The sequence below is a fragment of the Adiantum capillus-veneris genome, chromosome 4 (genome assembly GCF_014529385.1).
Source record: "Adiantum capillus-veneris isolate H3 chromosome 4, ASM1452938v2, whole genome shotgun sequence".
NCBI classification, from domain to species: domain Eukaryota; kingdom Viridiplantae; phylum Streptophyta; class Polypodiopsida; order Polypodiales; family Pteridaceae; genus Adiantum; species Adiantum capillus-veneris.
The window spans coordinates 2321546-2447311 of NC_140934.1; the positions used below are offsets into that span (position 1 = coordinate 2321546).

At 43.3% G+C, this 125766-nt stretch overlaps 2 protein-coding genes across 4 annotated transcripts; both read right to left on the reverse strand.

Moving 5' to 3' along the window:
• Positions 1-48939: 48939 nt before the first annotated feature.
• LOC147458619 (uncharacterized) lies at positions 48940-51321 on the reverse strand. Its single transcript, XM_086509664.1, has 4 exons — positions 51146-51321; positions 51025-51065; positions 50899-50951; positions 48940-49874 (listed from the first exon to the last, which is right to left on the reverse strand). The coding sequence occupies exons 1-4, from the start codon at positions 51212-51214 to the stop codon at positions 49786-49788; spliced, it is 252 nt and encodes an 83-aa protein (XP_086365790.1). The 5' UTR covers positions 51215-51321; the 3' UTR covers positions 48940-49785.
• A 3311-nt stretch (positions 51322-54632) lies between these two features.
• LOC147458620 (cysteine protease ATG4B-like) lies at positions 54633-105667 on the reverse strand. 3 transcript variants are annotated; one of them, XM_086510085.1, is made up of 9 exons: positions 105103-105667; positions 104924-105009; positions 104794-104838; positions 104175-104563; positions 103946-104084; positions 55453-55508; positions 55313-55383; positions 55081-55233; positions 54633-54972 (listed from the first exon to the last, which is right to left on the reverse strand). In XM_086510085.1, exons 1-8 carry the CDS (start codon positions 105446-105448, stop codon positions 55082-55084), a joined length of 1284 nt encoding a protein of 427 aa, XP_086366211.1. In that variant the 5' UTR covers positions 105449-105667; the 3' UTR covers positions 54633-54972; position 55081. The 3 variants fall into 3 exon arrangements, with proteins under 3 accessions (XP_086366211.1, XP_086366210.1, XP_086366212.1); XM_086510084.1 differs by having other exon boundaries at positions 54633-55233; positions 105103-105666; XM_086510086.1 differs by lacking the exon at positions 104794-104838 and having other exon boundaries at positions 54633-55233; positions 105103-105666.
• Positions 105668-125766: the final 20099 nt, after the last annotated feature.

Below are 125766 nucleotides of genomic sequence, written 5' to 3' on the forward strand. Positions count from 1 at the left end.
GTAGAATTCGAATCTGCAGGCACAGCACATTAATCGGAGCAACATCAAGAGGCAAAATCAGTACCTGTCCTAAAATTGAAGAACTATATTACTATTTTTCTGCACCTCAATGCATTTACTGGTGAAAAGACATAGAAATATAATCCTTGCTATAGAGACGCAGAAGTGAGATTAAAGACCGAGCTTCAAATTGAGCTCAAAGCAGTGTTCCACTTCCACGAATTACTCAAAGAGAATATCAGATGTAGACAAATAGTCTCTTGCAAGTTGCTTTGTACATTCATACAGAAGGAAATGGAAGACGCTTTAGAAATGAGACAACTTATGGAGCATCATTGTCTCGCTTCATACGCATTGCATGTCTATATATTCCATCAGTTCACTTCTGATCTTCTCTCCTTCCAATGTATCCAAAAGGTCAGCTCTCTCCGCTTGAACAAAGTGATTGTCCACCAAAGGGTCGTTCATGTCGAAAGCTCCTTGATCCATGTTTGTTGGCTCATCATTTATGGTCATGAGCAGGTTATGTAGTATGCAACAGGCATGTATCACTGATGGCAGTGTCGCCAAGTTAGGTGACCGTATGGTCCCCCCCAAAAGCTTCCATGTCTCCTTCAATCGGTCAAAAGCTCTCTCTGCGACCATTCTAGTTGAAGACTGCATGAAGTTGAATTTTTTATGCTGTGTGGATGTCAACATCGCCCTCGGGAAGGGAATCATCATCCACTTCAGAAGCACATAACCACCATCTGCCACAATGTACTTTGGTATAGACAAGTCAAGGAATCGAAATGCTGCCCCTGATAACCGCTCTCCTGATTGAGCCATCGTGTAGAAGCCATTGTTCCGCAAGATTCTCTTATCATTGCATGAACCCGGCCAACCGATATTGACATCCGTAAAACGCATCTTGTGGTCCACAATGCCTTGCATTATCATACTGTAGTTTCCCTTTCTGTCAAACTAGGCTTCATTCCTCTCGTTGAAGGGTAAGGTCATATTGAAGTGTGTTGCATCCATTGCCCTACAGCAATTTGGAAGGCCTCGAAATGACTGAAACCCATCCTTGACTTCCTGTAGCTCACCCTGGGTCTCTGGCCAACGAAGCAGACGGCATGCGTTCCTGCAAAGCGAACCAACAAACTGATGCAAGAACTTCGATACTGTTGATCTTCCACAACCGAAGGTGTTTGCAATGTGGTATTGGGTTTTGCCGGATGCAAGAACCATAATTGCAATGCCTACCTTCTTCTCCAATGAGAAGATTCTTCCTGGAAGTTGACCTAGGTGTTGTGGGATGTCCCTCTGCTGAAGGTCTTCACGAACAATGTCGACCACCTCTTGGAATAATTGATACGGCAATCGGAAGAGCTCTCTCCAACGCTCGTCGTCCTCTCGAGCGTAGAACACAAAATGATTCCACCATAGGATAGACGATCGTGGCTTGATGTATCACTGAACATTATTCATTGCGAACTGGGTTTGGAAACGTGGCACCTTACGTGCTGAAGCAGCACCCCATTGGAGAAGAAGGAAAGGCGGGAAGCTTTCTTGCTGGTCATGTTCATCTCCGTCGATGCCACCTTCTTCCAACAAAGCAGAGAATGTCTCCCACATCCGCATGACTGTCGCGACTATAGATGTCATCGATGCAATTAACAGTCGAGCGTGTCGTGGATCCATGATCTGACGAAAAAGTAAATAAAATTATGTCTCCCACATGATGACTTTGTTTCTTATGTGCATTATGTTGCAATTGGCGACCTCTACAACATCGTTCCATGAACTTCCATGAAAAAGTCTTGATTTCTCTCTCTCTCTCTCTCTCTCTCTCTCTCTCTCTCTCTCTCTCTCTCTCTCTCTCTCTCTCTCTCTCTCTCTCTCTCTCTCTCTCTCTCTCTCTCTCTCTCTCTCTCTCTCTCTCTCTCTCTCTCTCTCTCACACACACACACACACACACACACACACACACACACAAAAAAAAACAGAATTGGCAAAGAACTCACTGTGTTCTAGTGGAGTGGGTTTGATTCCGATGTTGATTGGGAGAGCAATTGATAGTGGCTTCACTGTGTGAAAGGTAGTATGTGTGCAAACGGGTTTAAGGTGGAAGGCATCGACACTGCAGGGTGAGAGCTGTTCAACGGAACTTGCAATTGGCGCTGGCAGATGAGAGCACAAGGTGCAATGGGTGGAGGGAAGAGAGTAGCGGGAGACTTTTTGAATTTTAGAGCTACTGGCTGGAGCCTGTAACTCGCTAGCTATCTTTTGGCAGCGTGACTACTGTTTTAAAGTATTAAAGGTTAATACTACTAATTTAATAAGTACCCAACGGGACCCGGCTCTAAGTATCTACTACACGTCAAAAGCCTCTATAATGTCCTGGAGATAATAAACGAGCTGGGTTTTGCGCATGCCAGAGTTTGAGTAACCCCAGGCCGTGGCTTGGTGCTGCGTGCATCAACCAACTCTCCCTTGGATGTGGCCGAGTCATAGCAGAAGTATTTGCAAGGGCATATTGGCCAAGACTATGGACATCGCCATGATGGGCATGTGTGAATCTATAATGAATACATGGGAAACAAAGAAGTCCTGCTGATAACCATATCATATGCACCATGAGGTATTAATTAATATTGATTTTGTCTTCACCATATTACTCATGCTCATGCTCCTGAAGATTGAGTTTACCTGATTGTCAACGTCTCTACAGGTTTAAACTTTACACCCTTAGTAATAATACTCATTACATGCTCAAAGAGATAATTCCAGAGCTTGAGGGTCAACTCATGTTTGAGCTTCACTACTTTTTTGTGGTAAAAGTTGATGTTCCAGTTGCCCTTCAAGATTTTATGATTTTTGTAGCACTGGTAGAGCCTGCTCGAGAGCAATACATGCGCCCTTTAATCGCTCCTGTCACCTGCTCATGATGTTTGTATTTCTTGCTCCCAAAATTTCCAAATCATTCCTGCCTCCTTGGTCGTGACAAACCAATCTGATCATGAGTGAGTGAGTAATCATGGTATTCATCGTGATTCGTCAAGCATTTAAGTTTTTGTCACCTGCTCGTAGAGTTTCTTTTTCTTTTTGTTTTTCGGGGGGGGGGGGGGGGTCTCCACACTATCTCACACGGGCATGCTCAAATGGGATCGACGGCTGAGGTGATTTGGGTTGTCAGATGCGCATTTGGTAAATTCGGGGAGAAAAGTAAATTTGGGCAGGCTTGTAAATTCGGATCGATCCGCACCCCATGTATTGAACCCCCGGCCTCCCCACCACGAGCCATGTGCACTAACCACTATGCCCTCATGCGTACGTTGATATATAGGGGATTCGAGTATGTCATATTGTAAATGTGGCCCGATTAGTAAATTCGATACAAATTTGTAAATTCGGACAAATTGCTAAATTCAGGGCAACGGCCTCAAATCCGACGGTCCATGATTGACGCGCCCCGCCTTTTCCTCCTCCACCATTGATACCATTTGACCATGCCCGTGTGATATAGTGGGGGGGGGGGGGGTTCAGATTGCCCGGAACCCCATGCGTTCCATCGAGGTAGAGAGCCCCCATTCGTTCAAAAAAAAGAGCAAAGTGTCCAGACCCGCCACGGGCATGGGTGGCCTCCTCCCCCCCCCCCTCAAGGAACAAAACCAAGTACAAGTTCTTTGCAGCACAAAATACGGGCAGTTGTTCGATCTCTGATCTTCGGGTGCGCAAGCCAATCATCTAACCACGAGCTTCCATCTTGTTCGTTGCTTTTATCACTACAGGTTCCTAACTTTTGTTACACCGCTAATAGTGTGAATGAGCCAAAATCGGCATAGTTACAAAAGGAAGGCATAGGTAGGATAAAGGAGACAGTCTAGGGACATTTTGTGGAAAATTTGTATTTTTGAGGGAGATTTTGCAAATCTAATCATTTTCAATATTTACACATTGCACTAGCCTCCTCGTGAAAAGTCGAACCAAAATTGATAATTTTTTATATTTATTTATTTTAATGCAGCTCCATTTGAAAAAATTCACCTTTTGAATTCCTTATTTAGGCTTTTTAGAGCCCAATAATGATACACCTTTCAGCAAATCACAACGTGACACATAAGCGAGATGTAAAGTGTGGGTTTTGTCCTAGACTCTAAGTGAATGAGGGAAAAGGTAGCATTTAAGTCCCACATATAAAGGAGTCAAGCTGTAGAGCTACTTAAAGCTCACTTTCATGAATAAACAACACAGTTCAAGTTTGCATTACATGCTTGTCTATGGTGACTCGTGAGCATGTGCTAAGCTAAGTCAATACTCAAGATTGTGTTTATGAATCCAAGCTAATCTATCTTGGAACCTAATTCACTTGAGTGATAATCTTGTTACACACACTCACATACTTGCACTATGTTTCTCTATCACCCACCTTAGCTAGCACCATCCCATTCCCATCAAGTCGTATCAGAGCCATGGTGTGCTAGCTAGGCTCATTGCTATGCATTTGTATTAGTTTTTTATTAGTTTCACTGGTGCTTTCTCTTCTTCTCTCCCCATTGTATACCTTATGACTAATTAGCAGCAATTAGTTAGTGTGAGCATGTTGTATGTCCTTGGGCTTAATTCCCTTGGGCCACTACTCTCCTAGCTAATTACGAGGCTAATTAGCATTAGGCTTCACCATTAGGATGTGTTTCGCATTGATCTTCTCATTTTTTACTTCCTTCTTTGTGTATAAATGAATGCACCATCCCACTTCATCACTTATGTGTGAGAATAGCCCGTCTCAAGAGCTTCCCGTCAAGACTGTCCGTGCTCAAATCATCCTTCATTTTCATAATCTAAAGTTAAATTAATCTTTACTTTTGCACACTTTTATCCTCTTCATTTTTTTCAGAACAGTGCTTCAGAAGCTTGTGTGTGTGTGTGTGTGTGTGTGTGTGTGTGTGTGTGTGTGTGTGTGTGTGTGTGTGTGTGTGTGTGTGTGTGTGTGTGTGTGTGTGTGCCTAAAGGCATTTAATACCATCTGCTAAATTATTATCAAATCAATCCTAAAAGGGACGAGGTATGGCCCTACTTTGGTGGGTAACCCCCCCCCCCCCCCCCCCCCACCCCCCCCCCAAAATGGGAGCACAAGGCCAATCCAAACTCAGGTGCCCTCCCATGGCGAATTCCAAGCCAAGCGATCAAGCAGACTAAGTTTTTTTCTCGGGTCCGAACGTCCCGCGCCGACAACCATTTGTGCGCTTGGCTCCAACCGGTGCCGCCTTGAGCATGTTGCGTATATCCGACCGATGACTTCTCAGTGCCTCTGATCGTTCGACACTGTCCCATTGCCCGCAACCCTACCAGATTGCCCGCCCTGACCCCGTCTACCCGGCCTGATTGCCCAACTGCCCGCTCTGTCGGACTCTTATTGGGACCCCCCTTCCCGCGGCCAGTGGCCCTGCCCTCGATCGCCATTTAAAGGGCAACTTCCTGTTGGGGTGGTAAAGCCCAATGTGCTGCGCCTGAGTGTTGGGCGGCCGGAGACTACCTGGAACTAACACTGGCCATTCATTCTACGTAAAAGAATAAGGACTCATAACCTTAACACTATTGTGTTTGGAGTCCACCCAAAACCCGTGTCTCATCTCTTCTCCATTGTTGCACACACACACACACACACACGCTCTCGAACGCGCTCTTCAACTGGTATCAGAGCTCAGGGATTGGGAGCACGATTGGGGCTCAACGGGGAGGCAAGCGGAGAAGCAGCAAAAACTGCAGCACGTTTTTGCATATCTGTTTTGGCCCACCGAAACGTTTTTATTCAAGCCGATTCTCGTTGTGCTTGACTGGTTTTTTGTCCTCTTCAACTTTGCAGAAGAAAGTTTTCTCAAAATCTTCACCAATTTTGAGATTCGTCACTCAGACTGCCTGTAGGTCGTAAAGTAGAAGCTGCAAATTTTTACAGATCTGTTTTGGCCTATAAAAACATTTTATTTCAAGTCTATTCCCGAAATCCCCAACCGTTTTTGCGTGGTCTACAAATTTGCAGAAGGAAGTTTCTTTAAATTTTGCACAGTTTGAGAGATATTCAGTTCAGACAACATGGTGGTCTACTCTCGTTGGTTCTTCTGCGTACAGGTTTTCGTTGTAGACTCTTTCTTCAATGTCTGTCACATGCATATTTGATGTAAGGTCTTGAGGGTGTGTTATATCAGACAAACCGCCGCAACGGTTACATAAAAGGGTTTCTATGGTTGATGTAAGATCTTATGCGGTTTATGTATTGTGATGGAAATATGCAAAGCCTATTGTTGAGGGTCGTAGTGAGGTTTTATTGAGCTGGGGGATTCTCAAATGTGGAGATCCTTTCGGTGATACAGGTTTTGGAGCGAGCCCCCGACATCCCCATAAATTCGGCATCGACATAGGATGTATGTTTATGCGGTTAGTGCAGTATTGGTGTGCATCTGCTGACCTGCCATTATTGGCATTGCTGTCATCTTTATGCGTATGCCTTTGACACTGTTCAGTTGGTCAGAGACACTCTTCTAGAGTTGGAGACATTAACAGTGGCAGTTCTTTGAGATTTTATCTTACCGGTTTAGCCTCTTTGATCAGCATTTTAGTCATTGTACACATTTGTTTTGAGTTCAGAAGTCAGTTTTGCAGGGGAGACTCTGCCGAAATTTTCTAGGTTTTCTATCATCTTCTTTAGTGGAGTGGATCTATCACTTTTGTTCCTTGTCGAGTGATGGCTTCATCGTCAGAGAACTCTTTGTTCAACATTGAGAAGTTAGATGGCACTAACTTCCCATTTTGGAAGGAACAAATTTACAATGTCTTAGTACAGAAGAAACAGATCCGGCCGATAAAGATGAAGGAGATAAAACCTGAGGATATGGATGAGTATGATTGGGAGGAGTTGGATGAGCTTGCCAAGTCCACCATCATGCTGACTTTGTCAAAGAATGTGTACTTCAATGTGAACATGGAAAAGACTAGTTATGAGTTGTGGAAGAAGTTATGTGACCTATATGAGAAGCAAAGTGCAGCATCACAGGTTTATTGGCTGAAAAAGTTAGTCAATTTGAAGACGGATGAGGGCACACCCATGTGCAACCATCGCAATGAGTTCAACACAATTTTTAGTCATCTTTCTGCGCAAGGAGTCAATTTTGACAATTCAGTCAAAGCAATGTTCTTGCTAGTTACGTTGCCAGAAAGTTGGGATACTTTTTGCACAGCCATAAGTAACTCAACACCTCCTAATGGTTTAACATGTGCTGATGTTGAGGGCAGTTTGCTCACTGAAGAGGTTAGCAGGAAGAATCTTTATACTTCTCGTGGTACTAGCAATGCTCTCGTTGTTCGTGGTCGATCACAAGAAAAGGGCAAGCAAAATCAGAGAGGAAAATCTCATAGCAAATCACGTGGCCGAAAAGACATTGAGTGCTATCATTGTCACAAAAAGGGTCATATGAAGAAAGACTGTCGAAAGTGGAAACAACAGAAAGGTAAAGACAAGAAGTCGGAAGAAGGCAAAACTAAGGAAAGCAGTATAAAGATTGAAGAGATCAATAATGTCACATTTGCCATGGATTCATCATTTTTGGTTGCCACTGATGATTATGCTTTATAAAATTGGGTTATTGACTCAGGTGCATCGTTTCATGTGACTCCTCACAGAGAGTTGTTCAGTACATACGATGCAGCCCGTAAAGGTCGTGTTCGTCTTGGCAATGATTTTGCTTGCGACATAGTTGGTCTTGACGATGTGCAACTGAAATTTCAGAATGGTCCTTTATTCATGCTCAAGAATGTGAGACATGTGCCGAAGCTTACCAAAATCTTGATTAGTACAGGACAATTGGATGACGCAAGATATTACTGTACATTTGGTGATAGCTCGTGGAAGATCACCAAAGGTTCTTTAGTGGTAGCACATGGTTCAAAGTCTAGGACTTTGTACATGCTACATGTATCCAATGTTAAGTGTTTCTTTGTGGCATCATTGGTTAGGACATATGTCTCAAAAGGGAATGAAAATCTTATCTCATTTTGGTTATGTGCCTGGCTTCAATTTCTCAGACTTTTCACTTTGTGAGCATTGTCTTTATGGTAAACAAACACAGTCACCACACAAAAGGGGAAGCACTCGAAAAAGTGATCCATTAGAGTTAGTGCATAGTGATGTCTGTGGACCTATGCCTAACGTATCCATGGGAGGTTCATTGTACTTTGTTACATTCATTGATGAATTCTCAAGGAAAGTGTGGAAGAAGGATGAGAATTTTGTGGCATTAGTGGAGAATCAGTCTGGCAAGAAAGTAAAGTGCTTGAGGTCAGACAATGGTGGTGAGTATGTCACTAAAGCCTTTCAAAATTTTTGTGATTCCAAAGGCATCAAAAAAGAGTTGATTGCTCTATATAACCCTCCACAAAATGGTGTTGCTGAGAGGATAAACCGTACCATACAAGAGAAGTTACGTAGCATGTTGTCTAATGTAGAGTTACCTAATGGATTTTGGGCGGAAGCATTAGCAACTGTTGTCCATCTTATCAATAGATCTCCTAACAAGGCTTTAGATGAGAAGGTACTCGAAGAGCTTTGGTTTGGGAAGCCACCTTCTTACAAGCATCTTAGAGTCTCTGGCTGTGAAGTGTATTGCCATGTTCCAAAGTATTTTCAAAGCAAGTTAGCTCCTAAGTCAAAGAAATGCATATTTCTTGGCTATGGCAATCCTGGAGAGATGGGATTTTGCTTATGGGATCCTAAAGCTAAAAAGATAGTTCGCAGCAATGACGTATACTTCAATAAAGAAAAGATGCATAAGAAGCCTGTGCATACAGTGGAGGTTAGGAGAGTTATCTTCCAAGAAGATGGAATTGTCCACAATAGGGCTGAAGTGCCTAATGTCAGACAACAAGTGCAAAATCCTCATGTAGTACAAGATGTTGCTGAGGGACAATCGGCTCAAGCAGTTATTAGAAGGTCTACAAGAGTTTCAAGGCCTCCTGATACATTTACTCCCTCATTGGACTACATTATGTTGACAGATTGCGAAGAGCCTTCCTGCTATAAGGAAGCCAATGTCAATGGATGACAAGGCGAAGTGGGAGAAAGCTATGCAATCAGAAATGGACTCGTTGCATAAGAATCAAACTTGGAAGTTGGTTCGGTTGCCTAAAGGTAAAAAGGCATTACCATGCAAATGGGTGTACAAGAAAAAAATTACACCTCATGATAATAAACCCAAGTACAAGGCACGGCTTGTTGCTAAAGGATTTAAGCAACAGCAGGGTTTTGACTTTGATTTCTCCAGTCGTCAAGATGACTACTCTGTGGTGTGTACTTGCGTTGGTTGCTAAAGACAACATGGAACTTGACCATATGGATGTCAAGACGGCGTTCTTGCATGGTGATCTTCAAGAAGAAGTTTATATGCAGCAGCCAGAAAGTTTTGTTGAGAAGGGCAATGAAGACTTGGTGTGTCAGTTAGAAAAGACACTTTACAGTCTAAAACAGTCATCAAGGGAGTGGCATCGTAAATTCTACTCGTTCATGCTCTCTCAAGGCTACAAACGTAGCAATATGGACCATTGCCTCTACACTAAGCAAGCTAAAGATGGTAGTTTGCTCATTTTGGTCCTTTATGTGGATGATATGTTAATTGTCGGGAAATGCAAGGATGAAATTTCAGCTTTGAAGTCAGAGTTACATGCAAACTTTGAAATGAAAGACATGGGTGAAGCAAGCCATATCCTTGGCATGCGCATTAAGCGAGACAGATGCAAGAAATTGGTCTATTTGTCTCAATCTGAGTACATTGCTAAAGTGCTCAAGCATTTCAATATGGAGAAGGGGAAGGCATTGAGTACTCCATTGCCTCCATATGTGAAACTTTCTAAAAATGATTGCCCTAAACCTGAAGAGGAAAAGGCTGAAATGGCACAAGTGCCTTATTCATCTGCAGTTGGGAGTTTGATGTATGCTATGATTGCCACATGTCGTGATATTGCTTTTGCAGTGGGAGTTGTTAGCAGATATATGTCAAATCCAGGCAAGAAACATTGGGAGGCAGTGAAAGGGGTTATGTGATATTTGAATGGTACAAAAGACATGTGCATTTGCTTTGGAAGAAAGGAAGCATGTGTAATTGGTTACACGGATGCAGATTATGCAGGAGACTTGGACAAGAGAAGGTCCACTTCAGGCTATGTTTTTGAATTCATTGGAGGTGCAGTTTCATGGTGATCTCATTTGCAAAATTGTGTTACCTTGTCTGCTACAGAGGCTGAATATGTTGCAGCTTCAGAAGCTTGCAAGGAAGCTATATGGCTTGGTCAACTGGTGGGAGACTTGGGAATCAATGTTGGAATACCTGTGTTACATTGTGATAGTCAAAGTGCTATACAATTGGCAAAGAATTCAGTGTTCCGTGCAAAGACAAAGCATGTGGATGTGAAGTATCACTTCATTCGTGAGGTGCTTGAGGACAAGTGATTGACAGCTTGCCAAAATTCACACCACTAAGAATCCTGCTGATCTTCTAACAAAGGGCTTACCTTCAGAGCGGTTTGCACATTTTTGGGCACTCATGGGCATTGGGTAGATAATCATGGTCATTGTCTACATGTATTGTATGTATATATACATTATCACCCCAGCTTAAAGGCACATTGTCCTTTAAGTGGGAGGTAGTTGGGGTGGTAAAGCCCAATGTACCGTGCCTGAGTGTTGGGCGGCCGGAGACTACCAAGAACTAACACTGACCATTCATTCTACATAAAAGAATAAGGACTCATAACCCTAACACTATTTTGTTTGGAGTCCACCCAAAACCTGTGTCTCCTCTCTTGTCCATTGCTGCACACACACACACACACACACACACACACACACACACACACACACACACACACACACACACACATACACACACACTCTCGCACGCACTCTTCACTTCCCACGCCTTTGGACACCAAAGACTCCCAAAGGCAAGGAGCAACCTCGAGCAAACAAAGAGATCCTCAAACATACATAGAGGACAGTTCTCACGAGGAAGAGAGCATAAGCATCAAAGACTTCATTTAGAAAGGCAATCACTGAAATTCGAACCCTTCAAATCTTCTTTTGAGCTTGCAAAAGAGCTCCACAAGGGTGCATACAAGGCTTTGCATCTTGACATCGACACCAAAGGGAATCCAATAAATCAACCAAAGGAACTATTGTGAAGAGGGGCTTCACTCCAGTGAACAAGAGCTTCACAAAGTTCAAAGAAAATCTCTCTCTCTCTCTGTCTCTCTCTCTCTCTCTCTCTCTCTCTCTCTCTCACACACACACACACACACACACACACACACACACACACACACACACACACAACTTGCAATGAAATGAATCCATCCAAGCACAATAACTTTAAATAGATTTCAATCTTTATAGGATACTTGTGCTCGTGTAAATAGGTAGACACTTGCTAGGAGAATCTCCTAAGCTAAGACCCCTATATTAGCACAAATGAGGGAGAAGGGAATCGAAAATTTCAACGGGGAGGGATTTCACACTTGGCAAACAAAGTTAAGGGGATACCTCATGAAAAAAATTCTTATGGTCTGTTATCAACACTGCCTTACAGCAACAAGCCGAAACTGATGGAGTGCACACTAAGGCATCTATGTTACCATATACATGTGTTAGTGATGTGTGTGAACACACTAGGACCGCTGGGGCATTTTTTTCCCTCTTTAGGAGGTTTTTTCCCCCGTGCATTGTATATACGCCCATCACTCTAGGGCTATCCATCTTTCCATTACACACTAAGTAACATACACTCTCTATTGTGTGCCTTGAGCTTCCTTCGTCTTCTCCAAGCTGTGTGCATTTCTCTGCAACCCTAATTCCAACAATTGGAATCAGAGTAGGTTGCGTCCTCCCGTGCTTAGTCACCAATAGCTCTGACACACGCCTGCTCACTTTCTCCAATTTCTGTGAGCTTTGGCGAGCGTTCGCAGGTCGATAAAAATTTCGGGAAGGCTCGCAGAGCTCAGTCTGCTCAGATTTCTGATTCGGGCTCGTTTTGGCCTCCGTTTCCACTACAAGCAGGTCTGCACAAGCAATTTTGTCATTTTGTGTAGAATTTCTATCAGTGTCGTTTTCTGCACAACAGGTGTCTTACAGTCTTCTACGGTTTGTGCTATATAGCACGTGTTGTTCCCACTTCGTTTCTCCTCTTTTCAAGCAGTTTTCACATCAGGATCAGCATTTACCATGGCTGACAACAACACAGATGTGTTCAAGATGTTTGATGCTAAGGACAGGTTGGATGGGGACAATTACCCTATGTGGGCTTATACGATGCAACATGTTCTTGTGTCAAAGGGTGTTTGGAACATTGTGCAGGGCATTGATGTACGTCCTGGTTCTGAGGGTGTAGGCGATGTTGAGGATGTTGCAGGTCTTGCTGCAAGGATTGCTGCTATTAGAGTTGTTTTGCCTATGGCAGAACAAGCTCATTGAGATGTAAAGGATGCACAGGCTCATGCATTGATTGCGTTGTCTGTGAAGCGCACCATTGTTCCTCGCATTCGTTCAGCAAAATCTGCAAAACAGGCTTGGGATATTCTAGCAGGTCTTTATGCAAGCCACAATGAGGCTAAAATTGCTTTGTTGCGTAAAGAGCTGGAATCAAAGATTATGCATGAGAAAGATGATATGGACACTTTCCTTGCTGGTGTCAAGGATATCAATGAGCAACTTATTTCTACAGGTGAAGTCATTTCAGACAGTTCCCTTGTGCAAACTGTTCTTGATGCCTTATCAGATTCTTACCAGACTTTTGCTAGTACTTGGAGACTTATGACCCAAGGAAATCCTAAAGTTGTCAAGTTTGATGCATTATGCACATTGTTGTTGCATGAGTCACTTTCCAGAAAAAACAGGACTAGGTAGCATGTAGTTGAACAGGCTTTTATTGCTTCTCAAAGAAAGGGCGGTAACAACAATGCAACCACTTCTTATGGTTCTGCTGCGAGTGGAAAAACTTATGTTCGTAATGCTTCTGTTGGGAGCAATTTTTCTGGAAATTCTGGTGATAAGGGCAAAAAGAAGACGCGTTGCCATTATTGTAGAGCTAATGATCATTTGATCAAGCAGTGTCCTAAGTTGAAGGCCAAAGAGTCTAAGAAGAAAGAGGGTGGTTCCACTGCAAATGCTGGTTCCACTACAAATGCAGCCATTGTTGAGTCTTCTGTAAAAGGAGACTGTGATACTGATGCTGATGGATTTTGCCAGTTTGTTGCGTTTGCAGAAATCTAATATGGTTGCTTCTTTGCCGCCTCTTGAAGCACCTATCAAACATGTTTGTGAAGGTTGTATTTTGGGTAAAATGCAGCGTTCTAAGTTTCCAAGGGATGGTTCAGTTAGGGCCACATGCAGGTTGCAGCTTGTGCATAGTGATGTTTGTGGGCTCATGCAAACTCCATCCTTGGGCAATTACCTTTACTTCGTGACTTTCATTGATGATTACTCCAGGCATGCATGGGTATTTCCGCTTAAAGCGAAGTCCGAAGTTTTTATGTGCTTCAAACAATTTATGGCTATGGCTGAAAATGTATCGAAATGTATTATGGGCACCCTCCGTTCCGACGATCGAGGGGGGGAGTATATGTCTCATGAATTTAATGCATTTCTGGCTAGTCGTGGGATAAAACACCAATGTACAATGCCATATATGCCTCAACAAAACATCATATACATCTGCATCAGTAATAGGCTGATATATAACATTTTCGAGCAGATGCCGTATACAGCTGAAAATGAGCAGGCTAGAGGTATGCCAAAATGGTTGGTGCACACATTGCGTGACAGTAAATTGGATGCACCTTTGTCTAGTCGTACTCGTTCAGGATCTTGTCATGCATCTTATGCATCAGATTGTTATGCTTTGGATGTGCCTAGCTTACGTGATGTTGAGGAAACTCTGTCTTTTGATGAAGCACAAAATTCAAAAAATTGGATGGCTACCATGCAATCAGAATATGATGCAATTATAGAAAATGACACATGGACTTTATGTGATTTGCCTCCTGGCAAAAAGGCCATTGGTACAAAGTGGGTTTACAAGTTGAAACGCAAGCCGGTTGGTGAGATCAATCACCATAAGGCTCGGCTTGTTGCAAAGGGTTATGCACAACGAAAAGGCATAGATTATGAAGAGACTTTTGGTCCCACTTTTTGTATGACTATTGTGCATTGGCAGCTCATTTTGGTTGGGATGTACATCAATCAGACATTGTTACTGCTTTCTTGAATGGTGACATATTTGAGGAAGTTTATGTAATGCAGCCTCGCGGTTTTGTCAAGAAAGGACAAGAGGACAAAGTGTGCAAATATAACAAGGCTTGTATGGGTTGAAGCAATCTCCTCATGCTTGGTATGAGAAAGCTTACACTCATTTGGTCAAACAAGGCATTCGTAATAGTCCAACAGAAAGCACATTGTATGTAGAGCGTGAGGGTGATGTACTTCTCATTATGGTTCTTTATGTAGATGATTTGCTGATCACTCGACCAAATGAGAGACATATTTCTGAATTTAAGGCTGATTTGAATGCTACTTTCAAGATGAAAGATTTGGGCCTATTGCATCATTACTTGGGTATACAGTTTAAGCAGTGTGATAATGGTATTGCCTTGTGTCAGAAAAGTTACATAAAGACATTACTATGTAAGTTTGGACTTGAGGATTGCAAACCTATTGCCACTCCCATGGAAACAAATTTGAAATTGAGTCTACATGATGCTGGTGATCCTGCAGATGTCACTCTTTACCAAAATGTTGTTGGCTAACTCATTTATGTATGCAACACGAGCCCGGATATTCAATTTTCAATTTCATAGGTCAGCAGATTTATACATAGCCCAGGGTCTAAGCATTGGCAAGCTGTCAAGAGGACTTTCCGCTACCTTAGTGGAACTTTACATCTTGGCTTGTTTTATCCCAAGGGGGGATCATTGCCACCAGACTTACATGCTTTTTTAGACTCAGATTGGGCTGGTTGTTTTGACACGCGAGTGTCCACAAGTGGTTTTTGTTTCATGCTTGGCAGTTCATGTATATCATGGTTGAGCAAGAAGAAACCTACTGTGGGCACTTCGAGTTGTGAGGCGGAGTACAGGGTAGTCTTCACAGCTACGGTTGAGTGTGTATGGCTCAAACGCCTTATGGTGGTTGATTTGGGTGTTGGATAGGACACTGCAAACACTATCTACACTGAACAGTCAGAGCGCATTGGCAGTTGTGAGGAACCTAGTTTTTCATGCTCGCACAAAGCACATTGAGGTGCATTACCACTATGTCAGGGAGAGGCTCTCAGCAAGAGAGATGAGCTTGGCTTATGTGCCAACACACGACAACCTTGCAGATCTTTTCACAAAGGCATTGTCTCCTGAGAAGCTCGAAGCTTTCCACAAAGCTTTGGGCTTACTCCCCTTTGTGGATTGATCATGTCCTCAGGGCATGGAATTTCCCTTTACTCATGTGCCAACTCTCGTTCACCGCATCACTCCAGGGGGGATTTGTTACCATATACATGTGGTAGTGATGTGTGTGAACACACTAGGAGCGCCGGGGCATTTTTTCCCTCTTTAGGAGGTTTTTTCCCCCGTGCATTGTATATACGTCCATCACTCTAGGGCTATCCATCTTTCCATTGCACACTAAGTAACATACACTCTCTATTGTGTGCCTTGAGCTTCCTTCGTCTTCTCCAAGCTGTACGCATTTCTCTGCAACCCTAATTCCAACAATCTACACTAGCAAGTGTACAAAATTTGGCCAAGGACCAACAAGCATTAGGAATTATCATCACTTCCTAACTATGTGCATTTCATAGACGAATACAAGCATGCACATGAAGCTTGGCGGGTCCTACAAGGCAATTTTGGAGCGAGGGCTAAAAGAAGTAAGGTTAGTCTCAAAATACAACTTTACAAGCTCACTATGGTTGAAGGGGAGGACATTGCTAGCCTAGTAAATAGGCTTAAGACCATTGTCACGCAACTCACTTACATCTAGTGCAAAGTACCAGAAGATGACAAGTGGCCGTGCTTTTAAGTGCACTTCCACCCTCTTATGACCACTTAGTCACCATTCTTGAAGAAAAAGAACGGACTCCACCTTTCCAAGATGTCATCAACTTAATTCAAGTAGAAGAAAGAAAGCAAAAAGGCTCATTAACATCATTAGGAGGGGCTCTTGTCACGTCATCCTCAAGGGGAAGATATTTGCCATCGACATCATCAACTAGAAGAAAGTGTTATGATTGTGGAAGAATGGGACATCTAGCAAAAGATTGCTACACAAACAAACCTTGCAGCTAATGTGGTAAGAAGGGACATCCTCCTTCTCGATGCTACTCAAATGGAGGCAGTAGCTGTGGAGAAACCAGCATTAGTAGCAACAACAACAAAAGCTACAAAGGGAAGAAACTCGGTAGAGGATCATCTCATATGGTAGAGGACGAAGAAGAAGACAACGACGAGAATAATGACAACATACTTTGAAGATTGTAGCCTCTCTACTTGTAGGGGAGGACCTTTATTTTCTTGTGTGGCCTTTGCCATTCTGTGTGGATACCATTTTGTCATCCTGTGTGGAATTTTCCATCATGTGTGGATATTGCATCTTCAGTATTTTGTCCTAGTCCAAATCCCAAGGGGAGGATTGTAAAGTGTGGATTTTTTCATAGACTCTAAGTGAATGAGGGAAAAGGTAGCATAGTCCCACATGTAAAGGAGTCAGGCTCTAGAGCTACGTAAAGCTCACTTTCATGAATAAACAACACAGTTCAAGTTTGCACTATATGCTTGTCTATGGTGAGCTTGTGCTAAGCTAAGTCAATACTCAAGATTGTGTTTATGAGTCTAAGATAATCTATCTTGGAACCTAATTCACTTGAGTGATAATCTTGCTTACACACACTCACATGCTTGCACTATGTTTCTCTATCACCCACCTTAGCTAGCACGATCCCATTCCCATCACGAGATTCTAAGAATATTCAAATTTCTTGTCTCTAAATTGGGCGTGGATATGTGTCTAACTTGGGGGTCAAAAATTTTCGTCTCTAAAATTGGCTCCTTTACCCTATTCATTTAATGCTTTTTTTAATGTGTAACAAAAAATGAGGCTTAGTTATCATTTCAAATAATTGTTAATCGAGCCTCGCATGACCACCACCTTACTCTTCCATAGATTGTCAAGTTTTAAGTTTTCAGTTGTGGAAATCATAACGAACCCACTTTCCCTTGCTCAAAAAATATTTGTCATTCAAATAGACAACCTTCATTATTTATGAATCACTAGTTGTACGTAGGCGTTGCCTTTGATGGCGGCACCTCTCTCTCTCTCTCTCTCTCTCTCTCTCTCTCTCTCTCTCTCTCTCTCTCTACGCAATAGTCTAAAGTGCGATGTGAGGGTACATGTTTGCCAGAATTCCTCCCCCCTTCATAAATAGTATAGATGTGAGTTTGATCTATCATCTCTTTCCTCTGTAAATTGAGTGCATGTGGGATGCATGACCAACGCATTAAACGCTTTTAAATTTTCAACCTTTGCACACAAGGTTCCCATGTCACCATCCTCGCTATTAGCCACAAACTACCAACTTGAAGAAGGGGGGGGGGGGGGGGGGGGGGGGGGGGGGCAAGGCCCCCCAACTCCCCCAAAAAAAGACTCCCACTTGGGCATCTAGAGTCATTTGATGCGTCGTACAAAGTCTTCGAATTGTGGTCAAGCATCACGAAGACTACTAGGTTTTTGTGCAAAGTGTCAACGAAGCGTGAAACATAAAGCCTATGATTCATCAATAGACATACATACATACACACCCACATGCAAGTTTGTGTGTGTGTGTGTGTGTGTAGACATACCGCTGACAGGTGGTTGTCATATGCAAGATTGGACTCTATGGGACACTCCTGTGAATGCCATTTCTGCCCGACATATGTATGCTTCCCTAGTGAAAGACTCTTGGCTGGCTGATCACTGTAATGAGCTATGTGCCTTGCACAAATCTAAAAGATGGTGGAGACAGGCTCTCACTATGATTTGGAAATGTCTCTTAAGGAGCATCTGGTTCTTTGGCATTGTTTGTTGGGAGTTCTTCTAGTAGGAACTCTCCTTGCGGCCCATCGCATTAGCTCCTCTCGTTGTGTCAGCTGCACTGCTCTGCTGATAAGAATGTCAGACATCTGCTTTGGGATTGTCGCTGCACCAGGACATTCCTTAGATGCGTTTTTTCTTGTATGCATCTTCGGTTTCCCTCGGTGGTTTTCCACAAACGTTTCTGGATTTTTGGGATTCTTCCGACTTCCCTCCAACATTTTGCCATCTTCTTCGCTTGGGTCAAATTTTGGTCGATGTGGTCCCTGTGGCACCAACGTAATCTTCGTATGTTTCACCGGCATGAGGCGGATTCTTTTCCCTCGTTCAAGATTTCGTTGAGGCAATCATTACATTTTTCCTTTGACACTGGGGACATATCCTTGGAAATCTTGCAACTCTTCTATGTTTGCTTCTAGCGATTTAACACGGTTGTGTTCTTCTCAACTATGTTCTTCTCTTTGTATTTGACCTTTTTGGTGGGTTTTCCTCGTTTTGAGGTTTCCCACTTGTAAATTAATCAAATCAGATTGTTTTTATTTTTTATTTTAAGTGTGTGTGTAGACATAGTATATATACCCATAAGGATAGAGATCAATATATGTTCAAGAAGTCTCGTGGCTATTTTGAAGAGACATTTCATAAGATGAATCTAACTAAAATAACAATTGCCAAAGGATAGAGATCAACTTACGTTCAAGAAGTCTCTTGGATATTTTGAAGAGACATTTTATAAAATGAATCTAACTAAAATAACAATTGCCACTTGAATTTTAAAAATCCCCTGCTCTCCTCGCATACATGTTTTTGTCATCTAAGACTCATTTCAGCCCAAAATCTTTTGCAAACAATGCATTGTAATTCCTCCATGAATGAAACATGCATCCTTGTTGAGCAGTATGTTAGCAGATAACTCTAAGGACTCGGAGTCAAAGTGGTGACAAATGACAGGTGCTCATAGTTGATTGAGCTAAGATTTGACTATACAGAATGGAGATAATAGTCGATTAATATAAGGAGAGACTGGCCACATGACTGGACTCTAAAGATACGTTCAAACTTCAAACTCTCATTGTCAGGATTCGAAAGTCTACAATGTTTTGGAATTTTCAATCTAAAGAGCTCAAAAGTCGAAGCCTCAGGTAAGACAGCCTCCCGAGAGAGAGAGAGAGAGAGAGAGAGAGAGAGAGAGAGAGAGAGAGAGAGAGAGAGAGAGAGAGAGAGAGAGAGACTTGGGGGTGGGGTGGGGGGGGGTCCATTACTAAGAACCCTCTATACACCATGCATTCGTAGGGTATTTAAAAAACCCCTATGTTAAAATGTTGACATGAATATATTGACCCTTTTTTTTTAATGAATTAACGAGCTTTTTTCCAAAATAGATATAAAAAAACCCTCTTGTTAATGTATCTCTGATAAATTGCATAAATTTTTGAAAATAGTAAACCCCTTCTATCGAACTCACGTGGTATATTAACATGATTATACAATGGACCCCCTCAAGGAGAGAAGCATCTACTCATGAGTTGAGCGATTGACAAGCTTGCAAGTTGTGTGAATTCACGCACGAGAGAGAGAGAGAGAGAGAGAGAGAGAGAGAGAGAGAGAGAGAGAGAGAGAGAGAGAGAGAGATACACATACATAAGAGTTGTGTGCATATGAACAAGAGAGAGCTACATGCATGTATGCATGCATATCAGATTAGGTCAAGAAACTAATTTTAGTCTCTACATGATTTGAGAATGCACAACATGAGCCTTTTGGCAATTGACGTATTTCAAACACCTTCAATCTCAACAAAGGTTAGCGAATGATTCACAACTTGCAATCATGTTTTCTCTTATCACAAATATGCATGTAATCATTTTTCCTTGATTGATGTAATTATTTGAAGAAAAAAATTTTGTTCGATACTTATGGCAAAGGTGAGACTGCACAAAAAGATAAGGATTCAAGCAAGCTCACTACTAGCAAAGTTTTGGAGGAGATTATTGGTTCTTCAAGTGCTTGTGAAGAGCCACGCGTCGAGATACTTAAAGATGGAAAACTCTCACACCATATTATATTATAGGATGGCATTAAACTTATGGGAATGCCAATTGATGTTATAATTCCTAATGATGTTGAAATGCATGCAGGGATTTCATTAACATAATCACGATCGGGTGATTACGTAAATAACTCTAGTTTTTACACAAAAAAATCACGTGATCACGTTAATTGTTAATGTGACTTTGATTTTGACCTGCAAAAACCTATAGAGCCGGTTAGCCCTTCGGGATTTTATAATTTCCCTGCAGGACCCGCCGGGCTCTTTCATTTTTCCTGCGGGCCCGCCGGGCTATTGCATATACCCGATGGGCCCGTCGAGAAATTGGAAAAGCCCGGTGGGCGTAATTATATATAGTAAATAGTGTGCTAACCCCGGTCTTTTAGCTAGGCAAATCCTTGGGGAGTGTATCCGAGTGCCGGGTATTGTCATCTCCTTGTGAATTGACCTAAGGTTACAGAGTCACAGGTCCTTTTTTGGGCCGAACGTGATTCATAATTCGGTAACCACTTAAAAAAAAATTTAATTCGTTTACCGACATAAAGGTACAAAACAAAAACAATTGAAAACTTGGGAAATCATGCTCATTGTGAAGAAGCCATTGATCCAAATGAGGGCTGTAATTGGTTTTAGAAGATGAGCATATGTAAATGACGAGTCGATAGTCAAGGGTCGGATGTCCTCTACCAGTGTACCGGGCATATAAAGATCCTTGAAGTCTTATATTTAAATTGATTTGCAATATAAGAGCTATAATCCTTGATTGTGTTAAAATAGCTTTTATATATTGAATTAGTTGCATGGGTGGGCTACAATCCTTCACTGGGTACAAGTAGTCCCCAATTGGGTGATTATATTGAAGATTTATTTGCGTTAGTTCATGCATTGGTTTATACAGAGAGTGCATTATTTATTACAATAGATTATTAGTGCATGAAATGACCAATTATATATTTTATTGCTTTCGTTTATTTTTTGTAGCAAATGAAATTAGATGTCTTATTGTTTGCAAATCAAAGTGGACATATAAATAATCATTATAATAATAATTGCATAGAGAGATTCATAGCATTGTTATGGTTATTACGCCATGTATAGATAACATTGCAATGTGTATGGTTGCTCACAATATAGGTGATCGATATGTGGATTGACTAGCATGCATTGAAAATCTCATATTGTGCATCATGGTTACTTTCATATTGAATGGTTTTTAAATTCTAATATATATTGAAAATAAAAATAGTGTTTTCAGTTTGTAACATTTTGTTCTTTTCTCTTCAGTTTTAATTTAAAAGCAATGGAGCAAAATGTGGGCACAAGTGGTATGAAGAAGCCAAAGAATAACATATGCTCACAACATATGCGGCCGATATATGGAGTGGCAATGTAAATTTTGTCACACAACAAAATCTGGCGGTGCACCACGTATTAGGGATCATTTTCTGGGTAGCGCTAAATACAATTGTAGAAAATGTGAACATTCTCAGGCACCTGCAGTTGCAAAGCGTTTGAGAGAAGAGCTCGCCAAAAAGGGTGGCAAGAGACGACAGATATATAGCTCTGTGCCTTCGAATCAAGAGTTCCCAGAGCCAAATATTAACTCCGTAGATCCTGTAGTGATGCCAACTAACCTTGGAGAACAACCTGTGCAAGGAGAGGAAATTCCAAGCAGTGTTCCTTTTAAACGTCACAATGAAGGTGGACTTTGTCAAATGCGTCAAAAATCATTACATCAAAGCTTTCGAGTGAAGTCTCTAGAAGAAGCACAAACAACACTCGCCAAAGAAATATTCTTTACTGGAAGTGCTTTGGTCATGATAGACAACAATCATTGGAAGGCTGCTTGGAAGAAAATCGGTGAGTTTGGTCCAGGATTTTCAGCTCCTTATCACACGATAAGAAATGTTTTCTTGGACAAATGTTACATCGAAGTCAAAGAGCGTGTTGGCAAAATAATACTTGGGAATATTTCGCTTTCAGGATGTACGATTGTGAGTGATGACTGGTCAAATGTTCAGAGAAGACCGTTGATCAATGTAATGCTGGTTTGTCCAAGGGGAGAAACGTTTATAAAGGCGATTGATAGTTCTGGTGCAATTAAAAGTGGCAAATACATTTCTGAGGTCTTGATTGATGCAATTAAAGAAATTGGTGCTGAACATGTCATTCAAATTGTGATGGACAACGCAAAGAATTGTAAAAACGCCAGTAAATTAATAAAGAAGTGCTTTCCACACATTTTTTCCAATGGTTGTAATACGCACAACTTGGTACACTAGCGAAGAAACCACACGGTTCACCAAAATAATTGATACAGCACGTCAGGTTGTGAAATTTATCTTGAAACGACAGAGAGTGTTCGATTTGTATAGGATGTGCATGTCAGTGATGCTGAAACTTCCTACTGAAACTCAGTTCTCCACACACTTTTATACCTTGGAATCACTTCTCCGTAATAAATGTGCTGTGATTGACAAATTCAATTGCGCGGCCTTTGATGAATGGCAGCTTGAGCAGAAAGAAACAATGAAAGATAAAATTACATGTCTACGTGGCAATGTAAACAAGGTTTTTTGGTGGAGGAGTGTAATGGATGCATACCATGTAATGATGCCCGTTATGTTCGCGATCCGCAATCTTGATCAAAGGGCGCCAAACTTGGGCAAAGTGTGGATGGCATGGTGGTCAGTTCAACAGTCTTGAAAATCCTGAAGAGCTGAAAGAGTCTGTAGTAGAGAAGGAGTGGCGATTACCATTCTCTGGCAAAGAGCGGAAAATTTTTGCTAAGTATTTTTATGCAAGGTGGAAGAGCACTCATAGTCCACTCCATAGCGTGGCTTAGATGCTCGATCCAGAGTATTGGAATTTAGATCTGATGTCCAATACAGAGGTGGTAGGCGATTTCTATTACGTGGTCCACACGTTCTACTCCAACGTTTAGGACCGAATTGATTGCATCAAAGATATGAGTGCATTTAGATTAAAAGAAGGTCCTTTTGCGAATGATTTTGTACAGGTAATGGCAAAAGAGCAACCTGCATGGAAGTGGTGGATGATGAATGGTGGAGAGCATTACTCTACCTTACGTCCTCTTGCAATGAAAATACTCGCACAATGTGTAGCAAATTCAAGTTCAAAGAGAAACTGGAGTATGTACAAGTATGTTCACAGCACTATTCGCAACAGACTATTAGCAGACAAAGCAAAGAAATTAGTGTATATGTATTGCAACGAAAAGATACTGAATCACATCGAAAGTGCTGGCTACGAGGAGGAAATGTCAACCTGGTTGTATGATTGTCAAAACGAAAATGAAGAAGATTTCAATGTTGGTGTATCTCAATGCACTGTAGATGAAATAGAAGAGAATTGATAATAGATGTGGAGGTTGAATTACAAGGAGAACCACAACACTCAGACTTAGAACCAGATAACAACTCAACTGATTCAATATAGCTTGAGAGTAGAATGAGTAAATGTCAAAAACCATTGTAAAAGAACTTGTATTCAAATGTGTTTTGAGTAATTACAATGCTTCATATTCTCGATAGTACATAGTTTGTCGCGATATTACATAGTTTGTCGATCTCAATTGTGTTGCCCTGAAGCAGCATCTTGCTCATCAAACAGATTTCTAATTGTGCTAGGGATATGTGGGCGTGCTTGCTTGGATTTATATTCGTTTGCCATGCCAAACATAATATATATTCCTTGTAGAATATCTTGTGAACATATTGCGCATCGACTATTGTTTTGCATCAAATAAATAAGACAAACTAAATGATAATAGTGACCACATGTCAATGTATAGTACCCACTCCATCCATCAAAATTCTTGTAGCAAACTGGACATTGGGAAGATGAGGATGCATCTGAAGTAGACGAGGGGACCAACTCCGGATGCAAGACAAGGTGGCTGATGTGTGTCCCTTGTACAGGTGTTGGATTCACTCGCTGTGTTAGGGTTTGAACGTCCTGACTTAAGTGGTGAATGCTTTTCTTCATCCGAACTTGTGAGGGTTGCGGTGTCTGGGTGGCTATAGAAAGACGTGTTATTTTTGCATCTTTCTCTGCCAATTGTGTTGTGTAAATATCCTTCTCTCTCTTTAACTATAGGTCGGCACCTTCCACTATCAATGCCAGCTCATCTTGGGTGAAAGTGACACAACTCTCCCTTAAATCATGAGTGGAAACAATTGTCTCCGTTGACGAGAAGTCTACTGGTCGCTGTTGCACAAAGTGAACATATAACATTTTGGCAATATATAGCGCACAATTTGCATTGTGCAGGGGATGGCCATAAACCTCCAAATAAATCCTCTCAACGTTATCTTTGATACCATCATGGTTGCACTTCGAAACCTTCCACCTTTCTTTCTTGATCTCCGCGTCCTCACATGGCCATATTGTCTTGATCATGTCCTTTGTCACTTCTTTATTGATCTCTTTCCACTGCATATGGTTTGGATTTTCCCACTTTGAGAGTCGACGAGCAGTACGCGTCGCTTGTTGTGCTGACATGTCGTGTGCCAGAGACTTCATGCGCTGAAATGCATTAACAGCCGCTTGTTGTTGATCATCAGGCAATGATTGGGTGCCAATATCTTGTTCTTGATCAGCCATTTTCTCTTAGATCTGCAGTCAACAGAGTGGAAAATATTCAATATCATTGGCAAATATATATTCTCACTCATTGGGACACTGCGCGGAATCCACTAAATCAAACCACTTCAAATGCGACTAATTGAACCACAAGGCAAATTTGAAATATTGACAGTTAAATGATAAATTTGAAATGATTAAAGATAATTGACTAAAGATAATTGACTCAATTAGGTGAACCACTTCAAACCAGATAATACACTTCAATTTAAAAAAAAACACTTGATAAGACATGTATATCATAGAAATGTTTAAATCGGATAAAATGATGGTGCAAGTTCAACAAGTGGACGTTGCATAGGGTTAGGGTTTGTCTTTAAATGTTCTTTGAAAAATATCAACACGTCAGAAGCATTCCTTCTTTGGTCCCGCTCTATTAACTTCATCCAACAATCTACTTTAATTCGAATAGCCCTCATAACATCTTCGTCCGGGTGGTGAAAAACTTCTTCTGGAAAATAAAATTTTCTGGCTGCACTCCAAAAATCTGTCAGCATGTCAAACAGGTAGCCCAATGCATAAATGTCGCTGGCTTTTGTGTATGCATCTGCGTGTTGGGGTATAAAGCCCAATGTGGTCGCCCAGGTAAGTGGGCGGGCCGCCAGGTATGTACACATATTCTTCTGTAAAAACCTAGTAAGAACTCACTATGCTCTACACATTACAGTAGAGCGAGTTCACCATATCGTCGTGCTCTTCTTCTCGCACTCTCTCTCACGTTGCACTTCCGCTCGTACTCCTTCAACTCGTATCAGAGCTCAGATCGAGGCTCGGGGCAGCACTGCAGGAGGCTAGAGTCACCATCTCAGATTGGAGTGAAATTTGACAGGCGAACACACGGCCCCAAATCCTGTGGGCCACCGTTCTGAGGTCATCTCAGCCACCGTTCGGCTTTGACAAAGGTCTGCGCTTGCCATTTTCGACTACGTGGTCTCGGCGGGTGCAGATCCGACTCTGCAAATTTGGGGTTTTCGGCCTACGACTACAGGTGCTGAGGATATCGACACTCCCAGAGTGTTGATTTGTGGTTGTCTACACATCGAAGGACGGCCCACAATTCTTGGAGGCGTGTCACATACGACACGTGCGCATCTACACACAGACTGTAGGCGACATCCACTAGTTCATCAGGTAGCTTGTGTTTGTTGCTTGATATTCGAGATTTCATCCTGACATTGCAGGTACTTCCACATGGGATGTATTGTCAGAGATGATGTATGTTTGTTGAGGGTTTGCTGGCTGTGAGTCACGAAGCAAACAACCGCCGCAGCGGTTACAGCATACAGTGGGAAATTTGTGGATGTATGACTTTGTGGGAAGTCTATGTACTGTCAGATTTACTGTAGCCTTTGTTGAGGGTCGAGTGAGGTTTTATTGAGCTGGGGGATTCTGGAATGTTGAGATCCTTTCGGTGATAGAGGTCTTGGAGCGATCCCTCGAGCAGCCTTAGATAGGCAGCTAGGATGTATTGACTGTGAGTTAGACAGTTGGGATTGCATCTTTGCTTTACTGCCGTTGAGGCATTGTCGCAGTCTATGCTTACAGGACAGTGACAGGACAATCAGAGACAGTACATGTGTAGGACAGGTTTACCCACAGCTTACAGTGTCAGAGAGACAGTGGTTTTTTGAGCTGTTTTTTGGTCTGTTTTTAGTACACCAGAGCCATTTTACAAAGGAGACTCTGCCAAAATTTCTGCAGAATCTGAAGCTTTCTTGGTTCATTTGACAGGTTGATATTGGTTCAGAGGTCAGTTTACAGGGGAAACTCTGCCGAATTTTTCCCAGAAAAGTAAACTACTGTGAAGCATAGCTATGGCTAGATCACAAGACACTGCTCTTTACAATATCAAGAAGCTAGATGGAACCAATTTCCTATTGTGGAAGAAGCAGATTTGGCACATGTTGGTACAAAAGAAGCAGATAAAACCTATAAAGCTCAAGGGGATAAAACCAGAAGATATGGACGAAGATGAATGGAGCGAAATGGATGAATTGGCACTTTCTACGATTATGCTGACTTTGGCAGAAAGCGTTTACTTCAATGTAGCAGACGAGATGTCGGCTTATCAAGCATGGTTAAAGCTGAGTGATCTTTATGAGAAGCTGAGTGATCTTTATGAGAAGCAGAGTGCAGCTTCACAGGTATACTGGCTTAAGAAGCTTGTTGACTTGAAGATAAAAGAAGGGACACCTATGTCCAATCATCTGAATGAATTCAACACAATCTACAGTCAGTTGTCAGCTCAAGGTGTCAAGTTTGATGAACATGTTAGAGCTATGTTCCTGTTGATCACATTGCCGAAAAGTTGGGACACTTTTCGCACAGCTTTGAGTAATTCTGCACCTCCAGATGGTTTGAACATAGCAGGTGTAGAAGGAAGTCTGCTTACTGGAGAAACCAATAGAAAGACAATGGACAAAGGCAAAGGAACAGCCTTAGTTGTCAGGGGAAGGACCAAAGAAAAGTACAAAGGTGGAAAGAGGAATCAGTCTCGTAGCAAGTCCCGCAGTGCTAAAGGCAAGAGTGACATAGAATGCTACCATTGTGGCAAGAAGGGTCACATGAAAAGAGACTGCAGAGAATGGAAAGTAGAAAAAGGCAAAGAGAAAGCTGAAGACCATGGTGAGAAGAACAAGTCCTCAGTGAAGATTCAAGAAATAAATGTGAGAAACACTGTTGCAGAGGATGACAGTCCAGTGTCAGGAGATATCTACTTCTTGAAGAATACAATGGACTCAGCTCTTCTTACAGCATCTGATGGAAATGCACTGAGTGACTGGATTATAGACTCAGGGGCATCACTTCATGTGTCTCCAAACAAGGAGTGGTTTACCTCTTATGTGCCCACTAAAGATCATGTTCGGCTAGGCAATGGGCAGACATGTGAGATCTTAGGTGTTGGAGATGTTCAATTGAAGTTTCAGAATGGCTCTTCTTTCACGCTGAAGAATGTGAGACAGGTTCCCGCAATTACAAAGAGCTTGATCAACACAGGTTTACTTGATGATGCTGGCTACGTCACCACTTTTGGACAAAACATGTGGAAGATATTCAAGGGTTCTATGACAGTAGCACATGGAGTAAAGTCTGGAGGACTTTACATGATTTATGTATCAAATGTCTCTAAAAATGTAATCAATGTAACCGAGCAGCCGAACGTTTCTTTGTGGCATAGCCGGTTAGGACATATGTCCAAGAAGGGAATGGAAATCTTGTCTCGTTCTGGTTATTTTCCTGGCTTTTCATTTAATGATTTTGAATTCTGTGAACATTGTCTGTATGGTAAGCAAACACAGCAGCCACATAAGCATAGAAGCAGTAGAAGAGATACACAGTTGGCACTTGTTCATGGTGATTTGTGTGGACCTATGCCTAACCTATCTCTAGGGGGAGCTTATTACTTTATGACATTTATAGATGATTACTCGAAAACCGACCTCTTCATGATACAAGATAGAGTGGATTACTACAAAAGTAATGGACCTTGTAGCGTGGTTTTTTAAAAACTAGTTGAGATAGATGGTGGATTTTTGCTTCTCTCTATGTTTCAATGAAGCTTTTTTGGATAGGTGGTGGAACTTTCTCCTCTCTATGATTCAATAGAAACAAGATACAATAACTCATAGACCATTCTCCTCTCTATGATCTGGAGACAAGATTCAATAAGTGGGGAACCTTATATATTAGTCGCTTAGCCATTCTATTAGACATTATAGTTTGAAAAAGTGGTGTATCTTGTAGTCAATCAACTTGGCACATAAGCCAAGCTGATCTCTCCTGCTCAGAACCTCTCCCTGACATAGTGGTAATGCACCTCAATGTGCCAATGCGCTCTGAATGTTAGTGTAGATAGTGTTGGCAGTGTCCTGTCCAACACCCAAATCAGCCATAAGGCGTTTGAGCCATACACACTCAATCATAGCTGTGAAGACTGCCTTGTACTCAGCCTCACAACTCGAACTGGCCACAAAGGTGGAATTTACAGTCTATGTGTTTTAAGGAAGCATACCTTGGACAAATGGTGGACCTTACTTCTCTTCAAGCTTGGAGAAGTTATGGAATTTACTCTCTGTTTGTTTTAAGGAAGCATAGCTTGGACAAGTGGTGGACCTTGCTTATCTTCGACAACCTTGTAGATCTTTTCACAAAGGGATTGTCTCGTGAGAAGCTTGAAGCTTTCCACAAAGCTTTGGGCTTACTCCCCTTTGTGGACGGATCATGTCCTCAGGGCATGGCACTTCCCTTTACTCATGTGCCAGCTCTCGTTCACCGCATCACTCCATGGGGGATTTGTTACCATATACATGTGCCTTGAGCTTCCTTCGTCTTCTCCAAGTTGTGTGTGTTTCTCTGCAACCCTAATTCCAACAAAAGCACTCCTAGATGATGTGTATGGACAAGTTGTAGTTGTAAAGGATCACATACCATCTCTTGAGGATGTTATAAACTCTTTACAAGAAAGAAGATAAAAGGCACCCGAGGAACTCTCAACATTGGATAAGGAAGACAAGCAATAATATAACAGCTCAACCTTGGGAAAAAACGGAGTCAAAGTTGGTATGGAGACCAAAAAAGGTTGTGCCAGAGAACACAAAGGTGGAAAACAGAGTCTTCAATACCAGACAACAGAGTGATTCCAGACAATCAAGGACAGTGAAACAGATCTGGATTCCAAAGAAGTTCATGACGGCACAAAGCTATAGCAAGCAAATTTGGATCCCAAGGATTTGTAAACAGGAACTCCCTTCAGTACAATCCAAGGAAACTCCTAGGTATTTCAAGCAGTGATGTCTTTGATGTAGACACTGCTTTCACTAATCTGTTGTATGCGATCAGCTGCACATGATGAGATTGCCAAAATACATTATCTACGAATGGCATGCATAATACATTTCTTTTGAGCTGGCGTCATATTTGCACTGGACAATACAAAAACAACATATCAAATACAAATTCATGGTTGCGAATGATACTACCACTCTCACACTATCTCAGGTAAACTCTTAATCACCACATGAAGACTTTAACAAATGTTATGGAAATATTGATAAAAATTGAATATATTCTTCACTTAAAATTGCAATCTGTTACACGTGTAAAAAGCAGTTCAAACAAATGGTTTATAAGAACTTAATTCAGATCAAACAATACATGTTAACGATCTTTAACATTTTAGCATATATTGAATTTTTAACTTATATTTTTCTCCATGCGCACATACTAATTCAAACAAAGCACATACCGACTTAAAATCTTCAAAAACATTTAAAACATTGGAAGTATACAAATTGTGTTCACACACTTTTTTACATAGAATTTATGTAAATGTAGCAATCAAAATCAAAGAATTCATACATTTTGTGTATGAAATACTCTTCACAGCCATGTTACCGACGAAGTATTTTATATACTTAATACTTAAAAAATTAACTGCACATGCACATACAAATTATATGAAGTTCGTACAGCCGGGTTAACGACTTGAACGCCACATTTATGCAAAAACATATGCTTCTAACAAATGACACTCTATTAGCCGCGTTACCGACCGAGTGCCGCCTGAATCTAAGAAACAACAATAGTCTACATACGAACATCATTAGCCGCGTTATCGACCGATGCCCATATGTTTTTTGGGAAAGGGGAAGGGAAGTTGACTTACCATAAGGATACTAGATTCGCCGTGTTACCAACGTAGTACCCAGACAATAAGACAATACTTACCACAAGGACACCATCTTCCCCGCGTCACCGAGGTGATGCCCCCGTGATAAGCATTGTTCCGTAGAACAGCTTACACACACACTCCCATTGTGTGGTAAGGTACCTTATTACTGCCGCGCACTATGACAAAAGGCACACTACCACACAATGCACACACACACACACACACACACACACACACACACACACACACACACACACACATACCCGGATCGTGTGGTCAGGTACTCTGCTGCTGCCGTGCACTGCGACACAAAGCACGCTCCCACACCACCCCCTCTCTCCCTCTCTCCTCTCTCCTCTCGACGTACCTGCAAAGGTGGCGCAAGCGCTCTCTCTCTCTCTCTCTCTCTCTCTCTCTCTCTCTCTCTCTCTCTCTCTCTCTCTCTCTCTCTCTCTCTCTCTCTCTCTCAGAAGACGAAAGCGCTAATACACCCAGCGGGCCCGATCGGGCCCGTGTATACATAACGCTAATATCCCGCCGGGCTTTTCTGTTTCCCCAGCGGGCCCGCCGGGGAAACAGAAAAGCCTAGCGGGAATTTTGTGGGTTTGCAAGTCACTCTAAACCGGTTTCTGTGTGATCATGTTTGTTGTGACCGTGTAAATGTGTCAATAAGACCTTGTGATCACACAAAATTTGATGTAATTACGTAAATATTAAATCCCTGAATGCATGAGTCAAATAAGAAAAAGAAAGGAAAAAAAAAATGTAGGCTTGAATGGTTACATAAGTTCAATTTTTTCAAACATGTTGTGTGTGGTCAGAGAGACTACATGAAGTGCTTATGGTTGTGTGAGACGTATAACCAGAAGGTCCATGGGGTAAGGGAAAAGATTGTAAAACTATGCAAATAAGTGCTATTTGTAAGCATATAAAATCTCTAGAGCATAGATGCGCAACATTGAAATTTCTCCACGAAGTTGGGATAAAGATGGAAGATCATTTCTGATAAAGTTCAAAAGAGGGTAATCACATGCATGAAGTTAATGTACATTGCAAAAGAGGATTTTGCATGCAGAAAGTATTTCTTTGACTCTCATTTGAATACAAAGGAATGCAAGAAAGGAGACCTAGTTCTAGTGTTTTTTTTAAAGCAAGCATATAGCACAAGCTTGGGCACTCCAAGCAAGAAATCAATAGCAAGACACAAACAAAAACTAAAAAAATCACTAAAGTTTACGAGAGAGTATAGTCGACGAAGGTCACATATGACCTATGGGACTAAAAACAAAACATTACAACGTTGCTTTTAAGTGGAGGCGTTGAGTACATCTCAGTTAAGGACTGAGGGTCCATTGGCTAGGAAGAAAGAAAAGATAAAAACTAAAACTAAGTGGGATCAGACGCGGGGGAGGCCGGAAAATACAACTCTCGAGGGTCTTATGCTCTCAGACTTTGTGTCCAAATGCTCTACAAAGTGAGGCCCATGGGGATCTTATAAACATTACAAGGGATACCCAAAAGCAGAGCCTCAAAAGCACTTTTCTCAAAAGTACTAAACCCCCAAAAGCTAGCGCTAAAGCTACCAAAACGTTTTGCAAAAGTCTGTACGGCCTGCCACATCAGCAATGTAAAACACGAGCATCTGTACAGCTGTCATGTCATCAACGTGATTTGCAAGCGTCCATACGATTGCCACATCATCAGCCTTCAGGCAAGTTCTTGTTATTCCTTGTGTCCCTTAGGTCCCATCGGATAGGGTCCCATAAGTTGGTAGGAGCTGAACTTTCAAAATTGGGCCACTCGGCAAGACTTTAAACTTGGTTAAACTTCTTTTGCATATTTCACTAGGGATATGACCCCTCTTTGTCCGTTATCCGTCCTTTAGTTCATGCCACATCATCACTTTGTGACATACCCCCCTCTTGAAATGTAATCACCCTCGATTACGCCTGTAGAAACAAACATAGGACAAAAACTAGTTTAGTAAACATTGACTCTAAGTACCCATGCACTAGACGACACATATCTAGTTTTTATATGAAGATGAAAGTCCACATATCCAGTACTTTATTCAATCTAGGCAATTTATGACAAAGGAGTGGAGTGGCTCCCCTCTTGTACAATCCGCATCGCACCAGATTCAACCTGCTCATTTATCAAGAACTTTTGGCATAGATAGTGCTAATAGCCCAAAAGCTTCAACTCTTTCTAAAGAGAATTTGTGATGTTCTCCTCCTCCATCCACTTTGCATCGAGGGCCGAAAGTGCCCTAGGCCAAATTATCTGTTGGACCTAGCTTACCTTTCTGTTCTTTTCTTGTGCCCTTTGACCTATTGGTAGCCCTGATCGCCTCCTTGTACTTTGCACCTCAATTTGGATATATGGAATTCTCTGATCTACCAACTAATTCCCTTTCCTTTCTTTCCGTGTGCCCTAGGATGTGTGGGTAAGCCTTGATAGTCTCCCCTATCTACTGGCACATCAATATCAATGGTCAAAACCCTCAGACGCACTATGTGTTGATCCCTTTCACTTTGCTTTCCTTGTGAGATAGGACCTGTTCTGCAATGAGAATCTCCTCTGTCTCTTCCACATCGGGATGCTCTTCTAGTACCCTATCCATTGGCACCTCATTTGCGAAAGGTCTCAATAGACTCACATGAAATGAATTGTGGAGTGGCCATAGTATCGCATTCTAAACTTTGAAAAAGTTGCTCCTTACCCTTTTAATTCTATAGGCGTTCCTTCTCAAATCATAAAAGCACCCAATCATCTTCCTAGCACCCAATCATCTTCCTTTAGTTGCAAGTTACATCGATACTTGTTCGCTACCTTCTTATACCGTGCTTGAGACTTCTCGAGAGCCTTGTGCACCTTACGGAAAAGCAGTTTCTAGATCTTGAACATACTGATCTGCTTCAAAAATCTTATCATTGGTGCTTAGAATAGGTGGAGCCTTCTTAGCACCCTCAATAATCTCAAATGGCACCTTCCCTATAGATGTATGTATTGTGTTGTTGTAGGCAAACTCCACCAAAGGCAAATACCTCTCCCACTAAGTCTTTTGATCAGAGATGTATGACTTTAACAAGTATAAAAACACTTAATTCGCTATGTCCATTTGCCCATCTGTTTGTGGGTGGAAAGCGGACGAGAATTGTAGTCGTGTACCAATATTCTCCCAGATTGCTCTCCAAAACAAACTTGTGGAACGAAGATCTCTATCTGAAACTATAGACTCACGCATACCATGTAATCAAAATATATGTGAGAAAACAGAGTAGCCAAATGCTCGGGCTTAACTATCTTCTTGATTGAAACAAAATGAGCCTATTTACTAATTCTGTCGATGATTGTCTAAATGCCAGCATGCCCACTCTGAGTCTTGGGAAGATAAAAAATGAAATCCATTGCTATACTTTCCCATGGTCGGCTAGGTGTAGGTAAAGGTTGCAGAAGACCTGGTCCTAATGCCTGTCAAACTTTTACCTTCTAACATATTAAACAACTATGAAGAAACTCCTCCACATCCTTTTTGAGCCTCGGCCCATAGAAGAACCATTCCACACCTTTCAAGGTGGTTTCTATGCCGCGATGGCCCAAAAAAGGTGGACAATGGCACTCTGTCAAAACCTTATTCTGTAACGCTTGTGTAACACACAACAAGTTTTTTCACATCAAATAGTCTTCCTTGAGAGAATAGCCTGCAACCACTTCCCCACTTTGTAATCGGTCAAAGATGCCTACAAAATTTGGATCCATGGCATATTGATCTACCATTTCCTTGAAGTTGTGGTGATGAACAACTGAAATAGCCAAAATCAATGGCTTGCGAGACAATGCGTTTGCCACCACATTTTTCTGTCCTTGGACATGGACTATCTGAAAAATGAAATTGTGACAAAATAATTTCCCAACGCATTCACTTGTCTGAAACCTATTTTGGAGACAAGAAGTATCACAAACTCTGGTGATCGGTGAACATTGTGAAATTCGGCTTCAAGTAAAAGTGTTGCCACTGAGTAAGAGCATGGATGACTACCAAAAAGCTCTTTCTCATAAATCCTTGCAACTCGTTCTGGTCATGAAAACATTTTTCTCTCATAAGCTATAACATGGCCCTCCTATATTAAGACCTCTCCCAGACTGCGACCACAGGCATCACAATATACCTCATATGGCCTTTGCAAATCTAGAAAAACCAATACTAGACCAGTTGTCAACTTCTCTTTGAGAGTCTTGAAGGTTGCAATCTCAGATGGTCCCAATGTGAAAGGAACCCCTTTTTGTGTCAAAACATGTAGAGGAGAAGCAATCTCTGCAAATTTTCAAATGAACAACCGGTAGTAAGAGCCTAAACCCAAAAAGGTTCGAACTTCATGTATAGTCTTCAAATTTGGCCAATCTCGAATGGTCTCAACCTTGGCCGAGTCCATTTTGACACCTTTCGAAGAGACAATGTGTTCCCAAAAAGTGTATCTCTAGCAAGAAAAACTCGCTCTTCTTCCCATTAACTACCAATCCATGTTGCCATAGTGTGTGGAAAACCTGTAAGAGATGGTGTCTTGTTGTTTCTCTCTTGGAGAATATGATGATGTCATCAAAAAAGGTGCCCACGAATGACCTGTACTCTCAAAAAATCATATCCATCATGTTGTTGAATGTTGAAAGAGCATTTGTGAGACCAAAAGGCATCACCAAATACTACAATCTAAAGGATGTCCTAAACCTTGTCTTGTATACATCTCTAGAGCATCCTGATCTAATGATAGTCACTTTTCAGGTCGATTCTATTGAAACATGTAGAACCATATAGCCTATCTAGTATATCATAGATTCTAGGTATTGGAAACTTGTTCTTAATGGTGGCTTTGTTGAAAGTCTTGTAGTCAATGCACATTCTCCAAGGTTCATCTTTCTTTAAAACCAACAACATTGGCAAACAATAAGGTGATGTATTGGGCTAAATGAGACCCTTCTCTCTGGAAACTCTTTCACTAGGTTCATAATTTCCTCAAGAATCCTCTAATGAGCTTGCATTAGATTCCCTTAGTTTGTCGGGACCCTCAGCTGCTCTACCATCTGATTCTCGTACTACTCTCGAATTCTGTGATGATATGTCATCCGGTTCCCCCGCTCCCAAGGGCCCTCTACTCTCAGTATTTTTGTCCAGATGCTTTGTAGATTGAGGCCCTAGGGGCTCTTTAAACATTACAAGGGATGCCCAAAAGTAGAGCCCCAAAAGCAATTTCATCAAAAGCACTAAACCCCCAAAAGCTAGTGTTAAAGCTGTCAGCTCGTTTTGTGAAAGTTCGTACGGCATACCATGTCAGCAGCATAAAACGCAAGCCTCCATACAATTGCCACATTATCAACACAATTTTTGGGCATCCATACATCTACCACATCATCAACCTTCACACAAGTTCTTTTTATTCCTTGTGTCCCTTAGGCTCCATCCGCCATAACTTGGTAGGAACTGACGGTTTAAAATTGGGCCACTTGGCAAGACTTTAAAGTTGGTAAAACTTATTCCGCATCTTTCATTATGACCCCTCTATCCAGAGTCCGTCCTTTAGGTCATGCCATGTCATCACTTTGTGACAACATATCTCTAAGTTCAAGGAAAAAGGAAATGGACCATTCAGTGTTATAAAAGATGTTTCACTTGGTGAGGCGGTAAAGCTAGCTACTGTGGACAATGATATCATGGCTATGGACTAGAAATATCATTTTCCACTAACTAATAAGATGTTAAGTAGACTAAATGCAGCTTGAGAGAAAAAATTGAAGAAACAAAAAGTAATCATGCAAGCTCAAATAAGGATTTTGAAGTGTAAGGCAACACAAAAGAGAAGCTCAACCAATTGCAGATATATGTCAAATCCAACCAATATAAGAGTTTTTCAATGGTAAAAATGTCTCAATTGTAGGGAGATCACCTATAGGTTATACCAAAAGAGCACTAGTTGATATTGGGGCTAGAGTCGATGTCATGAACTGCAACTTTTCAAGAAAAACAGTAACTTAGGTTAGACTCTTAGATTATGTAAATCCAAGAAAGATGACCAAAACAATGCTTTTCAAGCCAAAAACATAACTAATAAAAACTATAGAGAATCTCAAAGAAATTTAAAGAACCTTAGACTTGATACTTAGCACTTGGCAACAAGCGTTCCCTTTTTAAAAAAAAGTAGCATTTGAGAGAATATTGTCATGTTGTGGCATGTACATGAGATGAAAAAGAAAGTTTTAATTCACTTTCTATGACTTTTGATGTGTGGGAGCCGATCCTACAATGTACATCATGTGATGTGTTGGCCAATGGTTGTTGTCGTGTACATACCTTATCAAGGAGTCATGACCCTGGACACAATGGTGTTGGTCTATTCATATTTTTTTCTATGCTTTTGGAATGTGAATACATTAAATAAAGTATCAAGGCGCGCTCCTCTTTCCTAATAAGTTTGGCATGAGCAATCATTGTCCAAAGGTAGTAATTGGCATATGCAGCCATCATAGATGTGGTGAGAGATCATGAATAGTAAATAAATGATGCTCAAGGGAACATTTCTAAAGATGTACAAAATTTTCCCAAGTTTTTTTGTCTTTTTATGCTCTACCAAAAAGTAATAAAATGACAAAAATCATATTTTCAAACAAATTTCAAACTAGCAAGGTTGGAAGAGAAAGGGAAACCACCAAGGCAAAGATTCCAAAGTAAAGAAGTCTAAGTGCATAGATGTATATGATATGGTAATGTAGATCATGGTAAGAGGGGTTTGGGATAGCTTCAATGATGTTTTGAAGAGAGATTGTGCCTTCTTCAAGCATGGTAAAATCCATTTGAGAAAACAAGCATGCCATTGGGAAATAATTTTGGGGAAGGAGAAATAGAAAAGTTAGTGCAGGATAAAAGGTACTTCTCATGCAATCTTTGCAGTGGAAAACGACTACTTATGTTACAAAAAGAAGGGACAATTTTTGTTGAAAATGTTTCTCATGAGGTTAATGGGTTATGGCCATATACAAAAGCAAAGACCCCAAAAAGAAAAGGTGACTTGATAAGTGTTGGATCGTGTTGGTGACTACATACATAGAAAACACAACACGATGATCGCAATGAAGAATCCACAACTTCAAAGATCATTACCAAAAGTGAAGGAAGAAAGAACTCAATACCTTCCAATGAGGCTTCACCTGAAGAGCCTTGTCCACCTAAAGTGCCTTTGGAGGCACCATCAATAGGAAAAAAGAAAGAGCCAGCAAAATCTAAAGCAAAGGGCCTTTGCTTATAGGTTACAATTTGACATTGAAGTTTATGTAGACTTGAAGAAGGTATTAGAGGATAGGCTTTTGAATACCAAAGTTGAGCTTACTTTGGGTGAAATTCTTAGCATAGCTAAGCATCAGTTCCATGAGGATATTATAGATATCATAAGAAGGAAGAGGCAAACTCTTGCTCAATCTATTCCTCCCCAATCAAAGGGTGAAGGATAGGCATTAGAGGCAAGATACATGTACAAAAGAAACAATGCGATGTAAGTGTGACAGAATGCTACTAGTCTAGTAGAGCAAAACTTGTTTGCTTTGTGGATGTTGATGAAGAAGATGAAGCCACACACAAAGGTCACTACTCTAAGAGTCACTCAGCAAGAGCACCAACTAAAACTTTGGTCAAGTTGGGTGAATCTTGAGGAGTCCTATGTTGCATTGATAGATCACGGCTCGAAAAGAAAACTGATGTCCAAGAATCTTTGTATGAAGGGCGTGGCCAATAAACGCATCATGGTTGGATGACTCAAGCAAAATCAACCATCAAGAGATCTATATAGAACATGTCCAAATGTGAAGGTGACTATAGAGAATGTGAAGGATTAGCAAAATGCAAGATTTATCTACTTATCCTCTTATCCTTGGCAACCATATATCAAAGCCGGTTCAAGATTACTTCATGCAGGATTCCAAACAAGTTACAAAAAGGACATTTTTTGAATGAGTTTCATGACCAAAATAAGGATTGTTTCCTACGGAGGTACTAAGGGAGTTTCAGCAATGCTATGATCAATTGTCAACAACATAATAGATTATCTTGGACATGGAGGTGATGGAATTATTATTGCAAGCTGCTGATAAGGAACTTCATGAGAAGCTGGAGCTACTTTTGGAAGACGAGGACACTCAACATGACTAGAATATTGGGTGGAAGGATGAGGATGTCATTTTATTACTTATCAAGAGACCATAAGCTACTCTCAACACAAGCAAAAGCTAGCTGTTGAAAAACGTGAACATGCTTTAAATTTGGAGGAAAATAATAGGGTTTTGTAGAGGTCTGCTTACAACACACAAAGGGCAATCAAATCCTAGTAACGATAAAGCATACATCACATAGGCTTAATCTTCCATTTCATCGAGATAATGTATAATTCCTCTCATGTAAGCTTATGAATCATATTCAAGGCTCTCCTGCCATAAAGCCAATTTAAGAAGATCCTCCTAAATTCAATAGAATAGATGAGATACTCCAACCAAAAATTATCCTACAAGAGAAGGACAATGTACTGCATAGTGGTAAGGTTCTGCATAGATCATTTGTTCAATTCAAGAGTTAGTTTATCAATGACACAAAGTGGATGATGGCTCAACTTAAAGACTCTTTGTTCATTTAATTGAAGCATATAACCAAATACACGGGTTCAATGCAGAATGACCTATTTAATGTCTACTAGCTCAAGCGACCCGCCTTCGACGGGTCTCGCTCGCTCTTACTATGACACACATGGTATTTAATTAAGTTGTGCATATTTTCATAGTTAGCACAGATGAGATAGGGCTTGTTGACGTAGTTCAACACCTAATTCCTATAATAGAATATCACTTGCCCACCTCCTCAAAGTGTTGAAGGCACTACATTCAGAGAGAGACCCTCACTCCAGGGTTTAGATTATGCGCAAAGAACCTAGTGCTTCCTAGCCTTGCATTGATTTGATGACCATACCCTATGCTTTTTTTCTAACAACCCATTGGTTCCTTTACAAACAAAACCTTATGCTTTAACTAAATATGGAGGGGTGTTGGTCTTAAAATGGAAAACCAAGCATACGGGCTACATATAATGTTCTTGAAAAGACCACCACTGGCACAAAGAGACCCGCCTTTATCTTTCACCGTTCAAACAAATCGACAAATTACTAAGTGCAATAGATGAAATTTTACTGCAGTCCCAAGTTTGCAGTTGAACAAAACTTGGAATGACCCAAAGAGATCTCTACATCAAAAAAGCATGAATTACAAATGTGTGACAGATCTTGTGGAAACACTTAGCATAGCATTTTAGTGGAAAATGTGTGCAATTTCCACTACATGTAGTATTGTCCTAACCATTGTTCGCTTAAAAAAGGAGTTGTTGTAGTTCACAGCCAAAAGAACAAAAAGATGTCAAGGTAACTCTGTACATAACAATCTGGAACAAGTGTACAACTTCTACAAAGTCCAAACTCAATATCCTCCAGCAACAACCCAATTCACAACTTGCTTCACATGGATCACGAACATGGACCCTGTAAATATGCACATGCATCTGTACTCACGACTTATTGCGTTCAGTGGAACTCACTGTGTGTGTGTGTGTGTGTGTGTGTGTGTGTGTGTGTGTGTGTGTGTGTGTGTGTGTGTGTGTGTGTGTGTGTGTGTGTGTGTGTGTGTGTCGCACTCATTGTCTCGCTGGGCTAACTTGTCAAACTTAGAGCACACTCGTCGTTTGATTTAATTTCTTCCACGTGGCCCGGGAGGGTGCCGGATCCCTCTCCCTATTATGTATAGTATATATATATATATATCAGCTTCTCTATCTCTCTTAGCCGGTCCTCTCTCTCTCTCTCTCTCTCTCTCTCTCTCTCTCACTAATTTGCTAAAAACATTATTTTTTAGTAGAAACCATTAGAAAAGATCACAAATCTACTAAAATCCTTAAATTTTTTTAGAACGATTAAAATACATACATACATACATAGATAGATAGATAGATAGAGAGAGAGAGAGAGAGAGAGAGAGAGAGAGCAAGCTAGATCATCATCATCATCCACATCATCATCACCCATAGGTTTCCTCTCTCTCTCTCTCTCTCTCTCTCTCTCTCTCTCTCTCTCTCTCTCTCTCTCTCCCTCCTTCCTACTAGAATTGGATATCTTGAACCTTTGATACTCCTCTTAATATATTGATGAGTAGGTCTATGTTGTTACTAGAATTTGTTACCATATACATGTGGTAGTGATGTGTGTGAACACACTAGGACCGTCGGGGCATTTTTTCCCTCTTTAGGAGGTTTTTTCCCCCGTGCATTGTATTTACGCCCATCACTCTAGGGCTATCTATCTTTCCATTGCACACTAAGTAATACACTCTCTATTGTGTGTCTTGAGCTTCCTTCGTCTTCTCCAAGCTGTGTGTGTTTCCTTGCAACCCTAATTCCAACAATTGGTATCAGAGCAGGTCGCGTCCTCCCGGGCTTAGTCGCCAGCTGCTCGAGCACACGCCTGCTCACTTTCTCCGATTTCAGTGAGGTTTGGCAAGCGTTCGCAGATCGACAAATATTGTGGGAAACCTCGTAGAGCTTAGTCTGCTCAGATTTTCGATTAGGGCTCATTTCGGCCTCCGTTTCCACTACAGGCAGGTCTGCACATGCAAATTCGTCATTTTGTGCAAAAATTTTATCAGTGCCGTTTTCTGCATAACAAGTGCCTTATAGTCTTCTACGGTTTGTGCTATATAGCATGTGTTGTTCTCGTTCCATTTCTCCTATTTTCGGGCAGTTTTCACATCAGGTGCAGCATTTACCATGGCTGACAACAACAACACAGATGTGTTCAAGATGTTTGATTCTGAGGATAGGTTGGATGGGGACAACTACCCTATGTGGGCTTATATGATGCAACATGTTCTTGTGTCAAAGGGTGTCTGGAACATTGTGCAGGGCATTGATGTACGTCCTGGTTCTGAGGATGTAGGCGATGTTGAGGATGTTGTAGGTCTTGCTGATAGGATTGCAGTTGTTAGAGTTGTTTTGCCTACGGCAGAACAAGCTCGTTGGGATGTTAAGGATGTGCAGGCTCATGCATTGATTGCGTTGTCTGTGAAGTGCACCATTGTTCCTCACATCCGTTCAACAAAATCTGCAAAACAAGCTTGGGATATTTTGGCTGGTCTTTATGCAAGTCGCAATGAGGCTAAAATTGCTTTGTTGCGTAAAGAGCTGGAGTCGAAGATTATGCATGAGGAAGATGATATGGACACTTTCCTTGCTAGTGTCAAGGATATCAATGAGCAACTTATTTGTGCAGGTGAAGTTATTTCAGAGAATTCCCTTGTGCAGAAGGAAATCCAGAAGTTGTCAAGTTTGATGCATTATGCACATTGCTGTTGTAAGAGTCACTTTCCAGAAAAAATAGGACTAGACAGCGTGCAGTTGAACAGGCTTTTATTGCTTCTCAAAGAAAGGGTGGTAACAACAATGCAGCCACTTCTTATGGTTTTGCTGCGAGTGGCAAAAATTCTGTTCCTAATGCTTCTGCTGACAGCAATTCGTTTGAAAATTCTGGTGATAAGGGCAAAAAGAAGATGCGTTGCCATTATTGTAAAGCCAATGATCACTTGATCAAGTCGTGTCCTAAGTTGAAGGCCAAAGAGGCTAAGAAGAAAGAGGGTGGTTCCACTGCAAATGTTGGTTCCACTACAAATGCAGCCATTGTTGAGTCTTCTGTGAAAGGAGACTGTGTTGCTGATGTTGATGCAGAATGGGCTTTTAGCGCAGAGTGCACTTACAATCCTACTGTCCATGATGCATGCTTGTCAATTGCTGCAGATTCACATGTGTGGTATTTCGACAGTGGTGCTACAAAGCACATTACCTCACATCGTGAATTGTTTACCTCTCTCGAGTCTGTCCCTCATGGGAATTCAGTCACTTGTGCCAACAACGCCTCTTATCCAGTTCAGGGAGTTGGAAAGATTGTGCTCACTGCTGCTAATGGCAGTTCCTTCACACTTGTTGATGCACTTTATGTACCTGGGATCAAGAAGAATCTCTTGTCTGTATCCGCACTTGCTAGACTTGGACTTGTAGTCAAATTTGTGGATGACATATGTACAGTTCATGATCTCAGTTTTGGTGATGAAATTGTTGCATCTGGGCTTTTGTGCCGTGGGCTGTATAAGCTCACTTTGTATGACAAGTGTGGGCAAAATTTTGCAAATGCTGTTGTAGATTCAAGGGCTATTTCAGATGCAAAACTTTGGCATGCACGTTTTGGTCATCTGAATTTTGCCAGTTTGTTGCGTTTGCAGAAATCTGATATGGTTGCTTCTTTGCCGCCTCTTGAAGCACCTGTCAAACATGTTTGTGAAGGGTGTATTTTGGGTAAGATGCAGCGTTCTAAGTTTCCAAAGGATGGTTCAGTTCGAGCCACATGTAGGTTGCAGCTTGTGCATAGTGATGTTTGTGGACCCATGCAAACTCCGTCCTTGGGCAATTACCTGTACTTCGTGACTTTCATTGATGATTACTCCAGGCATGCATGGGTATTTCCGCTTAAAGCGAATTCCGAAGTTTTTATGTGCTTCAAACAATTTCCGGCTATGGCTGAAAATGTCTTGAAATGTACTATGGGCACCCTCCGTTTCGATCGAGGGGGGAGTATATGTCTCATGAATTTAATGCATTTCTGGCTAGTCGTCGGATAAAACACCAATGTACAGTGCCTTATACGCCTTAGCAAGATGGTGTTGGTGAGAGGAAAAACAAGTCACTGACGGAAATGGCACGATGTATGGTCAAAAGTCAAGCTTTTCCACATTCTTTTTGGCTTGAGGCCATCATGTGTGCCACTTATGTACTTAACAGGTGTCCTACAAAAGCTTTGCAGTCTATTACTCCATATGAAGCATGGCATGATAGAAAGCCTTCTATTGAGCACATGCGTGTTTTTGGTTGTTTGGCATATGCTTTGGTGCCACAACTGCAACACAAAAAATTGGATGATAAGGCTGTCAAATGTATTTTTGTTGGTTATACTGTTGAAAGAAAAGGTTACAGGTTGTATCATCCGCAAACAAAACGTATTTTGGTTTCAAGGGATGTAGTGTTTGTGGAAGATTGTGTTCAGCCCTTGCTGTCATGTACTAGAGACAGTAATGTAAGCTCACCGGACATTTATGACACTTTGTTGCCTCTTTTTAGTGGTGGAAATACGAATGTAAGTTCCAATGAGGAAAATGTGCATCCTATGGGGGTTTCTGAAAATGTTTTAGATCAGCCTATTACTGATGCAGATGTACATGATGAGGAAAGGGTTGAAAATGAGCAGGCTAGAGGTATGCCAAAATGGCTGGTGCACACTTTGCGTGACAGTAAATTGGATGCACCTTTGTCTAGTCGTACTCGTTCAGGCTCTCGCCATGCATCTTCTGCATCGGATTGTAATGCTTTGGCTGTGTCTAGCTTACATAATGTTGAGGAACCTATGTCTTTTGATGAAGCACAGAATTCAGAAAATTGGATGGCTGCCATGCAATCAGAATATGATGCACTTATAGAAAATGACACATGGACTTTATGTGACTTGCCTCCTGGCAAAAATGCCATTGGTACGAAGTGGGTTTACAAGTTGAAACGCAAGCCGGATGGTGAGATCGATCGCCATAAGGCTCGACTTATTTCAAAGGGTTATGCACAGCAAAAAGGCATAGATTATGAAGAGACTTTTGCTCCCACTTGTCGTATGACTACTGTGTGTTTTCTATGTGCATTGGCATCTCATTTTGGTTGGGATGTACATCAATCAGACATTGTTACTGCTTTCTTGAATGGTGACATATTTGAGGAAGTTTATGTAACGCAGCCTCGCGGTTTTGTCATAAAAGGACAAGAGGACAAAGTGTGCAGATGTAAGAAGGCTTTGTATGGGTTGAAGCAATCTCCTCGTGCTTGGTATGAGAAAGCTAACACTCATTTGGTCAAACGAGGCTTTCGTAACAGTCCAACAAAAAGCACTTTGTATGTAAAGTGTGAGGGTGATGCACTTCTCATTGTGGTTCTTTATGTAGATGATTTGCTGATCACTGGACCAAATGAGAGACATATTGCTAAATTTAAGGCTGATTTGAATGCTACTTTCAAGATGAAAGATTTGGGGCTGTTGCATCATTACTTGGGTATACAGTTTAAGCAGTGTGATAATGGTATTGCCTTGTGTCAGAAAAGTTACATAGAGACATTGCTATGTAAGTTTGGACTTGAGGATTGCAAACCTATTGCCACTCCCATGGAAACAGGTTTGAAGTTGAGTCTACATGATGCTGGCGATCCTGCTGATGTCATTCTTTACCAAATGCTGTTGTCTGCCTCATTTATGTATGCAACACGAGGCCACATATTCAGTTTGCAGTCTCACAGGTCAGCAGATTTATGCATAGCCCAGGGTCTAAGCATTGGAAGGCTGTCAACAGGATTTTCCGCTACCTTAGTGGCACTTTACATCTTGGCTTGTTTTATCCCAAGGGGGGATCATTACCGCCAGACTTACATGCTTTTTCGGACTCAGATTGGGCTGGTTGTTTTGACACGCGAGTGTCCACAAGTGGTTTTTGTTTCATGCTTGGCAGTTCATGTATATCATGGTTGAGCAAGAAGCAACCTACTGTGGCCACTTCGAGTTGTGAGGCTGAGTACAGGGCAGTCTTCACAGCTACAGTTGAGTGTGTATGGCTCAGACGCCTTATGGCTGATTTGGGCGTTGGACAGGACACTGCCAACACTATCTACACTGACAGTCAGAGCGCATTGGCAGTTGTGAGGAACCCAGTTTTTCATGCTCGCACAAAGCACATTGAGGTGCATTACCACTATGTCAAGGAGAGGCTCTCAGCAGGAGAGATCAGCTTGGCTTATGTGCCAACACAGGACAACCTTGCAGATCTTTTCACAAAGGCATTGTCTCGTGAGAAGCTTGAAGCTTTCCGCAAAGCTTTGGGCTTACTCCCCTTTGTGGACTGATCATGTCCTCAGGGCATGGCACTTCCCTTTAGTCATGTGCCAGCTCTTGTTCACCGCATCACTCCAGGGGAGATTTGTTACCATATACATGTGGTAGTGATGTGTGTGAACACACTAGGACCGCTGGGGCATTTTTTCCCTCTTTAGGAGGTCTTTTCCCCCGTGCATTGTATATACGCCCATCACTCTAGGGCTATCTATCTTTCCATTGCACACTAAGTAATACACTCTCTATTGTGTGCCTTAAGCTTCCTTCGTCTTCTCCAAGCTGTGTGTGTTTCCCTGCAACCCTAATTCCAACAGAATTGGCTATCTTGAACCTTTGATACTCCTCTTTATATATTGATGAGTAGGTCTATGTTGTGATGCTATCTATAATGGTCATTACATTTTAGGTTTCAGTAAACTATGCCAGTAATGGTTCAAAAAGGGCCTTGGATCTCTAGCGAGTTGATCTCTCTCTCTCTCTCTCTCTCTCTCTCTCTCTCTCTCTCTCTCTCTCTCTTCTAGCGAGTAGCACCTCTAGTTTCATTTTATATTTCTTTCGTACCCAAACATGCTATCAGATTTACCAGTTTGTATTATTGAAAAATTTACCAAAATACCCCTCAAATTTCAAAAATCCCCAAAACACCCTTGTATCTATTTTGGCTGGATTGATCAAGATTTTCTAATCATTATTCTCTTTTGACAATTGAGATCTTTTCTTGAGTACTTAGCATGTAATTTGTCACAAATTATCCTTCAAAAAAGGCAATTATGTTTGAAAATAATGGAGCGATTCATCTCCAAAGCCTACATAACCAACTCCCTTAACGACGCTTGTTGACTAAATCTCTTGTTGCCAAAATTAGTCTTTGGGCAACAACGTTCAGGTATCTTTATTAGAGTTGTAAATAGGCTCTGTGTGTGTGTGTGTGATTGTGTGTGTTGTGCAGCTTGTTTCCAAGTTTGGCTTTCGAGTTCCAAGCTTCTCTTCACACTTACGAACATAGTACTATCAGGATCCAGCTCTCTGAGCTCTCTCTCTCTCTCTCTCTCTCTCTCTCTCTCTCTCTCTCTCTCTCTCTCTCTCTCTCTCTCTCTCTCTCTCGTGCGTTAATTCAAACATTTTTGAATTAACGCACACGAGAGAGAGAGAGAGAGCGCGAATGTTTGAATTAACGCACGCGAGAGAGAGAGAGAGCGCGAATGTTTGAATTAACGCACGCGAGAGAGAGAGAGAGAGAGAGAGAGAGAGAGAGAGAGAGAGAGAGAGAGAGAGATACATAAGAGTTGTGTGCATATGCACAAGAGAGAGCTACATGCATGTATGCTTGCATATCGAATTAGCTCAAGAAACCACTACATGTAGTATTGTCCTAACCATTGTTCACTTAAAAAAGGAGTTGTTGTAGTTCACAACCAAAAGAACAAAAAGATGTCAAGGTAACTCAGTAAAAGATCACAAAATCTACTAAAACCGTTAATTTTTTTAGAACGATTAAAATAGATAGATAGATAGAGAGAGAGAGAGAGAGGAAACCTATGGGTGATGATGATGTGGACGATGATGATGATCTCTCTCTCTCTCTCTCTCTCTCTCTCTCTCTCTTCCTTCTACTAGAATGGGCTATCTTGAACCTTTGATACTCCTCTTTATATATTTATGAGTAGGTACCTCTATGTTGTTACTAGAATTGGCAATCAGCTTGAACCTTTGATACTCCTGTTTATATATTGATGAGTAGGTCTATGTTGTGATGCTATCTATAATGGTCATTATATTTTAGGTTTCAGTAAACTATGCCAGTAATGGTTCAAAAAGGGCCTTGGATCTCTAGCGAGTTGATCTCTCTCTCTCTCTCTCTCTCTCTCTCTCTCTAGCTAGTAGCACTTCTAGTTTCATTTTATATTTCTTTCGTACCTAAACATGGTATCAAATTTACCAGTTTGTCTCATAGGTCATTTTGGCCTCTTGAAGACGTTAATATATTATTGGAAAATTTATCAAAATACTCCTCTAATTTGTGGAAATTTCCAAAATATCCCTCAAATTTCAAAAATCCCCAAAACACCCTTTAATCTATTTTGGTTGGATTGATCAAGATTTTCTAATCATTATTCTTTTTTGACAATTGAGATCTGTTTTTGAGTACTTAGTGTGTAATTTGTCACAAATTATCCTTCAAAAAAGACAATTATGTTTGAAAATAATGGAGCAATTCATCTCCAAAGCCTACATAACCAACTCCCTTAACGGCGCTTGCTGACTACATCTCTTGCTGCCAAAATTAGTCTCTGGGCAACAACATTCAAGTATCTATATTAGAGTTGTAAATACTCTGTGTGTGTGTGTGTGTGTGTGTGTGTGTGTGTGTGTGTGGTGCAGCTTGTTTCCATGTCCGGCTTTCGAGTTCCGAGCTTCTCTTCACACTTACGAACATAGTACTATCAGGCTCCAGCTTCTCTCTCTCTCTCTCTCTCTCTCTGGCCTCGGCTATGAAAAGCTCCGCATCTCTCATTCTCTCTTGCCTCGGCTATGAAAAGCTCCGCATCTCTCTCTCTCTCTCTCTCTCTCTCTCTGTGGCCTCGGCTATGAAAAGCTCCGCATCTCTCCAACTCTCTCTCTCTCTCTCTCTCTCCTATGAGAAGCTCCGCATCTCTCCCTTCCCCCATTATCGTGCCGTTTTCAAGTTCAACAAGTGATATAATCACAAGGCCTGCCAATATTGAAGAGATGCACCAAGTAACGAGGGAAAGGCAACCCTTTGTTGGCATATTATGGTAGTATGGCCATATTAGTTTACAATTGAGTCAACGACTAGGGCCTATACCAGTTACATATGTGAAAAAAATGTAGCAATGTGCATTTAAATAATCAATTTTCTAATGTTTAGATTTTGAATCATAATTCTTCATCAGCAAGATCATTAGGCAGCTCCGGGTGAGGTGTCTTACCCTTGAAACTTCTTAATCGATCCTGGCACAGATGTTTACAACAAAGAGTAGACTTTCCATTGCCTGGAAGTCTCACTACGTTTACAAGACCCTTTGATCTTGTCAAGTACAAGTTGCACAGTAGTGAGGATGGACAGAGTAATTTTAAAAAAAATACAATAACCCTCTACGTACATTTATTTGTAATATTTTTGTTTAGATTAATCCTTTTTTATCATATCTTAACTCAAAAAAATTGTATTTTTACATATATACACACACCTAGAAGGTCATTTTTGGTGTTTGTCCTCATATATTTGTAGAATCAAGTTAAATAAGGACATAACTAGTCGGGTTCACAAAAAATTTCCATAATAAAACACCAAAACCAAAAATAATAGAAAATAATGTCCCTTTTTTGCACACTGGGTTCGCATTGGCAATGCCTCCCCCCCTCCGAGTTGGAGTCCTCCTAGACAATGGTGTATCGCCCTAGGTAAGTGCATCAAAAAATCACTAAAAGAATGAACACATGATTCTAAGCACCAGAGCTAGTTCAGATACTTGTTGCAGAACGAGTAAGTGCATCAACAAATCATTGAAAGAATGAACACATGATTTTAAGCACCAGAGCTAGTTCGGATACTTGTTGCAGAACGAGTTTTCATCATGCTAATGAAGATCTGATGTAGCTCTAGCCTAGAATATTTGAGAGTGCAGACAACACAAAGGATTAAAATGCAAGCATTAACGACACAAGTACTACACCTGAGACACGCACCGCATGCCTTATGAGCCAGAGAAATCATGCCTCTCTAGAGGTGGAATGTTACTGCAAATGGTTGATCGAGCAAATTCTCTCAATTCAGTGGGTCAAGTCCACTATGAGAAGAGAGCATTTCTAAAGCCTTGTGCCATTCTGCCAAGTCATTGCGAGCTGAGTTGGGTTGTTCCTCTTCAAATTCCTTCCATTTTGCTTGCCACTTATCAAGCTTAAGCTTGCAGTAGTGCGGCTTCAACTCCTAGGGACTAGGGAGTGAGCTTGAAAAACATGCATAGGATACGTTGCTGAGGAGCGGCAGCGAGACAAACGTGCACAATTCACGCATGGGTCATTTTGAAGATTGAGACGTACTCCCCAAAGAGAAGCGGTAGGACAAGGTTACTGGTGCAAGTAGCATGGGAGAAGCGAAAGGGGAAATAGAGGCCAGGAGACTGGCTATGGTGGGTGACGTCCAGGAGGTTGGAGCAGGAGTTGATCAGCTTGCCATAGAGCTTTCCTGAAAATGTCATCTGTGGAACAGTACTGTGTGATAGAAAATCGTCATCCTTCCCAACGCCTGGAAGAAGATGATGGTCAATGTCGTTGACACTGCATCTGGCAACAACAGCAGCATGGAAGCCACACATGATTAATATTTGGTGAGGGTAGATGACTAGCTAACTAGCAGATTTCTATTGCACAAGCACCAAAACATACGGTTGAACAAGCAGCAGATGATGAATTGCAGATTTACAAGACCCGAAAACAATGGATGAACAAGCAGCAGGTTATGAAGTGCAAGCTTAAGAATAGGTGATGAATCACAGGAGCCAGAACAGCAGGCAAACACTACAGCCTACATGCTAAGCCCTACAATATATTGCAAGGTCTTGCAAGGGGACACCAGCTCAAGAGTCATGATCCTATGGATTGCATCATTTTTAGTGTGCTGATTGGCCCTCCACTATTGAAGAAATTGGAAGGCCCTCGACCCCTATAGGCCCTTCTTGCAAACGGGTTGCAAGTTGCAGCTAGTCAAGCATTGCAACCACGTTACCACACATTAACTATGGCTTGCTCCACAGTCAGATCCAGATACACGGGTGACGGTCCTGGTCCTGGTCCTGGATGGAACGTCAAGGAAGGAAACGGACTAGTAGCATCCATCCTTCCCCTCTCATTATGACACATCATTGAGCCGAGAGCCCCTTCATTTCCCATCATCACAGATCTATAATATGTATCCAGTAACCAGTTTATTGTTTCAAATATTTAACCACTTGAGTGGCACAAAGTGTTGCCGATGTTTCATTACATGTCACAGGGAAACATGCTTAATCATAACAGAGTAATTATTTTTGGCATGTTCAATTTTGCGAGAAATAAGGAAACTCAGATCTGTGCACGAACAGGCCCCCTAAGAAACTAGGAAGAGCATTCATAATACAAGCGCTTGACTCTTGAGCATGAAACTCTGCAACCGAAAAGCAAAAACTTAAATAGGATAGATTACTAAAGTGTTCGAAAACACACTGAGGCATACACTTGACTCCCAACCCTGTAAATCTGCAAACGAAGAGAAAAACCTAAACCGGGATGAATCAAACTAAAAATTTGAAAAAGTTTGAAGGAGTCTCACCATGCATGAATCTGGAAATGAACTCCATGAGGTAAGCGCCAACAAGCAGCCCTCTGGAACCACCAACGTTATGAGTAAGACATCGGGTTGGGTTGCAAGCAAGTGCAGGGCTGCAAGCGCATGGACAGAGAAAGGAGAAATCCTATGCATCGGTAGGCCACCACTAGCTGAACAAAAGGATTGGCATGAGCACTCATTCATGAAGCCCTGGCAACCCTAACTTGCCCTCAAGGCTCAACTGCAATACCTCATCGAATAAACACGCAACAACGATGTGCGTCAAGTCCCTGGGGCAGCTTTGCCAAGTCTGCGACATCGCTGCCTCGTGCCCACCCTCATCTCCTCAAGGGTTGTGCCAAATGTCTCTTCCACGTTCAACCATTGCAAGTTTCATGGCTCATGTAACATTGAAACTCCATGTTAACTTACGCTAATCATATGGTAGCATAGAAGTCCAAACTCCTTTCTTGGTAAATTAGAATTCATTTCACATTTCAAAGCTCAAGAAATGTCTATCATTAGATTTACACACTCTTCAGTGCCCACTATCTTATTTCAACCAATCAACCTTTTTGACCTATCAAAAAAATGCTTGAAAATACAACATGATCTTTTCTCTATTTTAGTCAGCAAAAAGAGAAGCCATCTCTATAGCCTTTGCCTTTTGGGCAGGCCAAAAATGTCAGCGAAGGCAAGGGAAAAAGGAGAAATTTTGCTCGAAAATAGACAAAATTAGTGTAAAAACCCAAAAAATAAACCTAATTTTCCTCTTGAAAAAATTGAAGAAAGGAAATTCTGTATGCTTCGAAAAATGACTACGCTCTCGCCTCGCCCGTTCGAACCCTGCAGCTTCGTGTACCTTGCAAGTAAAGATTCGCTCTCTACTTCTTGCCTCATGATCCCTCATCACCTCTGCCAATGTCCAAAGTACTCAGCAACGCTATGACAGTCCCCAATATCTTCAGCCAGTTATCCCTCGACCTCTCACGGGAGCCTGTCAAGCTTATCAACCTCACCAGCGAGCCCCTGCATCCCTCAGTTACCTTCACCACCAGTACCCTCATCGCCACCCTTCCGACCATTGGTGCTTCCCACACTGCCTACCGCAGCACCCATTGACCTGGTCGAGCATGTGAGGCAGTTGCAGCAAGCTCTGGTTGAGGTCACTCAAAGCTTGGACCATTGTCGTCCTCACTGCTCTCTGCAGAGGAGCTGGACCCCACTTCTGCCAGTGCATGCTCGATTCGCGTGAGCAGACCCTTCTCTCTCTCTCTCTCTCTCTCTCTCTCTCTCTCTCTCTCTCTCTCTCTCTCTCTCAATCATCATATGCATCATGATGGTGAACCTACAAACGCTTTGTGAGATCTAGAAGTCCTCATTAGAGATGGTCCTTATTTGGTGCAATCACCTCACTTGCTTCTCAAACGAGTACACCTTGAGAAGTTCCAGCATCTATTGGAGCTTCTCTAGTTCATTACAAACAAAGCAATCAATTGAGGAGTTCATACCCATATCAAGCCCAAGACCCCCAACTATTTAATTGGTGCTATTAAGCCATTGATTATTCAATTTGGGCCAAATTTCCAACTAAGCAACATGGTAAGCCCATGGGAAATACCCATAACAATTTGACTATTACAACAACATTTGGCTCAAGATATTGTGAATCTAGTGTTACACTAAGACAATTGATTGAAAATATTGCCTTAATTGGAATCATACATAGTAGAGATTCAACACAACCAACACGACATTCTCAAATAGCATGCTACTTGGCATTCACATTGGACAAAGCTTTTCTACCATCACAGTTTCCCATAAGTGCACAATGTCTACGAAAAAATATTTTCTCCATTTGATTTATCATACTCAAAGATCCACTATTCCATCCAAAGGCTCCACAAGCTGGCAAATAGCAAGTTTCTTCGTTCGGATGATTTGTCAATCTCTACATTTGCTTTAAGGGTTTTCCCTTGACACTGAAATACAAACAAGCCATTTTCAATTCCCTTTATGCAATCATATGTGTCAATTGTGTCATCATTCTTGAGTTACTACCTGCATATTTTTGTTTTGGTTGTCTAGTTTGATAGCTGCTTCATTTCATGTCATCTTATGCCAAGCACATGAAGCAATTGCGAAGAGCCAAATAAATTCTTGAGGGACACCCAAAGAGAAGAAGCACCAAAAACTTAGCAAGTATCTGCTATCATCTTCAACATCAAGAGGAGCTACTTGAAAACTAAGATAAAGGATGCATCAACATCAATCTCTTAGCATTAAATTCAAGTCTCTAAGCATTCTCTTGCTATATCTCATGTAAATGGTGGACATTCTGTTTTGTGTGTGCTAAAGCAAATACAATCAATAATCTCTATAGCCACAATGCTCTATATTCAACAAAAGACCCTTTTCTACCCCAAAAGTGTTGTGAACCCTATGGGAAATTGCTTGGTGCTTCTCCATTGATTTGTTAAGATAAGATGGTTTCTACAAGCACACTTAGCATCACTAAATAAACTCAATAGCATATTAAGCATCGCTTGCCTAGGATTATCTACAAATAGTCTTAGCATCTTAATCCATTCTACAGCCTATTTTCATTTACATATTAAGCTTTGTGGCTGAGGTATTTCATACTGAAATTCACAAGCACCAATGATGTGCGGGTCTTGTGTATACTCTCGACATATTTTAAACTTTCAATCCCTCAAATTGAATGTGATAGAACTGCAAGAATCTTTTATTTTACTATTTGTTTGGGGTAATAATTGTGTCGCTTTTCTTTATCCTTGGACAGCTCCGCCAAGGGTGGCTTGGAAATAAGCAAGCTAAGTACAAGTTTAGCGATTTTGGCCCTTAGAAAGTCCTCTCAACTTAATAGTGGCCCATTTAAAATCTTTTGAAGCGGTGGTGTTTTGAAGAACAAATATTCTCTTTTGCTTTTCAAAAAAGGTCATGAGTGAACCAACACCTCTTGACTTTTGGCTGCATTTCTGTGGGTTTACAGCCACCCAGGCATGTGTGGTGCTCAAACATATAGGCAAACTTAAACCCCTCTTCTGAAGATTTGAAGGTGCTGCTTTTTATGTCTAAAACTTTTAATAAATCCCGAAGTGATCTTTTTCTTTTGAGCTGAAGATAATGCAGCGATATGTGCAAGCAAGAGCCTACCCCTTCACATTCCTTGTCCCAATTCTCCCTGTTCATTTCTTATTCAAATGCTTTTCTCCTGCAGAGGCTTATGCCTTCCTCTGCCCTGCTCCGAGGAATTTCTTTAGGTAAATGGTTTCTATGTGAGCTTGATCCACAGGAATATTCCCATGTTTTTTAGGCTCAACCACCACTTCATATAAGCTTTAGGTCCAAGGGAGAAACCCACTTCAGGTACTTGATACTCAAGTGGCTTAGTTATTCAACATTGTACTAACAGAGCCTCTTCGCTTAGACCACGTATTTGTACCTATAGCAAACCAGCTTGGTCCATCAAGGTGCCCATTCTTATCGGCACTTCAATCATTGGGTTTTTTTACCTTCTTCATCAAGTTACCTACATGTTTGATTGACAATTCCCTTTTATCAGCAAATGAAGAGTAGATACAAAACTCTGATAAGACCATTGATAACAGTCGTCCCAATCTTCTGACAATCCCTGTACTCAATCTTGGTCATGGCCCCATATCCCTAATCTCAGCTTGAGTGCGGGTCACATGTGCTATTGCTGGAATGTACCATAACCCCAAAGCATGCAGCTTCCTCAGACATCATTACACTTAACTCAAGAAATTCTGTCAGCTGGTATATAGCGTACATATGTATCTTTGGAGTTGAAGATCCACAATTCCTCTCAATTTTCAAAGAGCTCATGTTGCTTACATAATGGAACATGCCAATCCTCTACCAGTCCCCATACTCTGAAGTAGTCTCAGTTAGGGTTGGTAATCTCCCCATGCGCGTGTGTTGCATGTGCTAACTGCTGTAAGGTATTACAAACCATAAGCATGCACCTTCCTCAAAAAATCGTCATTGCACTTAACAGAAGAAAAGTCGCCAGCTGGTAGATAGTGTACATATCTTCAAATTCACATACAAAGGAAGACACTGTCACAAGAGAAGGATAGTGTATACATCTTCTGATATCAGAAAAAGAGGATCGTATCAAGGGCATTATCAATCACTCACATCATAACATCTGCCATCCTTCCTCTGAGCACATAATATGACTATCGTGTACCAAAGACTTGCCTTTGTTGCTTTGTGAAATGGTAAACATCGGAGCCCCGTCTCCCTTTCTTTCCAATTCCAGAGCTCTCTCACACAGGTCCCTGAAATCTTCTGCAATATTTCAAAAAAACAAATCACAATTCCACGATTTATATGCTGACCTGAGCTAAGCTTAATCTTATATGCTGACCTTGGTTCCGACAATAAAAGCCGAGTGCGAGAGATGGATCAAGAGCACCCAATGGCATTCGCTTCACATTCCTACGAAGGTGGTACATCCATCAAGAAACCATAATTAGCTTATTAGATAAAGAGCATACAAATACCAACCTGCAATGGTATGTGCTTCTATCAGCCTTTGGATTATCTGGTGATACTAGACAGACCTGTGGCAAAGAGAAAAGTAAAATTGAAGCTGAACAAACAAGATCATTGGAAGAGAAGTGACCAAAAAAGATGAGCCACTAGCACATCGTATCAGTAACAAATTCATTTTCCACTGATAAGATATTGTACAAAAGCCATGTTTCGCATAGACTATATGGAATTTTCTGCTGCACTATACGCTCACAAGATTAAAAAGGAAATTATGCACAAAAAACAATCAAGTGACGCATAAATCTATGAAGAAAGAAGATGATACATAGAATATTCTACTTAAAATTAACCGCTACTCCGATGGAAATACGCAAAAGATTGGCATTATGAATTGAGCTTTATAATTTTGGCAAGATAAATTAGACACATGAAAGGGAATGATCTTTAGTTTTTACCAAAACTCAATTTTACTCTCCTTCACACCAAGAACAAAAGATAGAGCAAAGACTGGGTCCTTAAACTTACAAACACTTATAACCAGAAATACATAGGACAAAAGTTCAATCACTTAATATGTAAAACAAGCTATCACCTAAAATGACAATCTACAATGTAAGGGCTTCAACTGAAACATCAGACGACAAATTTAAACACAATCTTCAAAACTTAGACAATATACAACCTTTACTTCACTGTTTATCAGTGAAAGGTCGTCACTTTATCACATATAGCTTGGACATTAGCTATATTATCCCCAATCACTGTTAAAGGTGGCAGCGGAAGATAGACAGCTATGGCTGAAAACAGCAGCAACAGGTGCACCACCTCTTTTATCCAATGGCAGACACTTTTCAGCGACATCCGAATGTGAATCTCCGAGAGAAACCACGTCGCCGAGATCTCCTGGATCTGCAAAGACACTGCAGGTGGAGAGTCATCTAGGGCAGGAGAGAGAAATGCTGTGAGAGAGAGAGAGAGAGAGAGAGAGAGAGAGAGAGAGAGTTTTAACGTCGTAGGAAACTATCCCAAGAGACCTTAAAGATCTAGCCGATGAGGGGAGAGAGAGATTCCATTATCGTCCTCGGAGGTCAAATATGACCTATGGGACCAAGAAAACGTGTACAATAGAGGCTCCTCTATTTAAGAGGGTACAACGTCTGCAATGGCACATATAGATGTGGTGGGGAGAGGGGCTAGGGGGGTGATACAACAAAATTGCAACAAATGTTGCTTATGGGGTAGGGGTGGCTAAGGGGGGAGGAGGGGGATGCCGGGTGGAATTCTGTGTTCGAAACTCCTCGATGATGGCTCTACCACCACAATAGACAGCATACTTCCCTGCGGCCCGTGCATCTCGTACCTTCTGCAGCTCTTGCTTCTTTATCTTGAGTTGGGAGGGGGTTAGAGCCTCGCTAATCCATATGGTTGGGCCCTTGAGAAGATGCGTTTGCTTTAAGAGTGCCATGCGGTCCTCTTTGGTCTTGAAAACAAGGCTCCCTTGGTTGGTGCGGGGATCCCGATCGACGAATTCGATGGTGGGAATGTCAAACTTGATTGGTTGGATAGCCTTGTTGAGCTTGGTAAGTAGGAAAATTGTCATTCTCCTTCTACTAGGAGACGAGCAAGCCACCAATGCGTACGCTCAACGCAAGGCCTTCTCAACGACGACGCTCTTGTAGGCACTCCTCCACTTTGAAGGGGATGGTGGCAGCATTTACTTGGATTTGGGTGGCTAATGAAGCCACATTCTGGTGCTCTACTTCTTGGGCCTTTGCTAGGATGTGGTCAATGTCCGCTAGCTTTTGAGATTCAAGCGATTGAAGATGCGCTTCGAAGGCAGCAAGACGCGTTTTGAGTTCCTCAATCTGGTTCTTCAACTCCTTGACTTGGGCTTGGAGGCGGTCGAGCGGGTCCACCCTGTTAAGTATGGAGCCTGATTTACCCTTGTAATTTTCTGTGGTAAAAGCGCACATTTGTAAGGCCCCCATTATGAGGAGAAGCCATCGTGCGTGAAGGAAAATCACTCACCGAAAACCAAAATTTTCACGGACAAGAATTAGGGGCAACTTTAGAGGCTCCGCCCCCGAGACTTTTTTTTTTCCGCCGGAATATTATGGCCGGACGGCGGCCGAAAAGTGGTCGGAAAACAACCGGTCGTTTGGCCGGTGGCTGGTAGTCAATGGCCGATGGCCGGTGGTCGGAAGTCAATGGCCAATGGTCGGTGGTCGGAAGTCAAAAGCGGACTTGTCTTCTCAAGGGTGGCCACACATGGACGGATTGGAGGGTCCGATTTGGACTTATTCGCACAAGGGCGGCTACACATGGCTGCCTCTCATAAGAGAGGGCAGCCCTTTTGGCCTATAAAAGGAGGCCATTTCTACACACATTTCATAGTGTGAAGTTGATGCAACAAGGTGAGTGTGAGGTGGTGAGAGTGAAGCAAGGCGGCAGCTCTATCAAGGGTTTAATCCCTTTGTAAACTACTTCTTCTTTTGAAATGCTAAAGCCATTGAGTGGCTGCTTTCCCGTGGACGTAGCCCACATTGGGTGAACCACGTATATCGTGTGTACTCTCTCTCTCTCTCTACTCTATAATCTCTTGTGTGTGAAATCTATCTCTCTCCATTAAGTAATCTACTCAAAAATCTATTTAGCTACGTCTTATTTCCTAACAACTAGTATCAGAGCAAGCTTTGCTCGTAGCTAAATTATCTCAAGGAAAGGATTCCTTGAATTGAGTGGGAGTTATGGCGGAGGAAGAGAAGCTCAAGATTGAGAAGTTCAACGGCAAAAACTACCAACATTGGAAGATGCAGATTGAAGACTATCTCTACCAGAAGGACCTCTATTTGCCACTAGGCGGTCTTGCGAAGAAGACCGCAACAATGGCAGATGAAGCATGGATTGTCCTTGATCGAAAGGCACTGGGAACAATCCGGTTAAGCTTGGCGTCAACGGTGGCCTTCAATGTTTCGGAGATGAAGACCATGGAGGACTTGATGAAGTCACTTGACGACTTCTACGAGAAACCATCGGCATTCAATAAGGTATTTCGTATGAAGCGCTTGTTCAATCTAAAGATGGCAGAGAATGGTTCAGTTGCAGAACACCTAAATGACTTTAAAACAAACATAAGTCAACTTCGATCGGTGAAAATCAATTTCGATGACGAAGTGCGAGCTCTCCTTATAAGATCATCTCTACCGGATAGTTGGGACAGCCTTGTGATGGCTGTAAGTAATTCTATCTCTGGTACAAATACTCTTAAGTTTGATGATGTTATGGGTGTTCTCCTAAGCGAGGAAATGCGAAGGAGAAGCACAGGAGAATCATCAAGTGCTGCACTATCAGTGGAAACAAGAGGAAGGCCTAAGGAGAGGTTCAAAAACCAAAAGGGTCGTGATCGCTCAAGGCAGAGCAAGTCACGCACAAAGTCAGTTCTTGAATGTTGGAACTACGGAAAGAAGGGTCACGTCAAGAAGGATTGCTGGTCCAAGAAGAAGAAGGAGACAGAGTCTCAAGACAACAAGCCAACATCGGAGGCCAATGTGGCAGGTAAAGTAGAGCAAAATGCTCTAATTCTCTCATTAGACAATGTGTCTAATTCCTGGATAGTAGATTCCGGGGCTTCATTCCATGTAACACCACACAAGCAACATTTCCAAGACTACACCAAAGGTAATTTTGGGTATGTATACTTGGGAGATGATGAAGCTTGTGAGATTGTCGGCAAAGGTACAGTTTCTGTCAAAACTGCTAACGGAAATGAATGGAAGCTTAAAGATGTTAGGCATGTTCCTTCTCTTCGCAAAAATTTGATCTCTACAGGACAATTGGACGATGAAGGTCACAACATTGCATTCGGAAACAAACGGTGGAAGATCTCAAAGGGATCTTTGGTGGTTGCCAAGGGAGAAACAGTCGATACACTTTACTTGTGTACTGTTAGCACGCAACCTTCAGCTTGTGCAGCAACTACAGAAGTTGACAGTGCGGTGTGGCACTACCGACTTGGGCATATGAGTGCAAAAGGAATGCAAATTCTTCAAACAAAGAAGCTTCTACCAGGTTTGAAAGAAGTGGACTTAGAGTTCTGTGAAGATTGTGTTTATGGTAAACAAAAAAGGGTAAAATTTCAAAAATCAGGAAATGAAAGAAAAAATAAAAAACTTGAGTTGGTTCATTCTGATGTTTGGGGTCTTGCAAGTACACCATCACTTGGTGGCTCATTGTACTATGTAACATTCATAGACGATGCGACTAGAAAAACATAGGTTTATGTCATGAAGAATAAATCCGATGTATTTTCCATATTTCAAAGGTGGAGAGCCTTTGTGGAGAATGAAACAGGTACCAAGGTTAAATGCCTCAGATCCGACAATGGAGGTGAATATTGCAGCCAAGCTTTTGAAAGCTTTTGTGCTAGCAATGGCATTCGGAGACAAAGGACAACCCCAAGGACACCTCAACAAAATGGGATTTCGGAAAGGATGAACAGGACAATCATGGAGCGAGCACGAAGCATGCGGCTACATGCAGGCCTACCGCTTGAGCTTTGGGCGGAAGCTGTAAGTACGTCTGTGTACTTAATCAACCGGTCACCCTCAACGGCATTGGATGGGGAAGTTCCAGAAGAGGCATGGACAGGTAAACCGGTGAATTATGCATTTCTGAAAGTGTTTGGGTGTGAGGCTTTCACGCACATAGATAGAAGCCTAAGATCAAAGCTAGATGCAAAGTCCAAAAAGTGTTTCTTCATTGGCTATGGAGAAGGTGACTTTGGGTATCGCCTATGGAATCCTGAAGATGGTAAAAACTTAAGGAGTAGGGATGTAATTTTTAACGAACAAAATATGTACAAAGATTACTTGGAAAGAAAACAAACAAAAGAAACAGGTGATGAGTACATGGAGCTTGAGGACGGTGAAGACTCAAGGACTGCAAACGGTGACAATGTGCAACAACGTCAACCAAATGAGGAGCCTCAACCTATTCCCCGAAGATCTACAAGAGCAAGTAGACCTCCAGCAAGGTTTGTTCCTTCCTTCAACCATCTCTTGATCTCAGATTCTGGAGAGCCGGAATCATACAAAGAAGCTATGCAACATGAATCCAAAGAAGAATGGACGAAGAGCATGCAAGTAGAGATGGACTCACTACATCGCAACCAAACATGGGAGTTGGTTGAGTTGCCTAAAGGTAAGCGGGCACTTCAAAACAAATGGGTGTACAAGCTGAAGGAAGAAGAAGGCGGGAAGAAAAGATACAAGTCTAGGCTTGTGGTAAAAGGGTTTTCTTAAAAGAAAGGTATTGACTTCAATGAAATATTTTCTCCTATTGTAAAAATGAACTCAATTAGGCTTGTCTTAAGCCTTGTGGCTGCTCATGATTTAAATCTCGAGCAAATGGATGTAAATACGGCATTCCCTCACGGTGACTTAGAGGAGGAAATCTACATGCTTCAACCAAAGGGGTATGAAGTAAAAGGTAAGGAGAAAATGGTTTGCAGATTAAAGAAGAGTTTGTATGGTTTAAAGCAAGCATAAAGACAATGGTACTTGAAGTTTGATCGATGGATACTGGATCATGGATTCACAAGATGCAACTCGGATCACTGCGTCTACACGAAGAATTTGGGAGATGGGAAGTTCATCATCCTAATGTTGTATGTTGATGACATGCTGATTGCAAGTGCTAACATGTAGGACATCAAAGACCTAAAAGAGGAGCTGTCTAAATCTTTTCAATGAAAGATTTAGGTGCTGCAAAGAGGATACTTGGTATGAAAATATCAAGGGACAGGACGAAGAAGACAATAAAGCTATCTCAAGAAGATTACATCAAGAAGATTACATCAAGAAGATACTAGAAAAGGTTTGCAATGCAAAATGCAAAACTAGTTTCTACACCTTTGGCTGGTCATTTTAAACTAACGAAGGATATGTGTCCAAAGACACAAGACGAGCTAGCCTATATGTCTAAAGTTCCATATGCTGCAGCGGTAGGTTCTCTAATGTATGCTATGGTCTGGACAAGGCCAAACATTGCACATGCAGTGGGAGTTGTGAGTAGGTTCATGGACAACCCAGGTAAAGAGCATTGGCAAGCTTTGAAGTGGATACTTAGGTATCTAAAAGGGACAACAGCAAATGCTTTGTATTTTGGAGAAACTGATATTTTTCTAGAAGGGTATGCTGATGCAGATATGGCAGGTGACAAAGATACTCGAAGGAGCACTACTGGCTATGTGTTCATGGTTGGAGGCACAGCAGTAAGCTGGGCTTCAAAGCTGCAGAAAGTGGTTTCACTTTCTACCACGGAAGCAGAGTATGTAGCAATGACGGAGGCAAGCAAAGAAATTCTGTGGCTTCACAGATTCTTAGAAGAGCTTGGATTCAAACAAGACAATTGTGTCTTGTACAGTGATAGCCAAAGCGCTATCCATCTTGCGAAGAACTCAGTCTTTCATTCAAGGACAAAGCACATTGAGGTGAGATATCACTTTATACGCACTCTTTTGAAAGAGGGACAGCTAAAGCTAGGAAAGGTGCATACAAGTGAAAATCCTGCAGACATGTTTACATAGGTGGTCAACAAGGAGAAGTTGAGCTTTTGCTCACCTTCAATTGGCATTCAAGGATAAAAAGCCAGAATAGAAAGCAGTCACCGGTTTGGTTTGGAGATCAGTCTCCAAGTGGAGATTGTTAAGTATGGAGCTTGATTTACCCTTGTAATTTTCTGTGGTAAAAGCGCACATTTGTAAGGCCCCCATTATGAGGAGAAGCCATCGTGCGTGAAGGAAAATCACTCACCGGAAACCAAAATTTTCACGGACAAGAATCAGGGGCAACTTTAGAGGCCTCGGGGGCAGAGCTTCCCGAGACCTTTTTTTTTTTCGCCGGAATATTCTGGCCGGACGGCGGCCGAAAAGTGGTCGGAAAACAACCGGTCGGTTGGCCGGTGGCAGGTAGTCAATGGCCGATGGCCGATGGTCGGAAGTCAATGGCTGATGTCCGGTGGCCGAATTCAAAAGCGGACTTGTCTTCTCAAGGGCGGCCACACATGGGTGGATTGGAGGGTCCGATTTGGACTTATTCGCACAAGGGCGGCTACACATGGCTTCCTCTCATAAGAGAGGGCAACCCTTTTGGCCTATAAAAGGAGGCCATTTCTACACACATTTCATAGTGTGAAGTTGATGCAACCAGGTGAGTGTGAGGTGGTGAGAGTGAAGCAAGGCGGGAGCTCTATCAAGGGTTTAATCCCTTTGTAAACTACTTCTTCTTTTGAAGTGCTAAAGCCATTGAGTGGCTGCTTTCCCGTGGACGTAGCCCACATTGGGTGAACCACGTATATCGTGTGTACTCTCTCTCTCTCTCTACTCTATAATCTCTTGTGTGTGAAATCTCTCTCTCTCCATTAAGTAATCTACTCAAAAATCTATTTAGCTACGTCTTATTTCCTAACACACCCTGGGGTAACTATCACAAGACGGGCACCATGTGCCAATAGAAAAGAACAGACTGAATAGACTTTTAGCACTTCAATAACAACTGAACTCAAAGAGCGAGACGACACGCGACATGGAGTGACAGAATTCCACCCCAGAGAGTACTAGCCCCAAACCTTGGCGCCCCTTTCGGTATTTCTTTATATTGCATTAACTCAGTACAAGCCGGTACTCCAAACTCTGCACCTTCTCCAGGAAGCATGCCAGAGAATGAGCCCTAGCCTCATATTTAAAGGCCCTTGGCCTAAAAAGCAATTACAATGAAAAGCCTTCAAACTCAACAGAATCTGGTCCAAAAAGCAATGCTCAAAAGCTGGAATTCCGTACAACTGCCACGTCAGCAGTCAGCGCAAAACGCGGAAATCGTACAGCATGCCACATCATCAATCAACGTGATTTTCAAAAATCTGCCACATCATCAGTCAGCTTCACAATTTTTTGTGTGAGTGTGAGTCCTGCTTGATTTTAATTCTTTATGTCACTTGGGGCCCCATCGGACGGGGTCCCCATAAGTTGGTAGGAATTCTTCTTCTTCTGCTACTTGCTCTTCTTAGGGTTTAGGCCCCTCGGCCGGCATGTGTAAGTTGGCTCCATTCTTTAGGCTTTGACACGTCAGCAATTTGTTACATCTCCCCTTCTCGAAAGAGAGTAATCATCCGCGATTACAACATATCTACAAAACAACTCAAGTTAGCTTGAAAATTTCCGAGGGTCATTCCGAGGGACAATCAATTTGGATCCAGATTGGAACTCTTGATATTCCGGCGTAGTAAAATTAGCCATCACACCCAGACCGTATTGATCTTCCACGGGTGTCTTGATGCACTAAAATTACATACCCAAGCAATCTCATCCAATTAGGAATATTCAGTAGTTGACGCATCACAATGCAACACAAATGCTCACATATGCATGTTACAAGACATAGAAACATAAAGTCGCCGATGAACACTCCTCCCGCATAACCTAACAAGGTCCAAGCCAACGGGAGATATTCAACGACTCCCTCATCACTCCTCCCGCATAACCTAAAAAGGTCCGGGCTAGGAGATATAGAGGCCTTTTACAACCAAACGCCCCCCAGACCGCAGCCTGCGTCATTTGGAGGTGCTGAGAGTAACCACTGCTCGGACTTCCTAATACTCCTCCCGCATAACCATCCAGGTCCGGGCCGGGAGTCACAACAACAATTATTTTACAAGCATACAACCAAACGCTCCCCAAGCTTCGGCCTGCGTCGTTCAGAGGTTTTCTAACATACAACGAAACGCTCCCCAGGCATCGGCTTGCATCGTTCCAAGGTTCAAACAATACCAAAACAGTATTTCTCACTTCTCCACCCTGGAGTAAAATCACCAATCAATGAAACCAGTATTAAAACCAGAGTCAAACATTTCAAATAGGCACCAAGACAGATTCAAAACAGATACCATCCATTTCAAACATATTCCAAACAGGATCACCAAACAAGTTCAAACAAAACTCAAACTTAAAAAGCAATCTTGACATAAGCCGAGCTCGAAAAGTCGACTAAATTTCTATCCTAAAACCTGCATCAAAAAATTAGGGTTAGGTTCATTCCGTAGGGTCGTAGTCGAGCACAGCATGGTCCATCAGCTCTTGGACAAACAATGTTTCTTTGGCGGCGATGGTAGTCCCAAGGTAGCAATCGCACACGACCTCCAAGGTCATCTGCTCGTGAAGAGACATCTACTGAGAGATATCGAGAAATTTCAAGTTACAATCTGCTAGGGTTTCCATGGCAAGCATTTCAGGATACCCCACTCTGACAGAAGTTGCACTCCGAAGAAAGATGTCAGAAACCATATAACTTCGGGCAAAAAATTTTCTTGAAAGCTTGCCAAGTCCTTGGAAGTGTGCGGCTTGGTAGCTATAGACATCTGCATGGTACTGTCTCTGAGAAAGACAGCAGCTCGAAACAAATCTTGGATCCTTCTCTTGCAAGTGATCTTAATGGCTTATGCCCTATAAGACATGAGCGGTGAAGACGAGAGCGCCAGATGCACGATGAAGTAAGGGTGGGAAGTGGCTAATAAGTTCGGGGTCGGAGGGCGAAGATACCTCAAATAAAATTCCAATAGCTCTGTCTGCTCTTTTGTAGGACCGGTATGCTTTCAAAAAAGCACACACTTGATGCTCTGATACCACTGTCACAAGACGGGCACCACGTGCCAATAGAAAAGAACAGACTGAACAGACTTTTAGCACTTCAATAACAACTGAACTTTTAGCCAGCGTGATTTTCGAAAATTTGCCACGTCATCAGCCAGCTTCGCAATTTCTTGTGTGTGTGAGTCCTGCTTTATTTTAATTCTTTATGTGACTTGGGGTCCCATCGGACATGGTCCCCATAAGTTGGTAGAACTTCTTCTTCTTCTACTACTTGTTCTTCTTAGGGTTTAGGCCCCTCGGCCGGCATCTGTAAGTTGGCTCCATTCTTTAGCCTTTTACACGTGAGCAGTTTGTTACAGTAACCACGAATGATCGAGTCTTTCTCGATGTTGAGGGTGCACCAGTAGTGTTCTTGACATCATTGGTTTTGGCCATCGTTGCTTTGACCCTATATAGGGTTTTCTTGGGTGGGAACTTCTGTCAACAGAGACTGTTCGTGGGGATACTGTCAACAGAGGCCGTCACAGAGGTGAGAGGAACATTGAGCTCGAGAATCGATTTGCAGGAGCGATTGGGTTGTTGTTGTTGCGTGAGTCAATAGAGGCCGGTAACATTGGGCTCAGGATTGGATTTGCAGAGGCTGCTACACGAGTGGATTTTGTAGAGTGCTGTTGCCGGGGGCTGGGGGGTTGCTGGGCGCAAAGTGCTGCTATCAAGCATACAGAACGGGGGGTTGCCTCAACGAAGTGGGCGAAGCAATGGAACAGCCATGGGAGGCTAGGTGCTGCCCTCGCACCCAGCGGGGCTGCAGGTAATTGTTAGGGTTCAACAAGAAAGAGGAGCAGACGACTGTTAGGGTTCGGAGAGAGAGAGAGAGAGAGAGAGAGAGAGAGAGAGAGAGAGAGAGAGAGAGATGAAATGAAATGAAATACCAAACCCCCCTCCAAGGGCCCCCTCTCTATCACGATAGAGGTATTTGCTTTAAATTGCACAAATGCTGATACAATGGTCCTAGGTGTTGAGATGCTCATGGGATCTTGTGGTAGAAGCTTGGATTTGTGAAGCTAAGGGCTGAAAACTGAAAAAGTTGGGGATGATCTGGTACTTAGGCTGAAAACTGAAAATGCTCGGGCATCTCGTACTTGGGGTTAAAAACACTAAAGATGCTTGTGTTGGGTACTTGTACTACGAGTACTGACTTATGCTTCAGAAGTGACCCCTAGGGTCACTTATCTATCTATGGAATTAAAGTTGGGTCAAGCAATGCCAATAAAAACCCACGATTTCTTAAAACCCCACTTATTGATGAGTTAATAAACTCACTTATAAGAGGTGCTTCACATGCAAATAATACCTAGGTCGGGTACTTATGAAATTGTATGGCCAGTGCCTACACCTAGCAGACATTGATATGCTCACGTGCAATCAGAGGGTATGCGACTACACTAAAGTGCCTGGACATGCACAACCTGCGTACAGGCTCACAAGGGTGCCATAACACTTCCTAAGCTTTCCTAAACCCTCGAAATAGGAGTTAGCTTGTCCACATGCACATAGGGTTAGATGTGCACGTGACCCCTACGTCACGCGTCTCTTGTAGAGAGTAAGGGGGCTAGTAAAGTGTATATACCTAGATGAATCCAGGATAAGCCCAGATTCACCCTTGAAGGAAAGTGCAAGGTATAGACCCATGGTAGTCACCCACGAGACAATATAACCATCAGCTCCATCATGCATAGTATTGACTAAATACCACGACATCCCCACTAACGTCGTCAGTGCCCAATAGTGGGTGTAGAACTAGGTACTAACATATGCTCCCCAACACAACACACACCACACGCACACACACATGAGCATACATCAACACAAAATTCAGCGTGCTGAGTTTCTGTCATGACTCCGGAGATCAAGGGCATACTCAGCCATAATGAAGCCTAGCACTAAAAGAAGCATTAAATCAGAAAAACTAGCACAAAAAGGAGGTAGGTAGTTGATAGGGCATACGCACCACAAAAGATAGAAAGAATTAGCACAATATCAACTGGTCGTAACTCGGACGAAAACTTCACAATGTGAAATCTGCATGTCCGCAATACGACTAAAAAATATACCTAGATGAATCCAGGATAAGCCCAGATTCACCCTTGAAGGAAAGTGCAAGGTATAGACCCATGGTAGTCACCCACAAGACAATATAACCATTAGCTCCATCATGCATAGTATTGACTAAATACCACGACATCCCCACTAACGTCGTCAGTGCCCAATAGTGGGTGTAGAACTAGTGGGTGACACATAGCCTTTGTAACCACAGGTTGAACATGAAACCAAACCTCTTCTCTGACATGCAAAATATCATCAGTCAACTGATCTCTAGTAAACAAATGCTCAAAATAATATGAAGCTATGTCAAGGACCTCGTCAAGTTCTTTGTGCAACCTGTCTACAGAACCTCATTAGGCCCTAATAGAAGTCCCCCTTGGCACACTCCCGGAAATGTGCAAAGAAATCCTTATTCATCCTATCCACTTCGGAATCCACGTCAATACCGAAGCATGATAGGCAAATTCGAACTTCTCAATTTGAATGTGACTAAGAGTCTCTCTGGTGTCAACCTCGCGCCAACCCAAAAACTCATCTCCTAGAAACTTCTTGAGCTACCGACATATGCAAGACAAACGGTCTTGTAACTCACATTCCTTGCGAAACATGCCGCATCGCCTCCCTAGAGTTGTATGTCTGCAAGCCTAGGAAGACGCAGTGCACGTCCAAACATCCTGAATCGTCTCAGACAATGAAGTGTTTTATAACACCAAGTCAGGTATGCATGATCCACATCTAGAAATAGAGGAAGTCTCAAATCTCAAATGTGAAGAAACTAGGGCGTGCACTACAGCAAGCCAAATCGTACTGTCCCACCATGAGATGTTGCCCAGGCAAATATGTAAAATCTATTTGATCGCTCTAGCAAACGACCTTTGAAACCCCACAAAAATTGCAATGATTGCGGAGTACAAGTCAGATGGAATTTGCCAAGCATCTATACCAGAAACTACAAAAAAGAATTTGTCCCAAGCATCTCTCTCACATGGTGCTACAAATGGTAAAGAAGGAGACTGAACGGCTCGCCCGCTTGCCGGTCCTCAAAGGTCTCTAAGTTGTTGAAATCACTGCCAACAACCCACCAATCCACATTAGGCAATACATTCACAATCTGCTGCCAAAACTCGGCTCTCTCCTAAGCTGAAGTAGGGGCATAGATGCACATCACACCTATCAGAGATTCATCAATCTCTAGAGTAATCCACATCTCTACCACTTACCAGTGTACCATGGTCACATATACAATGGCACCAACGGGGTCCCAAAGAAATGCATACACCACTGCTATAATATTGTTGTACAATTGCAGTTTCCCAAAATGTATGGGAATCTCCAGGTAACAACTTGCCACATCTACTATAATTGTCCATACATAGCTTGTCTCCTACACAAGAAGTATATCCACATCTTGATCTACATGAAAGGGAAAATCTCTACGAAGCAACTTCTCTCTGGGACCACTGATGCTAGTGTGATGCAATCCTTCGACATTCCAAGTAGCAATATGCAAACCAATGTGACAGAACAATGGTGAACTCCAAACCTCAAAGGCATACACCCTGTCAACATCTATAAGGCTGAAAATCGAGGTCTAACACTCTTGTTGATCCCTGGCCGAAGTGGTGGAACAAGAGCCAATGGGAGGGCATCCTCATCATGTGGTAAAGGGCGGAGGATCTCTCCCAGAACAAAGGAGCGGGCAGCTATAAACCAAGAGCCAAACTAGTCTGAAGAGCAATGTAGTGTGCTAACATCTGCCGACTCCAACATACTCACATGGTGCACAAGATCAAGGTAGTATGTTCCACAAAAAGTACTAGCGGTAAGCAGTATCTGTTACAAGCTTGGACACTCCAAGCGAGAAATCAATAGCAACACGCGAACAGAATATACAAACTCATTGAACTTGACGAGAGAGAGAGAGAGAGAGAGAGAGAGAGAGTCAACACGACATGACGGAGTTCCGAGCCAAGACGCATTGGCCCCACAGACTGGCGCCCCTTCCGATATTTCTTTATTATCATGCTCGCAAAGTACAACTCCCAACGGTCCAACTCTCTCCGACACTCTGTGTCCAAATGCTCTTTGAGAAGTTGTCATGTGACACATCCAACCCTATGTGTCCGTGGACAAGCTACTTCGATAACAAGGGTTCCGTCAATCCAGTCAGTCTAGATTAGAAGTGATATGGCACTTTTGTGAGTCTGTTCGCAGACCGTGCATGACCAGCCACTTAGTATAGATGCATATCCTCTGGTTGCACATAGCATGATCATAAGCATTCCCATCAGAATCCATAAGAATCAGTCAGGGGAATTTTCCAGTGATTTTAGCCTATTTTCCCTATTTTTGTCATTTTTCACTTATTTATTAAGTGACTTTTGTTAGAAACTGAGCAGGGCAAATTGGGTAAGTTAATATATAATCAAACCCAAGTTAGCACTAAATGGCAGAAGAGGCATCAGGAGCCAAGCTCAACAGGCAACTTCCCAAGCAACACCCTTGTTGGACTTTCCTCCAAGCAAAGACATCATCGCCAAAGACCACCTTCCCTAGCGTTTTTCTCATCAGCATCAGCCTAGCGTATTCATCATGAGGATCATCGCCTAGCATCTCAGATACAGAGCATTTGCAGCAAATCTTTACCGCAAGAAGTCCCAGAACCTAGCGTTTCCAGATGGCAGCCCTAGTGTTTTGAACACCAGATCGCCCCCCCCCTTTCTGGCTGGCGTTTTTCAGCAATAAAGCAACATCGAACCAGCGTTTTCAACCATCTATAGCAGCGATTTTCAGCCCTTAAGAACCTCAGTTTTCAGCCCCAAAACCTGCAGATTTTCAGCGACAAAGAGCAGCAGAAGCAGCCCCAAAACCAGCGTTTTTGGATTGTAGCAGATTTCAGCCCATAGCGTTTTTGGACAGGAGATACCAGATTGCAGATTTCAGCCCTTAGGTCGGTCTCGTCGTCCCTGTCGTCATTGCCGACATAGCCTCGAATTGCATCATTCACATGCATCCACTTTGTACCAGTTTGTGCAATCAATAGTAGACCACTCTCGCCGACAAGAGTGGAGCCTTCGGAGGAGGGTTTTACAACGTCTCTGGTGTCGTATCTCTCTTCTCTCTCTATCTCTCAGTCTCATTCACTTGCATGCACAGTGTCCATTCACTTCGTTATGATCACAACACTCTCTCATTAAGAACGGAAGGCTCTCCCTTCCATAAGAACAAAAAGGAACCTTGAGCACACTATGGAGCACTCATCTTGAGCAAAGTGCAAGCATTCATTCCACTGCACCTAACATTGGTATCACAGCTTCGACAGTGTTCTGTATCACTCAAGGAAAGAACCACAAGAATCACAAGAATTTTTTTTGCTTGTTGTGGTCGCACGAACCCAAGTTCGCTTGGGCGTGTCGATTCCTAATCGTGTTTTTGAAGAGTGACAAGAATCCCAGGAAAGAACGGCTTGTCCAGCCTCCCCTTGTGTCTCTTTTCACTCATTGAGAGCGGACCGTGCACTTAGCGGCCGGCCAATTCACGTGAGGTGGGAAAAAGCAACCTTGGTGTGAGCGTAAGGCCGCCAAGGGGTGCGCCCGTGGAAAGGAGTAGAACTCGGGTGAAGAGAAGATCCTTCTCAAACACAGTTTGCAAGCGAAAGAAAACCACAAGAACCAAGACCCTCAAGAACCCAAGTTCCTCGTGAACTTAAGAACCCAAGACTTCAGTGGATGGTCATCACTCGAAACGGAATGGATACTTCGCTTGGAGGTGGTGAGCATGGGAGTGGCGAAGAAGAGTTTTCCTCACCAAGAGGTTTTTCCGACCCTTCCCCATCTACGCCAAAGATTGCACCAGATCCTATGGCAGCTTTCGACATGATGATGATGGACAGGAAGTTAGAACGTGAAGCAAGATGAGCAGAAAGAATGGCAGAATTTGATCGTGAATGCGCAGAAAGAAAAGCAGAAATGGATCGCGAGAACAAAGCAAGAAAAGCCATGAACCACTGACACATGAAAGAGATGTTGCGACTCTTTCTCAAGTGCAGGCACAGATGCAAGAGATTCAGGAGAAGGAGACTCTCTCAGTCTCTTCTTCTCCAAAACATGACACATGATTTGCATGATGATGATTTGAATGACAATGATAAGCATGATGAATTGGATGATAATGATGAGCATGATGATTTGGATGACACTGACAAGCATGATGATTTGCATAATCAAGATGTGATTTCTCACAAGCATGATGATTTGCATGATCAAGATGTGATTTCTCACAAGCATGATGAGTTGCATGAAGAAGACGTGATCGTTCACAAGGATGATGAGTTAGTGGATGCTTTTTCTAGCGAAGCTAATCTCATTGCAGATTCGATCAATCACACAGAATCGATCTTGGCTCTCGAGTCGAGGTCCAAAGAACCCACACAGGAAGATTCGACCATTCAGGAAGAACCGATCTTGGCTCTCGAGCCTAGGTCTCAAGAACCCTTACAGGAAGTATTATTTGTTCGCATAATTGATACGCACGCAGCGATCGAGTGTTTCATTCGTGATCGTTTCCTGTATTTTAGTCAGCGTCTTTATGTGATCCCTTTTCCTAGGCATGACATATTGTACGTTAGAGCACGTTTCCATCATGAATGAGCACGAATGTATGTGGATTGTTCATGAAAACCTGAAAAGTATGTATGTAAGGAAGTCACATTCCATGTCTCTTCCTTGGCACGACACAGTTGCAAAAAGAGCACATGAAAGTATGAGCATCAAGCATAGGCATTTCCATTGTGAATTGCCACAGTTGATTGATTTAGATCAGAAACCCAAGATTCGATCTCATTGTTTGCGTGTATGTGATGAACCGTTTGGCACTCCGTCTCTTTGTTCATCCACAATGCATGCACAGTCTTTTAGGAAGACAAGATTTTTTTCACTCACTTTACATGGAATGGGTATGTTCATGGTTTTGTGTTGGAAATGGTTTCAGGAATTTTCAGCCATGGAGATTCTTGAAGAAGAAAGAAGCAGGACTCTAGACAGAGATGAAGCATCGAAGGAGCCACAACAGACTTTGTGTCCCTTTCGGCACGGCCCAAAGAAGCAAGCTTTGCAGACATTTATGAAGTTCAAGTACCACACGACTCACACATCAGAGTGGGCCGGCGAAGAGTCCCTTCCAGGATTCCGAATGCTATTGGCGATCTCCCTCGACGCCATACAGTTCGGTACCGGTACCTCACTTTGAAAAGGAGGGGATGTCACGTAACACATCCAACCCTATGTGTCCGTGGACAAGCTACTTCGATAACAAGGGTTCCGTCAGTCCAGTCAATGTAGATTAGAAGTGATCCGGCACTTTTGTGAGTCTGTTCGCAAACCGTGCATGACCAGTCACTTAGTATAGATGCATATCCTCTGGTTGCACATAGCATGATCATAAGCATTCCCATCCGAATCAGTCAGGGGAATTTTCCAGTGATTTTAGCCTATTTTCCCTATTTTTGTCATTTTTCACTTATTTATTAAGTGACTTTTGTTAGAAACTGAGCAGGGCAAATTGGGTAAGTTAATATATAAGCAAACCCAAGTTAGCACTAAATGGCAGAAGAGGCATCAGGAGCCAAGCTCAACAGGCAACTTCCCAAGCAACACCCTTGTTGGACTTTCCTCCAAGCAAAGACATCATCGCCAAAGACCACCTTCCCTAGCGTTTTTCTCATCAGCATCAGCCTAGCGTATTCATCATGAGGATCATCGCCTAGCATCTCAGATACAGAGCATTTGCAGCAAATCTTTACCGCAAGAAGTCCCAGAACCTAGCGTTTCCAGATGGCAGCCCTAGTGTTTTGAACACCAGATCGCCCCCCCCCTTTCTGGCTGGCGTTTTTCAGCAGTAAAGCAACATCGAACCAGCGTTTTCAACCATCTATAGCAGCGATTTTCAGCCCTTAAGAACCTCAGTTTTCAGCCCCAAAACCTGCAGATTTTCAGCGACAAAGAGCAGCAGAAGCAGCCCCAAAACCAGCGTTTTTGGATTGTAGCAGATTTCAGCCCATAGCGTTTTTGGACAGGAGATACCAGATTGCAGATTTCAGCCCTTAGGTCGGTCTCGTCGTCCCTGTCGTCATTGCCGACATAGCCTCGAATTGCATCATTCACATGCATCCACTTTGTACCAGTTTGTGCAATCAATAGTAGACCACTCTCGCTGACGAGAGTGGGGCCTTCGGAGGAGGGTTTGACGTCGTCTCTGGTGTCGTATCTCTCTTCTCTCTCTATCTCTCAGTCTCATTCACTTGCACGCACAGTGTCCATTCACTTCGTTGTGATCACAGCACTCTCTCATTAAGAACGGAAGGCTCTCCCTTCCATAAGAACAAAAAGGAACCTTGAGCACACTATGGAGCACTCATCTTGAGCAAAGCGCAAACATTCATTCCACTGCACCTAACAAAGTGACCCCAAGTGCACTTATAAACAGGACAAGGGATGCCCAAAAGCACTTATCCTCAAAAGCTCTGGTCCTCAAAAGCCTTGCATAAAAACTGCACAATCTGCAAGCGCAAAGTTCAAAATCCGTATAGCCTGCCACACACTGCAATGCAATTTCTAGGGTTCCATACAGTAATGCCACACCAACAATCCATACGACACCTCCACGTTAGCAGTCAACGCGATTTGCAGAGATGCAGCCCAGAGTTCAACCTTTTGAGTTTATAGTGGTTAGTTTTTAAAACTCTAGCCCCTTAGTCCCCATCGGCCATCTTCTGGGTTCGGTTTCTCTTGTCCTCTCGGCCATTCCTTTCCAATTGCATACGCCACGTCATCACTTTGTGACCGTAGTTGTCCTCTATATGTAACAGATGTATGACTCCCATACTCTATGTAAGGCTGTCAGTAGTAATGCATACCTGCCTAAGTCCAGTCAGCTTGCGGAGTATGGCGAAGAAGTAAATCCATAACGGAAACCTCTATCCAAGTCTCCATGCCTGCAAAAGGTAGGGAGGAAGAGAGAATGGGACTCTGTCTGTTGCCGAGTAGAGCGGCGCCTTTTGCACATGCCGCAAAATGTAAGACTGGACCAGTAAAGGACCTCTGCCATCTGTCACAAATGTGATAGCGTGGCATTCCAGTGAAAGAGCATCTATTTAAAGCGTCCGGAAGGGGACATCTCTAAACTTGCAACGAATTTTTGGGGAGATCTAAAATTTTAGGAAACTAATTTTTGGTGCCAACTTTTTATATTTGATGCTTTTGGGCCTTGAGCCTTTAAATATGAGCCTCGGTGGCCCTCTCTAGCACTGTACAATGCACACACTGCAAAGGAGGTGCTCCCCGGCTCTTGTACTTTACGAATCATCAATAAACAAAGAAATACAGAAAAAACTTACTCATGAGGCTCGTTGCTGCCCTCGCCCATCTCCCCTGCGCACGCACTGCACCCCCCCTCTCTTGCCATCGCTCTCCTCCCCCAGCCTCCCTCGCGCTGCCCTGCCCAGCACGCTGCCTGCTGTCAACCCAGTGCGCAGCAAGCCCACAGCGCACCTGCCCCTGCCGCCGCGCCTCAAGCCCCCGCCCGCCCCAGCCTCGCGCTCCTGCTCACAGTCGCCCCCCTCATCCCACTTCCCCAGCCTCGTGTTCTCGCTCGCACTCGCATTCGCTCCCCCCATCCCACTTCTCAGCTCACACGCAGTTGTCTACTCGACTCTCTGGGAGTTTCGCGTCGCCTTCGCCCTTCTCGATTCAACAGCAGACACAGAATGGCGGCTTTTGCTCCACCTCATAGGGACTCTACAGACGTCCCCTCGCCTGACACCGCGGAGCCGACCCTTCGACTTGCTCTCTCGCCAAAAGAGCAAGCGAGCCTAATGGCCGAAGTGGAACGTTTGCAAGCCACTTCAGTTATCTGCAAGATCATAGGCACTCGACCCAATCGGGGCGAGGTTCGGGATCTACTTCAGACTCGCCTTCTCTCCGATGTGGGCGAGATCACCGATGTCCAGATCCTTGGGAGAGGGTACTACCAAATAGAGTTCGAGTCTTCAAAGATGACGGCCAAGGTGATTTAGATTAGCCCAGTCGACATCCGAGCAGCTCGAGCCTACTGCAAACGATGGCATCATGGTTTTGACCCCTCTACAGATGTGCTTGAGGAGGAGGTAGACTTGCCGATCTTGGTTTGTTTCCCAGGCCTGAGGTGAGAGTACCTCCCTCTGCTACCCAGGATTGGTTCCATGTTCGGGACAGTTCTGGAGTCTGCAACTTCTGTTGTGGCCAAGGCCGCAGGTTTACCTATTGTGCCGTTTCTTGTTCGAGACACACATTCCCTCCCCAAGGTGGTACTGCTGCCTCGGGTGAGTGGGGGATTGATCAAACAGAGTGTAGAGTATTCGGGTCTCCCGAACCAGTGTTTCATTTGCAGACAGATGGGCCATTTGCTACAACGCGCACTGCTTCCCAGCTATTGTTGGTGTAATCAAGGGCAATTACTCTTCTTTCAAGAGGAGGGTATGTCACAAATGAGATGGCATGGCATTCCAGTGGAAGGACTTGTTTAAGGTGCTCAAAAGTGGTTGAAACGAAGTCGGACAAATTTGTAACCCAAAATATGATGACATGACACTTGTATGGACACCCCAGAATTCGCCACGAATTTTTGGGAAAATCCCAAAAATTTAGGAAACTGTTTTTTTGGTGCTAGCTTTTTATATCTGATGCTTGGGCCTTTAAATATGAGCCTTGGGACCCACTCTGGCACTTTACAACGCGAAGACTGCAAAAGAGTGCTCCCCAACTATTGTACTTTGTAAATCATCAATAAAGAAAGAAATACCGAAAGGGGCGGCAGTCTTTGGGGCTAGTGCATTGACAAAGTCAACAATGCAAAAGCGTAGAGCAATGGGGAGAATACACGAGAGAGAGAGAGAGAGAGAGAGAGAGAGAGAGAGAGAGAGAGAGAGACTTCTGAACCAACCAACCTTGGCAATGAATTGATTATTTAAAATGGGGGCAAGGTTGTTCTTATATACTCACCTTAGCAAATTGCCCTACCCAGACTTTGACAAATAAGTAGAATAAATATCTAAAGTCAAAATAAATATTGGGATGACATTGGACTATTCACCCTGACTGGAAATCTGGCGTCATGGCCGCCAACACATGTGCCACACCTATCTCCTCTATCAAATCTTTATCCTCGCTATCTCAGTCAAGCTTGCCTTTGCCTTTGTCCTCTTGCGAGTTCCTGCTTTTGCCTTTGGCTTCACATTCTCGAGCCAAAAAAAGTGTCCTCACATTTATAACAACGGCTCTTGGATCTCGTGGGTACCGAGGCAATTAACCGATCAATTGCCTTGCCGTCCTCGTCAAGCTTGCCTTTGCCTCTGTCTTTAGAGAACTCGTGTATTTGCTTTTGAATTCAAATTCCCAAGCCAAACAAATTGACGGCTTTCTTGAGAATCTTAGTCCTCCATAGGCCGTTAGCTGGGTAACGGTCCCTTTCCATAGCCGATGGTTGGTGTTGACATTGGTTCATAAAGCTTGCCTTGGCCAATATGGAAGTAACATTTTATAAAGCAAGACCCTTCTCTGTAAGCATTTCAAAACGCTCACAAACTTGTGCCCCAAAATGCTCTCCAATTCTTGTAGCATTTCATGATGCTTGCAAAAAACAGCACCCAAAATAGGCCAAAATCTAGGGCGTTTCAAAAGCTTGTTGTACAAATCTCCAAAATCATCTTCAATTTCTCCAGCATCTCAAAATGCACCAAAAACGAATTATTCTTGAGCCTGCCTTTGTCAAAGCCTTTTAAAACGCTTGCCGTGTGAAGACTTTCTAAAACACCCGCCATGTGAAGTTTCCCTCTTCAGGTGTGAAACGAACGCAGAGAAAGGATCTCCCGACCGCACAGACAGCCTACAAACACGCGTCGGACGAACCACCCGACCATAGCCACCATCCGGCAGCTCCCCCGCGCTGGGGCCAACGTCCGAGGACGTAGGCATGCACCTATAAGACCGAGCGTCCCATACCACCCGGCCCCACCTCCTCAAGGTGACCTCGCGCACTCCTAGCCTCGCGGGCTAACCACTGGCACTCTGCCAGTGGGGTCGATGACTGTAAATGAGGCCTTGGCCTCCCTTTTATAATAATGGCCGGCCACATTGGCCGTGTTCACACTACGTCCGTCCGGACACTGGACGCCCATCCCGAAGGCATCTGGGCTAGATCCCCTCTCCTGTGAGCGGGACATAACATACTTCCCCCCTTAAGAACCATTGATGTCCTCATCAATGAAATGGGGATACTGAGCCTTCAAAGCTCTAACAGGTTCCCAAGTAGCAAACCTTTCAGATTGACCCTTCCATTTAATTAAGTACTCGTCATAAGCTTTTTGACGTGAACGACGGGTACGATGATCCAAAACTACTTCTGGTTCTCGAGGAATATACTCAGTTTGCATATCTTGCCATACATTTTCCTCGATAGGCACAACAACGTCGGCTTCGCCCAATTTCACTTTAAGGCGGCTAACATGAAACACTGGATGTACACTAACATCCGAAGGAAGAGCCAGTTTGTAGGCAACTTGGCCAATTTTCTTTGTGATCAGGAACGGACCACAATATCGAGCTGAAAGCTTATAATGCTTTCCTGTTCGCATGGTCTTGGAATCCTTGGGTATCTTCAGATAGACCCATTGTCCCACATCTAGAGTCCTTGGAGACCTCTTTTGATTAGCATAAGTAGTGACTCGATCACGAGCCGTTCTTGTACTATCCTTAGCCAATTCGAGCATTTCCTGCATGTCATACAGGAAATCATGAGCTTGGCGTTCCTTGACTTTCTCTAAGCCAATTGCAATTGGGGATTTAGGCTCGAATCCATACATCAGCATGAATGGGCTAAATCCAGTAGCAGAATGCTTGCTACTATTGTAGGCAAACTCTAACTGTGGGAGATACCTTTCCCAATCAGATTGCCTGTGAGAGACATAGGCTCTCAACATGTCTTCTAAAGTCTGATTCATCCTCTCAGTTTGTCCGTCGGACTCAGGATGGTCAGAAGACGACATACTCAACTTCGTCTGAAGGTGAGCAAAAACATCTCGCCAAAATCGGCCAGTGAACTTAATATCTCGATCACTTACGATATCTTCTGGGAGACCATACACCTTATAAAGCTGATCGACAAATAAAACCACCAACTCATGGCTTTTTACTGTCGACTTCGTTGGTATAAACTTCGCCATTTTTGTGAGTCTATCGACCACAACCCAAATAGCGTCATTGCCCCGACTAGTATTTCGCAAACCAACAATGAAGTCCATGGAAATACTTTGCCACTTGGCATCTGGAATTTCCAATGGGTGTAGCACGCCAGCTTTCCTAAGGCGCTCTGCCTTATTGACCTGACACTGAGCGCATCTCTTCACATAGCTCTCTATGTAAGAGCGCATTCTTGGCCAATAAAAATATCGCTTGACCAAAGCCAAAGTTCTCTGGATGCCTGGGTACCCAGCGCTAGGAACATCGTGGCATTCGCACAAAATCTTTTGTCGAATCTCATCGATTTCCGACACGCAGACTTTACCATTTCTAAACAATAGTCCACCTCTAATGGAATATTGTCGCTATCTCGTCTCTCCAGCACGACTCACTTGGGTCTCCGGGCCACCCAAGCCTGTATGCAAGTCATGCCCCGCTTCGACCTCGTTCCATATCTTGCCAAAATGGCCATCGGAACGACATAGCCCTCGGAGAGAGAGATAGAAATCCGTCGAGATTTCAGCCATAGACAAGGCATTGACCTCAGGAATCAAGCTGAGCGCATCGGCAACTCGATTGCTGGATCCTTTTCTATAACGAATCTCAAAGTCAAACTCTTGCCTAAGCTCAACCCATCTAGCCTTCCGGCCTCTGAGATCACCCTGATCACAGATATAGCGCAAGGAATGATGATCTGTCCATGCAACAAACTTACAGCCATACAAGTAGTGCCGCCATTTCCTCAGGGCGTGGACTACAGCATAAAGCTCCTTTTCATATGTTGGATAATGCATTTCAGCGTTAGAAAGCTTCTTACTTTCAAACGCGACAAGTCGTCCATCCTGGTATAATGCCGCACCAATAGCATAATCACTAGCATCCGTTTCAACCACAAACGGTTTGCTAGGATCCACAATGTGTAATATTGGCGCAGTAGTCACCAAGTGCTTTAGTGTTCGAAAGCTCTCGTCGAGACGCTCATTCCAGACAACAGGGGGATTACCTTTACGACGAGGGCCCGAAGTCTTCGGCCCTTTCACCCCTCCTTTTAAAAGTTGCGTAAGCGGCGCAGCAACTTTAGAGTAATCCTTAATAAACTTGCGAAAGAATCCAGTAAAGCCTAAAAAGGACTTTACTTGGCGCACATTCTTCAGAATGGGCCAATTTCGCACTTTATCCAACTTTTCAGGGTCGACGTGAATTTCATCGCGAGTAATGATATGACCCAAGTACAGAAGCTCTTTCTTAAAGAATTCACACTTCGAAGCCTTAGCGTAAAGCTTCTCAGTTCTCAGTACTTCGAGAACAGTGCGTATATGCACTAGGTGGTCAGACAAACTTCTGCTGTAGATCAAGATATCATCGAGAAATACAACAACGAAGTTGCCTAAAAATGGTCTCAGCAGATCATTCATCATCTGCTCGAACGTAGCTGGAGCATTGGAAAAACCAAAAGGCAAGACCAAAAACTCGTAGTGACCATAACGCGTATGGAAGCCTGTCTTAGGAATATCTTCCAGTTTGATTCGTATCTGATGATAGCCTGATCGCAGGTCTATCTTCGTAAAATACAACGCTCCATGGAGCCGATCTATCAGATCGTCCATGTGCGGGAGAGGATACTTGTTCTTGACAGTGGGTTTATTCAATCCCTTGTAATCCACGCAGAAGCGCATAGTGTTATCCTTCTTTCGAGAAAGTAGCACTGGCGCTCCCCACGGGGATTTGCTAGGCTGAACAAAACCCCTGTCGAGGTAATCCTTCAGTTGTCGCTGAATCTCGTCCTCGGTTTTACTAAACCGATAGGGTTGCTTTGAGAAGGGCAGACTACCAGCCACCAACTCAATGCCATGATCTACTCCTCTCGAAGGCGGCAAGCCAGGAGGTAGATCATCAGGAAAAACATCCTTGAAATCAGTCATGATTTCTCGGATAAGGTTGGATTCGTCGGAATCCCGAAGTTCAACAGAAGAACATGAAACATTTTTACGAAATTCAGTGACAGAAGTACCAAGCACTAATGAATCAAACCAAGCAGATGGTACACATTGATAGAAATCAACATCAGAAGACTTTATTTCTTTATACATTTCCAAAGCAGTAACAACTGGTATTGCAAAACCATTATTTACAGACTTCTGATTACAAAGCGACACAGATACATGAGGCATGTTCTGCTTAACAAAAACAAGAGAGTGATGTACATAGTCTATATACAATGAGTTGTTTATCATAAAACCATAGAATTCCTAAAATAACATCTGCTCTGTCCAGGCGCATGATGTGGAAATCCAGGTTCTCTTTGTAATCAGCCAGCTCGAGCGACAAGTCTGGAACCATCCGATTCCATACATCCGTATCCACGCCACGAGCCATCTTCACGCGATACTCATGGTCACTGTCCCGCGTCCGCAGGCTCAGTTTCTGCACCAATTTTGCATACACAATTTTTTTTGCATCCACAAAATTGTGTGAGCTTCCATTATCAAGGAGTACGGTCACGTCGTGACCATTGATCTTCCCGGGGAAACGGAGAAGATCGTGCTTATCAAACACTTTGGTACTAAAAGTACAGTTAGTGCATGAACTGTGCGCTAAGTGATGGATTTCGACTTGAACAACATCAGAGTTACCTGAGATCTCGTGGATTTGAACCGAAGGACGGCCTTGCAGTTTCTGCGTCTTTTTCTTCTTGGGGCAATCCTTGATTTGGTGACCCGTTTGGCCACATCCGAAGCAAGCCCCCTTCTTCACTGCATCAGCAACTGAAGCATTCCTTGCTTTCTTTTTCTCCTGAGAAAATCTCGGCGGTGATTTGGACTTATGCTGGAATCGGGGTCGCTTCCTCGAAGCGCCCTCACCAGATTGATGGTCTGCAGTTCTTTTCTTCTCATAATTCGCTCCATTTATCAAATGGAACGTCCTGGCCTTTGCCACTGCATCCTCGACGTCAGTCGGGGCTTTGTCTTTGATTAAGGCCCAACGGTAATCCTCATGTAGTCCCAGCAGGTACATACGCACAGTGTGTGTAGAATCCACCTTGCAGAAGGTGAGCGCCTCTTTGAAAGCTGTCGTATACTTATCAAAAGACAGAGTTAAAGACTCTGCAATTTGGCATAAGCTTTCAAAGGGTTCATTTTGGCGAAATCCCTCTTGAATTTCACACAAAAGTCAGCCCACATCGTAGGCTTCTCTGTCATGTCACACCACCAGGTAAGCGCCTTACTGCGCAGATAGAAAGGAATCGTCTGAATCCTCCGTTCATCATGCTCACCATGGAGATCAAAGTATGTGGTCCACTGGTGCAGCCAGTTATTTACGGCCAGTTCCGTACACTCCTTCTCTTCCCCTGAGAAATTTGTAGTTTTGTACGGAATTGTGACAGTCGGACCACCCTGTGAACGCCCAAAAGCAGCAATCTACGTCCCCAATTGCTGGAGATGAGTTTCGCCCTCGAAAATACGCGCAGTCGTCGACTGAGCCATATTATCAAGAGTAGAGAGTCGGGAACTGAGCCCCTGCACGACCCCTTCGAGAGAGGCCAAGCGAATGTTCGTCTGAACGTTCGCGTTTTCCAGAGCAGTAACACGCTGGTCGAAACTTTGGAAAGTACTTGTAATCCATGTGTAGAGAGCATGCGTGAATGGGATTTGGATGTTACCTGGCGCGTCGTCACGCTGCACATCTGAGCTGGAGGAATCCATGGTGAAGTGCGTGAAAAACTAGAAAATTCACGCAAAACGGAGCCTTTTCTGCACTTTTTGGTCGCGAAAAGTTGAAGTTGCGAAGAGCTCCACGTGTCGGCGTGAGTGTATGAAGGCGAGCAGGTGATGGCTGGAGCGCAGGAGCGCGAGCAGGTGAGAGGGAGAAGCAACAGAAAGAAGTAGAGAGCTCAAAAATGAGTTTCTCTGCAAACTGTAAAGTCTCTGTAAGTGAGTTTTAATAAAACTCGGGTTTCAGACTATTATTAAAAAAAGTCCAAGCTTGAGCCACCTTGAATTAAAAGGCCCACTTAAATAAACCCTTAAGACCCTGCGTTTTTTAACTCTTTAATGCCAGCGTAAAAAAAAACCATCAGCGTGGAGTTTTTCGAAGGCAGCGCTGGCCAGAGACTGACGCGTGGAGAGAGAAATATCCAGGCCCGTGGGTATGCGTGCCCAGCACAAGCCACGAGCGCCACATTGGAGCCAGCGCATACCAAAGCTTCCATGCTGGAATTGCCTGCTCAGAGAGAAAAACTCTGCAGCGCTGAGAGGTACCAATAAATTCATCGGAAATCTTTCAATTTCTAGCACTCCCATTTGTCAATTTGCTGATTTTTATCAAAAATCAGCAGTCGAACAGTATTATTTACCTGCAAACATGCTTCCAAGAAGAAAAGTAAGCAATTTCAGCAATTTAATCACTAAAAAATTACGCGAACACGAGGTTTTCCGACCCGAACTGTTCCGTAGGTGTGCACACGGTCCTTCGTGCAACCAAGCCGGCTCTGATACCATGAAACGAACGCGGAGAAAGAATCTCCCGGCCGCACAGACCGCCTACTGACACACGTCGGACGAACCACCCAACCATAGCCACCATCCGGCAGCTCCCCCGTGCTGGGGCCAACGTCCGAGGACGTAGACATGCACCTGTAAGACTGAGCGTCCCATACCACCCGGCCTCACCTCCTCGAGGTGACCTCGCGCACTCCTAGCCTCACGGGCTAACCACTTGCACTCTGCCAGTGGGGTCGATGACTGTAAATGAGGCCTTGGCCTCCCTTTTATAATAATGACCGGCCACACTGGCCGTGTTCACACTACGTCCGCCCGGACATTGGATGGGCATCTGGGCTAGATCCCCTCTCCTGTGAGCGGGACATAACAAGGTGCGTTTCAGAACGCATAGTAAAATGGGCCCCATGTTGGGAGCTTTGATTTGAAGCGTTTCAAAATGCAGAGGACGATACACTAACAAAGGGGCCAATGGCACCATCGGATCTCTAAAAACGCTCGCTTTTCAAAATGGAAACTTCGGCAGCATATCAAAATGCCACTGATCTTCCTCTTCTTTGTGGTGCCGCTTTCTCCCACGGTGGTGGGGGTGGTGCCAAAGGAGGGTGTGTCCACCGAAAGTATGACGGCGAGTAGCCTACTGCCGACCCACTGTGGAGCCCTAGATTGGGGGATGCCAAGGCTCATGTCGTCAAGGAGGGTGGGTAGGAAAATTTCTCACCATATGCCCAAAAGCATGGCACCTGAGGCACTGATATAGGGGACCAGTAACCACCAAACATTGTAGATGAAACTGCTTTGTAGTAGGATCTCGAAGTCGAACTGTATCCGGGAAATGTGTATCACCAGCGACGTATACTTGTATCCGTGGTGAGCCAATCTTCGTAGTCAATGAACCTGGTATAACCAAGCCCCATCTAGCAACTACACCTATAAGACAACCCGAAAGGTGAACCGAGAGAGATGGGAAGGAAAGAGTGACTGGGAAGCCGAGGGATCCTTTGCTGACGATCAAAATCCTCCACGTCGTAGTCCGAGAGCTCTAAAACCAACCACCGTATATCAACCACAATAGGAGAGCGACTATAGAGAGACTCGAAACAACACTCGTCTGAAAGCTGTACCTGAAAGATGCCATGGCCCAGCATGATGAGCTCCAAATTGCTGCCCTCGGAGCCAAGTGCAGACTGAAGCTACTCACGAACGGTGCCGCGTGAGGGGGAGACGCCCAACATGTAGCCGCAGTAACGTCAAGTGGCCGTCTCACTGTTGGCTACACATTCGTACTCGGGTCATATACCAAGTGAAGGGTGCGTGAGCAATCGTTGTGATGCCCGAAGCATGTGTGGTAGCCGCCATCGAGCAAGAACTGACCAAGGGGTTAAGTTGAGGAATGTCAAAGCACTCTCTCTCTCTCTCTCTCTCTCTCTCTCTCTCTCTCTCTCTCTCTCTCTCTCTCTCTCTCTCTCTCTCTCTCTCTCGACAAGCAAGGTATTACGAGTTTGAAAACATGTGCAAACAAAGCGTCACTAGAAGGTGGGAAATAAAATCCATGGCTTTCAATGCGTGTGGGGTCCAAACGCTATTGTATGGGGTAAAGGTATGGGGACCAAGTATTTCAGCCAGCACATGGAATGACATTGAGAAAATTCAGAAAAAGTTCTTATGTAGACATATGGGGATAAGAACCACAACACCATACTCAGTGATGCTATTGGAGACTAGAAAAAGACCATTGGAAATGCTTGCTTTGCAAAGAATGCATAGATATCTCTTGAAGGTGAAGTTGATGCCTAATAACCGTTTGCCTAACATAGCATGGGAGGTAGGATGTAAGCCGCAAAAGAACCACAAAAGCAAGTTTCTCACCTCTAGCCTTGTTGAGGACATCAGGAAATGGTTCTCTAACTGGAATGTGGGAGCGGGAGCATATGTGGACATGCATGTAGAGGAAGGTACCGAGCATGAGCACGAGCTGAATTTTGAACTACAATTACTTGAGACCCTTCATAGCAAATGAAAGAATGCAATGCACAGGTCCAAGTTTGAATACTATTGCAAGCACATAAACACACGATACTGCGAAGAATTCAAAACCGGAGAAACCCAAATACATATCAGGACACCCATTTCCTACCGTGCGAGACGGGCCATCACCTTGAGGCGGACAAGATCACACATGCTCAAAAAATGAAACGGGAGGATGGCTGAATATTGATGCAAACATGAGGAGATGCACTCAATGCAAAATGAATTCATTGGAAAATGAGGCACATGTAACCCTTAAATGTCCAGCATATGCGCACATTCGGGTCGACTTTCCTCAACTTATTCAAGGATGTACTACATTTGAGGAGCTTCTCTCAAGAACACATCCCTCTCCAATAGCACTAGGCATCTATCTTGCCAAGGTGCTAGAACATCACACCACACTTACAAACAAGATCACCACACAATCATGACACGCCCCCTCCTTCACATGGAAGGGAGGAGTCTCATATATGAGATTTTGGGTCCCATGGGTCATTCTAGCCCTCGGAGGACGTAAATACATCATCTCTGTCATCTCTCTCTCTCTCTCTCTCTCTCTCTCTCTCTACTGACGTGTCAAAGCCTGAAGAATAAAGCCAACTTGCAGATGTGGGCCGAGGGGCCTAAGATAAAACCGCCCGTGGTGGGGCGGTAGGCGTTGGCTTTCACCCGAAATTCTTTACTTTAGACACACACACATAGCACTTTGCAAAGAGAACCTGCAACGGGAATTAACACTTAAGAACACACACGGCTCGGAAGCTAGAATGCCCCGAGCAGACGCCGACAACCTGTAGGCCCCAAGATTGGCGCTCCTTTCGGTATTTCTTTATACTTTGAGAGGGTAAATTTACAAAGTAGAGTCTTGGGAATCCTTTGTCTATATCCAACTAGGTACCACTTGATTTGGCCAAATTTCGGCAGCATAACAACCCCAAAACCTGCGCGAAACCAATTCCCCTACTAGAACTCACTTCCACTGGCATAAACCCTCTGATTCCTGCCCAAAAACAGTAAATTCAGCACGCTGTATTTACTGGTTTTTGCCCTGTTTTCAGCCACAAACAGTGCCCTGACTGTCCTATGCCAATGGGGCACTATTCCCAATGGTTCTGGCATCCGTATGGCTGAAAAACAGTCAATTTACAGCGCATACACAGCGCTGAAAACGCACCTGTACGGTGAGGTTATGACCCTCACCGGTGTCTGCTTTGGAGTAGCAGTTAGCTACCCCTGTTCCTGCTCAAGGAGGCTCTTGCCTCAGCACAAAAGCATGAACCCACATAGCTGTACATCAGTCAAATGAAGAGCCCTCTTGTGGGGCATCACATAACTGCACGTAGGGGAGAGAGAGAACAGTGTGTAGTGTGCAGGTCATCACTCCTAGCACCACACTGTACATAGAGAGGAAAGCATGCACTCCATAGCTCTTAACCTGTGATAGGTTCTCAATGAAGCATCCTCCCAGCATAAATCGAGCGCCCCCTCTGCTGCCCTTGACCTGTAATGCATCTATGAACAAATAGATGCAAAAAGGGGAAGATTTCCATGGCTGCCAAAACCTGCGTATCGCTGAAAACGCAGCAAAACAGCCCTGTAAACACGCATCTGATGCCTTCCAATGTTGAAAATGAGCTCCTTGGACCTAGGCAAAGTCATGGGAAGCTCAAAAATGGAGAGAAATGGCTGAAAATCAGAGTTAACAACCTCCAAAACTACTCCAAAAAGTCAGTTACGAGTTCTGTTCTCCCAAACTTGGTAAATTGACCAAAAAGTGCCACTTGGCACTCATGCATGCAATTTCCCCACACTGGGTTTCCTGCTAAAAATCTCTCAACTGGTGCATCAATTGACTTTGCAGCAGAGTACTAAAATGTTCCCCTTGTCATACCGGAAGTAATGACGCGAACACATTTCACGGCCCAAAATAGCAGTTCCCTAATTTTTAGGAGATGCTTCCGTTGGGCTCCCTGTGATCTTCTGACCATCTATCCTCATTGGGACCGCATCCAAAAGTGCAATGTGGCCCAACTATCGCATACTTTTTGTTGGTGATCCCACCTTGACTTTATGCCTTTATTGAGTTCACTTCCTAGTATCCACCAACTTGCTAAGTGCCACGAGGGGACCTATATGATCTTGCTCTGAGCCTAGACATCCTCTTACTATACCAATTCCAATGCCGACCACTTCCTGTCTGCGGGTGAACCTACCGTTCACATTGGCCATACAATGTCCGACCATTTGCAACTTCAAAAAAAGGGTCTCAAAAAGTAAACAAAAATCATTGGAAAGAAACCAACAACTAAGGTTAGCAGTTGCCACGTCCTCGTGACATACCCCCCTCTTGAAATCGCAATCGTCCTCGATTGCATACCATAAATACATGCCACTGATGATCTTGTGTTGTTAGCACTCTTTTATCATCGCATGTATCCGCAAGAAAGACTGTCAAAACATATGTACAAATGACTTAATGAGACCTTCATACTTTTGTCAAACTGTACACTGTTGTTGCATTGAATCCATAAGTACATTTCATGTGCTACCTCTATCATTACCCCTCCTTTGCACACGTTGGGTTGGGGCATAAGTAGGTTGTAACCCAAAGGCCTCAAGGTAAAGCTGCAATACATTTGGTGACTCTTAACACTTCATGCTCTTCCATCCACTTTGCATCCATAGGTGGATAGTTCTTGAACTTCACCACATGGCATCTTGCAACTTGTCCCTTAACATTTTACCTGTGTAAGAGGCTCTTGCCTCTGCAAACAAGCATAATTCCACAACACTGACGTACCACCCACGACCAAGTAAGCTCAAATTTCAAGATGATTTACCAATGCGTCATAGAATCCAAGCAATCACCTCGGAGAATCGGCAAGCAGCGTGTCACCTGGCAGACCCACATCACCCCCGCAGGAGATCTAGTGGCCAATCTACCACCGTGAGACCGTTCCCTATCCTATCTTCGTTCATACTTGCAAACCCTAAAAACGCAGCCGAAAATCAACCCTAATTTGACCACTTTTTGGCAGGGCGAACATGCGGAATTTCATGTCTGTCCTATGAAGAGAAACCCTCTTCCATAATACCCTTCACTTTGTCGGGGCCATAGTGTAATTCCGCGTTCCTGTACTCTGTGTCTTTACCCAAAACAACCGAGGCTCACTCTTTGAGGAAAAAGTGATTGATATCCCGGCAATGGAACCATGAAACCGGCCCGTGGTGGGGCGGTAGGCGTTGGCTTTCACCCGAAATTCTTTACTTTAGACACACACACATAGCACTTTGCAAAGAGAACCTGCAACGGGAATTAATACTTAAGAACACACACAGCTCGGAAGCTAGAATGCCCCGAGCAGACACCGACAACCTGTAGGCCCCAAGATTGGCGCTCCTTTCGGTATTTCTTTGTACTTTAAAAGGGTAAATTTACAAAGTAGAGTCTTGGGAATCCTTTGTCTATATCCAACTAGATACCACTTGATTTGGCCAAATTTCGGCAGCATAACAACCCCGAAACCTGCGCGAAACCAATTCCCCTACTAGAACTCACTTCCACTGGCATAAACCCTCTGATTCCTGCCCAAAAACAGTAAATTCAGCACGCTGTATTTACTGGTTTTTGCCCTGTTTTCAGCCCCAAACAGTGCCCTGACTGTCCTCTGCCAGTGGGGCACTATTCCCAATGGTTCTGGCGTCCGTATGGCTGAAAAACAGTCAATTTACAGCGCATACACAGCACTGAAAACGCACCTGTACGGTGAGGTTATGACCCTCACCGGTGCCTGCTTTGGAGTAGCAGTTAGCTACCCCTGTTCCTGCTCAAGGAGGCTCTTGCCTCAGCACAAAAGCATGAACCCACATAGTTGTACATCAGTCAAACGAAGAGCCCTCTTGTGGGGCATCACATAACTGCACGTAGGGGAGAGAGAGAGCAGTGTGTAGTGTGCAAGTCATCACTCCTAGCACCACACTGTACATAGAGAGGAAAGCATGCACTCCATAGCTCTTAACCTGTGATAGGTTCTCAATGAAGCATCCTCCCAGCATAAATTGAGCGCCCCCTCTGCTGCCCTTGACCTGTAATGCATCTATGAACAAATAGATGCAAAAAGGGGAAGATTTCCATGGCTGCCAAAACCTGCGTATCGCTGAAAACGCAGCAAAACAGCCCTGTAAACACGCATCTGATGCCTTCCAATGTTGAAAATGAGCTCCTTGGACCTAGGCAAAGTCATGGGAAGCTCAAAAATGGAGAGAAATGGCTGAAAATCAGAGTTAACAACCTCCAAAACTACTCCAAAAAGTCAGTTACGAGTTCTGTTCTCCCAAACTTGGTAAATTGACCAAAAAGTGCCACTTGGCACTCATGCATGCAATTTCCCCACACTGGGTTTCCTGCTAAAAATCTCTCAACTGGTGCATCAATTGACTTTGCAGCAGAGTACTAAAATGTTCCCCTTGTCATACCTGAGGTAATGACGCGAACACATTTCACGGCCCAAAATAGCAGTTCCCTAATTTTTAGGAGATGCTTCCGTTGGGCTCCCTGTGATCTTCTGACCATCTATCCTCATTGGGACCGCATCCAAAAGTGCAATGTGGCCCAACTATCGGATACTTTTTGTTGGTGATCCCACCTTGACTTTATGCTTTATTGAGTTCACTTCCTAGTATCCACCAACTTGCTAAGTGCCACGAGGGGACCTATATGATCTTGCTCTGAGCCTAGACATCCTCTTACTATACGAATTCCAGTGCCGACCACTTCCTGTCTGCGGGTGAAACTGCCGTTCACATTGGCCATACAATGTCCGACCATTTGCAACTTCAAAAAGAGGGTCGCAAACAGTAAACAAAAATCATTGGAAAGAAACCAACAACTAAGGTTAGCAGTTGCCACGTCCTTGTGACATAAACCCTAAGAAGAACAAGTAGCAGAAGAAGAAGAAGAAGTCCTACCAACATATGGGGACCCCGTCCGATGGGGCCCCAGTGACATAAAGGGATTAAAATAAAGCAGGACTCACACACACTCACGCAAAGCCGATGACGTGGCAGCTGTACGGAAGTTCCGAAATTTACGTTGGCTGATGACGTGGCAAGCTATACGGATTTCCGCGTTTTGCGCTGGCTGATGACGTGGCAGGCTTTACGAATTTCCGTAAATTGCGCTAGCAACTTTTTGGCTTTGCTTTTGGACAAGATGCTTTTGAGCTTGAAGGCTTTTCATTGTAATTACTTTTTAGGCCAAGGGTCTTTAAATATGAGGTTAGGGCTCATTCTCTGGCATGCTTCTTGGAGAAGGTGCAGAGTCTGGAGTAACTGTGTTGATGCAATATAAAGAAATACCGAAAGGGGCGCCAAGGTTTGGGACCAATACTCTCTGGAGTGGAATTCTGCCACTCCGTGTCTCGTGTCGTCTCTCTCTCTTTCAGTTTGGATGTTATTGAAGTGCTAAAAGTCTCTTCAGCTTGTTCTTTTCTAGTGGCACGTGGTGCCCGTCTTGTGACAGTGGTATCAGAGCTTCAGGCGTTTGCTTTTCTGAGAGCAAACCGGTCCCACCAAAGAGCAAACAGAGCAAGATCGCATTTCCGAAGTTCATTGGAAATTCTAGCTTCGTGCTCCGACCCAGGACATACTAGGCACTCCCACCCTTACTTCATCATGCCAACCGGTTTTCTGAGAGCAAACCGGTCCCACCAAAGAGCAAACAGAGCAAGATCGCATTTCTGAAGTTCATTGGAAATTCTAGCTTCGTGCTCCGACCCCGGACATACTAGGCACTCCCACCCTTACTTCATCGCGCATCGGGCGCGCTCTCGTCTTCACCGCTCATGTCTTACAGAGCATAAGCCATTAAGATCACTTGCAAGAGAAGGATCCAAGATTTGTTTTGAGCTGCTGTTTTTCTCATAGGCTGTGTCATGCAGATGTTGATGACTATAGCTACCAAGCAGCACACTTCCAAGGACTTGGTAAGTTTTCAAGAAAATTTTTGCCTGAACTTATATGGTTTCTGACATCTTCCTTCGGAGTGCAACTTCTAGCAGAGTGGGGTATCCTGAAATGCTTGCCATGGAAACCCTAGCAGATTATAACTTGAAATTTCTCGACATCTCTCAGTAGATGTCTCTTCACGAGCAGATGACCTTGGAGATCCAGTGCGATTGCTATCTTGGGACTACCATCGCCGCCAAAGAAATATTGTTTGTCCAAGAGCTGATGGACCATGCTGGGCTCGGCTACAACCTTATGGAATGAACCTAACCCTAATTTTTGGTGCAGGTTTCAAGATGGAAAGTCTCTCGACTTTTCGAACTCGATCGATATCGAGATTGCTTTTTAAGTTTGAGTTTTGTTTGATTTTGTTTGGTGAGCTTGTTTGAAATCTGTTTGAAATGGATGGTATCTGTTTTGAACCTGTCTTGGTGCCGATTTGAACTGTTTGACTCTGGTTTTAATACTGGTTTCCCGGGTGTAGTGAGAAATGTTGTTGGTATGTAATTTTAGTGCATCAAGACACCCGTGGAAGATCAGTACGGTCTGGGTGTGATGGCTAATTTTACTACGCTAGAATATCAAGAGTTCCGATTTGGACGAAAGGAGAAGCTAACTCCTTGATCAAAAGAGCCGAAAGGAGAAGCTAACTCCTTAACAAAAAGAGCAAACTGATTGTCCCTCGGAATGACCCTCGGAAATTTTTGAACTAACTTGAGTTGTTTTGCAGATATGCTGTAATCGCGGACGATTACTCTCTTTCAAGAAGGGGAAATGTCACAAACTGCTGACGTGTCAAAGCCTGAAGAATAAAGCCAACTTGCACATGTGGGCCGAGGGGCCTAAACCCTAAGAAGAACAAGTAGCAGAAGAAGAAGCCCTACCAACTTATAGGGACCCCGTCCGATGGGGCCCCAGTGACAAAGGGATTAAAATAAAGCAAGACTCACATATACACTCACACAAAGCTGATGGCGTGGCAGTTGTACGGAAGTTCTGAAATTTACGCTAGTTGATGACGTGGCAAGCTGTACAGATTTCCGTGTTTTGCGTTGGCTGATGACGTGACATGCTGTACGGATTTCCATAAATTGCGCTGGCAGCTTTTTGGCTTTGCTTTTGGACCAGATGCTTTTGAGTTTGAAGGCTTTTCACTGTAATTGCTTTTTAGGCCAAGGGCCTTTAAATATAAGGTTAGGGCTCATTCTCGGGCATGCTTCCTGGAGAAGGTGCAGAGTCTGGAGTAACTGTGTTGATGCGATATAAAGAAATACCGAAAGGGGCGCCAAGGTTTGGGGCCAATACTCTCTGGGGTGGAATTCCGCCACTCCGTGTCGCGTGTCGTCTCTCTCTTTCAGTTCAGTTGTTATTGAAGTGCTAAAATTCAGTTCAGTCTGTTCTTTTCTATTGGCACGTGGTGCTCTCTCTCTCTCTCTCTCTCTCTCTCTCTCTCTCTCTCTCTCTCTCTCTCTGTGTGTGTGTGTGTGTGTGTGTGTGTGTGTGTGTGTGTGTGCGTGCAAGAAAAAGAGGATGTTTCTATTACTTGAAAATCTCCTAGAACGCCCAAATGGTGTCTATTCTAAGAGCAATTACATCAGTGTTTACATGGCAGGCTCGTAGGCATCAAATGAAAAACTGTGAAACGAGATACAACCATGCACATGGCCAAAAGGAAAAGATTGATGGCCAAGGTAAAAAAACGTCTCCTAAAGAGAATAAAAAGTGTCTGGCATGGAGAACAGATGGCAGTAGCCTCTGAAAGATAGACACTTCGACCAAAAGCCCATTCAATAACTGTAAATCAAGAACCAAATCTACCAAAAGCCACCAGCGGTGAAGATGACAGTGAGCAGTTGTAACAGACTTGGACACTCCAAGTCAAGAATCAACCACGACAGCACCAAATAACCACTTCAAACAATTCACAGATCACAATAGATTTGCACTGGCCCGGCGGAGAGAAAAGGAGCAAAAAGAAAACAAACCCAAAACAAATACGGCACCAACGAACCAGCTGGACCAACAGAGGGAGAAACGCCCGAATAACTGCCAAGGAGTCTGCAGCACCAAGAGGAGGATGGTTGGAAGAGAAGAATGATTGTTGTGGGAGGCAAGGTCGTGCAAGCAAACTTCTCCAAGCAGAGACAACGGTCCTGACGGGCTTCATGTTGATGGATGATAGGCAGCACCTCTGGAAGCGGGAATGTGACAAAAGAGGAGAGGAGTTTTGTAAACCTTAAGCGACCACCATAGTTAAAAGTACGGAAGTTGCTTAAAGTGGGGAGCCGTCTCTCTCTCTCTCTCTCTCTCTCTCTCTCTCTCTCTCTCTCTCTCTCTCTCTCTCTCTCTCTCTCTCTCTCTCTCTCTCTCTCTCTCTCTCTCTCTCTCTCTCTCTCTCTCTCTCTCTCTCTCTCTCTCTCTACGCTAGATTGGCCCTTGAATCATCCTGCCAACTAGCTTTGGGGGGCGACTCCAGATGTTGGTATACACAGATGTCAGCATGGTTTCAGTTACATGGTTTCGCGATGAACAGATTGCCACCTTTTTTCTGTACTCCGTGGACGCACCATCGCTCGCATTGACTTGCCCGGAGATTAGCACGATAGTCAAATAGGATCTTACACAACTCGATACACAAAGGACTTGGCTGAGCCCCCTCAGGAGTTGGGAAAGAAAATGGCTTTTTTATAGAGAGCACGTTCTTCACACTTCCGAGGATGGTTTCTTTGTGCCGCCGAGATACATGGACTCACACCTCTCGCATGGGCTCCGATGTGTGACAAGTCAGCTTCGCACTTCCTCTCATCAGCTACACATAGAGATAGGGAGATATACTTCAACACCCGTAGAGGAGCGGATATGCGAGCTATGTGACATTGAGGCAGAGACGGAGGAACACTATATCTGCCAATGTCCAATGTATTTTGATATTAGGGAACGTTTTCGGTCTCTCTTCAGAGATGGTTCCGGACCCTTGTCAGTTCACAGTTCACAATTGATTCGACACGGCCCGGCAGAGTTCCGTGCTTAGAGATATTGGCCCCAAAGACTGGCGCCCCTTTCGGTATTTCTTTTTGTATTAATATGTTGCCAAAGTACAATAGAGCGGTTGGGTCTCACTCTCAGACTCTGCGTCCAGATGCTCTGAGAAGTGAGAGGCCAACTGCACTTATAAAGGTTTTACAAGGGATGTGAAAAGCAAAGCCCCAAAAGCTGAAAAATCAAAAGCCTTGTAAAAATAAAGCATCAAGGCTCTCTCTCTCTCTCTCTCTCTCTCTCTCTCTCTCTCTCTCTCTCTCTCTCTCTCTCTCTCTCTCTCTCTCTCTCTCTCTCTCTCTCTCTCTTAAAATTAAAAAAAACTTGCATAGCTTTTTCTCAACCCACGCATCTACTTTTCCGTACGCTGTTGCCAGTGCTTTTTGGCGCCGCAATTCGCAGAGGGTCCGTACGGCACGCACGTCAGCATTTTCCTCGCGGTTTTCGAGCTCTGCCGCCAGCCAGGGAATGTGTGTTGTGTGTGTATTGTGGGCACGCCACGTCACCTGTTTGTGACATACCCCCCTCTTAAAAGCATTGTAATCGCCCTCGATTACGCCTGCAAAACAGACAGAGGCCATAAACTGTCCTAGCAGACACTGACTGTTAGTACCGACGCACTAGGACGCAAACCTAGCACATGTACCAATCGACAATCACATCACATGACATCACTTGACATCACATGACAAATCACATTCAACATTCATTCCGATCTCAGACCATGATTTATCGGCAACGCAATTAGCAATCGCATCTAGATCCACTCAGGACCTCATAGATACCCGATTGACTAATCCCTATTGCAACCATGTCTATCGAGATCATTCAGACCAAAATGTTGTAGTCATTTCGTATATCAGTTCCTGCACTTAAACAAGTCAAGAACAAGTCAGTATCATGTTCGGGAATTCCAGTTCATAAAGTCACAAGACACATCCAACCCTATGTGTCCGTGGACAAGCTACAACATAACAAGGGTTCAGTGAGTCCAGTCAGTCTAGATTAGAAGTGATATGGCACTTTTGTGAGTCTATTCGTAGACCGTGCATGCCCAGTCACTTAGCGTAGATGCATATCCTCTGGTTGCACACAGCATGATCATAAGCATTCCCATCAGAATCCATCAGAATCAGTCAGGGGAATTTTCCAGTGACTTTAGCCTATTTTCCTTATTTTTGACATTTTTCACTTGTTTATTAAGTGACTTTTGTTGGAAACTGAGTAGGGCAAATTGGGTAAGTTAATATATAAGCAAACCCAAGTTAGCACTAAATGGCAGAAGAGGCAACAGGAGCCAAGCTCAACAGGCAACTTCTCAAGCAAGAACTTGGTGGATTTCCTCCAAGCAAGGACCATCTCCCCTTGGCGTTTTTCATCACACACAAGCCACAATATCCCCTTGCCTAGCGTTTTTGCATCAGCAACCACCGCAGAAGAAGATCCCATCAGCTAGCGTTTTTGCCAACACATCAACCTAGCGTTTTTGCATGTCCCAACGTTAGCAGATTTGCAGCGTTTCAGCCACAGCAGTGCCGCGTTTTCAGCAATGAAGCACCTGCAAGATCAGCCCCGAAAAGAGTAGCAGATTCAGCCCGGAAAGACCATCAGTTTTCAGCCTTTAACACCCTCAGATTTCAGCCTTAAACCTGCAGATTTTCAGCGTCAAAGACCCACAGAAACAGTCCCCCAAATCAGCGTTTTTGGATTGTAGCAGATTTCAGCCCATAGCATTTTTGGACAGCAGTAGAAAGATTGCAGATTCCAACCCTAGTGTCGGCCTCATCATCCCCGTCGTAGTCGTCAACATAGCCTAAACTTGCATCAATCACATGCATCAGCATTGTACCAGTTTGGGCAATCATAAGTAGACCACTCTCGTCGCCCTCGGAGGAGGGTTTTACAACGTCTCTGGTGTCGTATTTCTCTTCTCTCTCTATCTCTCGGTCTCATACACTTGCACGCACAGTGTCCATTCACTTTGTTTGTGATCATAGCACTTTCTCATTAAGAACGGAAGGCTCTCCCTTCCATAAGAACAAAAAGGAACCTTGAGCACATTATGGAGCACTCATCTTGAGCAAAGCGCAAACATTCATTCCGCTGCACCTTACACCAGTTCATAAAGTCATACAACAGAATACTGTCGGCTCACAGTATCCCTGAAACTCAAAGAGACATTAGTGACTTTAGTATCAAAAATCGAGGCATCTGTTGACAAAGGAGCGGAGTAACTCCCCTCTTGTGCATACGTGCTCCACCAGATTTCCGGCCAAGCTGAGTTCGGGGTTCCAATTGGAATAGACTATGCTAAACCAAACGCTTCGAGGTAAAGATTCACAATCTAAGGAGTATCTACCAGGTCCTCCATTCCCTTCGCATCGAATGCCGAGAAGGTCTTGAATTGAACCAAGAACCGTCTTATCGCTTTACCTTTTATCTTTCTTTCTTTATGTGCCAATCTCTGTTCTGGAACAAGTATCTGCTCTTTTTCCTCCAATTCGGGATGCTCATCTGGCTCCCCATCATCGGGCACATCACCTTCAAAAGGCTTCAAGAGGCTCACAAGAAAAACATTGTGAATTCTCCAAGTATTGGGCAGCTTCAATCTAAAGGAGACATCATTTATCTTTTCGGAAATCTGGAAAGGTCCACAGCATCTCATGCTAAGCTTTCAAGAAAGCCGCTCCTTTCCCTTTTTTCTTTCTCAGGCGTGTCTTCTCAAAATGTAAGAGCACCCAATCGTTCTCCTTCAATTTCAAATCACGACGATGTCGATCTGCTTCCTTTTTTCTAAGATTTTTGCAAAGCCTTCCGGACCAAGTCCAAGTCCCTCGTGAATTGGTCGGTTTCAAAGAAAAATCTTATCTTGCGTGCTAAGGAAGGGTGAAACCTTCGTAGCAAATTCAATAATCTCAAATGGCACCTTCCCCATCAAAGAGTTAATCGTGTTTCTGTAGGCATATTCCACAAAAGGTAAAAACCCTTTTCCCATGAAGTCTAAAGAAGAAGACTTCAACAAATCCAATACCACTGAATTAGCAATCTCTGCTTGCCCGTCAGTCTACGGGTGGAACGATGACGAGAACTGCAATCGTGTGCCAATGTTCTCCCAAATAGCCTTCCAAAACAAACTCGAGAACCTGGGGTCTCTGTCAGAGACAATCGTCTCAGACATGCCATGTAATCTAAAGATCCGGACCATAAACAATCGTGCCCACGCTGTGTTTTTGGGAGATCAAAAATGAAATCCATTGCAATACTTTTCCAGGGGCGGGTGGGTAAGGGTAAAGGCTGTAACAATCCCTGTGCTTTATGCCTGTCAAAACCTGACCTTTTGGCATACCAAGCAACTGCATACAAAATCGTCCATGCCCTTCTTGAGTCTCGACCAAACGAAAGTATCTCTCCACACCGTTCAAGGTGGTAACAATATCGCGGTGACCCGTAAAAAGTGGACAGTAGCATTCGGTTAGAACCTTTCCTCTCAACGGTTGTGTAACGCACAACATCGTTTTCTTCATCAAGTAGCCATCCCGAATGGAGTACTCCGCTACTACCTCCCCATTCTGTATTCAATTGAATACATCTGCAAAATCTGTATCTGTGGCGTACTAAACAACCATATCCTCGAAGCTTCTATGATGTATCACGGAAATAGCCAGAACCAACTGCTTCCGGGACAAAGCATCCGCCACCAATTTCTTATGTCCTTGCACATGGACAATCCGGAAGTAAAAGTGTGACCAGATGTTTGTCCACTGCATCTCTTTTTCCGATAGCTGCTTCTGTGACAAGAAGTAGCGTAAACTCCAATCATCTGTGAAAACCGTAAAATCGGCTCCGAGTAGGTAATGTCGCCACTGAGTAAGAGCATGGATAACCACCAAAAACTCTCTCTCTCTCTCTCTCTCTCTCTCTCTCTCTCTCTCTCTCTCTCTCTCTCTCTCTCTCTCTCTCTCTCTCTCTCTCTCTCTCTCTCTCTCTCTCATCTGTTCTGTCAATTCCGGCCTTGAAAATAATCGGCTCTCATAGGCAAGTCATGGCCTTCATGCACTAAGACCGCATCCAGACTACGACCACAAGTATCACAATATACTTCAAGCGACTTTTGCAAATCCGGCAAAGTCAAAACTGGTCCTCTAGCCAAATTCTGTTTCAATTTCTAAAAGGCAGTCACCTCTGTGGGTCCCCACGAGAAAGGGACTCCTTTTTGTGTCAACAAATGCAAAGGGGTACGCAACCTCTGCAAACTTTCTAATGAACCGCCTGTAGAACGAACACAAGCCCAAGAAGCTTCTAACTTCATGGACATTCTTCAAATCGGGCCAATCACGGATGGTCTCTATCTTGGCCGGGTCCATCTGCACTCTTGCTATTGAGACAATGTGTCCCAAAAAGTGTATCTCTGGTAGGAAAAATTCACTTTTCTTCACATTAATCACCAACTTGTGATCTCGTAATGCCTGAAAGACCTGTAGCAGATGTTCTCTATGTTTTGCCTCATCCTTGGAGAAAACAATGATATCGTCAAAGAAAGTGCCAACAAATAATCTGTACTCTCAAAAAAAAATCATGTCCATCATCCGGTTAAATGTCGCAAGAGCATTGGTTAGGCCAAAAGGCATCACCAAAAATAACCTCGTCCGAAAAGTTGTCTTGAAGACATCTCCCGACGTGATTTGGATCTGATGATATCCACTCTTCAAATCGATCCTGCTAAAACACGAGGATCCCTGTAGTCGGTCGAGTATATCATCAATCCTAGGAATCGGAAATCTGTTCTTAATGGTGATTTTGTTGAGAGCTCTATAATCGATGCACATTCTCCCAGATCCGTCTTTCTTCGAAACCAACAACACTGGAGAGCAGTACGGTGAAGTACTTGTAACAGACTTGGACACTCCAAGTCAAGAATCAATCACGACAGCACAAAATAACCACTTCAAACAATTCACAAATCACAATAGATCTGCACTGGCCCGGCGGAGTTCCGTGCCTAGAGATATTGGCCCCAAAGACTGGAGTCTGGCGCCCCTTTCGGTATTTCTTTTTGTATTAATCAATCATCAAAGTACAAGAGAGCGGTTAGGGTTTCACTCTCGGACTCTGCGTCCAGATGCTCTGAGAAGTGAATTCCCAAACCACTTATTTAAAGTTACAAGGGATGCCCAAGAGCAGAGTCCCCAAAGCTTGAAAGCAAAAGCCTGAAAGCAAAAGCTATTTTCCCTCTCTCACAGAGAGCTTCTGAAAGCAAAAGCAAATTCTCTCTCTCTCAATGAGAGCAACAAAAAGCAATTATGCCTTTCTGGCCAAAAGCTGAGATTTGCGTCGCTCAAAAATATCCCCCAAAAAAAAACCGCGATTTCCAAAAATTAGGGTTTCTGGTAGAAATTAGGTTTGCAAGAATTTTAGGGTTTCTGGCAAAAATTAGGGTTTCTGTTGTCGATAGCCACGTCATCACTTTGTGACATACCCCCCTCTTGAAAGCATTGTAATCGACCGTGATTACGCCAGCAAAACCGACAAAAGCCATAAACCGTCTTAGCAGACACTGACTATTAGTACCTACGTACTAGGGACACACATCTAACACATTTACCAAATCGACAGTCACATCACAGGACATCACTAGACATCACATGACATTCAACATTCATTCGGATCTTAGACCATGATTTATCGGCAATGTAGCTAGCAATCACATCTAGGTCCAATCGGGACCTCATCGATGTCCGATTGACTAACCCCTATTGAGACCATGTATATTCGAGATCAATCAGACCAAAATGTTGCAGTCATTTCATCTATCAATTCCTGCACTTAAGAGAAGTCAAGAAAAAATCAATATCATAATCAGGAATTCCATTTCATAAAGTCATCCAGCAGAATACTGTCAGCTATCAGTATCCCTGAAGCTCAAAGAGACATCAGTGACTTTAGTATCAAAATCGAGGCATCTGTTGACAAAGGAGCGGAGTGACTCCCCTCTTGTGCATCCCACTACACCAGATCTTCGGCCAAGCTGAATTTTGGGTTCCGTTTGGAGTAGACTATGCTAAACCAAAACATCGAGGTAAAGTTTCACAATCCGAGGAGCATCTGCTAGGTCCTCCTCCTCCATCCACTTTGCATCAAATGCAGGAAAGTTCTTGAACTTAACCAAGAACCGCCTTCGGACTTTACCTTTCTTCGTATCGTTATGTGCCAAAATCTGTTCAGGAATAAGGATCTCCTTGTTTTCTTCCACTTCGGGTTGCTCATCAGGCTCCCCATCCTCAGGCACATCACCCTTAACAGGTTTCAAGAGACTCACATGCAATGTATTGTGAATCCTCCAAGTATCTGGTAGTTTCAATCGGAAGGAGACATCATTTATCTTGTCAGTGATCTGGAAAGGTCCGTAGTATCGCATACTAAGCTTTGGAAAAAAAAAGCCTCTCCTTTCTCTTTTTCTTTCTTAGGCGTGCCTTCTCAAAACGTATGAGCACCCAATCATCCTCCTTCAATTTCAAATCGCGACGATGGCGATCCGCTGTCTTTTTCTGTCGTTCTTGAGACTCCTACAAAGTCTCGTGAACCTTGGCAAAAGCCGTATCCAAATCTCGCGAATATTCATCCGCTTCAAATATCTAATCTTTCGTGCTAAGGAAGGATGGAACCTTCGCAACACTTTCAACAATCTCACATGGCGTCTTCCCCGTCAAAGAGTGTATCGTGTTATTGTAGGCAAATTCCACCAAAGGTAAGTTCTTTTCCCATTGAGTCTTCTGATCTGAGATACAAGACTTCAATAAATCTAAAATCACTGAATTGGCAATCTCACATTGCCCATCAGTCTACAAGTGGAACGATGACGAGAACTGCAACCGCGTGCCAATGTTCTCCCAAATTGCCTTCCAAAACAAACTCATAAATCCGGGGTCTCTGTCGGAGACAATCGTCTCAGACGTGCCATGTAATCGGAAAATCATCGTGATCATTCTGTATTCTCGAGGGATAAAAAATGAAATCCATCGCAATACTTTCCCAGGGGCGGGTGGGTATGGGTAAAGGCTGTAACAATCCCTGTGCCTTATGCCTGTCAGACTTGACCTTCTGGCATACTAAGCAACTGCGCACAAATTCTTCCACATCCTTTTTGAGTCTCGGCAAAAAGAAGTATCTCTCTACCCCTTTCATGGTGGTAGCAATGCCGCGGTGACCCGTAAAAGGTGGACAGTGGCATTCAGTCATAACCTTTTCCCTCAACGGCTGTGTAACGCACAACATAGTCTTTTTCATCAAGTAGCCTTCCCGAAGGGAGTATCCAGCTACTGTCTCCCCATCCCGTATCCGTGTGAAAATATCTGCAAAATCTGTATCTGTGGCATACTGATCGACCATATCCTATGATGTATCGCGGAAAGAGCCAGAACCAACGGCTTCCGAGACAAAGCATCTGCCACCACATTCTTCTATCCCTGAACATGGACAATCTGGAAGTGAAACTGTGACAAGATGTTCACCCACCGCATCTGCTTTTCCGAAAGCTGCTTCTGTGACAAGAAGTAGCGCAAACTCTGATGGTCTGTAAAGACAATAAAATCCGCTCCGAGTAGGTAATGTCGCCACTGAGTAAGAGCATGGATAACCGCCAAAAGCTCTTTCTCATATATCTGTGTTGTCATCTCCGGCCTAGAGAACAATCGGCTCTTGTAAGCAATGACATGACCTGTCACCTTCTTGCATCAAGACCGCACCCAGACTATGACCACAAGCATCACAAAGTCAAAACTGGTCCCGTAGTCAATTTCTCTTTCAATGTCTGAAAGGCAGTCACCTCTGTGAATCCCCACGAGAAAGGGACTCCTTTCTGTGTCAAGATATGCAAAGGGGAAGCAACCTCTACAAACTTTTGTATGAACCGCTTGTAGTACGAACACAGTCCCAAGAAGCTTCCAACTTCATGGACATTCTTCCAATCGGGCCAATCACGTATAGTCTCTATCTTGGCCGAATCCACTTGCACTCCTACTGCTGAGACAAAGTGTCCCAAAAAGTGCATCTCTGAAGCAGATGATCTCTGTGTTCTGCCTCATTCGTGGAGAAAACAATGATATCATCAAAGAAAGTGCCAACAAATAGCCTGTGCTCTCGAAAAATCCTGTCCATCATCCGGTTAAATGCACTCCAAGTCAAGATTCTACCGCGACACGACAAGAATTCACTTCAAAACAGTTCACAATTGATTCGACACGGCCCGGCGGAGTTCCGTGCCTAGAGATATTGGCCCCAAAAACTGGCGCCCCTTTCGGTATTTCTTTTTGTATTAATCTGTTGCCAAAGTACAATAGAGCGGTTGGGTCTCACTCTCAGACTTTGCGTCCAGATGCTCTGAGAAGTGAGAGGCCAACTGCACTTATAAAGGTAGAGCCCCAAAAGCAAAAAAATCAAAAACCTTGTAAAAATAAGCATCAAGGCTCTCTCTCTCTCTCTCTCTCTCTCTCTCTCTCTCTCTCTCAAAAAATAAAGCAAGACTTGCGTAGCTTTTTCCAAGCCCACGCATCTGCTTTTCCGTACGCTGCTGCCAGCTCTTTGGCGCCGCAATTCATGGAGGGCCCGTACGGCACGCCACATCAGCATTTTCCCTGCAGTTTTCGGGCTCTGCCACCAGCAAGGAATGTGTGTATTGTGGGCACGCCACGTCACCTGTTTGTGACACTTTTCCTGCTAGAATTACGGCGACACAGAGAGGACTTAATATATAGGATGAGGTACTCCAGGCGGGAGCCCATCCAAAGGCCAGAAGCAAACTACTTCCAAAGCAGCCCTCCTCAGGTAGCCCGCCCTGCATCACGTGGGACTCTACTAGAGAGAGCCACAAAGATCAGCAGATCCCCCAGCCCACGGCCTCCCCGCAGATTACGTCGCCGATTAGTCTGCCACCGACATATCCAAGCTATCATTGGGAGATACAGAGCGACTCCAACGAGGTTCTTCACAGAGCATGAGATTGATATCATGCTACAGAGACCCATGAGAGAGTTCATGTGATGACAAAGGACAGGACCAGGCCCAATAGGACACCCCCTATACCGGCCGCCTCGAGCTCAGCAGGCTGCCCTTATACCAGCCCACCCACCCCCCCCCCCCCCCCCCCCCCCCCCCCCCCTCCCTCCCCCCGCATCCTTATTTTATTGGTTGTCTTTACTTCAATACATTGTTTTTGTATTGGACACTTTGACACACCTGATGAGGATGTAATGTATTGGTCTCATAGGTCTTTTCAGCCTTTTGTAGACGTTAATAAACATTTCTCTCTCTCTCTCTCTCTCTCTCTCTCTCTCTCTCTCTCTCTCTCTCTCTCTCTCTCTCTCTCTCTCTCTCTCTCTCTCTCTCCGACCCCGATGGAGAAGAGGAGCTACACAGTTTTGAAGGAGGCTACAGCAAAGGATTTGAGCCATACTTTTTCGTCGTCCAGAGTGCAGATGAAGATGGATCTCTATGAAGATGGATCTCTACTTCCCTCCCATATTGTCTACACATTGTACTGCTTAGTTCACACATTTCACGCCTTTCACTTTCACACCTATCAGCTTAGTTTAGGATTCCGCACTATTTATATTTTGTTATCCTAGTTTAATTTATTTTGTTAATCTGACTCTGTATCAGATACACCGCATTGTAACTTTCTGGTCTCATAGGTCACTTTGGCCTTTTGAAGACATTAATATAACATTTCATTTCATTTCCTCTCTCTCTCTCTCTCTCTCTCTCTCTCTCTCTCTCTCTCTCTCTCTCTCTCTCTCTCTCTCTCGTCCTTCAAAACCCCTTATAAGGGAACAAGTAGCTTGTCGATTGCCTCAGCCTATCTTTTTTTTTTTTAATATTCATATCGTCATAGTGTTAACAAGCCGAACTCCAAATGTAACCTGTTGTACTTGATGAGGATCCAAATAGATGACTTGATCTCCTTGCACACCAACCAGATACGTGGATGCTCCTGGTTTTCCACCAAGTATTCCAAGACTTTGTGGAAATGTGAAAGTCTCAGATAGTAATGGGAAATATCTGTAGTAACAAAAAGACAAGACCACATTGAATCGAAGTCTTTAACATAATATTCCACACAATTCAATGACAAAACAAGCATGCTAGTACCTTGGGTTAACTTTATTCAAACCAAGAACAAGCGGAATAAGTAGCAGCAAAGCACATGCTTCTCCAGCAACCCCTCCCCACCCACTGCAAATTTCTGAGACAACATCAATGCAGATGCATGGAGCTCCACCTCTTTCACCTTCCACATTGCCAGATACAACATGAATTGCCATAGGAGAGGTAGTTTTATCATTGCTCCTCACAAGACTATATTTTCCAGCCAAGCCAACAAGGGCCTCTAAAGATCGGCACATAGCGTAGGGGCCCAGCCAAGAACCTGCTACCAATCCGTAAGGACCTCCATTTCTAACAATGTTGTGTATTGAGTAGGGGCAAGAGGGAATATCTCCAAAGCATTGCAAAATCTCCAAGTAAACCCGTAAAGTGGACTGCATCACCAAAATGGGACCAACTCTTATAAGCTTATCCCTGCAAGAATTAAAAACACCATACATTACTCCCTTTTCAAGCTTCCCCCATCTACTTCTTCCCCAAGTACTCCCAAAATTTTGCTAGAGTACCCTTAGAAGAATGATACGTGCAAACCCAGATTGTTATTTTGCAAATCATCCACTCATTAATAGAAAATCACGTGAGTGACATAAGTTGCGACACCTACATCAGATCTTTGCCAGCTCCTGCCTAGATAGTGGCAAATGAGGGCCTACAAAAAGAGATTGCAACATTGTCCATTGGAACCCAGAATGTGAAGGAGAACTTAAGCAAATTCAAAGTTAAGCATTAATCACCTGAGCAAGCAGCATTTGCCCACTTCGGATCATGCACCCCCAGCCAGCATCAGTAGTCAGTTTAGTGCCCGTAATTGCTTGAAAACCTGGAAATTTATTAGAAAAACTGCAAGAATAAATAGGTTGCGTAATATCATTATTGTGGCAAAAACTAAGAAAATGCCAATTTTGTTCCACACCTTTTCTATAAGAAATCCAAATGCAAGAGTGAAAATCTGCTTCAAATTGCTTGTAGATTTCAGCATGCTCTTCTGCATTAGATAGAGGGTAATAGACACCAAGGAGCCAAATAGAGTGTATGGATGAGGAGGTTGAAGGGGCCCAGCGACAGCCAAACACTCGTTCTTGCAGGCGGCGCACTGGATCCATAGGCGATGCCCTCCTCAGGGCTGCATTCCACCGGACACGAATATTCCCTCTCAACCCGCAATCACTACTACATGCCATATGGCTTTGGAGAAGTGCCCATGCACGATTAGTGATCGCAGACCAAACTGAAATGGAACTCCCCGCGCTTTCGCTCATCTTCAATGGAGGTCCATTGTCAACGTTTGCGATGGGCAACACATCGTCTGCTATTGTAAACCCATTATCAAGAGGTCAAGATCTCTGCTCTGAAGTATCGATGGGTCTTTGCAACGATCTTCTGGTACCACACACTTGCACTACGATCTAATGTCAAAAGGCGTTGCTGGTTGGGACTTGGAACGTGTAGCAGTCGTAGAAAATGTTCTTCCTAACAATTAATAAATGCAGAAATTCCATCATCGAAATATGCAGGCACGATTTTTTGTACCAAATCACACATATCCCATATCCTATGCCAGGTCATACAAACGTCCGTGAGCGTTACCAGGGTCGTTTGGCCGCACTCGAGCCCAAGAGCCAAGTCACGGACCAAGCTAGCTCCTTTGGACAACAGGCAAGCACGATTTTAAACAAGGTGAGAAGTCTTGTTGAAGTTACGGACCAGTTAAAGTTATGGGGAGTAGGGTAAAGGGGCAAGTAAGGGAACGCCTAACTTGGGGAGCTTCGATCTTCTTCCTTGGAGCTCAATTTTGAGCACAGAGTAGCTCATTGCATTTGTCTTGACATGAGGTTTCATGAAAACAATTTTTGAGTTTGTTAAGTTTCGGATCCGAGATTTAGGGCACCATTTTCGAAATCACGTGTAACAAAATTGGGGGCCAAAGAGAACACCCATCAAAGCCTAAAAGAGTACATTGCAACCACAAAGGCTTGAAACCACACGCTAGCCAATAGAACAATACAATTTCAAACAAGGTAGCCGTTTCACCTTTCCTTTTTGGTGCCACAGTTGGTCCCTAAACAATACAATCGAGGGGTTGGACTGTCTTAGTTTTGGGGGCCATCACGTTATTGGCCCCTTTACCCTAGATCTTAATGAATGCTTACAATCACATGTCATTTTATTTTGTATTGTCCATTATACATAGTGCACATATAATCACAAATGCCTCATATGTTATGAAGGGCTCCACATAAAGAATAAGGTGAAAGGATAGGGCTTGCCAAAAACCTTTTTCTTAATCGAAGGAAATAAGGGAAGACTTCAAACTTTTTCGATCTTTAGGTCAAAATTTGAAGCATTTGCTAGTAACTACGCTAAAAGTCATTATATTTTGCTATATTTTTTAAAAGCAAACTTGAAATCTACTCATGATTTTGCAATTTTAGTCGGTTAAAATGCAGGTCACCCCATTTTTTGGTTTGAAGAAGGCCATAGGGGGGTGGTGGAGAAATGGTGCAATTTTTGAGCCGTTGATGCATTATAGCTTCTTTTTAAATTGTAAATGGGTCCTTCCATCATTGTAATTTGGCACCTTCATTTAAAGCTTCCTTGACTTCTTCTTTGTTTTTGTTTTTTTTTAACTACCTAAAAAAACCTTTAAAAACAAAGCATTAGAAGTACATTCATAGAATTTTGATCCTATGATGTGAAATAATGCAATATTTTAATTTGTAAAAGAATCTTTTCATTTAAGACCTCTTAAAAGAACATTTCACCCAAAAAAGATTTTACTCTTATTAAACCTACCTTTTCTTGAGAAATTATTTTATTATTATCTATGCTTATTAAATCTACTTTTTAGTTTGTAATGGGGCCTCTTTATTTTGTTGTTTTATTTTACTTTTTTACTTTATTTTATTTTAAAATGCCAATGTGATCTTTTCACCTTGTTTAAGTGGGCCCATCGTAACAGACAAGGCATGATCTCTACTACGTCTTTATGGAGTTTGGAAAAAATAAGTGTCATCTTAAGGGTGATTCCATCTACGTAGATGTGTGTGCATTTGTGTGTGGGGGACTTGGGACAAAGGAAAATTGCATTTTCCATATCCATAATCCGTCGTCGAAGGCAGTGGTGGGGCCATACCGATCGGTAGGTCGGTTTGGAACCACTAGTTTCTAACGCCTATGTCACATTAGGGCATGCGAAAAACGTTTATTCTCTTCCCAACCAATCAACACATGTCACACCGAGACGTTGTCCATGTTTTCCAGCTTAGTTGGTCATCCAGCTCAACAGGGCACTTTTTCCAAAAGTGTATCGATCTCCCATGCCCGCCCAACTTGAATCCCAAGACTAATCCTGTAGTTTGATTGGACGCGTAGCAACTTTTCTAATTTCTCGCACGCACTCAATGTGACAGATTTGTGTTGTGATCCAAACTCTTCTCACGCAAGGGCATGATGGTCATGGTCATTCAACTCATGATGGGCAGACGGCCCAGTGTGAAAGGGGCCTAATGATGTGTGTATATGGACAATACAATTCTATATTAAAACAATACAATTGCACAACTGATTAAGACCTACTTCCGATAAATCTTTCCCCAAAATTATGTGAAAGCTTTTATTTATTCACAACGCTCACTAGGAGCTTTGTGGGAGCTCTAAACTAGAACTCTAAGTGGAAAAGGTACCCTATTGAAGTAAAAATATTATATTTACAATGAAGGAGAGAGAGTCATTATGTAGGCTGCTATTGTAAGGAGTTTTAAAGCTGAATCAGAGTCGTTATGTAGGTTGCAATTTATGAACAAATATTGCTAGGAGTTTTAAAGCAGAAGCTAAAAAAAACTAACATTATAAACTCTCTATCTCACTTATTAATGTACAACAAAGTAGAAATGCTCTATCTAGCACACTGAACTCCACTGCTTAACAAAAGCTATCATGCTACCTGCTAGATTGATCTTGAATGTGCTAGAGCGCATCAAGAAACTCTCTTGTGACAATCACACTTTTAGAGTAGATATAGAGAATGATTTATGGAAGTGCAACATGTCATTTACCATAGCATCAAGAAGATATGTAGTTATCACAATACTTTTGAAACTCTGATTTTCACTTGCTTTGAAATCTCAAAAACCTTCATACACTTATGAAATAATATGCAAAATGGACCATCGACTATTTTATAAACTCTGCTAGATATTTGAATGTAAATCAATTGAGATTAAATTATATAGGATAAAGAGCAAGCAAACTTAAGATTCCGCTTCAATAATCTTGTCTCTTTTTGTATCCAAGGATTTTGATTTGCTTCTAGTGGCTTTTGCAACAAATCGCGATGTTCAAAATTACTCTAAATTGGTACCAAAGTAGGGAAATCTAAAGCAGATAGTGCGTTCTCACAATCTAAGAGAGTCCTAATGTTTTTGCTAGCATGCATAACAATGTGACCATTGTCAGTAATCCTTTTAATTTTGTTATGATCGTCCTCTCGATCAGTCACAAAAGATAACTAAAAAGAACATATTTAGTTCAAAAATTTCATATACTAGTTGAATGTAAAAATATGTCTAGAAGGAGCTCTTTTGATACTTACGATAGCTTGATTGTTAGGTGTGGGACCGTCTACAACTAAAAGCTTTTCTCATGTGAAAGAAGTATCAATGTCTAATTTTTCATTCTTAAAAAAAAAACATTGAAAATCAACTTCTTCATGATGTACCAACTTATAATGTATTGTTATTAGTGCTTGGACAAGTGTTGAAAGATCCAAATTCAATTTTTAAAGACATTAATTTCTTCTTTTTTTAAAAAAAATCCTTTAAAACATTGAAAATCAACTTCTTCATGATGTACCAACGTATAACGTATTGTTATTAGTGCTTGGACAAGTGTTGAAAGATCCAAACTCAATTTTTAGAGACATTAGTTTCAAAATAAGCATGTATAACTTGTTTCTCGTAGAGAAAAGTGTAGCAACTCTATAACTAACCTCTCTCTCTCTCTCTCTCTCTCTCTCTCTCTCTCTCTCTCTCTCTCTCTCTCTCTCTCTCTCTCTCTCTCTCTCTCTCTCTCTCGCCTATCACTTGTCTGCACAATAGTAGCCCTAACCTATCGCATGTCTGCATAGTCTCCCCTGGGGTGAGGGGTAGACCCATGGGGAGGGGCATTAGACTCTCTCAACATTGCCCCGCCATCACCAGAATGTGGAGACCATCTACTGCATCGTCCTATTTCAACGTGCAAACATCATCAGCAGCAACTTCGGTGAGCTACATGATGCCAAGCCTGGCCCTGATTTAGTGAGTTGCAGACCACTTATGCCCCAGGGTTGCAGACGGTCTATACGAGCCACAAACCTTTTGAAACACCAATTTTAACCTTAACCTTTTTCCCATAGCCACGACCTACACAATCGTCAAGTAAGGCCAATTTTGCCCTAGCTTTGTGCGGGCTTGCCCACGTAACAGAGAATTGAAGCTCCAATGTCTTCCTTCAACACACCAATGTCCATCGCACATAAAAGTTTTCTTGTGGTGGTAACTGCACCCAGAAAGGATCCTGTTGCTTGCCAAGACACAAGGATCACGGCCCTAGAGGCTCAGATCCAAGTACTTATTTTGGAGGATGGTGAACTCAAACAACGCTTGAGTAAGCTCGAGGATACAAAGGCAAAGGAGAGTGAAACTCTACTCGAAGAAACACACGAAGTCGAAGCTTCTCTCACCAATTTTGCCTAGCTTTGTGCGGGCTTGCCCACGTAACAGAGAATTGAAGCTCCAATGTCTTCCTTCGACACACCAATGTCCAGCGCACACAAAAGTTTTCTTGTGGTGGTAACTGCACCGAGGAAGGATCCTATTGCTTGCCAAGACACAAGGATCACGGCCCTAGAGGCTCAGATCCAAGTACTTATTTTGGAGGATGGTGAACTCAAACAACACTTGAGTAAGCTTGAGGATACAAAGGCAAAGGAGAGTGAAACTCTGCTCGCTGAAACACATGAAGTCGAAGCTTCTCTCACTCTGACTAACAAGGCGGCTCAGAAAGAAGCACATGAGGTAGCACATAAGAAGATCGGTAGCGAAATACAAGTAGCCATACAAGAATTTCCTCTACAAGAATCCCTTGCTCTCAAGATTAGGATTGGAGGGCACTCCCCACCAAATGGTGCACTGAGGAGGACACCCACGAAGAAGCCATCACCAAGCTCAATGACGTTCTTTTGTCATGCCAAGGGTAGGACTAGGCAGGCACAGGCCTGGCAACGTGCCGGACACACATGTAGTAAAGGGGTCTATATATGGAAGAGGACCAAGGGCCTATATATAGGATGGTTGGGAGGTTATTTGCATGTCTCTCTACCCTGCGGTCTCACATTGGTATCAGAGCTCAGGGATGGAGGAGGGAGGAAGGAGATCAGCATGCATGGTCTCTCTCTCTCTCTCTCTCTCTCTCTCTCTCTCTCTCTCTCTCTCTCTCTCTCTCTCTCTCTCTCTCTCTCTCTCTCTCTCTCTCTCTCTCTCTCTCTCTCTCTCTCTCTCTCTCTCTCTCTCTCTCTCTCTCTCTCTCTCTCTCTCTCTCTCTCTCTCTCTAGCGCAACCGCATCCCTAGCGCAGAGAAAAGTCGTTCTCCTTCAGCCCCCCCTGGGCGAAGGGCTGCCCTGGGGGAGGCGTTAAGCCTTAGCTTAGCCCCCCCAACAACGAGTTTTGTATCTGAGAGGTCTGCGAGGCTACAGCCCTGGCTCTACAAGGCTACGATTCTGCGTGATTTGTCTTCAGCACTGCGTAGCACAACAGGTTTTGGCTTTGAGCAGGTCGTGGTGCTCCTCAGGCATCACTCGGCACGGGACATCTGACTGTAGCAGGCCGTCTTTCTTGAGTATTTTTCAAAGGCTAAAGTCTTGAGTATTCTTGAGTATTTCCAAAGGCTGAAATCTTGAGCAAGTTCAAAGGTTTCTACTTTGGGATTTTGCAAACCAGTGGTTGGTTCCTACCTTCTCAAGCACAGAGATGACCACCCCGAAGACCCCCGCCAGAACAAGATCGAGTTTTGCAACAATGTTGGCAGCACCTAGCAAACTTGATCGCATCACGCAATTGCAAGCAACTCTTGATCGAGTCTTGGAAGAAAACTTCTAACTCAAATCTCGCCTCAGCAAATTAGAAGAGCAATTCAATTCTATGGTTGACCTCACCACCGACAAGGTAAAGGAGGTTGAGGCTAAGATAAGCCAAGCCCACTCAACAACCATCGCCCAAGTGAAGACGTGTGTAACAAAGGAAATCTCTGAACAAAAATTTCAAGAAGATAATGCTCTCAAGGTACGCATCGGTGGGCTCCCCTTGCAGTGGTGCATTGTCGAGGACACCCTCGAAGAGGCAATCATTAAACTCAACAAAATTATTGAGCCAATCAACATCAAGCAAGATAATGTCGCTTGGATCAATGATATACATCGCCATGTGCACCTCGAGCATTGTGTCCTTACTTTCAAGAACAAAGAGGAGCGGGTGAAGATTCTACGTCAATCCCGCCTTCTCAAAGAAACCAAGCTTTGGATTGCAGAAGAACTAACCACGAATCAACTCAAGAGAAAAGCGAGCGAGCTTAAGAAGGTGCATGAAGCGCGTAAGCAAGGCAAATGGGCAGTACACTGAGGTGGCAAAGCGATCATCCAGGAATTTAAAAATCCCAAACCAGCTCTCCCTCTAGCCGACTCTTAGGTTTTTGTTTTCTCTTTCCTACTCTACCCTCTTGATGGACCCTCAGTCCTTAACTGATATGTATCAGCCCACACTGAGAATGAATTGTTGTAATGTTGTGTTTTTTGTTTGGTCCCATAGGTCATATATGACCTCCGCGGACGATAATCCAATCTCTCTCTCTCTCTCTCTCTCTCTCTCTCTCTCTCTCTCTCTCTCTCTCTCTCTCTCTCTCTCTCTCTCTCTCTCTCTCTCTCTCTCTCTCTCTCTCTCTCTCTCTCTCTCTCTCTCTCTCTCTCTCTCTCTCTCTCTCTCTCTCTCTCTAGCGCAGTCGCAACCCTAGCGCAGAGAAAAGTCTTTCTCCTTCAGCCCCCCCTGGGCAAAGGGCTGCCCTGGGGGAGGCGTTAAGCCTTAGCTTAGCGCCCCCAACAACGAGTTTTGTATCTGAGAGGTCTGCGAGGCTACAGCCCTGGCTCTACAAGGCTACAACTCTGCGTGATTTGTCTTCAGCACTATGTAGCACAACAGGTTTTGGCTTTGAGTAGGTCGCGATGCTCCTCAGGCATCACTCGGCACGGGACATCTGACTGTAGCAGGCCGTCTGTCTTGAGTATTTTTCAAAGGCTAAAGTCTTGAGTATTCTTGAGTATTTTCCAAAGGCTGAAATCTTGAGCAACCTCAAAGGTTTCTACTTTGGGATTTTGCAAACCAGTGGTTGGTTCCTACCTTCTCAAGCACAGAGATGACCACCCCGAAGACCCCCGCCAAAACAAGACCGAGTTTTGCAACAATGTTGGCAGCACCTAGCAAACTTGATCGCATCACGCAATTGCAAGCAACTCTTGATCAAGTCTTGGAAGAAAATTTCGAACTCAAATCTCGCCTCAGCAAATTAGAAGAGCAGTTCAATTCTATGGTTGACCTCACCACCGACAAGGTAAAGGAGGTTGAGGCTAAGGTTAGCCAAGCCCACTCAACAACCATCGCCCAAGTGAAGACGTGTGTAACAAACGAAATCTTTGAACAAAAATTTCAAGAAGATAATGCTCTCAAGGTACGCATCGGTGGGCTCCCCTTGCAGTGGTGCACTGTTGAGTACACCCTTGAAGAGGCAATCATTAAACTCAACAAAATTATTGAGCCAATCAACATCAAGCAAGAGAATGTCACTTGGATCAATGATACACATCGCCATGTGCGCCTCGAGCATTGTGTCCTTACTTTCAAGAACAAAGAGGAGCGGGTGAAGCTTCTACGTCAATCCCGCCTTCTCAAAGAAACCAAGCTTTGGATTGCAGAAGAACTGACCACGAATCAACTCAAGAGAAAAGCGAGCGAGCTTAAGAAGGTGCATGAAGCGCGTAAGCAAGGCAAATGGGCAGTCTACCGAGGTGGCAAAGCGATCATCCAAGAATTTCAAAATCCCAAACCAGCTCTCCCTCCAGCCGACCCTTAGGTTTTTGTTTTCTCTTTCCTACTCTACCCTCTTGATGGACCCTCAGTCCTTAACTGATATGTATCAGCCCACACTGAGAATGAATCGTTGTAATGTTGTGTTTTTTGTTTGGTCCCATAGGTCATATATGACCTCCGCGGACGATAATCCAATCTCTCTCTCTCTCTCTCTCTCTCTCTCTCTCTCTCTCTCGGGTCGAGCTATCAGGTCGTGGAGAGAGGATCTCGTGCAGATTCGGTAGGGGAGAGCTGTGGGCAAGGTCCCTTGGCAACCGAGGACGGTTGGTTCGTGTGCACACCCGCTTGAGGGAGGAGGAAGGTCGTCATGGACTTGCATGGAATCGCTTGTCTGTGGGCTTGAAGGGTGCGTGCGGAGCAAGAGATTAGAACTCATTTCTGCTGCTTTGAACTAGGGCTTGTTGCATGCGCGATCTCCTTCCTTTGCCTCTGCGCAGCGGTCGCCATCGTTGTTGGCCATCCCACCAAGACTTTGAGTTGCAAGCTTATACCACGATGCACTGTAGAATTCAAGCTATGAGCTTATACCATGATGCAATGCAGCATTCAAGATGCGAGCTTATGCCATGATGCGTTGCAGAATTCGAGATGCGAGCTTATGCCATGCACCACAAAATTCGTTTTCTGGGACCTCGATAACGGGCCATGATTTGTTACACAAAGTAAGGGCGTAGTACTCCACCACATTGCATTCGACGGCCATGAAAGTATGGCGAATCAAGGAGGGCTCTATGGTCATGTTTTCGAGTTGCCCCGGAGTCGATAGTGGCAGTTCTATGGTCATGTTTTTTAGTTTCACAGGAATCGATGGTGAAGAAACACGCACGATTATCAGGTTTGCAATTTCACGTACTTGCAATTTTCATAGCTTTATGTATACAGTTGAATTGCAGGAGTATTTTCTTATGTTAATCTCGGCCATGGTGCCCTGAGTGATTACCTACGGGTCCAGTATGAGCAAGGTCAACATATCACGTCCAATTTTGGTAGTTATTACCATGATTTGGACTAAGGAGCATGACTCTGATAGAGATCACCTCTACATGGGTTTCTACGAGGCACGATTGTCTAGTAGTAGTGGTAACTCAGGCATGGCCTGTGCCTTCGAAGGCAACAATGATTGGCACGCCCGATCATTAGTTCAATTCTAAGAAGCAGGCAATCTGAAATGGTGAATTTGAATGCACTAGCGGCCATGTCTATTGAACCAAACATCAATATCTGGAAAATCATTTCTCGGTTTTCTTCTTGCTAGCAACTCATTCGATTCTTACAACAGCAAGCTTCGTCGACAGGTGTACTTAATGAGGTACATAGTTGATATTTGTTTACTAAGCATGTGCTTAATAACTATGGTATGCAATGGGAGTCTATAATTGCTCTAGGCTATCATTCATAGACTCAAGTATGTACGAGATGCACATACTTTGCACATATAATTTTGTTTTCCCAGCAGATCTAGAAGTAGACAAAGTCTATTTTTTGTGAATGATCGACACGGTCAACTTTCTTTTGCTATTGAGGGAAGCAAGGCTTCCAGTTTGGCATCTTGCATTGAGATTTTCCCATCTGGTATATGCTATGAGCATAAAAACTTGGAGGAATTTGTCAGTTTGTCTGCATGTTATTTCATTACATGCAAAGAGGGTGTATATGATATACGCGACAACTCTCTCTCACGCAGCAACTATGGCTATGAGCCATCTTCCAGCGAGTTTGTCCTTCAAAATTTCAAGACAACTGGTTACAGTAGGATGACCAGGCTAGACAATTTTACGTTTTGCTTGTTTTTACATGTTTTCACATTTCTTTTGGAACAAATTGTATGTTGTGCAAAGCACAGTGCGTTGACAGTTTCACATGAAGCATGGCTTCTAACGTGTACACTGATACATCCCATTGACTTCAAACCAAGGGCATTGGTATACACGATTACGGAGCTGGTAAAATACGGATATCTGCTCCCATTTTCGGTGTGGAAACATCAAGTTAGGATGTCTCCCTAGCAATATTGACTACTGTGCAAGGCACTTTTGTTTTGGTTCTCACTTTTGTGGCCATTCATCTCGGCAAGGGTTTAAAATTTTGTATGCAAGGAATGCTAGCTAGGTGGATTCAATTCTACCGACTCAAAAATTACGCTTCCGCTCTCACACTCGCAACTCTATCAAGGACACGATAAGTGATGGATTGTTTAACATGATTCTTGGTTGCTTTCAACACACAACAACACTAAAAAGAACCTAAAACTTGGACTTGATTCACAGGCAAAGTGCCCTATTCAAGTTATCCTCGTACAGTCACGACCCAATACAAGGTAGCCGGGTCAAGATTTGACTTGTGTTTTCTGTTGCCTCTCTCGATGAGAGAGTCATACAGATAGATTGTTGTATGCTTATAGAATAAGTTGCAACCCAGGCATAACATGCACACGAGCACACGAATTGGGTACGCACTACAATAGGTTAAGAAACCTTCCTCAACCCAGCATGCTATCTCTTTCTCTCTCCTTCTTATTTCTCTCAAAGAATAATGAAAACTTTCTAAGAAGCTTTTGATACATGTTTCACTTGTGACTCATCCTGAGCCAAGATGCTCTAACTCTCAGCGAGCAAGTGTCCAAGACGCCATCCAAATTAGTCTTTGTCAGTTCGTCGATTGAACACTCATTAACATAAGGGCTATGAGCCACACAGGCTGGCTAAGAACCATTGTCAGATCTAGGGTAAGACCCAATTGTTGGCATTCCTTGGGTGATTGTTCTCCAGCTTGAACAGATGTACCCAGTGGACTCCCCATCTATATTCATGGTCAAGCAAGAGTCTTTCCATTACCTATGTTTTTGAGTATTTTGTCAGCACTACATGTTTTGGTGCGACAATTGAGTTGAGTTTTTGATGAACTTACACTTGCATAGGTTGATCTATACCACGGCGTATAGATGCAGCAAGCATTTCCAACATCATGGCTATCCCTAAGAGCTAGGGGTTCCGCCCTACGTGGATCTTCCGTTTCCTCTATAGCATTAGGTGTGTGCATATAAGAGAATAGTTTTGTGGTATGACCACATATGTGATTCCAAAATCACACAATACGTGTTGATGGTCATTTTTGGACACCTTCACATTTTGTTTTTCAAGAAACACTATCTGCCACGGGATAGTCAAAAAGTACTTTCCAACCTTTCACCAAGGGGGTTGGTTTTGCAAGCTATACCCAGGGGTTAGGATTTCCATGGAAACACCCAGGGTTACAAGTTTAATTTCTTTATCTTTGCTAACCTCTAATTTTAGTGATTAGCAGGTCAAAGAAATTTTGATATTGTACGCTTACAGGTTAAGGGATGTACTTGAATTCCGGGTAAGTATCGGGTATTTTTTACCTCATTGTAAGTATATGATTTTTGGGTTTATTTTCCTTTCCAATCAAGTTTGATTAAGTTCTGTCAAAGGGATGTTTGAGCAAGAAGGCTTTCATCCAGCTTGCTCTTTAGCCACGTGACAAGGTCATGTAAGAGCATAGCATTTTGAGAAAATGGTGTCATTTTCTCTTTTCCCTGTTCATCAAGATACTGTGATAGGATTTGACTCTTGCTGAAACAGTTACAAACCTACATGGTACGGTTCTGTCTGGCACATGTTGTCGCATGGGATACAACGTGGTCTCGAAACTCAAGTAGTTCAGTTTAGCCAGTGTGGAGCATGATAATGAGGGCCCCTCTCACTCGCATTGCAGAGTGTCTGTAGTTACCTCCACACACAAGTACAAGTTCATACTTGATGGATGTCGCTTTTCTTGATATCCTTCTTTGAGACATATTCCACATGTGGAGAATAGGAGTCTCTGGGACTGACACTGGCGCCTAATTCCTAATGATGTGTCACGACAAAGTCCCTAGGTGATGGTCACATCCGTTTGTTCGACCATTTGGAGCACACAATATCAGGAACAATTTCATTGGCTAGAAATTGTCGGGTACTAAGTACAAACTTGTTGCGATTACAAGTGTTGTGAAACCACCACGTAGTGGATGGCTGTTTCTACAAATATCCAAGTGTGCTATATTAATAAGAATGTCTCATGGTTGGTACCTAGGTGTGACTTAGTTCTCACATTCTGTTATGGTCCAACTTCCGTTGCAAGGCTTTCACGTAGTACCGTGGAAAGTCTCGTCATGGAATTGCGGTTCGGATATGTTTGTGTTAAATGCATGCACACTAGGTGTTATGGGCCCTAGTGTTTAGCACATATTTATTTGGAGCGGCATGCTAATTCCTGGAATTTATTATTTTTGCACCCTTTTGCACTACAAGTGCCATCTCTCTTGCAGATTTACTATGAGTTCACACCCGGCCATATACGATAATGGTTTAGTATGGGTGTTTGTAATTGGATGATCTAAACTCTATGAGTTTACTTCAGTCAGATTCACTTCAAGTATACAACTAGAACCTCACTTGATGACTCGTAGGTTATCCTCAGTCACGGAAGATTGTCTGTAATTGATTGGGGAAAGCACTTCGCTCTTATTCTCTGCTATTCATCCCGTGTTGGATGGGCAGCTTACAAGCATTCTATTTAGTACTAAAGGATATGCTAAGCGCATACGTTAGTTAACCACGCTAAAGGATATGCTAAGTGCATACATTAGCAAGAAGTGACACAACCGGATCGGTTACCTTTCTAGTTGGGAGTTTGTTTCGCATGATGAACGGCATGTTGCGACTAGTTTTAGTCTCTACCTATTATTCTCAGGTTATCAACCTTGATCATCAATTTGGATGAGGTTGGTTACTAACAAGAAACAACCATAAGTCAAGGACTTGGTTGGTGTTGTTGGAATTAGGGTTGCAGAGAAACACACACAGCTTGGAGAAGACGAAGGAAGCTCAAGGCACACAATAGAGAGTGTGTTACTTAGTGTGCAATGGAAAGATAGATAGCCCTAGAGTGATGGGCGTATATACAATGCACGGGGGAAAAAAAACCTCCTAAAGAGGGAAAAAATGCCCCGGCGGTCCTAGTGTGTTCACACACATCACTACCACATGTATATGGTAACAAATCCCCCCTGGAGTGATGCGGTGAACGAGAGTTGGCACATGAGTAAAGGGAAGTGCCATGCCCTGAGGACAGGATCAGTCCACAAAGGGGAGTAAGCCCAAAGCTTTGCGGAAAGCTTCAAGCTTCTCACGAGACAATGCCTTTGTGAAAAGATCTGCAAGGTTGTCCTGTGTTGGCACATAAGCCAAGCTGATCTCTCCTGCTGAGAGCCTCTCCCTGACATAGTGGTAATGCACCTCAATGTGCTTTGTGCGAGCATGAAAAACTGGGTTCCTTGCAATTGCCAATGCGCTCTGACTGTCAGTGTAGATAGTGTTGGCAGTGTCCTGTCCAACACCCAAGTCAGCCATAAGGCGTCTGAGCCATACACACTCAACCGTAGCTGTGAAGACTGCCCTGTACTCAGCCTCACAACTCGAAGTGGCCACAGTAGGTTGCTTCTTGCTCAACCATGATATACATGAACTGCCAAGCATGAAACAAAAACCACTTGTGGACACTCGCGTGTCAAAACAACCAGCCCAATCTGAGTCCGAAAAAGCATGTAAGTTTGGCGGCAATGATCCCCCCTTGGGATAAAACAAGCCAAGATGTAAAGTGCCACTAAGGTAGCGGAAAATCCTCTTGACAGCCTGCCAATGCTTAGACCCTGGGCTATGCATAAATCTGCTGACCTGTGAGACTGCAAACTGAATATCTGGCCTCGTGTTGCATACATAAATGAGGCAGCCAACAGCAGTTTGGTAAAGAGTGACATTAGCAGGATCGCCAGCATCATGTAGACTCAACTTCAAACCTGTTTCCATGGGAGTGGCAATAGGTTTGCAATCCTCAAGTCCAAACTTACATAGCAATGTCTCTATGTAACTTTTCTGACACAAGGTATTACCACCATCACACTGCTTAAACTGTATACCCAAGTAATGATGCAACAGCCCCAAATCTTTCATCTTGAAAGTAGCATTCAAATCAGCCTTAAATTCAGCAATATGTCTCTCATTTGGTCCAGTGATCAACAAATCATCAACATAAAGAACCATAATGAGAAATACATCATCCTCACGCTTTACATACAATGTGCTTTCTGTTGGACTGTTACGAAAGCCTCGTTTAACCAAATGAGTGTCAGCTTTCTCATACCAAGCACGAGGAGATTGCTTCAACCCATACAAAGCCTTCTTACATTTGCACACTTTGTCCTCTTGTCCTTTTATGACAAAACGGCGAGGCTGCGTTACATAAACTTCCTCAAATATGTCACCATTCAAGAAAGCAGTAACAATGTCTGATTGATGTACATCCCAACCAAAATGAGATGCCAATGCACATAGAAAACGCACAGTAGTCATACGACAAGTGGGAGCAAAAGTCTCTTCATAATCTATGCCTTTTTGTTGTGCATAACCCTTTGCAACAAGTCGAGCCTTATGGCGATCGATCTCACCATCCGGCTTGCGTTTCAACTTGTAAACCCACTTCGTACCAATGGCCTTTTTGCCAGGAGGCAAATCACATAAAGTCCATGTGTCATTCTCTATAAGTGCATCATATTCTGATTTCATGGCAACAATCCAATTTTCTGAATTCTGTGCTTCATCAAAAGACAGAGGCTCCTCAACATCATGTAAACTAGACACAGCCAAAGCATAACAATCTGATGCATAAGATGCATGGCGAGAGCCTGAACGAGTAAGACTAGATAAAGGTGCATCCAATTTACTATCACGCAAAGTGTGCACCAGCCATTTTGGCATACCTCTAGCCTGCTCATTTTCAGCCCTTTCCTCATCAAGTACATCATGTACATCTGCATCAGTAATAGGCTGTTCTAAAACATTTTCAAAAACCCCCATAGGCTGTACATTTTCCTCATTGGAACTTACATTCGTATTTCCACCACTGAAAAGAGGCAACAAAGTGTCATAAATGTCCTGTGAGCTTACATTACTGTCTCTAGTACATGACAGCAAGGGCTGAACAGAGTCTTCCACAAACACTACATCCCGTGAAACCAGAATACGTTTTGTTTGCGGATGATACAACCTGTAACCTTTGCTTTCAGCACTATAACCAACAAAAATACATTTGACAGCCTTATCATCCAATTTTCTGCGCTGCACTTGTGGCACCAAAGCATATGCCAAACAACCAAAAACACGCATGTGCTCAATAGAAGGTTTTCTATCATGCCATGCTTCATATGGAGTAATAGACTGCAAAGCTTTCGTAGGACACCTGTTAAGTACATAAGTGGCACACATGATGGCCTCAAGCCAAAAAGAATGCGGCAAAGCTTGACTTTTGACCATACATCGTGCCATTTCCGTTAGTGACCTGTTTTTCCTCTCAGCAACACCATTTTGCTAAGGTGTATAAGGCACTGTACATTGGTGTTTTATCCCACGACTAGCCAGAAATGCATTAAATTCATGAGACATATACTCCCCCCCTCGATCGGAACGGAGGGTGCCCATAGTACATTTTGAGACATTTTCAGCCATAGCCAAAAATTGTTTGAAGCACATAAAAACTTCGGACTTTGCTTTAAGCGGAAATACCCATGCATGCCTGGAGTAATCATCAATGAAAGTCACGAAGTACAGGTAATTGCCCAAGGACGGAGTTTGCATGGGCCCACAAACATCACTATGCACAAGCTGCAACCTGCATGTGGCCCTAACTGAACCATCCTTTGGAAACTTAGAACGCTGCATTTTACCCAGAATACAGCCTTCACAAACATGTTTGACAGGTGCTTCAAGAGGCGGCAAAGAAGCAACCATATCAGATTTCTGCAAACGCAGCAAACTGGCAAAATTCAGATGACCAAAACGTGCATGCCAAAGTTTTGCATCTGAAATAGCCCTTGAATCTACAACAGCATTTGCAAAATTTTGCCCACACTTGTCATACAAAGTGAGCTTATACAGCCCACGGCACAAAATCCCAGATGCAACAATTTCATCACCAAAATTGAGATCATGAACTGTACATATGTCATCCACAAATTTGACTACAAGTCCAAGTCTAGCAAGTGCGGATACAGACAAGAGATTCTTCTTGATCCCAGGTACATAAAGTGCATCAACAAGTGTGAAGGAACTGCCATTAGCAGCAGTGAGCACAATCTTTCCAACTCCCTGAACTGGATAAGAGGCGTTGTTGGCACAAGTGACTGAATTCCCATGAGGGACAGACTCGAGAGAGGTAAACAATTCACGATGTGAGGTAATGTGCTTTGTAGCACCACTGTCGAAATACCACACATGTGAATCTGCAGCAACTGACAAGCATGCATCATGGACAACAGGATTGTAAGTGCACTCTGCGCTAAAAGCCCATTCTGCATCAACATCAGCATCACAATCTCCTTTCACAGAAGACTCAACAATGGCTGCATTTGTAGTGGAACCAGCATTTGCAGTGGAACCACCCTCTTTCTTCTTAGCCTCTTTGGCCTTCAACTTAGGACACGACTTGATCAAGTGATCATTGGCTTTACAATAATGGCAACGCAATCAATGCATGAGCCTGCGCATCCTTAACATCCCAACGAGCTTGTTCTGCCGTAGGCAAAACAACTCTAACAGCTGCAATCCTTGCAGCAAGACCTGCAACATCCTCAACATCGCCTACATCTTCAGAACCAGGACGTACATCAATGCCCTGCACAATGTTCCAGACACCTTTTGACACAAGAACATGTTGCATCATATAAGCCCACATAGGGTAGTTGTCCCCATCCAACCTGTCCTCAACAGCAAACATCTTGAACACATCTGTGTTGTTGTTGTTAGCCATGGTAAATGCTGCACCTGATGTGAAAACTGCCCGAAAATAGGAGAAATGGAGCGGGAACAACTTGTGCTATATAGCACAAACCGTAGAAGACTATAAGGTACCTGTTATGCAGAAAACGGCACTGACAGAAAATCTGCACAAAATGACGAAATAGCCTGTGCAGTACTGCCCGTAGTGGAAACGGAGGCCGAAATGAGCCCAAATCAAAATTTTGAGCTGGCGACTAAGCCCGGGAGGATGTGACCTGCTCTGATACCAATTGTTGGAATTAGGGTTGCAGAGAAACACACACAGCTTGGAGAAGACGAAGGAAGCTCAAGGCACACAATAGAGAGTGTGTTACTTAGTGTGCAATGGAAAGATAGATAGCCCTAGAGTGATGGGCGTATATACAATGCACAGGGGAAAAAAAATCTCCTAAAGAGGGAAAAAATGCCCCGGCGGTCCTAGTGTGTTCACACACATCACTACCACATGTATATGGTAACAGGTGTTGATACGTATATTAGCATGTTACTTTCGTGGAAAGTTGAGCAGAGGTCTTATTGCACATTCCAGTACCTTCAGAAAGTTTGAAGCCTGGGTATGCATTTAGACACCTTTTAGTTGTGATAGCTTGTTTAGCATACTCAAGTGAGTTCTAAATGGAGTTCCACGCTATGTTGGCTATGGGTCAGTTAATCAAGATGGTTGCATAGGGACAATAATGTGGAAAAATCAAGATGTTATTCTTGCTTTCATTGAACCTCCCACTGAACCGGGTTTCGATCCAACAAACCGTTGGATCCATGAGGGATGCCATGGTGGAAAACATTAGTGTTCTTAGGAAGATACCACCACTTGTGTTTTCAAGGACGAAAACGCTTCTGCCAGGGGAGAGTAATGTCATGCCAAGGGTAGGACTAGGCGAGCACGAGCCTGGAAACGTGCGAGACACACATGCAGTAAAGGGGTCTATATATGGAAGAGGGCCAAGGGCCTATATATAGTATGGTTGGGAGGTTATTCGTATGTCTGTCTACCCTGCGGTCTCACATCTTCAACCAATTACCATTGAGCCCGAAACTCTCTCTTGGATCAACGACACGCATAGGCATGTGCCACCTGGTCAATGCATCCTCACTTTCAAGAACAAAGAAGAATGGATGATGATACTATTCCAATCTTCTCGTTGAAAAGAAGCACGAACGAGGCTACTACGCCAATCTTCTCGGGTGGCCTCAATAAGGTCAATGAGGGCATGCACACTTGCATTAGCAGTTAAGCGCATGGATTTCTGTAGGAGCCGCCTCTTGCCACTTTATATTAATAAGGGGCAATACTAGGCCAGGTGTCGAGAAGGAGGGTTACATCCCCGTGCATGAGGCAACATGGGAGGATCCATGAAAAGGGGGGCGGTGGAGCTTGTGGTGTGTGCATATGTGTGTAAGTGTGTGTGTTGGGCTCTCAAATTTGCCATAGACACTGGTATCTAAGTTGTAGGTTGTTCCTCTCTTGCTTCCATAGAGCTGCTCTAGCCTTGCTTTGTTAACTTGCACTCCTCAGCTCCTTCTTCAGTGCACGAGATTGCAACCCTTCCCCAAGTGCTAAGCATTGTTGTACACAACCCAAGGAATTGACCACAAATCAACTCAAGCTTAAAGCAAGCAAGCTCAAGAAGATGCATGAAGCCTGTAAACAAGGTAATAGGCAGTCCACCATGGTGGTAAATCCATCATATAGGAGTTTCGAACTCCCAAGTGAGCTCCCTCTCCACTTGACTCCCCTTAGGTTTTGTTTTGTTTTTTTCATTTTCCCTTTACCCCTTGATGGACCCTCAGTCCCTAACTGATATGTATCTTATGCATTCACCTCGGAAGAATAGACGTAATGTTTTGTTTTGGTCGCATGGGTCATAGATGACCTTCGTGGACGATAAGTTAGATCTCTCCCTCTCACTAAAAAAAAGTTGAGTTTTAACTCTTGGTTTCTCTTATCTTCAATATTGTAGGGATGAAATGTTTGTAATGGAAACTTGAGATTTTCTCTCACACACGAAACATTTCAAATATGTAGGACTTGCAACATTGGCTACTATGATGACTTGTAGCCTATGATGGAAGATGAGGGTCCATAATGCTTAGTGTTGAGGGTGCATCATTATCCTATCATGACTCAGTCACAAGTCACGACTCATTATCCTATCACGACTCAGTCCATAATTACTTGTTTTAAATTTGAGAGAGAGAGAGAGAGAGAGAGAGAGAGAGAGAGAGAGAGAGAGAGAGAGAGAGAGAGAGAGAGAGATAGATAGATTGGATTAACGTCCACGGAGGTCATATATGACCTATGGGACCAAAAACACAAACATTACAACGATTCATTCTCAGTGTGGGCTGATACATATCAGTTAAGGACTGAGGGTCCATCAGGAGAGTAGGGTAGGAAAAAAGGAGAAAACAAACAAAAACCTAAGGGTCGGTTGTGGAGAGAGCTGGTTTGGGATTTCGGAATTCTTGGATGATCGCTTTGCCTCCTCGATAGACTGCCCATTTGCCTTGCTTACGCGCTTCATGCACCTTCTTAAGCTCGCTCGCTTTACTCTTGAGTTGATTCATGGTTAGTTCTTCTGCTTACCTAGCTTAATCTTCCCTTTGAGATATCAAAGGTTTGGCAAAGATTACATGAGGCACCCTGCCACTCAAACAATGATTGCATGTTCCTTCTGAAATTGTCCAAAATGTTGATTAAATTGCTCACGCAAGGCATGGGATGTGCTAGTGGTCCCACTCTACAATCAAGCCCATTTTCTATGGCGATGGATATTTCCAATATCCTACTACAATGATACCCTTCCAGCATTAAACATGTACATAAGACACTAGGGGATGGTGTCCCATCAACGTACAATAGCACACAAAAATTCCTTATGGAGCTTGGCTTTTTTTCACAATTTTAACCTCTTTCAAAGAGCTGATGTAGTCAACATCCTTTGTGGTCAAAATCCTTTGACTGGCAAGATACACACACCTCTCTAATGCTTGTTTTTGTCATGAACTTCAAAGGCCACACCTCTGACAATCCATCAAACGAAGGGAGGACAAATTGTTACAAATCAAAAGTAATAGATAAATCCTTACTATACTAGCAACGAGTGAAGCCAGTAATGGCTTCATTCACAAATTGACATACTGAAGGCCACCTAAAGAAGAAGTGAGTAATTTTGTGAGAGCTCTCTCTCTCTCTCTCCACACACACACACACACACACACACACACACACACACACACACACACACACACACACACTTAGAGAGTAGTTTCTCACCTCTTCTGTTGTCTTTAGGAACCACACCTTCTTGCTTTCTTTTGCAAGTTTGTAAGTGGTACCAAAGACAAGAAACCTTGCACCCATGATTAGCACATTGGTGGCCTCATTCTTGCTCCATTCTTGCAAGTATCTTTGTGTATATGGGTCTAGGTCTAGCTCATCCAAGAAATGTGCCAAAGCCCATACTACAAGCCTCAAGTAGATTTTTGATAGCTAACTTGCTCTACTAA

Bases quoted from the DNA above. Each gene is read 5' to 3' on its own strand.
- LOC147458619 (XM_086509664.1), bottom strand. From the start codon at position 51,214: ATGTCGCAGACTTGGCAAAGCTGCCCCAGGGACTTGACGCACATCGTT. The intron at 51,066-51,145 runs GTATTGCAGTTG...CCTTTTGTTCAG, and splicing joins TTGCGTGTTTATTCGATGAG to CTAGTGGTGGCCTACCGATG. The intron at 50,952-51,024 runs GTCCATGCGCTT...TGGTGGTTCCAG, and splicing joins ATAGGATTTCTCCTTTCTCT to AGGGCTGCTTGTTGGCGCTT.
- LOC147458620 (XM_086510085.1), bottom strand. From the start codon at position 105,448: ATGAGCGAAAGCGCGGGGAGTTCCATTTCAGTTTGGTCTGCGATCACT. The intron at 105,010-105,102 runs GTGTGGAACAAA...ATAAATTTCCAG, and splicing joins TTGGATTTCTTATAGAAAAG to GTTTTCAAGCAATTACGGGC. The intron at 55,234-55,312 runs GTCAGCATATAA...GAAATATTGCAG, and splicing joins CTTTTATTGTCGGAACCAAG to AAGATTTCAGGGACCTGTGT.